We start from the raw sequence: 135,700 nt of genomic DNA, 5'->3' as shown, positions 1-135,700 counted from the left end.
AGACAGAAAAAGACATTACCAACTTCAAAATATGACTGTCGGTGCACGTCTAACGCGTACTGTTGTTCAAAAGACAGCTACACTTCTCGAGCTTTCCAAAAGTGGCTGTTCTTTGAAAATTAAAAAAAGGAACAATGCATTCGAATACACCAAGTGACATGGCCTCTACTTTATCATGAAGGAATGTGGTATGCAGTGTTTCGAATGGATCTCAATCTCACACCAGTGTCCCTATTGGAGAGCACAGTAGTTATGAAAAGCGATTCTTAACATAGAGGAGAAAACGCCTGGTTTCAAACTCATTAATGATGTCAGCAACTTTTTTGGGGTTTTTTCGTAGTTAGTTGGTTAAGTTAAGTGTAATACATTTTTTGACTGAAAACTTCGATTGTCTTATCCAGTAAAAATCCAAGTTACTGCAGAATACACACAATTTTTGATACTGTTGGAAATGGAAGACTGCTGCAAAACTTCCAGCAGTGTTGCATTAGAGGCAAATTGCTGCTATGGATAAAGAGATGATTGAGTGGGAGAAGACAGAGAGTGATAATCAATGGACACTGCTCTTCGTGGACTTATGTTATTAGTGAAGTCCCCGAGGGTTCAGTGTTGGGTCCACTACTGTTTTCTGTATTTATTAATAATATTTTTGATAGTATATCAGGCTTGATGTCCAAGTTTCCAGACGATACGAAGGTCCGCAGGGTTGTTAATGACACAAATGACAGTACGCTGCTGCAACAGGATCTAAGAAAGTTGAGTAGATGGGCCGAGAGGTGGCAACTGAAGTTTAAAATTGACAAATGTAAAGTACTGCATATGGAAAGCAGTAAACCCAGAGTAATGTATCAACTGTGTGATACTAAACTGACAGTGGTAGAGCGCCAAAAGAACCTGGGAGTAATTGTGCAGGCAGATATGAAGTTTTTTGAGAAGTGCAGACGGGCTGCAAGAGTAGCTCACAGCGTCTTGTCAATGATATGCAGGAATTTTACTAGCAGGAATAAAGAGGTGATTATCCCCTTGTATAAGGCAATGGTCAGGCCACACCTTGAATACACTACACAGGTCTGGAAGCCTTATTGTGAGAAGGATGTAGAGCTGTTGGAACGAGTACAGACAAGGGCAACAAGATTAGTGAATGGAACGTAAGTTTGCTCTTACAAAGAAAGGCTTATGTTTTACAAATTACAGTGTCTGGAGACTAGGCACCTGCGAGGTGATCTGATTGAGGTGTATGAAGCCTGATAGATGTGCGGAAGTTTGCCTTTAGCCAGCGAGTAGTTGATTGGTAGAACAGACTTTCATCTTCTGTTGTGGAAGTTGATAGCCTAAATAAATTTAAGGCTGAACTGGACAGGTATTTGGAACGAAGGGAGTGGTGAAATGGGAGCGGGGTTTTTTTTTTTTTTTTCTGGCTGATGCTGCATAATCATCGTATGCCTCTACTAATTCTAATGCTAATACAGTCTGATAAACTTCTGGCATTCTTCTCCCTTAATAGCTCCCAATGTGTGAATGTAAATGCAAAATACCCATTAATATTGTCGGCTATCTGAGCAGGATCATCAACAGCTGATCTGTCGATATCAAGAGGACAAATGTGGTTCACCCCCCTCCTTCTAGAGTTTATATTACTAAAGAAGTTCTTGATGTTTTTTTCGCATCCTTTGCCAAAGAATATTATTTTATTAATATTATTACTATTATCATCAGCCATATGGTGCAAGGAAGCCTGAGTCTTATGCTGCACCAGCTAAAAAAAATTCTGACTTACCCTGAGAGAGAGAGAGAGAGAGAGAGAGAGAGAGAGAGAGAGAGAGAGAGAGAGAGAGAGAGCGTCAGAAGTAGAATGGAATCACCAAGCCAATACTCACCAGATGTGTGTCCCTGGAATTTCTTGTAATCTGTCTTCGCTTGCCTAAACTCCTTTGTGACTTGATTACAAACTAGCTTATAACTGCCATAGGCTTCTGTGTCGCCTGTTAATTTATATGCATCCCACGAATTGTTCTTCTCTGTCGCGAATCCCATCATTTCGTCTGACCTCCATTTTGACCTAAATGGTTGTCAGATCTTCTATCTCACAGACAGAAGTACCTCCCATCTCCTCAGCCTTCTGTCCACATACACTACTAAGTTGTATCGTGTTTAAATGCCATTCATGTTTCATGACAATAATCCAATGGACCTATTGGTTATGTTGTGCATGCATTGTAATTTGGTAATTAACCAACTTACTTTTAAACGCATAAAGAGCATCTACGGTAGTATGATTAATGCACTGTTCAGTTCTATTAATCTTTTCTCGGTTTTTGTTAGTTCTTTGACTTTAAGCCCCCATGTAATTATGTTGAAGTAATTGTGGACATGTGGACATGTGGACATGTGTATATGTAAAGGGCGGCTCCCAGAACGTTTGTTCAACTCCGCCTCATTTCTCTGTGAAGAACAGTATCACTACAAATGGGCCAGATATGTGTGTGACATCGGTTTGTGTGTATTATGTGTGTGTTCTGTTGTTCTGTTCTGGCCGCTTGGCTACCCAGAAGAATCAGTCACCTGGACAGATGATTGTGGGTACTCGTCCACACCACGGGAGGGTGGGCAGTCCATGTAAAGCACGAACTGTCTCAAGAGAGACTCTGATCCACCTGATGTTGTCAGAAGGTAGGCCAGGATCCTCTGGGCGCCCCATTCCAGAGGAAAAAAAAAAAAACCATCACCCATGGTGCTGTATATGGAACAGAAATTAATAAAAATGAAGCAGAAGAAAATAAAATAAAACATTTATAAAAAAAAATAATAATAAATAAAATAAAATAAAACATTTATAAAAAATAATAAATAATAATAATAATAATAATAATAAATAAAATAAAACATTTATAAAAAATAATAATAATAAATAAAATAAATAAATAAAATAAAATAAATCAATAAAAAAATAATATAATAATACAATAATAAAAAAATTAATTAAATAATAATAAAAAAATAATAATAAATAAATAAAATGGAAGAAGGTAGTGGTGCTGCTAAAAAAAAAGCCAAATAAATTAGTAAACAGAAAAAGGTGCTTTTTTATATATATTAAATAAAAAAATAATTTAATAAATAAACAAATAAAAGAAATTAGTGGTGCTCCTAAAAAAAAAGAAATTATAATAATAAATAAATACATAAGAGAAAGAAAGTGATGCTTCAAAAAAAAAAAAAAAAAAGAGAGAAAGAAAGCACTTAATTTTGTCTGCAAGCCGAGGAAAAATTTCACTTCTTGAGGCTTTGAGTTTATATATTATTAAGGGAGATCTAACCAGCTATGCATCAGCAGGACCATTGTGCTGCATTCTGTTGAGATCTTTCGACACTGAATGCCTTCGAAAAAATACACCTTGAGCGAAAGCCTGAAGAATCTGATATGACTCCGAGCTTTGAAGCAGAGACGACTCCTGTCCTGGTTGAAAATTAGTAAGTGCATGAAGAGGAAGTCTGAGATCGTCATACAGGGAGCAATGAAACAAGATGTTATCCCAACTCTCTGGTGATCCACACGAACAGAGGTCTGTTCGTTTGGATCACCCTCTGGATACTGATCTTGATACTTGGCTATGTTTAGCCTTGACTATTATAGTTCTGTTGGCAAAGTAATTACGGATTAAAAGGTAAAGGTGGCTGGAGCACCTAGCCGATCGCAGACGCTCCAGGACGCTCTTCCACCAAAGGGAGTCGAAGGCGCCCTCGAAGTCGATGAAAACGGCCATGGTATATTTATGTACAGAGTTTTGAACTGAAGAGACAAAGTCCACAAGAGCATCCTCGCTGGAACGTCCCGGACAGAACCGATATTGACTCCTTGAAAGTAGATCCTGTTCTACCAGTAGGGTATTCAAGCTAATGGCCATTAGTTGCTTTAGCAATTTAGCCAAATTGCTAAAGCAGAGCGATCGGCCTGTACGATCTAGCCGCCTCAGAAGGCTTATCCGTCTTTCTGATCAACTTAACTAGAGCGACCTTCCAAATTTCCGGAAAAGTTTCTTCCTGAAGGCATCTGTTGAATAAGTTTAGAAGAACATAAGGTTTCATCCAACGTAAAAGGTTCCGTGATTGTTGAGGACACATAAAATTCATCGTCTGATCGGATTTTAGAAGGAACAGCTAAGTCTGAGGTAGGATCATCCAACGGAAAAAGAGCATCTAAGATTGCATTTGCAGAATCATGCCAGTTCAGTGTTTTCACGGATATTAAAGTAATTGTCAATATTATGCCGATCTTTGGCCTCGAGCAAAGTTATTTAATTTCGTGTAAATTTGGCATTCTAATCATAAATTCAAGCACCTCGCCTTCAAAGGTTAAATTTTGAGCTATAATAAATTTGGGCTATAATTACTGGAAATTGCTGTAAATGAACAACTTTACAAAAACCATTGAAATATTCACTTTTTTTTTTTTTTTACTGACAACATCTCGTAATCTTTATGGAAACCGTTTATTGCATGATAAATCATTTCAAGTTATTTCGCATATAGGGGCTAATTTTAACAGCTTATAATGAAATGATGAAATGCAATAGTAAATAAATACTCAAGGACAAATTCTTTGTTTGAACGGGTTAATGATTGTAATCAAGGTGAGCTACTGCAACCAATGTCTATGAAAATTAGGTTGATGGGCTGAGAAATGGCTATTAAAGTTCGGACATTGGCAAATGCCAGGTACTGCATAGCAGTAATCAGATATGAAATTCTCTGAGCAGTGTAGACATGCTGCCAGGACAGCTCATGGGGTTTTGTCAATGATATACAGGAACTTTGCTAGAATGCATAAGGAGGTGATTGTCCCTTTGTTCAAGGCCATGGTTATGGCGCATCTTGAGAATTGTATAAAGGTTTGAGGCCATACTTTACAAAGGATGTAGAACTGCTGGGCAGGGTGCAAGGAAGGGCAACCAGACTAGTGAAGGGAACAAAATGGTGCTTTTATCAAGAAAAGCTTTACTCCTTCAAATTGCAGCGTCTGGACATTAGGCACCTGTGGGGAGATATAATGGAGATATAACTGCTTACAGCCCTCAATGCATTGAGTAAGCTGAAAGTCAATGGCATTCTTCCTCTTGCTGAGACTACATACATGAAGAGATATAAATTGAAATTGACGAAGGATGGCTGTAAGGTGGATGTGCAGAAGTTGGCCTTCAGCCAGCAGGTTGTTGTCTGTAAGAACAAACTATCGTCTGTTGTTATGGAAGCCAGTGGTTTGACTAAATTCAACGTTGGTGAAGTGTGTATGTTTTTCTTTCTTTTTTTGGGGGGGAGGGGATATTTTATACTTGCTTTCTTTTTCTCAAGGCATATACAGCTTTACATATACTGTATCATTCCGTTCAGTTTTTTTTTTTTAAATCGTTTTCATAAAAACTGCTATGGTTAAATTATAATTAGCCATATGGTGCAAGGTAGCCTGAGGCTTATGCTGCACCAGCTATTTTTCTGAATTACCCCAAGAGAGGGTAATTCAAAAGAAGGAGACAAAGAGGTAGAAGGGAATCGCCAAGAAAAAGAAGAATGATGATGGGGTCAATGGTGGTCTTTAGCAATATTTGTTTGTTTTGTTGGTGTGATGGCTGAAGGATTCTGTGGTATAGTGTTAATTCGCTTCTTTTTTTATACTCATTGTCATTCACGTTAATTGTTCAGGTCAATACCGATGGAATCCGTGTACTGGATTACAGGCAAAAGTGTCGCTAGATAAAACCTGTCACTGAGTCTCAACTGATCTATTATCCGAAGCAACATTGGTGTTGATCGTACGTATTTTATTGGAATTCTTAGCACGAGCTTTAATCATCTCTAAGCAAGTATACATGCACCTGTTTCTATTCTTAATAGAAAACCCACCTTATTTTCACCATGGGAACCCATATTCCTAACTGGAACCAGCCGAAATCCTGAAATAACATAAATCGCAGAAAATCGGTGATGATATGATGCCTGTGTAAAGTTTTATTACACCCCTTCCCCCCTGAATTAAAATTACACATACATTAAAATTATACATACGCTACGCTGATGACATCCTTGTAATAGGCAATAGACCAAGCATCGACAATCTCTTTTCAAAACTTAATTCTGTACGTGATAGGCTTAAATTCACCCTTAAAATTGGACTAAACAACCAGATCAATTTTCTCAACCTCACCATCTACATTACAGGTACAAAACTAAGTACAAAAATTTTCAGGAAAAACACACACACCGGCAAATACTTACATTTTGCTTCACATCACCCCCTTAATACCAGAAAAGCCGTCTTATATAACCAAATCCAAAATGCTCTAAAATTTAGCTCTTCACAAAATGACCTACAAAAAGAAATCCAATACCTCACCGATAAATTCATAGCCAGAGCTTACCCCCCATCAACTTATCTTACATACAATTTCCATCGCCAAAAATAAAATTAATAACCCGATCAGACATAACAATACAAACACCCGCATAGTCCTCTCCTATCACAGTGAACTAGTAGGACAGTTCAGGCGCATATTCAACAATACCGATATCTCTCTTGTCTTTTCTGCTTACAATAAACTGGGATTTTTTTCAACTCTTACTAAGACACACATAAATATCCCATCAGCGATCTTAATAATATAATATACCTTATTTGCCAGCCAAACTGCGACACCTGTTACATTGCAAGCACTACTACAAAATTTGGTCCATCAAAAACCTCTAACCGGCAGAGGTGAAAGAGATTCTTGCACTGCTTCTATTGGAATGAGCAGAAGCCTGAAAAACAGGTTACAGGATATTGCGGAGACTGCTGGGAGTCATTGCGGTACAAGTAAACACATGGGTTGTGTTAGGGTAGCTAAGAATAGAAATAGGTGCCTGTATACTTGCGTGTACACCAATGCTAGGAGTTTAGTAAATAAATTTGATGAATTTGAGGTATTGCTCAAAACATCAAAGGCAGATATTGTTGGGATATCAAAGACGTGGTGTCACACAGATATAAGGAATGCAGAACTGGAATTTGGGGAGTACAACGTCTACAGAAAGGATAGACTGTATAGGAAGGGAGGAGGGGTTATGCTATTAGTTAAGAAATACATAAAATCCAAGGAAGTGAAGCCAGTGGACATCGCTGGATAGTGCAGTGTCGAGTCAGTTTGGTGTGACATAAGCATTGGGAGATCAAAATTTAGAGTAGGAGTGTGCTATAGGCCTAATGACTCTGATAAGTATAATAAGAAACTCTACAGGGAAATAGAGTGGGCCAGTAAATCAGAGAGTCTTATAATGGGAGATTTTAATTTCCCAGATATTGACTGGAATCTGTGGGCTGGTCACTCACACACTACCAAGGCTTTTGTGGATTTATTGGATGATTGTTTTCTACATCAGCATGTTCGGGAGGCAACTAGAGGGAGGAATACTCTTGATTTGATTATCAGCAGTGATTCTTCATGCATTAAGAATCTGCAGATAAATGAATCACTAGGTGGCAGTGATTACAGTGTGCTGAAGTGGGATTTACTCAAGGAGGTAACTACCATTAGGGGTAAAGGGAAGGGTTATTGCTTTCGTAAAGGCGACTACGATGGACTGAGACAGTATTTAAATTCCACACAGTGCGAGCAACTGATGACGTTACCAATAGCAAATTCAAAATGGGAAGCATTCAAAGAACTTATCTTGGAAGCTACTAGACTTTATATACCAACCAAGGAATATTGTTCAAGGTTTAGGCTTAAATGAATGTTAGATGAACTGATGAGGCATATGGCAAAGAAGAAACATGCATGGTATACATACAAATTAACACATGACACAGAAGCCTATGATAGATACAAGTTGATCTGTAACCAAATTACAAAGGAGGTTAGGCAGGAGAAGGCAGATTACGAGAAATCTTTGGCAAGGGATGCAAAGAAAAACAGCAAAGAGTTCTTTACTTATGTAAACTCTAGAAGGAAGGGGATGAATCTGATTGGACCACTTGATATCGATGGGTCAACTGTTGATGATCCTGCTCAGGTAGCTAACAAACTAAATGAATATTTTGCATCGATATTCACACATAAGGAGTTATTTAGCGAGGGGAAAGCCAGAGGTGTATTCAACCTTCTGTAGCAGTAAGCTAGAGAATCTTGTAATAACTGAGAGTAAAGTGGAGGAGAAATTGATGAAGATAAACATAAGGAAGGCACCCGGGGTGGATGGGATCTATCCAGTTATATTAAAGGAGGCAGCAGAGGAAGTAAGCAAACCCTTAGCCATAATTATGAGAGCTTCCTTGGACTCAGGGGAGGAACCCACAGACTGGAGATGTGCAAATGTGACCCCAATTCACAAAGGAGGATCAAAGGCTGACACAAGTAATTATAGACCTGTGAGCTTAACTTCTGTTCCAGGAAAATTAATGGAGGCACTAGTTAAAGAAGCACTGCAGGATCATTTAGACAAGACTTCAGTTATAGCTGGGACACAGCATGGTTTTGTTAAGGGCCTGACCTTAACATAACAACCTTAATTGGTCTTGCCTGATCAATTGGATTGGATACTATGATGCAGTCACAAAGGAACTGGATGCAGGGAATAACTTTGATATTATATACTTGGATCTTAGAAAGGCTTTTGATACTGTTGCACATGGAAGACTGCTACACAAATTGGAGCAGTGTGACATTGGAGGCAAATTGCTGCTATGGATAAAGGGGTGGTTGAGGGGGAGAAGACAGAGAGTGGTAATCAATGGACACTGCTCGTCGTGGACTAATGTTATTGGTGGAGTCCCTCAGGGCTCAGTGTTGGGTCCATTATTGTTTTCTGTATTCATAAATGATATTGATGATGGTATATCAAGCTTAATGTCCAAGTTTGCAGATGATACAAATGTTGGCAGGGTTGTAAAGGACACTACTGACACTATGCTGCTGCAACAGGATCTGGAAAGGTTGAGCAGATGGGCTGAGAGGTGGCAAATGAAGTTTAACATCGACAAATGTAAAGTACTACACATGGGAAACAGCAACCCCAGAGCAGCGTATCAACTCTGTGGTACTACACTGACAGTGGTAGAGAATGAAAGGGACCTGGGGGTGGTTGTGCAGGCAGATATGAAGTTCTCTGAGTTGTGCAGACGGGCTGCAAGAGTAGCTCATGGTGTATTGTCAACGATATACAGGAATGTTTCTAGCAGGGATAAGGAGGTGATTATTCCCTTGTATAAGGCAATGGTCAGGCCACACCTAGAGTACTGTATACAGGTCTGGAGGCCTCATATCAAGAAGGATGTAGAGCTGTAGGAACGAGTACAGAGAAGGGCAACAAGATTAGTGAATGGAACAAAGGGGTGCTCTTATGAAGAAAGGCTTAAGTTTTGCAAATTACAGTGTCTGGAGACTAGGCACCAGCGAGGTGATCTGATAGAGGTGTATAAAGCCTTGAATGGTTTGAGCATGCTCAATGCTGATGGGATTCTTCCTCTCGCTCACAATAATCACCTGAGAGGGCATAAATTCAAATTGAGGGAAGACAGATGTAGGATAGACGTGCGGAAATTTGCCTTTAGCCAGCGGGTGGTTGGTTGGTGGAACAGACTTCCATCCCTTGTCGTGGAAGTTGATAGCCTAAATAAGTTTAAGGCTCAGCTGAACAGGTATTTTGAACGAACAGAGGGGTAAAGTGGAAGTGGTTTCTTTTTTTTTTTTCTTCTTTTTTTGGCTGATGCTGCATAAGCTTGCTTTCTTGCATCAAATGCCTCTACTAATGCTAATGCTAATGCTAATGCTAACACCCGCGCATATTACCACCACTACTACAACTACAGTCTTAGGACTAACCAAACCGTTACAGAACTCACAACCCAAGCTAAAACCCATAACCACACCCCACTTATCGATTCTGCCATTTCTATTATTAAACTCAAATCCAGCTATAGAATTCTTCAATATGAAGCACAAGCCATTGAGTGGTACCGACACCACTCCAATCTTAAAGTCTTAAACACTAAAGTTTTATTGTTAATGCAAAGCTTTAGAAATCTTAAAATACCGTGTAGATAGACTAATAATAAAATAGCAAATGCTTAAAAAGCGGTACTCACCTTGATTAAATCTGCATGGTTTAATTAGAGAGGTTTGGTTGATATTTCGGTTGAATAGTTGAGTTAAAGAGACTAGGGGAGGGACAAAAATAAAGTGATATTTCGGAAATTAGAATAGGCGCAAGGGAACAGGTGTGTACACATTTAATCCTTGGGTGGCATTAAAGTAGGGAATAGTTGAAATTAATTAATAATATAGTGGGCCAATAGTCATTACGGGGACTTTCGTTGGATTACAACGTCGTCAGTTGGCGATTGAGTGGGTAGAGAACGCGCGCGATATTTAAGAAAATATTTATACTCTCATGATGCACTTTTTGACATGGAGCTTTATTTTTATCCCTCCCTTAGTCTCTTTAACTCAACTATTCAACCTAAATAAAAACCAACCCTCTTTAATTAAACCATGCAGATTTATTCAAGGCGAGTACCGCTTTTTAAGCATTTGCTATTTTATTATTAGTTTTATTGTTATTAAGAGTCTTCTGTGTTTGACTGTCCTTGTTAACTGGGGAAATTTCATCTGTATAGCCCTCTTAGTTTTACGAATTTGTGGCGGAAAGCGATGCTTGTATATATCCCATTTGACCATTCGATGTTCTTCCGAGCATATTTTATTCTTTAAAATTGGAGTTTCAGGGCCCATATTTCATCTCCGTTCGATATCAACAGATAAATTACTGTTTGAATGAATTTTTATTATTGTCGCATCAATTTCTTGCAGGAGATTGGATTTAACAGAATAAATCATAACTTCGGCTTTCGCTGGATTCATGGGGAGTTTCAGCTGCTGACAGTGATCTGTAAGTTGATTAATCTTGTGGTTGTTAATGGATAAATACATGTTTAAAGGTTTTCCCTGTGCGGGGTGGTCTTAAGGAGTTTAATATCTTCCCCATAGAGCAAAATGCTTTCTCGCTATTCAATATACACAATGTTCGTGCGGCTGTAAACAACAGATTAGACCGAACCAGGGGCGGTTCCAGATAGGGATTAAAGAGGCTATAGTCACCCGTATGATCAAAATAATATAAACTGTACTGTATATATGTAATGAACCCTCGATCGCTGTTTTAGTACCCCTTAGAAAATTTTAGGACCACCTTTGACTGGGGAGCAGCTTGAAAAAAACCCAGGAACTGGTTCTAGTGTAAGTTATTTTATTGATCTCGAGAATGAAGTGGTAGTTGTTAGAACAGTTATTAAAAGAGCTAGTTATGATAAAATTATTGTAACTATTTGAATGAAGTGAAAAATCTAACCCTTGTGGGTAGCAAAGTGATTATACACAGTAGACTGTCGAAATAGCGACACACCAAAAAAGCGGAACATTCGCGCTAACGGCACATTGAGATCGGAAGTTTACATAGGATTAGCATTAGCATTAGTTGAGGCATATGATGCAAGAAAGCAAGCTTATGCAGCATCAGCAAAAAAAAAAAAAAAAAAACCCTTCCCATTTCACCCATCCGGTCACTCCAAATGTTTCTCTAGTTAAGCTTTAAATTTATTTAAGCTATCAACTTCCACAACAAGAGATGGATGTCTGTTCCAGCAATCAACTACCTGCTGGCTAAAGGCAAATTTGTGCAAATCTATTCTACAGCAGTTTTTCCTGAATTTGAATCTATGCCCCCTCAGGTTCTTAATCTGAGCAAGTGGACGTATCCTGTGTGCATTGAACCTGCTCAAACAAGGCCTTATACACCTTGACCAGATAACCTCGCAGGTGCCTAATCCCCAGATGCTGCAACTTGAGCCTTTCTTCGTAAGTGCACCCCTTTGTTCCTCTCACCAATCTTGTTTCCTTTCTCTGTACTCGTTTTAGCAACCCTACATCCTTCCTAAAATGAGACCTCCAGACCTGTATACAGTATTCAAGGTGTGACCTAACAATTGCCTTATACAAAGGGATAATCACCTCCTTGTCTCTGCTAGCAAAATTCCTATATATCATTGACAAAACTCCACTTGTTCTGGCAGCTCGTTTGCACTGCTCAGAGAACGTTATATCTGACTGCACAATTACCTCTAGGTCTTTTTCTTTCTCCACATACCTGAGTGTAGTACCACACAGTTGGTACGTTTCTCTTGGGTTACTGGTACTCATATGGAGTACTTTGCATTTGTCAATGTTAAACTTCAGTTGCCACTTCCTAACTTTTCTAGATCCTGTTACAGTACAGTAGCATACTTTCTTTACTGTCATTAACAACCATGCCAATCTTTTTATAATCTGCAAACTTGGACATTAAGCCTGATATACCGTCATCAATATCATTGATAAATACACAAAACAACAATGTGGGCAGCACTGAACCCTGGGGGACTCTGCTAATAACATTTGTCCACGAAGAGCAGTGTCCACCAAATACCACTGTCTGTCTTCTCCCACTCAACCATCTCTTTATCCATTGTAGCAACTTACCCTTAATGCCATATCTCTCCAATTTGTAAAGCAGTCTTCCATGTGCAATAGTATCAAAAGCTTTCTGAAATCAAAGTATACGATATTAAAATTATTTTTTGCATCCAGTTCCTTTGTGACCACATCGTAGTATCCAATCAAGTTGGTCAGCCAAGATTTCCCCTTAACAAATCCATGCTGTGTCTGAACTATTACTGCTGTCTTGTCTAGATGATCCTGTATCACCTCTTTAACCAGTGACTCCATTATTTTCCCTGGAACAGAAGTTAAACTAACAGGTCTATAATTATTTGTGTCACCCGTTGAAACCCCTTTGTGAACTGGGGATACATTTGCACATCTCCAGTCCATGGGGACCACCGCTGATTCTAACCATGCTCTCATAATTACGGCTAAGCGTTTGCTTACTTCCCTTGCTGCGTCCTTCATTATAACTGGAAAGATTCCATCTGCCCCAGGTGCCTTTTTTTTATGTTAAACTTCAACAATTTCTCCTCAACTTTGCTCCCAGTTATTACAAAATCACTTATCTCCGTATTAGAGTTTGATAAACTTCTGACGTAGAGCGCAGATGTCTTGCAGTGCTGAAAAAACAATAAGACGGCAAGTCACGTGGTTACTGTAATCTTTTACGTACGCCATTTTGAAAGTGAATCCTGTACTGATAACACGGATTATATCGCTGATTTACATTTATTTTAAACTAAAAATCCCCTCACCATGGCTTATAAACCTCATACAGAGAAAAAGAGCAAACATTAAGGCTTAGTGACAAACTTGATATAATCCAAACTATCACAATAGGCATGGCTGGACTAAAGCACTTCCGCGCCCCGGGCAGAATGATAATTTTCGCCTCTTTGCATATTCTAGAAATCTGCGTAAGATTTGGTAAAAAAAAAAAAAAAAAAAAAAGAACTCTTGTTCCTCAGCTTCTTCTGTCACCCCTGTAAGAATGGCGCCTCGGGTTACTACCATGTTAGCCCGCGCCTGAATCCGGCATGACATTAAGGTTACCCGGAAAGTTATAAATATAACATTGGATCATCAACAACGTGTTTATGTTTTTTCTGCGCAGTTAATAAAATTGCATTCTTAATCTCTCTATTTCTTATTTAGCCTCATTATTTCTGCATTAAATATATTCAAAATAAAAAAAAAAACTTTCTGAATAACGGAAAAATCGAAATAACGGGACCTTGAATCCCCGAAGGGGCCGTTTGCTGAAAGTTTACTGTAATCACCATCTTTCCACGCAAGGTCCAGGTTCTCGCAAATTTTTAAGAAAAGTAAATACATGTCGATTTATACGAAATATATATGTATTTAGATTATAAATTTATAATTATATACAAATATAAATAGATTTATACGAAATATATACCGGAGCCAATGTAACCAATGGGATTGTAGGATCCAAAGCTAGCAGCATAACGAATGGGAATTCACTTCTCGTGAATTCACGTTCGTGTGTGTTCTGTTGTCAGAGGCGTCTACAAGATGTATGATTAGCTATGTGCTAAATAGGTTATGTTGCGCACGTGTGACATGACAACCACGTGACTTTTTAATTCAAGAGGTGCCCCATACAAGCGAAATATGTTAATTCATAAAATGTGTCTGTTGACATTGTAGCAAATCGCAAAGTTTTATCACTTATACGTTCACATCCTTTCCCGATATAAAAGTTTAAAACATTTGTTGTGTACGTTATTTTCAATAGGTTTATTTACTTTTGTGGTGGTGGGACCTACTTTTCCATGAAGTTACTTTTGGAAATAAAAAAAAGTTGGTGGAATTTGAAATTGCCCACAGATGTTTGGCTAATAATTTAAAAGTGCAGGCACACATGAGGAACCTTTGATGTAATGCGTAGGCTTTGACAAATTCATCTGGAATTAATCGTATAATAACACCATGTAGATCCAAGAAAAACTCTTGTGCCCTATTTTTTGCCTATAGAATGCACTGAATGCTTTAAGAGAATTGCTACTTTCCTGACCAAACTACAGAAAAAAAATGTAAATTTAAGAGAGATTGGGTAAATACATAAATGGAATGGCCCAAATAAAGGATTTATTATTATTTTTTATTATTGTTATTATTTAAATCTGGTGCAACATTATTATTATTATTATTATTAGCCGCAAGGGAGCCTGAGGCTTATGCTGCACCAGCAAAAAAAAAAAAAAAAAAAAGAAGAAATTCTGAGTTAACCTGAGAGAGAGAGAAGTAGAGGGGAATTGCCAAGAAAGAGAAGAATGATGATATCCAGCTCAGGATTCCGGGTTTTACTTGTGTACCACACTGTGGAGGATACCATTGTTTCAGCCTGACTGATAGGTAACAGAACTATTAGGTGAAAACTAACATACCTGGGTGGGGAAAACCAGTTCCTGTTTGCCAGAATAACACCATTTGTCATGTTTTATATGGCCAAGTGATTTTGTTGTATTTTCTTATAATTGTAGAGAATTGAATGTATTATACTGCATTACAAGAAATAACTTTTAAATTAAACTGTTAATAAGATTATTTTTCAGTATGATTATAATTAAACCTTAATGTTTTTTTCCACCAGATCCTTTAACTAGTTTTATTTTGAAGTTGAGTAACAAAATAATATATGAGTAATTGAATTAAAATCCAAATAAACAAATTATCTATCAATGGGAGTAATGGGGTCAACTGTTTGAATACTATGTGGTTATTAGGCTCAGTAGTTTGCTTGAATTGGAAATATATTTGGCAACAAAACAAAGATTAAATGATATATTTTATGTTCAAAGTGTAACAAACATGCAGGTATTTGCACCAGTTTTCATAGGTTCTGACATTTGAATACAATGATTAATTTTGAATACTTGTGAACTAGTAAATCGGCAATGATTATCTTAACACTTTGGAAAACTTTGTTTGGAAGTTTAAAACCAGAATGCTGTATCGTAATTTTAAAAAGTAAACTTATCAACTTAAAAGGAATTGCAACTTGATTAGTGAACCGACAACAGCAGTCATATAACTAAACCAGCTGCCAAATACTTTTATTTAATTTTATTATATGTTTAGAGAAAGTTATAAAATAAATTGTATGGTGTTATTAGTAGTGGAAAAATGATGCAAGGAAGCAAGCTTATGCAAATATCATCATTCTTCTCTTTCTTGGTGATTCCCTTTTACTTCTGACTCTCTCTCTCTCTCTATTGATTGGTACAGCATTAGCCTCAGGCTTCCTTGTACTATATGGCTAATAATAATAATAACATCGGCCATTAAAAAAATTTATCCAATTTGTTTGCTCATCCCTTCTAATCATTTGTCTATTCCTTCTTTATATTTATTCAAACTCAGGGGCGTGCAAATGGGAGCAGGGTGCAATCGATGCACCACACCAGGGGTCCCCTATATAGGGGCCCATTCGAGAGAGCATTTTTTGTCTGAACATAAATAAACGAGGTCCCCTAACCCCTTTTGCATCCGGTCCCCCAAGTACCTTTCCACACGGCCCTGTTCAAACTACCCACTTCCACAACACCAGGTGGAAGTTTATTCCAACAATCAGTTACTTTCTGGCTGAAAGAAAATTTCTCTGCAGCTATATTTTTCCAGTTTAAATTTATGCCTCTTTGTATGTGTTGTTCAAGAATAATCAAGGATGCTATCGGCATTTAGTTTATTTAATTCATTTAAAGCCTTGAAATGACCATAGAACTAGCTACACGTATAACTGGTTATTTGTCACTAATAGAAAATAAAATATATGTGGATATTCCGGAAAATCTCCTTTCCTTGATGTCTCTTCCTGTTTCCTCCATTAGCATTAGTAGAGGCATTTGATGCAAGAAAGCAAGCTTATGCAGCATCAGCCAAAAAAAAAAAAAAAAAAAAAAAAAACCCACTTCCACTTCACCCCTCTGTTCGTTCAAAATACCTGTCCAGCTGAGCCTTAACCTTATTTAGGCTATCAACCTCCACCACAAGGGATGGGAGTCTGTTCCACCAACCAACCACCCGCTGGCTAAAGGCAAATTTCCGCACGTCTATCCTACATCTGTCTTTCCTCAATTTGAATTTCTGCCTTCTCAGGTGATTTTTCTGAGCTAGAGGAAGAATCCTATCAGCATTGAGCATGCTTAAACCATTCAAGGCTTTATACACCTCTATCAGATCACCTCGCTGGTGCCTAGTCTCCAGACACTGTAATTTGCAAAACTTAAGCCTTTCTTCGTAAGAGCACCCCTTTGTTCCATTCACTAATCTTGTTGCCCTTCTCTGTACTCGTTCCAGCAGCTCTAAATCCTTCTTGAAATGAGGCCTCCAGACCTGTATACAGTACTCTAGGTATGGCCTGACCATTGCCTTATACAATGGAATAATCACCTCCTTATCCCTGCTGGAAAAATTCCTGTATATCATTGACAATACTCCATGAGCTACTCTCGCAACCCGTCTGCACTGCTCAGAGAACTTCATATCTGCCTGCACAACCACCCCTAAGTCCCTTTCATTCTCTACCACTGTCAGTGTAGTACCACAGAGTTGATACGTTGCTCTGGGGTTGCTGTTTCCCATGTGTAGTACTTTACATTTGTCAATGTTAAACTTCATTTGCCACCTCTCAGCCCATCTGCTCAACCTTTCCAGATCCTGTTGCAGCAGCGTAGTGTCAGTAGTGTCCTTGACAACCCTGCCAACCTTTGTATCGTCTGCAAACTTGGACATTAAGCTTGATATACCATCATCAATATCATTTATAAATACAGAAAACAATAATGGACCCAACACTGAGCCCTGAGGGACTCCACTAATAACATTAGTCCATGATGAGCAGTATCTATTGATTACCACTCTCTGTCTTCTCCCCCTCAACCACCCCTTTATCCATAGCAGCAATTTGCCTCCAATGTCATACTGCTCCAATTTGTGTAGCAGTCTTCCATGTGCAACAGTATCAAAAGCCTTTCTAAGATCCAAGTATATAATATCAAAGTTATTCCCTGCATCATAGTATCCAATCAAGTTGGTCAGGCAAGACTTCCCCTTAACAAAACCATGCTGTGTCTGAGCTATAACTGAAGTCTTGTCTAAATGATCCTGCAGTGCTTCTTTAACCAGTGCCTCCATTAATTTTCCTGGAACAGAAGTTAAGCTCACAGGTCTATAATTACTTGTGTCAGCCTTTGATCCTCCTTTGTGAATTGGGGTCACATTTGCACATTTCCAGTCTATGGGGACCTCCCCTGAGTCCACGGAAGCTCTCATAATTATAGCTAAGGGTTTGCTTACTTCCTTTGCTGCCTCCTTTAATATAACTGGATAGATCCCATCCACCCCGGGTGCCTTTCTTGTGTTTATCTTCAACAGTTTCTCCTCCACTTTACTCCCAGTTATTTCAAGATTCTGTAGCTTACTGCTAGAGTTGAATACACCTCTGGCATTCCCCTTGCTGAATAACTCCTTATGTGTGAATGTCGATGCAAAATATTCATTTAGTTTGTTAGCTACCTGAGCAGGATCATCAACAGTTGACCCATCAATATCAAGTGGACCAATCTGATTCATCCCCTTCCTTCTAGAGTTTACATAAGTAAAGAACTCTTTGCTGTTTTTCTTTGCATCCCTTGCCAAGGATTTCTCGTAATCTGCCTTCGCCTGCCTAACCTCCTTTGTAACTTGGTTGCATATCAACTTGTATCTATCATAGGCTTCTGTGTCGTGTTAATTTGTAAGTATCCCATGCATTTTTCTTCTCTGCCATATGCCTCATTAGTTCATCTGACATCCATTTTGGCCTAAACCTTGAACAATATTTCTTAGTTGGTATGTAAAGCCTAGTAGCTTCCAAGATAAGTTCTTTGAATGCTTCCCATTTTGAATTTGCTGTTGGTAACACCATCAGTTGGTCCCACTGTATAGAATTGAAATACTGTCTCAGTCCATCGTAGTCGCCTTTACGGAAGCAATAACCCTTCCCTTTACCCCTAATGGTAGTTATCTCTTTGAGTAAATCCCACTTCAGCACACTGTGATCACTGCCACCTAGTGGTTCATTTATCTGCAGATTCTTAATGCATGAAGAATCACTGCTGATAATCAAATCAAGAGTATTACTCCCTCTAGTTGCCTCCCGAACATGCTGATGTAGAAAACAATCATCCAATAAATCCACAAAAGCCCTGCTAGTGTGTGAGTAACCAGCCCCCAAATTCCAGTCAATATCTGGGAAATTAAAATCTCCCATTATAAGACTCTCTGATTTACTGGCCCACTCTATTTCCCTGTACAGTTCCTTATTATACTCATCAGAGTCATTAGGCCTATAGCACACTCCTACTCTCAATTTTGATCTCCCAATGCTTATGTCACACCAAACTGACTCAACACTGCACTGTCCAGCGATGTTGACTGGCTTCACTTCCTTGGTTTTTAAGTGTTTCTTAACTAATAGCATAACCCCTCCCCCCTTCCTATCCTGTCTATCCTTTCTGTAGACGTTGTACTCCCCAAATTCCAGTTCTGCATCCCTTATATCTGTGTGACACCACGTCTCTGATATCCCAACAATATCTGCCTTTGCTGTTTTGAGCAATACCTCAAATTCATCGAATTTATTTACTAAACTCCTAGCATTGGTGTACACGCAAGTATACCTGCACCTGTTTCTATTCTTAGCTACCCTAACACAACCCATGTGTTTACTTGTACCGCAATGGCTCCCAGCAGTCTCTGAAATACCATGCATCTTGTTTTTCAGGCTTCTGCTCATTCTAATAGAAGCAGTGCAAGAATCTCTTTCACCTCTGCCAGTGGCTACTGTCAATCTATTGGTCTTTGTCTCCCCCCAAGCTAGCAGTTTTCCGACCCACCTAACACTGCCTCGATAGCATCAGCAAATATTCTTGCACCCTTTCTATTTAAGTGTATCCCATCCCTGTAGAAGCAATCTCTCCTGTTAACAAGTACAGTCCAGGCTGAAAAAAATTCTACCCCTTGAGCCTTGCACAATCTTTCCAGGGCCGAATTGATCGACAAGGCTCTCATCATATACTCCCTCCTGTCGTGTCTGGGCAGAATTGCAGACACTTTCAAATTCAACCCTAATTCTCTGCTTTTGTTCAACAGTGACCTGTACTTGTTAAGTAATTCTGCCGGTCTCCTACTCTTAATATTATTAGTGCCAATGTGTACAACTATATCACCTTTTGTGCCCTTAAAAGATGATATTCGCTCTACAACGTCATAAACCTTTGCCCCTATCAGACATACCCTGGTCCTGTTCTCCATCTTGATGAGATGTTTGAACTAGTGTTCTGTTTCTGAGATTGTACCTGGGTGATCTGGTAGTAACTGAGTGACCTGTTATATTTCCAAACGTGGAGAGTTTATTCTCTTTCTCCTGGATCTCCATTTTTGTGGTGTTGTATTTGTTTTTAAGATTGATATTTTCTTGTATTTTGTCCTTGAAGGAATGGTGGAATTTCTGTTTGAAAACAATACAGTTTTTCAAGAATTCCTTATTTTTTACTTTTTATAGCATTGTTGTTGATGCTGTGGAAGAAGAAGTTGTTGATGCTGTGGAAGAAGCAACTTAGTCTTCACCATGGCTCTAGATAGTTATGACATTATATACATATCTACATTATAGTTTGGGAGGTGTGCTCAATTTACAAAATTTCAGAATTCCAATTTATCTATAAATATGTTGGCTAACAACAGAAACAAAAGATTGCCAATACCAAGATCTAAATTTTTTTGATATAGAACGAACCTCTGGAAGTAAATCTTCCCCGTAGGAAGATTTATGTAGGCCTAAAATGTCATTAATTGAGAAGGGTCCTGGATATTTCTACAGCAACATGTTCAAAGGGCAACTAGAGGGAGTAATACCCTTGATCTGATTATCAGCAGTGATTATTCATGCATTAAGAATTTGCAGATAAAGGAACTACTAGTTGACAGTGATAACAGTGTACTGATGTGGGATTAACTTAAAGATGTAACTACCATCAAGGGTAAAGGGAAGGATTTTTGTTTTCGTAAAGGTAACTACAGTGATCTCAGTCAGTTTTTAAATTCTGTACAGTGGGATCAACTGATGATGTTACCAATGGTACATTCTAAATGGGAAGCCTTCAGGGACTTAATCTTGGAGGCTACTACGGTTTTCATACCAACTAAGAAATACTGTTCAAAGTTCAGGCCTAAATGGATGTCGGATGAATTAATGAGGCTCATGGCAGAGAAGAAAAATGCATGGGATGCATATAAATTATCAGAAAATAGAAGCCTACGGCAGATATAAGCTGACAAAGGAGGTTAGGCAGGCAAAGGCAGATTACGAGAAATCTTTGGCAAAGGACGCAAGGAAAAACAGCAAACAGTTCTTTACTTATGTAAACTCTAGAAGGAAGGGGATCAATCAGATTGGTCCACTTAACTTAGATAGTTCGACTATTGATCCTACTCAAGTAGCTGATAAACTGAATGAGTATTTTGGATCTACATTCACACATGAGGAGTTATTCAAGGCAGGGAATGCCAGAAGTTTATCAAACTCTAACAGGGAGCCAAGTGATTTTGCAATAATTGAGAGCAAAGTGGAGGAGAAATTGTTGAAGTTAAACACAAAAGAGGCACCTGGGGCAGATGGAATCTATCCAGTTATAATGAAGGAGGCAGCAAGGGAAGTAAGCAAACTCTTAGCCATAATTATGAGAGCATGCTTAGAGTCAGGGGAGGTTCCCATGGAAGTAAGCAAACTCTTAGCCATAAATATGAGAGCATGCTTAGAGTCAGGGGAAGTCCCCATGGACTGGAGATGTGCAAATGTATCCTCAATTCACAAAGAGGATTCAAAGGGCGACACAAATAATTATAGACTTGTTAGTTTAACTTCTGTTCCAGGGAAAATAATGGAGTCACTGGTTAAAGAGGTGATACAGAATCACCTAGACAAGACAGCAAGGCGCAATATAGCCGAAGCTGCTCTTGCTCCATTAAACCCCAAACAACAACAAGACAGCAGTAATAATTCAGACACAGCATGGGTTTGTTAAGGGGAAGTCTTGTCTGACGTTTGATTGGTTACTACAATGTGGTCACAAAGGAACTGGGTGCAAAAAATAATTTTGTTATCATATACTTGGATTTCAGGAAAGCTTTTGATACTGTTGCAAATGGAAGACTGCTGTACAAATTGGAGAGGTATGGCATTAAGGGTAAGTTGCTACAATGGATAAAGAGGTGGTTAAGTGGGAGAAGACAGAGTGATAATCAATGGAAATTGGTCTTTGTGGACAAATGTTATTAGTGGAGTTCCCCAGGGTTTGGTGCTGGGCCCATTTGTTGTTTTGTGTATTCATCAATGATATTGATGAATGTATATCAGGCTTAATGTCCAGATTTGCAGATGATACAAAGGTTGGCAGGGTTGTTAACGAAAATAAAGACGTATGCTACTCCAACTGGATCTAGATAATTTGGGCAACTGGGCTGAGAAGTGGCAGCTGAAGTTTAGCATTGACAAATGCAAGGTACTGCATATGGGTAGTAATAACCCAAGAGAAACGTACCAACTGTGTGGTACCACACTCAGGAAAGTGGAAATTGAAAAAGACATGGGGGTAATTGTGCAGTGAGATATGAAGTTTGCTGACCAGTGCAGATGGGCTGCCAGAGCAGATCATGGAATTTTGTCACTGATATATAGAAATTTTGCTAGCAGAGACAAGGAGGTGATTATCCCTTTGTATATGGCAATGGTCAGGCCACACACCTTGAGTACTGTAACAGGCCTGGAGGCCTCGTTTTAGGAAGGATGTAGATTTGCTAGAACAAGTACAGAGAAGGGCAACAAGATTGGTGAGGGTAACAAAGGGAAGAAAGGCTTAAGTTCTGCAAGTTGCAGCATATAGAGACTGGGTGCCTTCCAGGTGATCTGATTGAGGTGTATAAGGCCTTGAATAGTTTGAGCAGGCTCAATGCTGACGAGAATCTTCCGCTTACTCAGATTAAGAACCTGAGGTTATATAGATTCAAATTGAGGAAAGACAGCTGTAGAATAGATGTGCGAAGTTTGTCTTTAGTCAGCAGGTAGTTGATTGCTGGAACAGACTTCCATCTATTGTTGTGGAAGTTGATAACTTAAATAAATTTAAGGTTGAACTAGACAAACGTTTGGAGTGACCAGATGGGTGAAATGGGAAGGGTTTTTTTTTTTTTTTGGCTGATGCTGTAGAAGCTTGGTTTCCTGCATCATATGCCTCAACTAATGCTAAACTGTATTCAAATTATATCTAAAATGTAATCGAATTCTACTTAATACTTCATAAATTTTAAATTTAAGTTCAAACTTTACATGGAGTTAAGTGTCCATTACATCAGATTGTTCTAAGTAATAATTATGTAGACTTGAATTCCCCAATACCATGTATGTCTTTAACACAACATTTAAACTGTATTGTTCTTTTTTGCCATTATAGTTGCTATCATAGATGTAAAACATGGAGCATGAAGATGTAAATATTACCACATTGGTTTACCAAGTACAGCATGCACTGAAGAAAAATATAGAGAATAGTGAAAAGTGGGAAGCTTTAAGAAATCTATACAGTGTCATTTCTGAAAACCAGACAGGAAAGATCATTGGAACGAATGAATATTTTAAATATAGCTCAAATTTACTAACTTTATTGATAAATTCATTGACACCAACAACATTTCAAGAGAAGTGGCAAGAAAATATATTTGATAATTTCTTCCTGCATACTATTCAATATGATGCCCTCTTAGTTTTGATGAATGCATTTGAGCAAACAAGGTAATTTTCTTTCTGTATATAATTAATGTAATGTTAACTGCAGCTCTATTGTGATGTGTCATCTCACTAGTGTACTAATCTGCATTCTCGTGTTTTCTTCTGTCTGTCCAGCAGATAGTAATGGTGTTTAGTGTTATTACTAGAATAGTCAGATCATGCAAGAAAGTGGACTTATATCTACCCTAAAATACTTTATACTTTTTTTACATTTTATACATTTATACTTTTACTATTACCAAAATATGGTTCTTAAATTCTCCCTTTAACCTTCTTCATATGTTATATATGTTCTCATAAAGTTTACCAAAGGTAAACTTTATGAGAACATATAGTTTACCAAAGGTAAACTTTATGTAATTCATTTTTCTGTTACCCTCTGAAATTTTATATGTGTCCCTTGTTTTCTAACTCTCTTATCAATAACATATGCCACTTCATCTATTTTACTCATCCCCTTTAGTATTAGCAGTAGTATCAGCAAAATGATACCAGGAAGCAAGCTTATATAGTACCAACTACAAACAACAAAAAAAAAAAAAATGTAAATTAAATAAATTTAAAAAATAAAATAAAGAAGCCAACATCACCAAGCATTTTCTCAATCTTGTAAATTCAGATAACCTTACAACCTTCACAAGAATAGATAGGGATTTATTCCAAATGTTAATCACCCTTTGACTAAAGGAAAATTTTCAGTCATCCAGTCAACAGGTATCCCCTTCCTCGATTTTAATTTGCTCCCTTTTGTATGTCACTTTAGTTGTAACTAAGCATAAAATTTCCCTTGGCATTTAGTTTACTCAAACCTATGTGCAATATGCTTTTATGTTATGCTTTTAGAAAGTGCACATAGACAGTTGGTGCCATACTGATTACTTCTTTGAGTATTGATTGTTTACTTTATTCTGTTTTTCTTTACTTTACTTCAATCTTGTTCAGGGAAATAATCATACTAATCAAAGAAGCCACTAGGCTTTCATACCAACTAAGAAATACTGTTCAAGGCTTAGTCCTAAATGGATGTCAAGTGAACTAATGCAACTCATTTGCAGAGAAGAAAAATGCATGGGATTCATATAAATTATAAGGTGATACAAAAGCCTATAGCAGATATAAACTAGTCTGCAATCAAGTCACTAAGGATGTTAGGCAAGCTGAGGCAGATTATGAGAAATCTTGGCAAAGGATACAAAGTCAAATTACGTTGGTCCTCTTGATATCGATGGTTCAACTGTTATGATCCTGCTCAAGTCATTGACAAACTGAATAGGTATTTTTAATTTACATTCACATGAGAAATTCTTTAGGGAAGTGGATGCCAGAAGTTTATCAAACTCTGACAGGAAGTTAAATTATTTTGTAATAATTGAGAAGAAAGTGGAAGAGAAATTGGTTGTTTCATTCACTTTCTCAAAATTCTTTTCTTTATACATATCCCAAAATCAATATTTAGCATTTTGTTTTTAGTTCTGAAACTATATATTTTGGTTTTTCAGAATTAAAAATGAGCTGATTTTTATGTAGCCAAATGTGCATTATGGAAAGCAAGGTGGAGATTTGAAGCTGGAGCTGGTTAGAATCTTTGTCTGTGAGAAGAATAGAAATATCATCAGCATACGTAACTACATAGGTAGATGGGAGAATACAGAGAAATTCACTTGGAGAAATGTCTGAATAAGACTGGTTTGTTTTTACAATAAATGGACATCAGTAAGGTAATCTTCAAGGAAAAGGTTAATTTTTCCTCTCAAGCCAAGGTTGTTGAGCTTGTTGAGGAACAGATTATGATTTTTGCAGTTGAAAGCCTTAGATAAGTCTAGGAATAGTGCTGTTGGTGGCCCTTTTCAAGACTGTCAGTGATCTTGGAGCAAAAGTCAGCAATTGTTAGCCCAGTGGATCTTTTTGAATGGTAGGTATACTGTTGATGAATGACCCATTTAGCTTTATGAGTCTGCCATGAAAAATTTTTTCAAATAGTTTTGTAAAAACTGAAATAGAGCTATTGGATGAAAGTTATTGACAGATCGTTATGTGCTTCCTTTGGAATGGGAACAATGACTGCTTTTTTAAAATAAGAGGGAAATTTACCAGATTGAAAGGAGAGATTAAATATATATTTAATATGTATCCCAATTCACAAAGGAGAAGGATAAAAGGGTGACATGAGTAATTACAGACCTGTTAGCTGAACTTCTGTTCCAGGGATGTCAGATTGTTTATTCTGATGAAGCTTCATGATCTGTGGTACAGTGAACCAGCATAATAGTGTGTATTGGTCCCATGATAATCCAAGCATTTATATAGAGGCCATTGAAATGGTTTACTATCAACATCCCTATATTATCATTATGATGCCAGAACTTGTCTTGGTAATCATTTCACAGACTAGTGGATAAGCAGACAAGGAAGTGTCCCCACCTTCACCTGATTTAGCCCCAATCAACTTCTATTTATGGGGCTGCTTGAAGGATAGTAGAAAAGCATGTATGGTATATAACTAGCTACACTTCAACATTTAAAGGATGAAATTAGACAATTGTGTGACGCTGTCCTCAGTTATATTGAAGAACACTTGTTATTCACATACAATAATAAGAGTTTCTGAAGTTTGTAAATTTATTATTTCCAAATATGTGCACACATCTTTTTGATGCACTGTATAACATATAAACTAAATTAGTTTTTGTATTAATTTTTTTATTCATTTTATTGTATTAAATAAATTCAAAAACACTGATTAAGTATAGTTTCAGTCTTCTTTTCTTCCTTCCTATTTAATATTTGTAGTAAAACTTCTGGAAAATCGGGAAAATTACTGAATGCGAAGATATTTAACCTGGGGCTTCCTAACTAGACACTTAGCTGCACTTTTTTCCTATTTTTTTTCAGTCCATCCTCTAAATTGGATAAGATTTTGGATTTATTAGAGAAGTTCTTATGTGGTGGCAGCCTTTATCTTTTGCTTGTAGATCAATGTAATCCTCATGCACCTGGAACTGTCAAAAAGGATGTTTACTGGGACAGTCTTATAACTGTCTTGGTATCATTACCTGAGAGGATTTCCAATAAACTACAGATGAAAACTCGGTGAGCATTTTGTTTTATGACCAAATGTAAATAGAATTTGAATTATAACCAAAAAACAGTATATTTATTTATTTTATTTATTTATTTTAATGTAATTTAACTATGAAGTTAAATTACATTAAAATAGCTATTTAAATCCATATAAATTAGAATTATAACATTATTCGCTGTTTCTTTCTATTTTACTATTATAATCTCTAGTAGTGACAATATTTTCATTAAAACAATTAAACTGAATTTTTTAAAAATTTAAATGATAATTATTTTTTCATATAATGAAAGAAAATGAGTACTATGTTCAAAACACAAAGTCTATTGCAGTCCTTTCCTTTTGAAAAGAAATTGTGGACTCCTTAGCCTTTTGCCACAGTGCATTGTTTTTTTTATGAATCAATTGTAGTGCCTCTCTCGCAAAACATTAAGGATGTGGTATACCCCTAGCTCCATAAATACTTGTGTTCACTTTAAATATATTTTTTTATTTTTCTAAACACCAATAACAAGTACAGGCACCCCCCGTATAACACAGTACTTCTATAACATGGTTTCGCTCTAACACGATTGATAAATTGCGGCAATCCTCACACAACATGGTACTTATATAACATGGTTTTGCTCTAACATGGTTAGAGAATTTCAGAAAACCTCGCATAACAGTGTATTTTTGAGTTTTTGTGTGGGAAAAACCCTGTTATTATGTTAGATGTAATTTTTCAACATTTCCATTCTTTTTGAATCCCCGCTGTTGACTCGCTAGTGAAAAAAAAAAAAAAAAATATTGGGAAATCCCCGTGTTACATTCTGTGCTATTGAACTTGTGGAAAAATCTAGATTTCAAAGTTTGATTTCAGGCCATCCAAAATATTTAAGTCATCCAAACGTTGAAGTTATGTTTCTACAACCACAGTTGTACTAGGTTAATATGACTTCTTTCATTCATCTATTAGATCAAGGCATTATATCCACCTTTAAAACTCATTACATCTGAAAATTGTTACAATGGATTTTGGAAAAAATTGATTCTGAATCTATTGAAGTAATGGAGGCATGAAAACACTTCTCAATTGTGGAATGTATCAGAATCATAGCTTTACTGCTCAAAGAAGTAAAACCGTTAATGTTAAATGCGTGTGGAAAAATGTATGGCCAGAGTCAGTTCATTCAGAAAATATGGTCAAACCAGCAGAAAACGGAATCGGTGCGATAGTAGAACTCACTACATTGGTAGGAGAGGAAGGTTTTGATGATATGACTTTGATGAAGGTTTTGATGATAGCATGGGTTTTTCTCCTGGAAACTCGGGTTTTTTCATCCAGCAAAACAGAAAATCAACCTCAGGACACATGCAATTTATAGACAATATACGCAGAGCAATATGGCCTTAGTTGCCGATGCTCCTAAAAAAATTTTAAAAAATGTATAATTACAGTCAGTCCTCATATAACACGTGTTTACACTACACGAATTCGATCATACACGATTTATAAACAGGGGAACGATATTGCACATTACACAAATCGAATTCGCTTATGCACGATTCGCCTTTGTGTTTACAAGAAATGGCAGTCGAACACGGAATCACCTCCAACTGAATGCAACACAATAGCAATGAAGAGAAGATTCTGAAAATGTATTTATATTTTTTATATCAGTGAAGTGGATACACATTTCACCATAATAACATAAAAACCCACACAATTGCAGCTATCAGTATTATCACAAATGCAATTAGATTGAGTTTGCTACCAGTTTATAACAGATTCCGCTAGCAGAAACACAACTGGATATTGTTTTTATTGTTTTATGGTAGTAACCCCCAGAAATGTGCTTTAGTAAAATATGGGCTTGTGAGGTGTTAATAGTGTGTCTCTGCCTTTATGGCAGAGGCACACTATTGTGTTGTTTATTCAGTTGCTACACACGTGCAGCTTTGTTTATGTGTATCAAGTATGCCTTCTCATTTTGTAATTGTGCTTTATTCCCTAAAACTCAGTAAAATACTTATAAGGTGTGAAAAGGAAGCATCCTAGTGAAGACACTACAGGTTCAGAGAGAAAAAGGAAAGCAATATCGATAGACAGAGGTGGACTGGGTCAAAAATTCTTACCCGGGAAAATGTGTAGCGGCCTCATACTAGCGTTTATGGCCAAAATCACATTTCTGGCCTCCGGTCCACCGGGGGTTTCCTGGTCAGTCCCCCTCTGTTATAGAAAAAATATGAAATTGTGAAATACTTTGAGCGAAATGAAAGAACATGTGATATTGCATGTGCTACAGGCCTAAATGAGGCAATGCCGAGAATTAGAAAGAATGCAGAGAAAATAAAAACAACTTTTATAGCAGGAACAACTCAAAGTGTAATAAAATCCATTAGATCAAGACACAAGAATTGGAAGAGATGGAACGACTGTCATCTGTTTGGTTAGAAAATCAAACAAAGAACATGTCTGCTTATGATAAAAGCATTAGCAATATTTTATTACATAATAGTCATAATAAAATACTTATGTATTTTATTACTATTATTTATTGTTTGGTAATGGTTTGGTTACAAATGTGTGTTCAATCTTGGGTGGTCAGCACCTAACCCTATTTTTCCAATAGGGCCTGTTATTTATATTGCATGATTTTTGCATTGCACGAGGGTTTTTAGGAACACAACTATCGTGCTATACGAGGACTGACTGTACTGAAAACATTCAAGAATTACTGGTAGAAAAAAGGCTGGCGAAGCAGATTTGGTGGAAATGGCATAGGAGTTAAACCAAATCAATTCAGAGGATGATAGCGCAGATGAAAATTCTAAACTTCCAAATTTTACACTAAAAAGCATATGGGAAGGCATAAAGTTAGTCGAGCAATTAGAATCTTATTTTTTGAATACAGATTCTTGAATGAAAGGAGCCCAAAGTTCAAAAGGGAGCTTCAAAAATTCTTAGTTCCATATGATGAAATTCTCAAAGATTTATCAAGCAAAAGCAAACAAAACCAGATTACTGATTTTTTTTAAAGAGAGTAGAAGATATACAAAATCTAGAATGGTGTATTTTTGTTAGCTTTTGGAACTTGCCCCCCTTTTTGTATTTTTTCTTAGTCCCATATAACATGGTTTCGCACAACACGACATTTTATAGGAACCTAAGTACCGTGTTATGCAAGGGTTACCTCTAGTGGAATGAGCAACCATTTTCAATTTTGTACAAAATATTCTTTTTGTTCTGTTCTTTTTTTTTTTTTTCATTCTTTTTGATCATCTAGTTCTGTATTGAATTAGATGACCTTACAGAAGGAAAATCAAGAATATCCTCAAGTTTCTAGTCTTGAATGGAGTACAGCCTTCAGATCTTTCCTGATTAGGCCTGGCAGCAGGATTCAATGCAGAATATATTTAATTGAAACATCACCAATGAGAGTTTAACTTATTTAATGCAATACTTTATAAACAGTAAAATTCACTTGATAACAACAACTCACATGGTTTAGTGTTATTTACATTTCAGATTAATTCATTGTAAAAAGCCATGTAACTTCTCTCAATACATTTGTTCCTTTGATTTTAGAAAGCAATATATTTTTAAAAGATGAATTACCACTAATTTTAGAAGTAATGTGCTAATATTTTTCATTTCCAGTGGCATATTCACTCCTAAATGCTATTTACCTTTAGTGTTTTCTTCAATTCTTAAGACTCTGGTTGAAGTGCATCAGAGGTTGATTGGAGAAAAGGATACTAATTTACAGTTTCTTAGCAAACTTTTTGGTCGCCTGTGCACAGTTGGACATGGAGGTCTGTATCTTTTATGTTTATTAAAATATTTTTTATAAAACAGTTGTAAAAGCAATTAAGTTACTTAATTAAATAACTTAATTGCAAATTAAGTTGATTACCATACAAGTACATTTCACTCTTATTGGAAAGTAGCATTTTGATAAAAGCTGAATGAATTCAAAAATATCAACTTTTTTGAATTTCCATTTTTAAGAGAAAAAGGGACCTTTAACTGTGTAATTTGCATATGTGTAGGGGGAGTAAACATTATTGTCTTAATCTGTTCCAGTTGAATAACTGTAATACTTCATGATATGATGGAAAACTGATTTATGTTATTTAGAAGTCACTCCAAACTTTCTGTTTGTTCCTACCTTTAGTGTTGGCTGGGAGTAAAGTGCTTTTAGTCAAGGGTTTGGCTGAAATCTTTATCTTTAATGTAAAGCTTAAGTTTTCCTAAAATAAAATAGATGTTGCTATATTGTGGAGTACTGTGGTTATTCAACTAATACTAGCTTTGCCTTCCATAAGCCCTAAAAATGCATCAGTAGTGCATGCTTGATCTTGTGACAAATTCAAGGTACACATAGAATATGATAATGATTATACCACATGATAAATATCAGGAAAAGCATTTTCTGATGGTACATACAGCCGCAAGAATGATGTACCAAACAGGATTGATGCCCCTGTTCTTGCAGTAAAATGATTATATATACAATATTAAATAATACTAAATAAATATTTCAATTATTATTATTAGTTAAGAAATGGAGGAATTACTTCTATGATGTCTTGTAGAACACTTCAGTGCTGATACTTTTCGTTGTTGGATAACTATACAAATAGTTTACATGTATACCACACCTTCATAGACAAAATCAATGATCCAATGCACCCTGGAATCAGAGACTCACAGACCCAAGCCTGACCGCAAAATACATCAAATCACCAAACCTTAAACTTTGAGTGAGAGAATACAACACGTCCTATTTTAAAAACAATTTGCTTTGAAATCAAATAAATAACGAATCCATACTTTTAACACTTTAAAAACTATAATTAAAACAATTATATTAAACACATATAGTTGTTAAAATGTTAAAAGTATGGATTCATTATTTATTTGTTTTTTAAGCATTTAAATTGTTTTTAAAATAAGGATGTATTGTATTCTCTCAATCAAAGATTAGGGTTGGCAATTCAATGCATTTTGGGATCCACAAGCCTCCGATTCCGGGGTGCATTGGATCATTCATTTTGTCTACGAGGGTGTGGAATACATGTAAACTATTTATATTGTTATCCAACAATGGAGAGTATCAGCACTGAAGTGTTCTACAAGACATCATAGAGGTAATTCCTCCATTTCCTAACTAATTGATGTAGAATGTATTGAGCCTTTGCTGCTCGGTTATCTATTAATTACAGATGTCTCAGACAGTTTTTAAATTCTGTACAGTGGGATCAACTGATGATGTTACCAATGTTGAATTCTAAATAGCCTTTTCATTCCAACTAAGAAATACTGTTCAAGGTTTAGGCCTAATTGGACGTCAGATGAATTAATGAGGCTCGTGGTAGAGAAGAATGTATGGGATGCATATAAAGTATCAGGTGACACAGAAGCCTATGGCAGGTATAAACTAGTCTGTAATCAAGTCACAAAGGAGGTTAGGCAGGCAAAGGCAGATTACAAGAAATCTTTGGCAAAGGTTGCAAAGAAAAACAGCAAAGAGTTCTTTACTTATGTAAACTCTAGAAGGAAAGGAATGAATCAGATTTGACCACTTAACATAGATGGGTTGACTATTGATGATCATGCTCTGGTAGCTGATAAACTGATTGAGAATTTCGCATCTACATTCGCACATGAGGAGTCATTCAATGAGGAGAGTGCCAGAAGTTTATCATATACGAGGGAGCTAAGTGATTTTTATAATAACTGAGAGGGAGCTAATTGATTTTGTAATAACTGAGAGCTAAGTGGAGGAGAAATTGTTGAAGTTAAACATAAGGAAGACACCTGGGGGTGGATGGGATCTATCCAGTTATATTAAAGGAGGCAGCAAAGGAAGTAAGATAACCCTTAGCCATAATTATGAGAGCTTCCTTAGAGTCAGGGGAGGTCCCCATAGACTGGAGGTGTGCAAATGTATCACCAATTCCCAAAGGAGGTTCAAAAGGTAACACAAGTAACTATAGACCTGTTAGTTTAACTTGTGTTCCTGGGAAAATAATGGAGTCACTGGTTAAAGAAGCACTGCAGGATCATATAGACAAGACTGCAGTAATAGTTAAGACACAGCATGGGTTTGTTAAAGGGAGGTCTTGTCTGACCAATTTGATTGGATACTATGATGTGGTCACAAAGGAACTGAATGCCAAAAATAATTTTGATATCATATACTTGGATTTCAGGAAAGCTTTTGATACTGATGCACATGGAAGACTACTGTACAAATTGGAGAGGTATGGCATTAAGGGTAAGTTGCTACAATGGATAAAGGGATGGTTGAGTGAGAGATGACAGAGTGGTAATCAATGGACAATGCTCTTCGTGGACAAATGTTATTAGTGGAGTTCCCAAGGGTTCGGTGTTGGGCCCATCGTTGTTTTGTATATTTATCAATGATATTGATGAAGGTATATCAGGTGTAATGTCCAAGTTTTCAGATGATACAAAGGTTGGCAAGGTTGTTAACAACAGTAAAGACAGTATGCTACTCCAACTGGATCTAGATAAGTTGGGAAAATGGGCTGAGAAGTGGCAACTGAAGTTTAACATTGACAAATGCAAAGTACTGCATATGGGTAGCAATAACTGAAGAGAAACGTACCAACTGTGTGGTACTACACTCAGGGAGGTGGAAAGTGAAAAAGACCTGAGGGTAATTGTGCAGTCAAATATGAAGTTTGCTGAGCAGTGCAGACGGGCTGCCAAATTGTGCAGATTGTCATGGAGTCTTGTCAATGATATCTAGTAATTTGCTAGCAGGGACAGGGAGGTGATTATCCCATTATATATAAGGCAATGGTCAGGCCACACCTAAAGTACTGTGTACAGGTCTGGAGGCCTCATTTTAGGAAGGATGTAGATTTGATAGAACTAGTACAAAGAAGGGCAACAAGATTGGTGAGGGTAACAAAGAGGTGCTCTTACCAAGAAAGGCTTAAGTTCTGCAAATTGCAGTGTCTGGAGAGTAGGCACCTGCGAGGTGATCTGATTGAGGTGTATAATGCCTTGAATGGGTTGAGCAAGCTGAATGCTGATGGGATTCTTCCTCTTGCTCATACTAAGATACTGAGGGGGCACAGTTTCAAATTGAGGAAAGATAGTTGTAGAATAGAGGCATGCAAATTTGCCTTTAGCCAGCAGGTAGTTGATTGGTGGAACAGGCTTCCATCTTTTGATGTGGAAACTAATAGCCTAAATAAATTTAAGGTTGAGCTGGACAGGACTGGCATTTGGAAAGAATGGAGGGGTGAAATGGTTAAAGTTTTTTTTTTTTTTTTTTTTTGGCTGATGCTGCATAAGCTTGCTTTTTTGTATCAGATGCCTCTTCTAATGCTAATTAAATATCTTTATTTTCATGCCCTTGGTCTCATGAAAGTTCATACCAACTCTGATACCTGATATTAGAAAATTAACAAGAAAATAAAGAAAATATCATAGTAATGGTATTAATTTTGCAAAACAAAATTTTATTGTACTGTACTATATTTAAATGTGTATAAAGTGTAGCTTAATATGTGAATGAAAATATTTTATTCCCATTCATTTTAGTTTCAAAAGGTAATGCATAGTGAGATGTTGAAGTTTAAAAAACAAGGTCATGAGCTTTGGCTTTAATTTCATAAATTGGTTTTGTCAAAAACTCCGTTCATAAGAATTAAAAATCATATCAGGAGATTGTTATAATTAATTCCTACATAATTAATGATTTTTCACAAAATCATTATCTCTCCCAGACAGTTTATAACATTCTTAAAGGGTCTATTCCTCCCCTCCCCATCAGTTCATAGACAACCCTCACAGGTAACACAGAGACTGTATCCCAGAGGTAAAGATTTATGCTGTGGAATAGGTGTATTCAAATTCCATCAAAATAGGAAAAATTTTTATGAACTTTCTTTTTCCTTCTTCCTCATACCCTGGCCAAGTGTTGCACAATTCTCCATAGAACCCTGTGTGCCGACTAGGCTAGCCAGTTGGGTAAAGTGCCTGCCTGCCTGGCAACCCAAAGGTCGTGAGTTCGAATCTTGCCTCGGGCTTGGATTAGAGTAAAATGCAAAAAACTTTGGGAGGTGCATTATGGCCACAGAAGCCGATGCACCAACAACTAAAAAAAAAAAAAAAAAAAAAAAGAGCCCTGTGTTTTTATTCAAAATAACAGGCAAAATACATTGCTGAACATGTACGCAATTTACATTCAGAGTACACTGGTACTTCTTAGCCTTAGTTGCTATGGTGAAAAAAATAATGATAATTCACAGAAAAGTCATAAATGAAATAGTCATTGGATTTCGAGCTTAATAAATCGTGCAGAGAGTCTCTGTTTTTGTGAAACAAACATCGTATTGTAACTACAGAAAGCCAAGAACCCGTATGGTGGCTGGTAATAGTCATTTTTTGGAATGATTTTTTTTTTGAGCAAATTCAAGCAGTATTATTGAAATTATTTTTTTTCTAAATCAACAATAATGTAAATAGTAAATAATTACACTGATTTGCATTCATTTTTATAAAATAATTTTAAACAGAACTATAATTCTGACTCTTAATGTCAAAAAGAAATTGCCTTTTATTTTTTTTCCCATAGATGCTGTCATGGAGTACTACACTTCATATTTTATTACTCAAACTTCAAAAGATTTCATTTGGAGAAGGATCTGTCAACGATTAATTCTGGGTGTTCCAGCAAGCAGTTTGGAAGCTACAATAACGCCTTTGTTATTAAGAATACCATGGTATGTTAAAATTTTTCTTTTATTTATATTTTTTGTTGTGTCTGTTTCACTTTTTCATATGTACATAAATTGATTTAATTTATTTCTTGTAACTATTTAAAAATCAAACAATGAAACAGAATTGTCAGTTGCAGGGGTATATTTCAGGGCAGTAGTTGGGATCAAATCATGTGTGGTTTAATAAAATTCCAGCTTCACACTACTCAAAGAAGAATACTCAGTCATTCTCACCCCACCTAATCTTTTGACAATAACCCTTCCACTATTCCCACGATTAATGTCATTGTGTATAGTAATTTCAGCATATGTAGATTCTATAAGGAGGTCTGTACCACTAGAAAAGAGCTTTTCAACACTAGAATTGAGTTTTCATGGTTTGGTGTTAAAACCCAAACTTGTCCCTGGTCACCATGTGCTGCCTGGCTATTTCAATACCACTACCTAGTGAAATTGCACAGTTTGAACAAATATAATAGCTGCTTTACTTAGACAGTTTGTCTGCATTTAGCTACAGGTAAATCAGAGAAATAAGAATGTGCCTAAAATATTAGTAATTAGTAGTGGCATATGATGCAAGAAAGCAAGCAAGCTTATACAGCATCATCAAAAAAAAAAAACACACTTCCCATTTCACCTACCTGTTTCCTCCAAAAGGTTGTTCTTTCTAGAATTTATTTAAGTTGTCAACTTCCATATTGACAGATGGAAGTTTGTCCTAGCAATGAACCAATCACTGGTTAAAGTCAAATTTCTGCACATCTATTCTGCAACTGTCTTTCCTCAATTTGAATTTATGCTCCATCAAGTGCATAATCTAAGCAAAAGGAAGAATCCCATCAGCTCTGAGCTTGCTTAAACTATTCAAAGCCTTAAACACCTCAATCAGATCACCTCGCAGGTTCCTACTCTTCAGATATTGCAATTTGCAGAACTGAAACCTTTCTTGGTAAGAGTACCTTTTTGTTCCCCCTCACCAATCTTGTTGCCCTTCTCTGTACTCATTCCAGCCGCTCTACATCCTTCCTAAAATGAGGCCTCCAGACCTGTATGCAGTCATAATATTTCCTTAGTTAGTAGTAGAGGCATATGATGCAAGAAAGCAAGCTTATGCAGCAGCAGCATCAACCAAAGAAGGAAAAAAAACAACTTCCCATTTCACCTATTTATTTGCTCAAAAGTTTGTCCAGTACCCAAGGTGTGGCCTGACTATTGCCTTATACCACCACCTCCTTATTTCTGCTAGCAAAACTCCTGAAAATTTCTGTATATCATTAACAAAACCCCATGAGCTGTCCTGACAACCTATCTGCACTGCTCAGAGACCTTCATATCTCACTGCACAATTACCTCATGTTGTTTTCAATCTCCACTATCCTGAGTACCACACAGCTGATACATTACTCTGGGGTTACTGCTACCCATATGCTTCAGTTTCAAACCAGTCTCAAACTAAATTTCAAATTTGGTTTGAGACTGGTTTCAGTTTTGTTTCTATTTCTGAGCAATCAGGAATAAAAATCAAATTGAAACTATTTTAAAAACAAAGTTATGTTTAAATACTTAATATATTTTATAGAATGATAATATATAAAATCACCAGCTCAGTTGTTGTTGTTGTTTTGGTTTTTAGGAGCATTAGTAACTAAAGCCATATTGCTCCGGGGATATTCGGTGGTCATTCCATGACCTTTCCGCATCCTCCGTATTTGGTGGTCATGGGCTCGAACCCCGGTCTAATCAAGAAGCGTGTGCTATGCACTGCTGCTCTTGCCCACCTGGCTACAGAGGCGCCTACCAGCTCAGTGATGATTTATTTAATTATGTTGTCTTAAAGTCAGTGAAATTCTACAAGATCTAAGGATCTTCAGAAGGAGAAAAAAAAGAAAGTTGTAATCTTGAATATTGATAGCTGCCTTGGTTTTTTTTTTTTTTTTAGGATTTTATAGACTATAAATGTATATATCATAATTTTGAAAACCAAATTGAGAAAAAGTATTTTAACTAGCTTATATTGCTAAATGAGAAAAATATTGTAAATAATAATAATAAAAAAAGAAAATCAGTTGAATTTTATCTTGCTTACAAAAAACACATCAATCCTTTATTTATTTTTTATAAAAAAAATCTGAAAAAAGTAGAACAGATATTGCTACTTAACATTTTTGTTAATCCCCCCCCCATACAGACGTGTACTTATATAGTACATGTCTGTAACATATCATAACATTTTTTATCTCCTGACTGCTTTTCCTCTTTTCCTTCTATAAAATAACATAAATGGCCCTAACAAAATTCAAATTACATTATACAATTTGTCATAAAATGAGGGCCATTGGTGCAATATCAAGGCAGCTTTTTAGGAGCATATCAGAAGCAAATAAAAATAATGAATGAAACATTTGCATATAACTCATAATTTTATGAATGGCTGGAACAGGGGAGAGCCATATTTGAATTTTTTAGAAACTGAAATTGATTCTAGCTTAGTATTAAATGTCATATCTGCCTGTTAATGTAAGAAGTGCATTAACATCTCTTAATTTAAAATAAACAGTGCATATGACTGTTTGTGATACTAAGACACTCACAAAAGTGGAACCTTTACAAACCTTGATATGTTTATACGAACTAGTAATACATTAAACCATATTAAAAGCTATTAGGAAAATAATTACATAAACATGCCTAGTGCCAACCTATCAAAAATAATTAATATTAAGATGTAAAATTTTTTTAAGTTAGCAAATATTGTGATCAAAACTGTAGGAGTTACGCATAATGGTAGCCGGGAAGCAGGGAAGATGTATACAGTAAACCCCCGCTATTCGCGGTTTCGCGTATTCGCGATCGCCGATGTAATATAAAATGAAACCTAAAAAATGTGAATTTTAAAGCGCCGTGAATATTTCCCCCCATAAAAAAACATGGGCATGGCTAAAATTATCTTTCCCGGTAAAAACAGCGCTCAGTGGGTGGGGGGAGAGGAGTGACAAAATCGCGAGCGTGGATGTTTCTCGCTAATCCTTGTTCAGTATGTGTTATGCGCTTGTCATGGAAGGTTTCGTCGTTTGCTTTTAATTTATATGCTTATAAATTGAATAAATTTATCAATTTATAAATTGATTTCCTTACAAAAATGATAAATCTACTGTTTTGCAGTGTAAAACGGACTTTTTCGAGTGTGTTAACGGACGAAAGTGACTTTACTGTGGACAAGTTCTTTCTAATCACTACAAAAATATGGCTACGAATAACAAGAGAAATGTGAAAATATCAAAGAAGGTGATGACATTAGCGAATAAAATTGAGTTATTAGATAAAATTTCTAATGGCAAAAGTGTCTCCTCAGTGGCAAAACATTATAAAATCAATGAGTCAACGGTACGATCAATCAAGAAATCGGGAGGAAAAATCCGCCGTAGTGTCCGTGAAAACGCGCTAATTGCTTCAAAAATTTGCTCTGTAACTCGTGATGTTAAATTAGAAAAAATAGAAAAAGCTTTAAACATGTGGATAGAAGACCGAACTCAAAATAAAATTCCGTTAAGTTCACTCATCATTCGTGAAAACGCAAAACTCCTTTATCAACAACTTTAGCGAAACTGGCGATAGCACTGGCGGGATAAGTTTATTTGCTAGCAAAGGCATATTACATTTAATATTAAATTGTATCTTATTTTCATTTCGATGCCATATGCTTGCATTTCACTATGTACATAGTCATATTATGAAGGTACATATAATACATACATAGACAAAATTTTAGACTAGTTTTTCTTATATATTTCATACTTTGGAACGGAACCCCTTTATTACTATGGGAGCCATAACTCAGTATTCGCGTTTTCGGTATTCGCGGCATTTCTCAGGAACGTAACCCCCGCGAATAGCGGGGGTTTGCTGTATTGTGCTACCAAGCAATCTGTAAGCCACACCTACCTCTCAGCAAGCTTTCTACCATGCTACATAACTTATTTTGTATACTTCTTTGCTTATATTTTCATTTTGTGAGCTTTATTACTTTTAATATACTAAAGAAATAAAGAATGATGGCATATTTATACCTTGCCTACTGCCATTATTTCTATAACTCTTACACTTTTAATTAGGCTTTTATTAACTTAACTGTTTAAATCTTGATATTTATTTTTGACATATCGATGCTAGGGATGTTAATGTAATTATTTTTTCTAACAGTTCCTAATATTTTTTAATGTTTTATTTTACACTGACACATTGAGCCACCTCAAATTAAATCAATTAATATATTTCCAGCTTTAATCTTTAATCAATATGTATGTATTGTATAGCATAGGAGGTGGGAGAAGGATATTTTTTAGAAAGAGATGTGATATTTTATATTCCATGTATTTTTATATACCCTTTCTCCCATCACTAACCCTATTAACAGTGAGATATTTTTATGTTATATTTTGGTTTTCATATATTGATAATTAGAAACAATTTCGCTGCTACACCCAGTGTTTATTTTAATTTCTAGGTATGGACATGTTGAATGGTTAATAGGTGATGCTGTACTCGGGAATCAGAAACTAAACTTTCTCATAACTACTAAATTATTGTTGTTTCGGTATTTTACCAAAGTAAGTGCTGTTGATATTTCTATATTCCATGTTTTATCATCTCAGTAGATATTATTATGAATTTTTAACTCTGAAATAATGAAAAGCACAAAGGCTACCTTGTCCTTAGGGAGAGGGTATTAAAAAAAGAGGAGTAGAAATATATTTATTTTTTTATTTATTTATTTCTCTCTCTCTCAGGCTTTCAAAGTTTAAAAACATTGTAGATAGGTAAGAGCTATACTTTCAGTATTCACTAGTACCCCAGTAATCATTATTTCAACTTGGTAAAAAAGCTTTAATTGTCTTATCATTTTAAATTATATAGATAGGGTAGCTAACATCATACAGCTTCATTCTCATGGATTTGTGAGGGATTGTTATTAGAAACTATCTGCTGCCTAACGAGACACCAGTACATCTCAAAACACGTCGCTGCAGATGAATAAATGTCACACTACCCTTTTGGAGTTTACATTTGTTTAAAGGTAATACAATACCACAGAAACTTGTGGAAACATTTAAAGCAGCTATTTAAACAATATATGGATTGCCAAGAATAAGGGCGCCTCTGTGGGCAGGAGCACTAGGGCGTAGCACACGTTTCTTGATTAGACTGGGGTTCGAGCCCGTGCCCACCAAATACGGAGGATGCGGAAAGGTCAGGGAATGACCACCGAATATCCCTGGAGCAATATGGCCGTAGTTGCTAATGCTCCTAAAAACCAAATAACAACAACAGTCAAGAATAAGTGGAAAGAATTTTGCTTTTCCAAAGGTGAGAAAATGGTCTTAGACAATTTTTAAATTCTTTTAAGTAGAACTAACTAATGTTTAGCATTAGCATTAGTAGAGGCATTTGATGCAAGAAAGCAAGCTTATGCAGCATCAGCCAAAAAAAAAAAAAAAAAAAAAACCCACTTCCACTTCACCCCTCTGTTCGTTCAAAATACCTGTCCAGCTGAGCCTTAAACTTATTTAGGCTATCAACCTCCACTACAAGGGATGGACGTCTGTTCCACCAACCAACCACCCGCTGGCTAAAGGCAAATTTTCGCATGTCTATCCTACATCTGTCTTTCCTCAATTTGAATTTATGCCCTCTCAGGTGATTATTCTGAGCTAGAGGAAGAATCCCATCAGCATTGAGCATGCTCAAACCATTGAAGGCTTTATACACCTCTATCAGATCACCTCGCTGGTGCCTAGTCTCCAGACACTGTAATTTGCAAAACTTAAGCCTTTCTTCGTAAGAGCACCCCTTTGTTCCATTCACTAATCTTGTTGCCCTTCTCTGTACTCGTTCCAGCAGCTCTACATCCTTCTTGAAATGAGGCCTCCAGACCTGTATACAGTATTCTAGGTGTGGCCTGACCATTGCCTTATACAAGGGAATAATCACCTCCTTATCCCTGCTGGAAAAATTCCTGTATATCATTGACAATACTCCATGAGCTACTCTTGCAGCCCGTCTGCACTGCTCAGAGAACTTCATATCTGCCTGCACAACCACCCCCAAGTCCCTTTCATTCTCTACCACTGTCAGTGTAGTACCACAGAGTTGATACGTTGCTTTGGGTTTGCTGTTTCCCATGTGTAGTACTTTTCATTTGTCAATGTTAAACTTCATTTGCCACCTCTCAGCCCATCTGCTCAACCTTTCCAGATCCTGTCGCAGCAGCATAGTGTCAGTAGTGTCCTTGACAATCCTGCCAACCTTTGTATCGTCTGCAAACTTGGACATTAAGCTTGATATACCATCATCAGTATCATTTATAAATACAGAAAACAATAATGGACCCAACACTGAGCCCTGAGGGACTCCACTAATAACATTAGTCCACGATGAGCAGTGTCCATTGATTACCACTCTCTGTCTTCTCCCCCTCAACCACCCCTTTATCCATAGCAGCAATTTGCCTCCAATGTCACACTGCTCCAATTTGTGTAGCAGTCTTCCATGTGCAACAGTATCAAAAGCCTTTCTAAGATCCAAGTACAGTGGATTCCGGTTATTTGGGCCACCGGTTAATCGGGGCAGCCGTTTATTTGGGGCAAATCTTAAAAAACAGAAACCAATCGAGAAAATAGCCAGGGTTTACTTCGCTTAATTGGGACAAAATGCCGTTTAATCGGGGCAGGAGACCACAGCACTGGAGATTACCCTACGATTGTCTCCGACCGTACCACGTAGTTCGGTCGGATTTCTGGAGGTCACAACCATAAAACAATAAAAACAATTAGCAGTCACCTGTTTATTGGGCTTTTGTGTTAGTGAAATCTGTCATAAACTGATAGTAAACTCGATCTTATTGAATTTGCGATAATACCGACAGCTGGAATTCCGTGGGTTATTATGGTAAAATGTGTTTACACTTCCATGAAATCTTCAATCATATAAAAAAATAATTTTCATAATCTTCTCTTCATTCCTATTTTTAAAGCTTCGTAATTTGTTACTCCGTTCTCACTTGCGCGTATCGTGTTACTTGCAATTTGTGTGTGCGGTGTTCTTTGTTATTGATTGCTTATCTTTTTACCGTTTCAAATTTTAACCCCCACCCACAAATGACAGTGAACAGAAATGTCAACTAGTTTAGTTAGTATGTACATATTACAGTACGTATTAATTCTTCCGATTATATCGTATATTCTTCTGAATTTCACATATCATTTAATTTTTTAATTGGTAAGGTAATAAAGGGTAAATTTCTGCTTAATCTTTACTTTTATAGCATGTGGATAATATTCCTCCTATTTTTGCTAATTAGAATCGCTGTTTAATAGAATTAAAATTCAATTCACAAACGTGATCACAATGACTGGCGCTTATTATACATCGTATAGTGAACAGTACTTTACAATGGTGACTCCATCGTAACGTGATTTGATTGAGCAGTGAACCAATTGTAAGGGGGGGGGGAGTACATTGTATTTTTAACTATTTACGAGAAACTTCGGATAATTGGGGCAGCCGCTTAATCGGGCCAAAATGCACTAGTCCCAATGTGTCCCAATTAACCGGAATGGACTGTATATAATATCAAAGCTATTCCCTGCATCCAGTTCTTTTGTGACTGCATCATAATACCCAATCAAATTGGTCAGGCAAGACTTCCCCTTAACAAAACCATGCTGTGTCCGAGCTATAACTGAAGTCTTGTCTAAATGATCCTGCAGTGCTTCTTTAACCAGTGCCTCCATTAATTTTCCTGGAACAGAAGTTAAGCTCACAGGTCTATAATTACTTGTGTCAGCCTTTGATCCTCCTTTGTGAATTGGGGTCACATTTGCACATTTCCAGTCTATGGGTACCTCCCCTGAGTCCAAGGAAGCTCTCATACTTTACAAACAGGAATGCTAAATGGAAAGTGTTAAGGGAAATAATCATAAAAGCTACTAAGCTTTTACTAATTAAAGAATAATTTTCAAGGTAAATGGATGTCAGATAAGCTGATAAGACTAGTGGCAGAGGAGAGAAATGCATAGGATAATTACAAATTATCAGGGGATGCAAAAGTCTACAGTAAGTATAAACTAGACTGAAAGAATAGCTTGTACTTACTGTAAGCTTTTGCATCCCCTGATACTAAGAGGATCAGGCATACTAAGGCAGATTAAAAGTCTTGGGCTGAGAATGCAAAGAAAGGTAACAAGGATTTTTTTTCTTATTTTAATACCAGTAAAGAACACACTGGTTCACTGGATATGAATAGTACAACTATTGATGATCCTATTTTGCATCTACATTCACATGTGAAGAAGTTTGTAGAGATGGGGATATCAGAAGTATACCTAATTCTGACTGAAAGCTAAATGATGTTAGAATAACTGAGAGGAAAGTGGAAAAGTAATTGTTGAAGCTAAACGTAAATAGAGGCACCTTGAGCTAATGAAATCTATCCATTTATATTAAAAGAAGCAGCAAACTGTTAGCCATATTTATGAGAGCATCCTTGGATTCACTGAATCCCTGCAGACTAGAAATGTCCAAATGTCTCTCTTATTCACAAAGGTGGATCAAAGGGGGAAGAGAGTACCTGTAAGCTTGATGTTTTGTACCATGGAAGAGAATGGAATTGGTTTTTAAAGAACTAATGCAGGATCATATTGACAGGAATGCAGTTTTATGGAAATCATTTCATGGATTTGTTAAGAGGCAATCTTTTCTGGCCAGTCTGATTAGCTGCTATGAGGTAGTAATGAAATAATTAGATATAAAAAAAATAATTTACCAACCTCATTGAAATGACATACTTAGATTTCAATAAGGCTTTTGATACTGTCCCACATGAATGATTGCTGTACAAACTGGAGCAATGTAGCAATGGGGCTAAGTTACTGTTATGGATAAAGGAATAGTTAAGTAGTAGGAGACAGTAGTCATTGTTGTTTTTGTTTTAGGTGCATCAGCAACTTAGACCATATTGCACCATATGTACATTATGTCTTTAAATTACATGTGTTCTATGGTCAGTTTGTTGCATGAGAAACTCAAGTTTCTGGTAGAAAAAAAAAAAAACACAATCCATTCTTGAGACTGACTAATTCAGCCAGATTGCAAAAAACTCATGGAAATTCCTTGTATCATTGTTGGGATTCAAATTTGGGCCTTTTTCACCCAGGTAGGAGATGGTGGATTTAAAAAAACATTAGCCCACAAAGTGCAGTAGCTCTTCGTGCACTGATGTTATTATTGGAGTCCATCAGGCTTTGGTGCTGGCTCTTATTGTTTTGAACATTTTTTAATGATATTAACGTACGGAACCATATTTAACTCATAGTGCTAAGTAATTTGGCTATATCATTTAGGGTATAGGATGACTAAAGTTATTTAATTTGAAGAAAGTCTCATTTTGGTTTATTATATTTTTCTCCAGATAAAGATTTTACATAATGTTATTGGATATTTGATACATTCGGAGAATAGAAGAGCAGAATTCCACAAAGTAAGTATCTTTTTTATTTCTCAGTTTAAAATACTATCATTTTTGTATTGCCGAAACTGTAAAATCCCAGATATCATTTGAAATTCTTGAATTTTACAATAAAATTAGTTATTAGATAAACTGAAGTTTTAGACTTGTCATGCTCACAGTTTTCTAGGAATTATGCACAGGTTTCTCTGGAATTATGCACAGGTTTCTCTAGAATTATACATTTGGAATTGATATTCAATTATTAAATGAATTATATTAGCAACTTAAATGTCATAACCTGTATTTCAAATTATATACTGTGTTATGATTAATATGATTGTAATTTTTTATTTCCTAGATATTTGGTCAGCTGCTGTCAGTATGGTGTGATGGTAGTTCATTAAAGAGGAGAATTTATCCACAGCATGTGTATATATGTTCAGCTATAATGGTATCAATAGGGCACATGAAAAAACTTGGCATATCCCCTCGAGATAATGATAAAGGAGGTAAGTGTTAATTTATATGTATATTGATTGAAAACGTTTCCTTCTGTATAATCTCATGCCTCTCTTTTTTTAGTCACCTGATCAGTCAGGTCACACCATGGATCAAATATATCATTTGTATAGATGGAGAAAACTTTTTTAAAAATATTATTTTCAACTTTTTAATGAACTAATATAATTCTATAATATTTCTGTGAATTCATGAAATGAAATGGAGGTGACTTATAGCTCAAATTAATAACTTTAGTTGGTGTGACTAAAGAGAGACATAATTAGTTGCAAAAATTTTTCCATTATAATTTTCTTACTACCTTTTAAGAAAATTAAAGAACTATAAATCTTGTTTTAAGTTCATAGGCTTCTGATGGAATCTCCTCTACACTATAATACCTTTCATTTCTTAGATTCTCTGTAACAGTATAGTGGATTCACTTTGAAAGAGTGAAAAGAACTTGTCACTCTTTCAAAGAGTTTTGAGTTAAAACTTTTCTGAAAATGGAGGGATTCTTTAAGGATCTTCATTCAAGGCTATAATTAGTTGACCTCAGCAGGAAAAATAGGGTTTTCTTAAGAGTTACTCTGGATTTTTCAGCATTCACAGCATGCAGATTAATCTGTAAACATACCCTTATACAGTACATTCATAATACGCTATAATGACTAAAAAGTTGTTGCAGCAATCATTTCAAGATTGCAGTTGGGTTTGAACAGAATCAGTTTCGCGTTTTGATTTGTTGCTATGATTCCTAAGTTTATTTTATATTATTATAGGAAATATATGAAAGGTCGCGGGTACGATTCCCGCCTCGGGCTTGGATCAAAGTACTGCAAAAACCTTGGGAGGTGCATTATGGCCACAGAAGCCTATGCGCCAACAACTATAAAAAAAAAAAAAAAAAGGAAATATACGAATCCTCTGATATTAATTTAGCTGTGTTAAAGTAAAGGTGGAGTTCGTTAGGTCAGTACCAAATTACATTATAAATAAATAAATAAATAAAAACTGCTCACTTTTATATTGTTGTTTAATACAAGGTTTTGAAAGCATCATTTCAGTCAAGCAACTGATAACTGGTTGCAGATAAATAATTTAATTGCATCAAAACTGCTTAAATGTCTATAAATTAGAAAACTACAGAATATAAGGAAGCCTTTCTCATCTAAGTTTTCTCCTAACCATGGTCAAACATAGCATTGATAAGACCACACAAAAATTCTTGACTGCCCACTAATGAAGAAATATTATAAAATGAAATAATTATATTTATTATAAAACAACTATTTTTAATATTGTTCAATAAATAAAAATACAAAAAAAGAAAAGTAAAAATAAAAGCATTAAATTAAAAACTTTTAAATTTAATTTAATGAGTCCTTAAACATGATTTCATGTTTAAGGACTCATTAAATTGGTATCATCCAGGATGGACTTGAATTTGTTTTATTAATCATTCTTATGATTTTCTCTCTGGCTCAGACTTGTGTAGAAGACTGGTGGTCTCTTCTATGCTTATATTGGATATCTAGGTCATATTCCTGTTCTTGGATGGTTGTTAGTGGCTGACTTCATTGTATTGCTTTCCAGGGTCAGGAAGGAGGGGGTGGAACAATTTATGGAACTGGTTATCCAGCTGGTTGCTGTGTGCTAAAAAACAAGATATCATGGCTCTTCTTTCTTGAATATTGTCATGAGCAACTTGTTAGCAATTGAGTTCCATAAACTACAGAAGAATGTGAGCAATAGAGAGCCATATCTATCTTTTTAGCTCATAGCAACTGGTTGGATGACAAGTTTAGTAGGCTGTTCCCCCCCCCCCCAAATCAAAAGTTGACAAGCTTAGCCACTGGCAATCAATCAAAACAAAGGTAAGTGAACTGCACTTAGAACACAAGCACAAAGAGACCTCCTCCTCCATGGCGTTTAGGGCTGACCCTAAGTAAAAAGATATCAAAATCTGTATTAGCAAAATGCTGTCTAGAGATGAAGTTTTATCCAGGGAGCCTAAAGTTTGCAAAAGGTATCAATTTTTTACATGTATGGGCATCAGAGAGAGATTCTCTTGACCTCACGTGCTTAATAGAGACTCCAGGAACCAAACCAATGAACAGAATCAGCAATCTTTCTGGAGTGGAAACAGCAGCCCCCTTCCCTCAAGAGCGATCACACAATACACAAGCAAGGCTGACAAAAGAATTTGCCATCATTCTTCATAAGAATGACTGTAGAGACAAAATCAAGCCATCCTGGAGGATACCAATATCAAAACTTAAAGAAGAGATAAAGACGAAAATATGATAAATTCAACCTTTAATACTGTAATTTGTTTTTTACTTTGATTTGTAAACAAATACTTACATATAAATTTTTAACTTTTTCTTTAAAAATTGTTATTTTGTTTTTCTAGTTTTAGTTAAAAACTTTCTTCATGGAGTTGAGGTTCACATTGCTAATTCTCAGCCTTCCTTAAGATCATTAGGAATGGTTGTAGGAGAAAATTTGTCTACTCTTCTGCATCCTGAGAGTTCAGAACTGAAGTTTGAGGTAAGGAAAAAATTGAGACAGAGGGAAAACTTTTTTATTTATCACAAAACATGTGTTTCAAAATTTCAGTGACTTTTGAAAGAAGTGAACTGATTTTCTTATGTTAATCATAACTTTTCTTGCCAAGGTGCTTCCTTCATCATACAAATCATTTTCAAAATGTAGCACTCACCACGCATTGGACCATTTATCATGGCTCACATGTGCAAAATAAGTTGTTGGCTACTGCCCTAATACATATTGCTGACTGGGCTAGCCAGGTGGGTAAAGTGCCTGCCTGGCAACCCAAAGGTAATGGGTTCGAATCTCGCCTCAGGCTTGAATCAGAGTAAAATGCAAAAACTTTGGGAGGTGCATTATGGCCACAGAAACCGATGTGCCAACAACTAACAAAAAAATAATAATAAAAAAAATACATATCAAATGCAAAAATTATAATGTGAATTCTTTTTATTTATGTAAATAATTGATTTAATATGTAATTAAAGTATAGTTATATATACTTCTGTTTTTTTTTAATTTAGTTTCTTATTGTTTTTTTCAGTATTTTTAATATTATTTAATTTTTTTTATTTGTAAGAGTTTTGCTTCAAAGACTTGATTAAACTGTTTTAAATTTAAATGTTAACTTTGTGAACTGTGATCCTCTTGGTTAGTTTATTTCCATGTCAATTAATTAAACATCAATTTTTGGATCATCTAATTTTAAGTTTCAGTTCAAATAAAGTAACAGATATGTGGTATTTACCTCTCAGTTTTAAAATTGTTGTGAGGTGAACACAAGCTTCCAGGAAAATGGTTTCACTATAATTTTATGATTCTTTTCCTTAAAGTAGACATTCTCTCAAACTGTAAAAACTCATTTTTAGATTTAGTTTCTATAATTATTTTAGAGTAGCCTAACATAAAATCTGTAAAAGTTATTTTTAATTTTCTTTTGTAGTACGAGGAAACAGAGGAAATAACTCAGCTGATTTCATGTCTTAAAGTTCCAGATGAACCAGTTCTTATGGAGTAAGTTAAAAGTTTTGCCTTTGAAATAAGTTTTTTCGTATAGTTTCATAAGCCAAATGCTATTTTATTATTTCTGACTTTCCACATTAAAGCAATGTAAGAGGTCAGCAGTAAAACATGATTTTGTGTTCTGGAGTGAGTAATGGTTTTTCAAGGTGTTACTATTTTTTTTTTAATCATTAAAAAAGGTTAGTGGTTTTCTATTTTTTAACGAAAGTTAGAAAACAACAAATGAAAAAAATTAATTTATGTAGGTGAAATTTACAGATAAATAGTGATCAACAGCATAAATTAAATTACAACAGAGGATGATTTCAAAATTAATGGTTGAGCATGATTAAAAATGAGAGAATCGTTAAAGAAAATGAGTAACACCTTGAAAACCAGTCTGAAATACAAAAGCAAGACTCAGAGTAAAATATTAAATAATTAAAAAAAATTAGAGAAACAATTATTCTAAAATGCTTATTCATTGCATGTTATTAACATATTAATTAAATTTAGAATCTCAATAATAACTAATACATAATGTAAACTTAACCATATGTTACAAACTCTTCTTTGAGATCTTCATCTTTGATAAAGACTTGCTGCAGTTGTTACATGTTTATGTCTAAATTATCTGTTAGTTATTGTTTAAATTTCGAAATTTAATAAAAATATATATTAATTACATGCAGTGAAGTGCTTTTCTTATTCTCTGTAGTGAACCTGTGTGATTCAGTTGTACCCTTCAATTCTTACATCTAATGATTTGTCTTTTGGATGCAGTCCAGTTAAATCTGCATTTGACATGTAAGAATTCAATAATCAGCATAGAAAATGGCCTTAAGATGGGCATTGGCTGAATCAGACCACGCTATAGAAGCATATGTAATTAAAAGTTGCAGGCATACTCGTATATATAGTATTTTCAATTTGTGGCTTATTCCTGTATAAGCAATTCCTAAATTTCTAATTAAGAAGACAAAAAATTTAATAAATTGTGGATCTCAAGAACTATTTCTGATTTCTGGATCTCTATGATTTGGACAAGTAGAATGGCATAACAAGCTAATTGAGGCACTAGAGAGAGAGTGGTTTTGCTCTGTGTAATACCCAGTGAGCCAGCTTATCAGGAATAATTTTCAGTGTCACATCTAGTTTGAAAGATTATTAAGATTGTGATTTAGACATTCTTGGTTTATCATGGCCTATTGAGCATTTGAAGTAAGTGAGCAAAGGTTTCTTGTCAGCATATGCAGCAAAGCTTGAACAAATCTACAAAAATAGTTGAATTATAGCAAGATTATTAAGAGGAAAGAATGTCTCCAGTTAGTCCTGTGTAATAAAAACCAACTTTCTTCCCATAAGTTCCAGAGTACCTGAAAGGTTAACCTCTTCCATTAGAAAGACATTCTGGTTTACCTGCCCACTCTGTTTGTCTGTATAATTGTTCATTATACTCATCATTTTGCACAAAATGGCAATAAACTTCTCCATTGGAGCAGTGTTTTTTTATTTAGAGTAGTGCAATATGAAGGCAACTTTTGGCAAAGTACCTCTGCAATATCAGATTAATGCATTAAGTAACAAACCTAATTTTCTTGTTACCATGTACAGAATGAGTACAGTAGTATTGTAAATTTTTAATATATTACTGAGTAATTATTTTAATCAATCAATTACATTAATATACATATTGATTGGAAATCACCATGAAAGCAACGGTAATGCAATGTCAAAATTTAGCAGCACCCTTTGAGATGCGAATGATACCTCAAGGTATCACAATATCCACTTTGAGCAGCTTTTGAGCTTTTTTTTTTTTTTTTTATTATTATTATTATTATTATAGTTAATCAGAGCTGATATTCCTTACAGAATAAAATAATTTATTTATTTTTATTAATTGGAATTCAGATTGTTTCAAGGTAAAAAGTCTAGATGCAAGTGAACCTTTCTCCTTTAATTTCAGCAAAGAAGTGCCTCCTGGATTAGCTGCTACTGAAAATATAACCTCTCATGAAGAGAAAATTACAGAAGAATTATCTGACATTCATATTATAAATGCTTCTTCCTCCACCACAAATGATGTTAGTGCATCTAATAGCAATCCTGCCATTGAAGAACTTGACAGGTGTAGTATTTAATTTTATCAGGCTTGTGAAACTTTACTCAGTTTCTGCTACTCTTTTTACATATTTACTAACTGCTTAGTTAAATATGCAATCAGTATTTCTCCAGTACTAGTATAAGTTAATAATTTTCACATTTCATGCCAGCAAAGAAACACATTTACCATATTTGAAAATGTATGTTTCTTTAATTATTTCAGGTTTTGGAATAGCTTAAGTTTCCATTAGAAATGCACTTATCTAGTTGGAGTGCTTTTTTTTTTTTTTTTTTTCATTTAAACATATTTTGTTGAATTTATCCATTATGATTATCAAATACACTGCATTTCATAATCTCAAGTGAGATTTGCCTTTTCCCCCATGAAAGCCAAGTTTGTCATACCACAAAACAAGCATATCCACCATTGAATGGTCTTAGTTGTCTTATTTACACAGTAAATAACAAAGTGCAATTCATTCATTTTGCAAATACAGCTTTCAGAAATGCTTTTAATATAGAACAAGTATTTAGAGTGCTTTTAATATAGAATTCTTTTAATAAAGAAATTTTTTGGGCTAAGAGACATGCACTTGAGAACTCCACATTTGGCTGATGATTTTCCAACTGGGGTAACAGATACAGCTGTAGCATGTCCAGATAGGTCGGCGCTGTCACTGTTTTTTCCACAAAGAAAAAGGGCCCCAAAACTTCCGAACATGAAAAAGCACACCAGACATTGATCTTTGGACTATCTCTTTCGAATTCTCAAATGACATGAGAGTTTTCTGATTTGAGTATTCTGCAGTTATGATGATTTACCCTCCCTGATACGTAAAATGTTGCTTCATCACTGAATCTCCATCTCCGAAGGTAATTTTCATCAGCTTTGACATTTGACAAAATGTCTTGGGTAAATTGGAAACGACAGGGTTTATCATTCGGCTTTAAAGCCTGCACAATCTGCAGTTTGTAGGCATGGAGGTGAAGGCATTTTTGAATGACCTTCCAACAGTCGTTTGTAGTATACCTAACTGCAATTAGATGAGCTTCTTTGCAGTTAGGTGTACTACAGTCGTTTGTAGTATACCTAACTGCAAAGAAGCTCATCTAATTGATTTTTGTAGGCTTTGAGAAAACACTTCGTGGATTCAATCAACATCTTCCTGCAAAGTGCTCAGTCTTCCCATTCGTTTTCAGTGCACAACACTACCAGTCTCTTGAAATTGCTTTAACCAACATCGGATAGCATTATCCATAGGTGGATCTTTTCCATACTGAGTTCTGTAACTATGGTGCATTGTGATAACAGACTTTGTTTCGAAAAATCAAAGTACGCACATTACCTTCTCTCGAAGAGTTGCCATTTTGAAGTAATGCTGTCAATATCTCCCAGACATCAATGCGGCGAGTGCAGCATTGCCAAATAAAACTTTTTTGAGTTACACTTTCATATTCCGTAAGCAGTTTTATTTTGTTGTTTCCGGTTGGAAAATTATAGGCCGCGGAAACCCCAACAGTAATTTGGAATCACCCTGTATCTCATTCCCATCTTCCACTGCTATTGGTTGGAATGACTTTATGTTACCAATGCAAATTCTTGTTTTATCACAATTCAGACTTTAGCACCAACCTGATTTACGAACTTGTCATAATTCAGAAGGATGCTGTACAAGTAGGTACCAGTCACATGATCCTCGCACCTCTTCCTTTATTTGTCGTAGCACTGCCTTACAGTTTTAACAGTTGACAAAGACATCCTAAGTGGCCGACCGGGCTAGCCGAGTGGGTAAAGTACCTGCCCGGCAACCCAAAGGTCGCGGGTTCGATTCCCGCCTCGGGCTTGGATCAAAGTACTGCAAAAACCTTGGGAGGTGCAATATGGCCACAGAAGCCGATGCGCCAACAAACTACCAAATCAAAAAAAAAAAAAAAAAAAAACATCCTAAGATGTCAAATATTACTGTGTTTTATTCCTGGTTTTTGTGTAAATTTTGTGTAAATGTACATTATTTTTATCTTAACTCTATACCATTAGTTGGAGTGATTAATGCTTTTAATTGGTACAGGAAGAATTAATGATGATGCTTTTAATATATACAGGAAGATGTTAAGGCCTTTTTGTTTGCTTCTATCTGATTGGATCTCATGTAATTTTGAAGAGAATCATATTGTAAAATTCCATTTTGATCATTGAAAAGTATACTTCGGGGCAGTTTCAGCTATTCCATAGGAGGTTAGGCAAGTGAAGGCAGCTTACAAGAAATCTTTGGGGAAAGATGCAGAGAAAAAAAGCAAAGATTTCTTTACACTTTATGTAAACACTAAAAGGAAGGGGATGAATCGAATTGGTCCACTCAATATCAACAGTTTGACTGTTGATGCTCTTGCTGAGATTGCTGACAAACTGCATGAGTATTTTACATCTACATTACACAAGGAATTCTTTATGGAAGGGAATGCCAGAAGGTTATCAACCTGTAAGAGAGAGCTAAATGATTTTGTGATAACTGAGAGGAAAGCGGAATGGAAATTGTTTCAGTTAAAGTACCAGGATCATGTGACTGGTATCTCCTTATACAACATCCTTCTGATTATGAGATAGATGGGATCCATCCAATTATATTAAGGGAAACAGCAAAGGAAGTAAGCAAACCCTTAGTTGTAATTATAAGAGCATCCTTGGATTCAGCGCATGTCCCCATAGACTGGAGACATGCAAATGTATTCCGATTCACAAAGGGTGACATGAATAATTACAGAACTATTAGTTTAACTTCTGTTCCAGAGAAAATAATGGAGTCACTGGTAAAAGAAGTACTTACTGCAGCATCATCTAGACAAGGCCACAATTATACTTCACACACACAGCATAGGTTTCTTAAGGGAAGTCTTCCAATTTGATTGGATACTACGATGTGGTCACAAATGAACTAGATGCAAAAAAAAATAATTTTGATATCATATATCAAAATAATTTTTTTCATTATCATACAATTGGTACGTAGAGTAACGTACCAATTTTGTTTGCTTTAAGTGTGCAATAAGTTTGCTTTATAGTATAATTTTCCACTGCTAATTAGCATTAGCATATGATGCAAGAAAGCAAGCTTATACAGCATTAGCAAAAAAAAAAAAAAAAAAAAAAACCCTACCCATTTCACCCATCCATTTGCTCCAACTGTTTGTTTAGTTCCGCTTTGAATTTATTTAAGCTGTCAACTTCTATAACAACAGATGGAAGTTTGATCCAGCAATCAACCAACCCCTGGCTAAAGGCAAACTTCTGCACATCTATTTTACAACTGTCTTTACTCAATTTGAATTTATGGCCCCTCAGTTGATTAATCTGGGTAAAAGGAAGAATCCCATCAGCATTGAGCATGCTCAAAACATACACTTCAGTTAGATCACCTTGCAGGTGCTTAGTCTCCAGACACTGCAATTTGCAAAACTTAAGCCTTTCATCATAAGAGCAACCCTTCGTTCCATTCATTAATCTTGTTGCCTTTCTCTGTACTTGTTCCAGCAGCTCTACATCCTTCCTGAAATGAGGCTTCAAGACCTGTATTAGACAAAGGTATGGCCTGACCATTGCCTTGTACAAGGGGATAATCACCTCCTTTTCGCTGCTAGAAAAATTCCTGTATATCTTTGACAAGACATCATTATCTATTTTTGCAGTTGCAGACCATCTGCACTGCTGAGAAAACTTCATATCTGACTGCACAATTACGCCCAGGTCCTTTTCATTCTCTACCACCCTCAGTGTGGTATCACACAGTTGATATGTTACTGCTAACCATATGCAGTACTTTACATTTGTCAATGTTAAACTTCAGTTGCCACCTCTCAGCCCATCTTCCAACTTTTTTAGATCCTGTTCCAGTAGCATACTGTCATTAGTATCATTAACAACCCTGCCAACTGTTGTATCAGCTTCAAACTTAGACATCAAGCCTGATATACCATTATCAGTATCATTAATAAATACAGAAAACAAACAATGGACCCAACACTAAACCCTGGGGACTCCACTAATAACATTAGTCCACGAAGAGCAGTGTCCATTGATTACCACTCTCTGTCTTCTCCCACTCAACCATCCCTTTATCCATAGCAGCAGTTTGCCTCCAATGCCCCACTGCTCCAATTTGTGCAGCAGTCTTCCATGTGCAACAGTATCAAAAACTTTCCTAAGATCCAAGTATATGATATCAAAATTATTCTTTGCATCCAGTTTCTTTGTGGCCACATCATAGTATCCAATCAAATTCGTCAGATAAGACTTCTCTTTAACAAACCCATGCTGTGCATGAACTATAACTGCCTGAACTTTCTCCGGTCTGTAATTACTTGTGTCACCCTTTGATCCTCCTTTATGAATCAAAGTCACATATGCACATCTCCAGTCCATGGGTACCTCCCCTGAGTCCAAGGAAGCTCTCATAATTATGGCTAAGGGTCTCTTACTTCCTTTGCTGTCTCCTTTAATAGACCTGTATAGATCCCACACCCCAGGTGCCTTCCTTATATTTAACTTTAGCAATTTCTCCTCAACTTTGCTCTCAGTTATTAAAAAATCACTTAGCTCCCTGTTAGGGTGCGATAAGTTTCTGGCATTCCACTCCCTGAATAACTCCTCGTGTGTGAATGTCGATGCAAAATATTCATTCAGTTTGTTAGCTACCTGAGCAGGATCATCAACAGTTGAATCATCAATATCAGTTGGACCAATCTAATTCATACCCTTCCTTCTAGAGTTTACATAAGTAAAGAACTCTTTGCTGTTTTTCTTTTGTATCCTTTGCCAAAGATTTCTCGTAATCTGCCTTCGCCTGCCTAACCTCCTTTGTAACTTGGTTACAGACCAGCTTATATCTACCTTAGGCTTCATTGTCATCTCTAAATTTATATGTATTCCATGCATTTTTCTTCTCTGCCACATGTCTGATTAGTTCATCTGACATCCATTTAGTCCTAAACCTTGAACAATATTTGTTAGTTGGTATGTAAAGCCTAGTAGCTTCCAAAGTTAGTTTTTTGAATGCTTCCCATTTAGAATTTGCATTTGGTAACATCATCAGTTGGTCCCACTGTATAAAATTTACAAACTGTCTCAGACCACCGTAGGCACCTTTACAAATGCAAAAACCCTTCCCTTTATCCCTGATGGTAGTTACCACTTTTAGTAAATCCCACATCAGCACAGTGTGATCACTTCCACCTAGTGGTTTCTTTATCAGCAGATTCTTAATGCTTGAAGAATCACTTCTTATAATCAGACCAAGAGTATTACTCCCTCTAGTTTCTGGCGCATTATAGCCTTAGTTGCTAATGCGCCAATAAAATCCAAACCAAACCAAATCAAACCCTCTAGTTTTCTCCCGAACATGCTGCTGTAGGAAACAATCATCCAATAAAGCCACAAAAGTCTTGCTAGTGTGTGAGTGACCAACCACAAGTTCTAGTCAATATCTGGGAAATCAAATAGTAGTAGTAGTAGTAATAGAAGCATATAATGCAAGAAAGCAAGCATATGATCTTATGTAGTATCAGCCTAAAAAGAGTCGGCGCCTCCGTAGCCAGGTGGGAAGGAGCAGCAGTGCGTAGCACACACTTCTTGATTAGACCGGGGTTCGAGCCCGTCACCACCAAATACGGAGGATGCGCAAAGGTCAGGAAATAACCACCGCATATCCCGGAGTAATATGACCTTAGTTGCTAATGCTCCTAAAAACTGAAACAAAAAAACAAAGCCTGAAAAGCAATCTTCACCATTCCCTCTAAAAGTTTGTCCAGTTCCTCCTTGAATTTATTTAAGGAGGAACTGGACTTTATTTATTTATAACAAAATTCTCTATTATATGACAAACTGATTTACTGGCCCACTCTGTCTCTCTGTACAGTTGTTCATTATACTCATCACAGTCATTAGGTCTATATCACACTCCTACTCTCAATTTTGCTTTCCTGGTGCTTATGTCACACCAAACTGACACCAACACTGCACTGTCCACCCATGTTAACCAACTGGCTGCTATTATAACTTCTTTAATGCTATTATAATGAAAAATTTCATTATGTACCTTTGTTATTTGAATTATTCTCCTAATTAAAATGAACATAATTTTTTAATAGCAAATTGTAGACAAGTATTTTAATTCAAAATTAATGATACAAAGAAAAAATTACAAACATGAAAACTCACGTTGGGTCTATGATCTTAAGCGTTAATTTAATTGTTATCACTGCAGCAATATCTCTATTTTCATCAATTTTCAGTCAGTTTAATCATATCTTTACTACATTAAAATGCAGTACCATTTTCACTTGCACAAGTTGTGGTATTATGCATCTGTTTTTGGCTAACTCTTCTGTAATTGTGTTCCACATATTTGGGATGTATCCACATAATAGTGTAATTTTTAGCCACTTTATTTTTGCATTAGGTCAAGGATGATTACCATAAATCAGCCAAAAAAAAATTAATCCACTGCATTCACTTATCCCTTCTAATAATTTTTCCAATCCTTCTTTAAAGTCCTCAGTAGCAGTATAGTGGTTTTGTTTCTTGTTTGGAGGGTTCTGAATTTGAGCCTTGTCCTAGACTGGAGGAATTTTTAAAAGTGTTTAGTTGGGGTGTAGTTAGTCAATCTCAAGTGGAAAGAGTGAGATTCCATAAGTTATTCTGGATTTTTCTGTACAGGTTTATTTGTGTATACAGAATACACAAATACATAAGTGTACATTGTGTATTCTGTACAAGTTGTATTATTGTTAGCTGCATCAGTGAATAAGATCATATGATCTGTGTGTATTTTGTCTGTATGAGTGTGTATTTAAGAGCCAGCTTGGATGTTGTGCTGGCTGAAAAACTCAGAATAACTCACAGGGAAACCATACTTTCTCTGTCTGAGATCGGCTAATTACAGCCTCAACTGAAGAGGGCTTTAGAAATTCCTTCAGTCAAAGATGAGAATTGAACTCAGTCCTTGGCGAGGCCTGAGAATTTACCTCTCCTTCTTGTCACAGGCATATAGTTATTCTGTGCAAGTGTGTGAACACACACTTATACAGAATACATAATGGCACAAATATGGCCTAAGTTGCTGATGTGCCTAAGAACTAATAGCAACAATAACCTTCTTTAAATTTATTCAAACTGCCTATCTTTCACAATACCAGATTCAGTAAATCAAAAGCTAATGGCATCTCTGCTCCTTCATCCGAGAAGGAACAGGGATGCTATCATTATTTAGTTTACTGAACCTGAACCCTTTTAAAGCCTTAATCACTTCAATTAGCTCACCACATAGGTGCTGAGTTTCCTAGATAGATTCCTAGTGTGAATTATATTGAATTTCTTAACCTTAACATGAAATATTTATTATTTATAGTATTATATTCATTCCTATTTCTTCACCTTTCATTTGTTATTTCAATGTAAGAAATACTGTTTTTGTTTTACAGTGATGATGAGTTAGTACCATATGACATGTCTAATGATACACCTGTTTCAAAGCACAAACCACCTGCTTATATTCAAGACTGCCTTCAGGGATTAATACAACAAGAAGATCGTGAACGGACAGAAATTTGTTTACAAACTGTTGAGAAGCTAGTACGTTCCCATCCAGATGTCTTGGAAGAGGTAAAAGTGTATTGTAATTTGTCAGTGGGCATTATTTACCTGTATACTCACGGTGAGATGTGAAAGATTGTAATTTTAAATTCATAAAAGAAATGCTCTTTTATAATGTTTCTCATTCTTGGGAGTATTTATATTAATTTGAATTGTGGATATTCATGAATAATTACTAAGTTCTTTTTTAACTCTAGGTTGCTTTAGAACTTACCCAACTTCTCATACATATGGAAGATACATTTTCTCTTGAGAACTTCATTAGCCTAAGGCATCGTTCACTTATTGCCTTGACTGTTCATTGTCCAAAAGAGGTTTGTATTATTTAATTCTGATCCTCCAATAATTCAGTTAGTTTCTTAGGAAAAGATACATTTTATTATTAATGTGTAAAAATTTGTTTGCATTTTTGTAAAATTTGATCTTAAATTATGGATGGAAATAAATAGACTCCTATTTTTATGTATTATTTTATTAGGTTGCTGAATTCTTAGCAACAGAGTTTTATCAAAAGAATTACAGCATCAGGCAGAGGCTGGATATCCTTGAGGTAAAACATAAAAACTGTCAGATGTATTGAAAGTATGATTGGCTATTTATAATTAATTCTGTATAGTAATCTACGTTCGAAATTAGTACAGATTTATTTTTACTAAAAAGCCCAGACACAAAAGGTATTAGAAACTATAGTACTTAGTATGATGCATGGGTTGAAGGGTGAGAAGACAGAAGATATTTGTTGACATTACATTTAAATTTCTGTAGATTGTAAGGAAAGTCATTACAAAGAACAGAAGTTGAAGGGATAAATTATGAAGAAGGAAAGCTAGTTCTGTGGGGTTGCAGTTGAACAGTAAATGAATCTTGACTGGTTGAGACACATGTTTGGAATGGTTTGTGAGTGAGAGAGAGAGAGAGAGAGAGAGAGAGAGAGAGAGAGAGAGAGAGAGAGAGAGAGAGGTGGAATTAATGATGCCAATTCTGAAGATGATTGCCCTGAAGATGAAGAAGATAAGTGTCTATAGAAAAGTCATGCAACAGAAACATCCATGAGATAGTGTAGACAGACCCCCATAAGAGATAGGTCTTTAACTAACCTGATATTTCTGGCGTTAATTGAGATTTTTTGGGCAATCTTTCCCCTGCTCCCTAAGGTGTGGGAACAGTATTTGACGGTAGGATGAATTTGAGATTTGTACAGGGTCAGTAACTGTTTAAAAGAAAAGTAACAAGAGCAAAAAAGAAATCAGTTTTTTTTTTATACAGAGGAAGATGTGACTTGTCTAGAAATTGGAGTGTTTTCAAAGATAAGCATTGGAGCAGTAGACTCGTTTTTGCAAGAAATTAAATTTACAGGACTTGAAATGAGACAGGATCAACATTTAAGGAATTGGTGGTGAATATTCAAGAAGTTGAGGCTGTTTGTTCAGGACAAAATTTCTGAAACTGGTAGGTGATAAATAGTGTGCTATCATCACCAAAATTATGAATAGGATTTCCAGTCAGTGGAAGGTCATCATTATGCAAGAGGAAAAGAGTGGGAGAATGAACTGAACTTTGAGAAACACCATCATTAGTGAAGAAGTTAGATGACAAAAGCTCTATCTACCATCATCTACAGTCATTCAAAGAGAAAATTGGATATCCAATTGCAAATAGCAGCCAGTAGGCCATAAGATGGGAGCTTGTTTAGAAAACCTTTATGCCAAATCATTAGCATTAGCATTAGTAGAGGCATTTGATGCAAGAAAGCAAGCTTATGCAGCATCAGCCAAAAAAAAAAAAAAAAAAACCCACTTCCACTTCACCCCTCTGTTCGTTCAAAATACCTGTCCAGCTGAGCCTTAAACTTATTTAGGCTACAACCTCCACCACAAGGGATGGAAGTCTGTTCCACCAACCAACCACCTGCTGGCTAAAGGCAAATTTCCGCACGTCTATCCTACATCTGTCTTTCCTCAATTTGAATTTATACCCTCTCAGGTGATTTTTCTGAGCTAGAGGAAGAATCCCATCAGCATTGAGCATGCTTAAACCATTCAAGGCTTTATACACCTCTATCAGATCACCTCGCTGGTGCCTAGTCTCCAGACACTGTAATTTGCAAAACTTAAGCCTTTCTTCGTAAGAGCACCCCTTTGTTCCATTCACTAATCTTGTTGCCCTTCTCTGTACTCGTTCCAGCAGCTCTACATCCTTCTTGAAATGAGGCCTCCAGACCTGTATACAGTACTCTAGGTGTGGCCTGACCATCGCCTTATACAATGGAATAATCACCTCCTTATCCCTGCTGGAAAAATTCCTGTATATCATTGACAATACTCCATGAGCTACTCTTGCAGCCCGTCTGCACTGCTCAGAGAACTTTATATCTGCCTGCACAACCACCTCCAAGTCCCTTTCATTCTCTACCACTGTCAGTGTTGTACCACAGAGTTGATACGTTGCTCTGGGGTTGCTGTTTCCCATGTGTAGTACTTTACATTTGTCAATGTTAAACTTCATTTGCCACCTCTCAGCCCATCTGCTCAACCTTTCCAGATCCTGTTGCAGCAGCATAGTGTCAGTAGTGTCCTTGACAACCCTGCCAACCTTTGTATCGTCTGCAAACTTGGACATTAAGCCCGATATACCATCATCAATATCATTTATAAATACAGAAAACAATAATGAACCCAACACTGAGCCCTGAGGGACTCCACTAATAACATCAGTCCACGATGAGCAGTGTCCATTGATTACCACTCTCTGTCTTCTCCCCCTCAACCACCCCTTTATCCATAGCAGCAATTTGCCTCCAATGTCACACTGCTCCAATTTGTGTAGCAGTCTTCCATGTGCAACAGTATCAAAAGCCTTTCTAAGATCCAAGTATATAATATCAAAGTTATTCCCTGCATCCAGTTCTTTTGTGACTGCATCGTAGTATCCAATCAAGTTGATCAGGCAAGACTTCCCCTTAACAAAACCATGCTGTGTCTGAGCTATAACTGAAGTCTTGTCTAAATGATCCTGCAGTGCTTCTTTAACCAGTGCCTCCATTAATTTTCCTGGAACAGAAGTTAAGCTCACAGGTCTATAATTACTTGTGTCAGCCTTTGATCCTCCTTTGTGAATTGGGGTCACATTTGCACATTTCCAGTCTATTGGTACCTCCCCTGAGTCCAAGAAAGCTCTCATAATTATGGCTAAGAGTTTGCTTACTTCCTTTGCTGCCTCCTTTAATATAACTGGATAGATCCCATCCACCCCGGGTGCCTTTCTTGTGTTTATCTTCAACAGTTTCTCCTCCACTTTACTCCCAGTTATTTCAAGATTCTGTAGCTTACTGCTAGAGTTGAATACACCTCTGGCATTCCCCTCGCTGAATAACTCCTCATGTGTGAATGTCGATGCAAAATATTCATTTAGTTTGTTAGCTACCTGAGCAGGATCATCAACAGTTGACCCATCAATATCAAGTGGACCAATCTGATTCATCCCCTTCCTTCTAGAGTTTACATAAGTAAAGAACTCTTTGCTGTTTTTCTTTGCATCCCTTGCCAAGGATTTCTCGTAATCTGCCTTCGCCCGCCTAACCTCCTTTGTAACTTGGTTGCATATCAACTTGTATCTATCATAGGCTTCTGTGTCATGTGTTAATTTGTATGTATCCCATGCATTTTTCTTCTCTGCCATATGCCTCATTAGTTCATCTGACATCCATTTTGGCCTAAACCTTGAACAATATTTCTTAGTTGGTATGTAAAGCCTAGTAGCTTCCAAGATAAGTTCTTTGAATGCTTCCCATGTTGAATTTGCTGTTGGTAACATCATCAGTTGGACCCACTGTATAGAATTTAAATACTGTCTCAGTCCATCGTAGTCGCCTTTACGGAAGCAATAACCCTTCCCTTTACCCCTAATGGTAGTTACCTCTTTGAGTAAATCCCACTTCAGCACACTGTGATCACTGCCACCTAGTGGTTCATTTATCTGCAGATTCTTAATGCATGAAGAATCACTGCTGATAATCAAATCAAGAGTATTACTCCCTCTAGTTGCCTCCCGAACATGCTGATGTAGAAAACAATCATCCAATAAATCCACAAAAGCCCTGCTAGTGTGTGAGTAACCAGCCCCCAAATTCCAGTCAATATCTGGGAAATTAAAATCTCCCATTATAAGACACCCTGATTTACTGGCCCACTCCATTTCCCTGTACAGTTCCTTATTATACTCATCAGAGTCATTAGGCCTATAGCACACTCCTACTCTCAATTTTGATCTCCCAATGTTTATGTCACACCAAACTGACTCCACACTGCACTGTCCAGCGATGTCGACTGGCTTCACTTCCTTGGTTTTTATGTGTTTCTTAACTAATAGCATAACACCTCCCCCCTTCCTATCCTGTCTATCCTTTCTGTAGACGTTGTACTCCCCAAATTGCAGTTCCGCATCCCTTATATCTGTGTGACACCACGTCTCTGATATCCCAACAATATCTGCCTTCGATGTTTTGAGCAATACCTCAAATTCAACAAATTTATTTACTAAACTCCTAGCATTGGTGTACACGCAAGTATACCTGCACCTGTTTCTATTCTTAGCTACCCTAACACAACCCATGTGTTTACTTGTACCGCAATGGCTCCCAGCAGTCTCTGAAATACCATGCATCTTGTTTTTCAGGCTTCTGCTCATTCTAATAGAAGCAGTGCAAGAATCTCTTTCACCTCTGCCAGTGGCTACTGTCAATCTATTGGTCTTTGTCTCCCCCCAAGCTAGCAGTTTTCCGACCCACCTAACACTGCCTCGATAGCATCAGCAAATATTCTTGCACCCTTTCTATTTAAGTGTATCCCATCCCTGTAGAAGCAATCTCTCCTGTTAACAAGTACAGTCCAGGCTGAAAAAAATTCTACCCCTTGAGCCTTGCACAATCTTTCCAGGGCCGAATTGATCGACAAGGCTCTCATCATATACTCCCTCCTATCGTGTCTGGGCAGAATTGCAGACACTTTCAAATTCAACCCTAATTCTCGGCTTTTGTTCAACAGTGACCTGTACTTGTTAAGTAATTCTGCCGGTCTCCTACTCTTAATATTATTAGTGCCAACGTGTACAACTATATCACCTTTTGTGCCCTTAAAAGATGATATTTGCTCTACAACGTCATCAACCTTTGCCCCTGGCAGACATACCCTGGTCCTGTTCCACCTATCTTTTTTACAAAGCATGTTCCCCGTTTCCCTGACAATAGAGTCACCAACAACTACTAGTTCCTTCGGGACCAGCGCATTCTGCCTTGGGGGTTGTCTCTGTGTCACGCGATGCCCAAGTGCAAGCTCTGGCGTTGATGTGGGCAGCTGAGAGCTTGATGGGCCCCTCAATTTAGTTTCTTCGAGGGCATCCACCCTCTCCTTCAAGCTCTCATATAGGCCCACAAGAACGCCGAGTTGTTGCCTGATATCGATACACTCCTTGCATCGCGCACACACAAAGACATCCCCCTTGGCAGTATCATGTCCCGTACCCGATTGCTCTGCAAACATCAAGCAAACAGTGCATTTTATAAGGCTGTGAGTCAGAGGACAACTGCCCCCCTCAGTTCTGCTCTGAGCCACAGCACTTCCAAGTCAAAAGGCCATTATCAAGTCAAAAGGCCTGTTAATGAAAAAAATCTGAATTATTTCATCAATTAAGATTTTTCCATTGAATTTGTCCAAAGATGAGTAATGTAAGCCAATAATATATCACCAGTGGCTCAAACACTGGCAGCATCCACATTGGTGATATTTGATCAGATGAAAGGTTTCAAGATAGTTTAAGAGTTGGCAATTGATGGATTTCACCATTACTTTGGAAAGAAACATAAGTACACCATTTCTAAAGCAGAGGAAAGGATAGACATAAATATAGTGGGGCAATAATTGAATGAGAGAGATTTGTCACCCTTTATAGGAACTCATTGCATATGGAAACTTTCTAGCTAGAAGGAAAACACCAGTGCTATAAGAAAGTATAAGAAGAAAACACTAAATAGAGCAAACTCTAGAGCACAGGTTTTGAGAACAAGAGATGAAAAAATGCCATCAGGACCGGGAACTTTCTTGGCATCAAGGTTGTTCAGAATTCTTTTAATAATCTTCTGTCAGAAAACCACAGGAAGCATTAAGTGGAGTATTAAGTAGGATGCTAATAAGTCATCTTTATCTTTAGCTGAGATTGCAGTAGAACCATTAAGTTGTAAAAAAGGTGGAAGCATAGATGGACAAATTTTGTGGCGAATAACAGGGTTTGACTTCCATTTGGACAAGAAACAAGTTTTTTGTGCATTGCCCATTCAAAATCAAGTTTGTTTGATTAATAATGATTTACCACTGTTGTGAGTTTTAGTGTAGGTTGAAAACAAAACTGGAGATTTGGATACAAGCCAATTAAGATATACTGCATTCTTATCTTGAACAGCCTTAGCACATTTATTGCAAAACCAAGCTTTAGATATAAGATAGAATGAGAAGTGAAGAATTTCATCTCTACAAGAATAATTTTACAAGATCAGGAAATTTAAAACAGTAATGCAACCAAGAAAAAGAGGAATAGAGGACATGCAGATCATTCCAATATGCATTCTTTTAATGCTGAACACCATGAGGCTGAGAATGGTCATGAGAGTGGGCTCCAGGAAAAGATTTACAGTATTGGGTATAGTTAGGATTGTAGTAGTCTGGTAGATAAATGAAGAAGTTTGAATAAGGTCATTAATAATCACTAAAGCCTCAGTATTTCAACCAGGTGCACCTTAGTAACTACAGAATTGAAGTTAGAATTATAACATTAAAATCACAAAGAAAAACTACCTCACTATTAAGAAAATTAGATTTTTTCGAGAAAATCAAGGTTAAAAGAAAGGAAGTCAAAAAAGTTCTGAGTGATTTGTAGATTTGGGTGGACTATACTTTGCTATGCACTGGAAGGAATGAAATCATTTATTCTATGCCAAGTAAGTTTCATTAAACGTTGCACGTTCTAATTCTGCTAGAAAAACTATTACTTATGGAATAATTATAGCATCAGGCAAGAAGCTGGATATTCTTGAAGTAAAACATGAAAGCTTTTGAAGATAACACAAAACATTATCAAAGAAATATAAAACTTACATGATAAATGCAAGACTAAGATAAGAGCAAAGCATAAATACAATGATGACAGTCGCTATGACAAATTGTGTTATCTTCATATATGACATCTGTACTGACAGCCTCAAACAAATCTTCCTGAATTAGCATTTGAAATGGTAGAAAGTACTCTGTAGTTGAAAGGCCAATAGTAGATGGTAGGTTCAGCTTTCAGAAAAAAAAGGAATAAGGATCCTCCAGTGGCAGCTATCCCACAAAAATTAAGTATCAGTGATTCAAGATGGCATTTTGATGAAGTCTGAAGGAATGTTGAATAGAATAGATGATGGCCAGTTGTGTAGTGTAGATTTTAGGGACAATAGAAGCAAAAATAGATATTAATAAATATTTTCCTACCGTAAATGTAGATATTTCATTTGGATAGAGCTTACTTTATTTTTCTTTTAGGTTTTAGTGGCAGCTAGCAGTGAGCTGTCTGGTAGTCAGGGATTTATGTGGTTAGGCAGGGCAAGTTCAGCTGAAAAGATGTGGCAGAATGTGAAACAAAAAGTACTATCTACTGAAATGCATACTTCTCCAGCTGTAACATCCAGTGAGGTTCAAGAACAAAAGGCTGGATCTAAAACCCGCAGGATTAGCAAGGTAAGAATCTTAAATGAGTGATTGAATTTGAATTTTCTAGAAAATTCTCCCTTACTTTTGCTGGATATTCTTTTAGATATATTATAGAATTATAGCACAACTTTGCCCCCATCTTTCCTATATAACTTAGCTGTCTAATTTAAGTGTACTTTGCAAAATAGGTGTTTTATTTAGAAAAATTTTAGAAAAAATAGGCTGACATAAGGTCACTTAACAAATAAGAACAGGTTGCTTAAAAATTTAAACAGTTTTGTAACCTCTTCATAATATGTAAAATTACTTAATTTATTTAGTTATTTAATTTTTTGTTAAAGTTAGCAGTATTTAATATGTGCTCTGTATATCATTATATTGTTTGTGCTCTGTATTTTCATTTTACTGTTTATTGTTTGTTACAATAAGGTGCCATGGCTTATGTGGTTCAAATTTTCAAATGTTATTGTTTTGAAAAATTCCTGAACAAGATATGAAGCAAAATTATTGTTAACATTTATTAAAAACAGACAAACAGAATACATTTGATTTTAGCATTGAATGCAAATCATTGTTTTTGTGTGGAAATTAAATTAATTGTTACAGGAAGTTTCATTACTGCATTGTAGAAGACAAGGTCTTTGATTGGAAAAACACAAATCATTTATTATTGGCTTTCCCATAATTTTTTCTAACACAATTCCAATGATTGGATCTTTACAAAGATGCAAAGATACAAAATAACAACATCAAACAAAGATTTCTACATGTATGTTTGGACTCATACTTATAACAACAGAGAATTTTTTGACAGAGAACATAGGGCTTAAGGTTATTTATAATGTAAAGCTTTGTTCATAGATTTTTTTTTTTTTTTTGTAAGCTGCCAAACAACAAAATTTTCTTCTAATTTTTCTGTCTCGTTAATTTTTTTTTTCTAATAAGACTTTTTCTTAGACAACTTCTCTCTTTCTAGCACATAGAAAGTAACAATGGCTTTACTGTGTTGTGTCAAAGTTTAATAGATTGTTTTTCTGTGAATCTTCCTTTCTCCTTTTTTGATTGTACCATCAATCAAGCACCTTCTTCAACAACACTCTGGTGCCATCATCTGTAATAACTAATTTAGTCTCTGCAAAAATACAGAAATTCACACAAAACCAAAATAAAATATCATTAATTATGCTAGCAAATAGTCTCCCCATTCATGAAAAGGCACCAGCAGATGCTTTGTTACCAAGATGCCATTCAGCACCATTACATATGTCTTCCTTTTTTTTTTTTTTAATGAAAACCCCAAACATGAGAGGTATTAGAACCTATAGTACTTAGTACCATGCTTGGGTTGGAGGTTGAGAAGATGAAAGAAGATATTTGTTGATATTAGACTTGAACTTCTGTAGACTGAAATTTTCAGGAAATACATACGAAAGAAGGTTGTGCCAGAAAATGGCAGTTGAATGAATAAACAAGGAAGATGAAAAGTTGGTTCTGTGAGTTTGAAGTTGGACAGTAAATGGGTGTTGGCTGGTGGCGGCACGTGTTTGGACTGTTTTGAAAGAGAGAGCAGGAATTATAGAAGCCAATTCAATAGAACAGTGCCCATTGAAGTATCTGTAGAAGAGGCATGCAGCAGAAACAGTACGTCTATGAGAGAGAGAGAGAGAGAGAGAGAGAGACTCTGTTAGAAAGGAGTCATTAATTAACCTAACTGACCTCCTCTGAATGAAATCTAGAAGCCTGAGAGAGGATTTGGGGGCACCACCCCAGATGTGGGAACAATATTCCATGATAGGGCGGATTTGAAATTTGTAGAGAGTGAACAGTTGTTTGGAAGAAAAGTAACGCCAAGGGCGAAAGAGAAAACCAAGTTTTTCTGATGGAAAGGAAGCAATATTTGTGCTTGTGCCAAGAGAGATTAGAAGTTAGGATAACCCCCAAAAGAGATATATCATCTTGCCTAGAAATCAGAGTATCACCAAAGATAAGCATAGGAGCAGGAGAATCCCTTTTGCAAGATATAAGACAAGACTGAGTTTTAGAAGGATTGAAATCAACTAAGTTGTCTTTGCCCCACTGTAGAATTACCTGGAGAATGGCATTTAAGGAATTGGTAGTGGATATTCAAGAGTTGAAGCTGATTGAGCAGGGCAAGGTTTCTCAAAATGGAAATTGGAATGCAATGTGCTATCAATGAAAAAAGGTCATTAATATACAAGAGAAAAAGAGTGGAGGAAGGAACTGAACCTTGGGGGAACACCAGCATTAGTGGAGAAGTTAGAAGACAGAGAGCCAAATATTACAAAAAACAGTTGGCAAACCATAAGATGAAAGCTTGTTTAGGAGACCTTTATGCCAAACACAATTGAAAGCCTTTGAGATGTCAAGAGCAACTGCTTGTGTTTCCCCCAACTTTTCCATTGAATTTTTCCATAAATGGGTAACATAAGCCAGAATATCACCAGTGGATCGACACTGACGGAATCCATACTGGTGATCATTGATCAGACGGAAGGTTTCTAGGTAGTTTAAGAGTTGGCAGTTAATTTATTTCTCCATTACTTTAGAAAAAGTAGAAGTAATTGCAATGGGACAATAATTGGATTGGACGGATTTGACACCATTTTTTGGAACTGACTGGATTTGCAAATGGCTGGATTAGCATTAGTAGAGGCATATGATGCAAGAAAGCAAGCTTATGCAGCATCAGCCAAAAAAACCACTCTCATTTCACCCCTCTGTTCGTTCCAAATTCCTGTCCAGCTCAGCATTAAATTTATTTAGGCTATCAACTTCCACGACAAGGGATGGAAGTCTGTTCCACCAACCAACTGCCCTCTGGCTAAAGGCAAATTTCTGCGCATCTATCCTACATCTGTCTTTCCTCAATTTGAATTTATGCCCTCTCAAGTGATTATTTTGAATAAGAGGAAGAAACCCATCAGCATTGAGCATGCTCAAACCATTCAAGGCTTTATACACCTCATTCAGATCACCTCGCAGGTGCCTAGTCTCCAGACACTGTAAGTTGCAAAACTTAAGCCTATCTTTGTAAAAGCAACCCTTTGTTTTATTCACTAATCTTGGTGCTTTTCTCTGTATTCATTCCAGCAGCTCTATATCCTTCTTACAATGAAACCTCCAGACCTGTATACAGTACTCAAAGTGTGGCCTGACCATTGCCTTATACAAGTAGAATAATCACCTCCGTATCCCTGCTAGAAAAATTCCTGTATATCATTGACAAGACACCAAGAGCTACTCTTGCAGACAATCTGCACTGCTCAGAAAACTTCATATCTTACTGCACCGTTACCCCCAAGTCCATTTTGTTCTCTACCACCATCAGTGTACAACACAGTTGATATGTTACCCTTGGGTACTGTTTCCCCATATGCAGTACTTTACATTTGTCAATGTTAAACTTCATTTGCCACCTCTCAGCCCATCTGCTCAAGTTTTGTAGATCCTGTTGCAGTAGCATACTGTCATTAGTGTCATTAGCAACCTTGCCAACCATCGTATCATCTGCAAACTTAGACATTAAGCCTGATATACCATCATCAATATCATTAATAAATACAGAAAACAACAATAACCAACACAGAATCCTGGGGACTCCACTAATAACATTAGTCCATGAAGAGCAGTGTCCATTGATTACCACTCTCTGTCTTCTCCTATTCAACCATCCCTTTATCCATAGCAGCAATTTGCCTCCAATGCCACACTGCTCCAATTTGTGCAGCTGTCTTCCATGTGTGCAACAATATCAAAAGCCTTTCTAAGATCCAAATATATGATATTAAAATTATTCTTTGTATTTAGTTCCTTTGTGACCACATCATATTATCCAATCAGATTTGTCAGACAAGACTTGCCCTTAACAAACCCATGCTCTGTCCGAAATATAACTGAAGTCTTGTCTAGATGATCCTACAGTGCTTCTTTAACCAGTGCCTCCATTAATTTCCCTGCAACAGAAATTATATCACTTACTTTAGTAAAGATTCCTGAGCATTTATTAAAATTATTAAATATATTTATAAATAAAATCTAACTCTATTTCAGAGTTATGTCAGCAAGAAAAATTGGAATTACTCCTCTGTGGAGTAATTTCCAATATTCTCCATTTCTAAATTACTCCATTAGTTGAACTTAATATTGTGTACAACCAGGCAGGAGTAACAGTTTTTAGTCTTGATAATGAAGCTAAAAGAAGCTTTACAGCAGAATGTGTGCTTATGTAATTTAGTTTGAGAAATTTGCTTAGGTGTATCTATACAATTTAATTAACTAAAGAATAAGAATAATCTCTCTGTGAGTCTGATGTATTAATCAGACTCACAGAGAGATTATCTGACCTTGAGCTATAACATTTTTATTATATTTTTCCATACATTGATTTTTCTCATGAAGTAGAAGTTTTGACAGTATGAGAAATGCAATGAAGGAACTTTCAAAGCAAATGCCAGAAAAACTTTTTTTGCAATTATATAACTGATGGAAAAACCTGTAACTATCTAGAGTCCTTAATTCGAAAAATTCTTTCTGTAAGTTATCTTTAAATCTTATATTTACTTATAATAAAATAATAACACTGATATTCCAGCTTAATTGTTAAACCTTATACAAAGTTTAACAATTAAAATTCCAAAACTGAGTCAGTCAAATTGTATTAAGTGAGGAAACAAAACAACAATCATTAAATTTTGTTTCAAGTGGGAAAAAAGTGTGACTGAAAACTGGTAAAGCAAGTGTATAGTAATGATGCTCTGTCTTGCTCACGTGTTGTCCACAGAAACAATCAATGGAACAAAGAATGAACATTAAAATTTGTTTCAAATTGGGGGAAAGTATGACTGAAACCCACAAACCTAAAACGGGTATACGGTAACAATGATCTATCTAGCGCATATGTTTTCATTGGTTTGGAAGATTTTGGGTGTCTGTGAAAATCTGAAAGACAGTAGCATTGTGGATATCCAGCAGTGCTTTGAACTCCATGAACAGTCAAAACAGTTCATATATTGATTGTTGTCAGTGAATGAGTTTTCAAATGATAGAAGAACAGCTGCACATTAACAGAGAAATAATTCATGTTGTTGGTTGTGCTTGAATGATGAACAAAAACTCTGAGATTCAAAGTGTGCAAAGAGTTCATTTAAGCTGTTGATGATGAACCATCCTTGCTCAGTTTGATTATAACAGGTAATGAGACATGGTGTTTTGAATACAATCCACCAAACATTTCATTAACAAAAATCAAAAACGAAATGCAGTTGATCACTTTCTTTGATAGCAAGGGAACCATTCATATTCAGTTTGTTTCATTAGGTAAGACAGCAAACAGGAGTAACACAAAATTTTGATTGTTTGATTTAAAGAATTTGCTGAGTAGTGCTTCAGCTACAAGAAAAATGGAGCTGGTTCCTGTTGTACATCATTGCTAAGCTGCATTCTGCACTGAATATCAAGGAGAGTTTGGCAAAGCATGGGATTGTGGAGCTGAACTACCTCCCAACTCTTATTATTCTGCTTTGACTACTACTACAAAAAATATTGCCTTCATGCTGAAAGGATGCAAATTTGGCAGTGTAGAAGACATTAAAATAAATGTGATAAAGAAATTGATTGATCTAATGGTGGTCACTTAATATGCATTTAAAAATTGCCTCCAGTGGCTCCAGAAGCTACCACACAAGAAAGTAGCTGCTCAAGGTAATTATTTTTAAAAATATTAATAGCATTTTTATTTGAACATATGGTTTCCTTTAATTTGAATCATTCCTGGGACTTAATTGTCAAATCATGTAATACAGTAGTTTTTTAAATTGTAAATATCTCACTGAATGTTAATTTGTTATTTTATATTTATTAAGTGATTTTACTTTTTTTGATATATAATTTTTCATTTAGGGACCATCAAAACCACCACCAGTACCTCAGGTGAACAAGTTTGCAACAGTTGCTGGATATTTCTTTTTCCCACTCATGAAGTATTTCGATAGGTATTTTTTAAGATATTTCTGCAGCTTTATAAATTTTAACTTTAAAATTTTTTGAGAAAAAATACCACCAATCGTTGATTATTTAAAATTTATCAGTTCACTGAAAGCTGTTGATAATTTAAAGTGTTAATTGCCATATTTATATTGTTTTGCTCTGTTTGTGCATATATGTTCTATAAATAAAACAAGATATGAAGGAACTAAAATAACTTAGAGTACCTCTGAATTTCTTATATCTCTTTAATATTATTATTAGTAAAGGTCAAAAGTTGAAAAGAACCGAGGCCATAATATGGTCTTGTGGACTTTCTTCAACAAAAGATTTTAATTCTTAAAGTGCAGCATACTTTGGTGGCTGTGATTTACAACCTTCCCAAACTTCATCTTATCAGCAGACTTGGACATCAAGTCTGGTTGCTTCCATCAGTGTCATTAACAATATCAGAAACTAACACAAAAAAAAAAAAAAAAGCCTACTACTGAACCCAGTAGAACTCAACTCAAAACCTTTGTGTCCTGTTGCTTAACCAAACCCTTTATCTACTGTAGTGCATTTCCACCAAGGCACATCATTCCAAATTATGCAAAAGGAATCCAGATCAGATGATAACACATCTGTCCTCTTTCACAAGTGAAAATACAAACACTCCATTCATTTTATGTCAACTATTTTCCACATATTTCACTTTTTTCTAACTGCTGTTGTTCCTTCTTGTTTCTTTACTCCCATTAGCAAAAGTATAAGCATGGTGGAAAAAACACCTGAGATAGACATTGATGTAATTCAGATGAATGTATTATAACTTGTGAATTTTATTTATTTTATTATTTTTATTATTATTCTTTTTTGTAACAAACATTTCATTGCATTAACTTTAAATAATAGGAAAGCAAAATAATACTAGTGCATTACGTTCTTTTCTCACAAAATTATATTGGAAAATGTTTATCTGTTTTTATTATTTATTTCTAATCTACAACTTGCCATTCTATAAACAGATTAATTGCAATATCCATTATTAATAGGTATGCAGTCCAGTGCAATTTATGGTCAGATAATAACTACATATTATTATAATGCAGGGGCCAGCAACTTATTTTGAGTGATGAGGCATTTTTGATCTAATTTAAAAAAAAGAGAAAATCCGAAGAGCCACACCTCATCTCAAGCTGGGGGGGGGGGGTTTAAGAAATAGAATAGAGTGGGAAAGTGTTTTATTAAAAATTTGTATTTTTTGAAATATTATTTATTTATTAATACTGAAAAAACGTAACAAACATCCACTTTTTTAAAATGTATTAATTTTATAATAATCATGTATAAACTGAATGGCTTTTTTTCTTTTTTTCTTTTTTTTTTACAGGAAGGATAAAACATTTGACTTAATTGGAGGTGACAGTTATGTTCTGGGGAGACTATTATACTCTCTTGGTGTAATCATGTATTGTGCCAATCATATTCCTGTAAGTTCAATCTCTTATTTTAATCAAATTTTCTGGATAGCAATTTTGTAAAAATGCAATTATAAAAATGCAATCAAATGAAATATGCAGTTAAAAGCAACCTCTTTCCATCTTGCCTTGCATAGAAAAAACTCCAAATATAATCTTAAATAACTCCATAAATACCCTAAAAAAGCAAAGGTAGCATAGTTTAATGTAACAAGAATATTACATGAAATGAAATGAGTTAAACTAGTAATCAGGAACTCATTTATTATTTTTTGGTTATAACTGGTTTAGGATTGATACTACATATATAAAACAGGTACCATGTAAAATTGTCAAAGAAAATAAATGCACACCTAATATGAAGGAGGGGGAGGGAATGCATGAAACAGTGAGAATAGTGCATATATGAAGAAATTTCCAGGCTTCATAACGAATTGTAATAGTTTGCATTAGTGAAACTGAAACTAATTTCAAGTTTTCTTCTAATGTGGTTGGCAAAGGGTATTGTAATTATACACAGGTGAAAAAATAGTAGGCTACAAATGCACTTTGCCATGCAGTGGAAAAATTTGGATACAATCTACATCTAAATTTGCAAAGCTGTACATTACATTTTCCCATCTTTGGAACTTCCTCAGTAACAGAAAAATGATTAACTTCAGTAACAGAAAGGTAATTTTAAAAAAATTCAACTATATATATATATAAATTATCTTTCTACTACTGATTACTCAATATATAGGTGTGTAACATATAGCTTTATAAGTTTTCATATAGATTGTATCCATATTTTATGTTTTCATATGTGTGAATTCTTTCATAGTCAGCTTTCAAATGCCAAGATGTTACCTTGTGTTGAGCCATTTTTAAATAAATAGCACTCCTTCAGAAATATTTATTTTGCTATTTATTTATAAGGGTTTCATTTCCCTTACAGGTATTTTAGTGATGCTGCCACTTTGTCATACCTATATCTCATGTGTTAAGTTACTCTCCCTATAAAGGATGCTCCTATCCCTATAAGACTATAATGAAGAGTCTTTATAGTATACCTATGTGAGAAACATACTGGATGCCTTAATTTTACAAAGATACGTACTGTGTGATAAATAAGCATTAGTTTATGTGAATCTGTTTTTTGTGAATTTTTTGTGTATTCAAAAATCAAAAATTCAAAAATTATTTGTTAAATTGAATGTGATAAGGCAGCATGAAGAAGTTGCTAATTTATCTCTACAAGACTTGTTAAATAAATTTGAAATTCCAAAAACTGTAATACAAAGAATATTGGTGTCAAAGGAAAAGATTTTGGAGGAAGGAAATCTTCCAAATGCAAATAAATTGAAAAAAAATCCATAAGCCTGACTTTGAAGATGTTGTTCAAAGAGTTTTAAAACGGATTAAAGAAATTGACAGTCAAAATGTTCCACTTGATGGTCCCTTAATTCAATTAAAAGTTCAAAATTTTCCAAAATTTAAATGCAAGCATGATGCAAGTTTCAAGGTCATTCAGGCAGAAGCTGGTTCTCTTCAGAAAGCCAACACAAAAGAATGGCATGATATAATAATACGAGGTTTGTTTCAAGATAACAGTCCTGAAAATATTTTTAATGCTGATGAATCTTCTTTATTTTGGGAAGCACTACTAAGACGTTGGTGTTCAGGCTTCAAAATGACAATTGTCATTTGTCAAATAAGAGTTGTCAGGGTGGTTGAAATTATTTGTGGAATAAAAAGTTGCCAGGGTGGTAAAAAGGAGTAAGCAATAAATATCATTTTTAGTAGGTGCAACCATGGATTGCAGTGAAAAATTGCCATTAATATTCAGTGGTAAATCAAAAAATAATGTTTTCCAAAAAAGCAAGGAAAACTACAAAAAAGGATAACTACATGCTCTCTCCTAACTTACTTTCCCCAAAAGCTGTTAATTTAATTTTTTTTACCTCTGAACACAACTTATGTAACACACTGATGGATCAAGGTAATAATAAATAATTTTAAAAGTTTGTATCGATTTTGTAATTACAAATTATGCTACTTTTGACAATGATGTTGTAACTACCGAGCCAGCAACTGATGAAGAAATAATGGGAGGTTAAAAATAGTAACGTAGAGTTGGACAGTGATAATTCTGATAGCAGTGATGAAATCATTATCCATAATGTGATCACCCATGTTAAGGCAATCAAAGCACATCAAGCTTTACAGACTATGCTGCCTTTATACTTAATGAATCAGGAAGCTGCTTCTGAAAGGCTTAAAAATCTTTACAATATTGGAACTTTTCTGACAATTTTTAGTGGTTAAATTAAATTAAAATTCTGTTTATCATTAGTGTATACAAGTAATGATACTTTTATACAGTAATGACGAATAGAATTTTAATTATAAGATTTTGGTGCATATAGATATACAGACATTCCTACAACTAAAATTCTTCCACACTCTGAGCTATTAGTGTAATACGAGGGCAGGAGTGTATTTCTATCCTAATTTCACCTCCCGTTAGCTAAACAGCCAGACAATGGCTTTTAACCATAATACATTTCAACATTTCATATACATATATATATACTTACTAGCTCTATCTATGCAGCCAGTTGCAAGATGGGCGAGTAGTTTCATACAAATTACTTATACAAAAACCTCACAAATAACACATATACACTTATGAGCCGAAACATTACAAACAGCAAGTTGTTATGCAAATCAAAGCAACTGCAGATGAACTATGGTGCATGCGTGGGTTGGGATGTGGTATAAAAAACACCTGATACTGAGCTCCGTTAATCATTGTTACTCTTGTTCTTCAGATGGGAAAGGCCGCAGACTTAAATGAGTTTGACAAAAGCCAAATTGTAATGGCCAGACAACTGGGTCAGAGCATATCCTAAACGGCACGGCTGGTGAGGTGCTCACAGTCAGCTGTGGTTAGTACCTACCAAAAGTGGTCTGAGGAAAGAAACCCCATGAACCGCTGGCGAGGTGTTGGACGACCACGGCTCATTGATGCTCAAGGTGAGCGAAGGCTCTCTCAGATGGTACCTGCCAACAGAAAGGCAACTGTGGTGCAACTCGGCAGTAATTGGAATGTTGATGATGGGAGTCATCGAACCCTGCTGAAAATAGGGCTGAGTAGCCTCAGACCACTCAGAGTGCCCGTGCTAACCACGGTTCACTGGTGACAGCGTATACAATTGGCACTCGAGCATCGAAACGGGACCTTGAGTGATTGGAAGAAGGTCGCCTGGTCTGATGAATCATGTTTCCTGTTACACCATGTGGACGGCTGGGTATGTGTGCATCATTTACCCGGGGAAGGGATGGTGCCTGGATGCACCGTGGGACAAAAACAAGCTGGTGGCGGTGGAGTCATGCTTTGGGTGATGTTCTGCTGGGATACCCTAGGTCCAGTCATCCATGTGCCGGGCACTCTGATGTCTACCACCTACATAAACGTCATTGCTGAGCAGGTACACCCTTTCATGGCAATGGTCTTCCCCTCTAGCAGTGCCATCTTTCAGGAGGATAATGCACCATGCCACACTGCTCAGATTATTCAAAACTGGTTTGCAGAACATGAGGAAGACTTTCAGGTATTGCCCTAACCTCCAAATTCCCCAGACATCAATCCCATCAAGTATCTGTGGTTTGTGTTGGAACAGCAACTCCAATCTGCGGCTTCTCAACCACAGACCTTACAGGAGTTAAAAGATCTGCTGGCCACATGTTGGTACCAGATACCACAAGACACTTTAGAAATCTTGTAGTGTCCATGCCTCACTGGGTACGAGCTGTTTTGGTTGCACGTGGAGGACCAGCATCATATTAGGTAGGTGGTCATAATGTTTTGGCTCGTCAGTGTGTGTGTGTGTGTGTGTATATATATATATATATATATATATATATATTTTTTTTTTTATCTGTGAATGCACATATATATATTCATCATACATATAAGTGATTTTCATGTGTGTGCTTTGTGGAGTATACACATATACATTTTGAAGGTCATTTCAGATAATGTGTCCAATTACATAAGAATTGTCTAGAAATCTTCAACTGGGTGCTGCTATGTCTAATCTGTACTTCCAAATAATTGTAGATAGAGTTTATAACAGGTTGTAGCAAATAGCTTTGAAAATCTGAAGAGAAGCTCACATTGTCATTTGTCTGGTTTGGGCTACAAAAGCTGAAATTGAATCAAGTGATGTTGCATCAGAAGAGGAGAAAAAGCAGTATGCACTGGAACTTAAAAAAACAAGTTTGACCTTCTGCAGACTGCTCAGGACCAAGGTATCAACGAAGAATATTACAACTTTTTGAAAGTGATAAAGCCCAAGAAACTTATAGGTAAAAATAAATCCAAAGAACAAAAAATTAGTCAAGAAACACTTGTCATGATGAACCGAAGACGACAAATGAAGAGCAAGATAAACACTGACAGGAAAAATTGAGTATACTGAGTTATGCAAAGCCATTAGAAAGAGACTCAGAAAGGACATGAGAAGATTTAACACAAGAAAAGTAGAACAAGCATTAAGGAACAAAGGACTTAAATCAGCAGCCATGAGCAGTAATACAGAAAGATAAATGATACTAAAAATAGCGATGGTGTACTTATAAATGGCAGAGAAGGCATAATTCAAATAGCAGAAGACTACTATAGAGAATTATACAAGGAGCGAGGGGATGACGCCAGCAGTGGGGAAGATGGATCACAAATTAGTAACACATGTGACATACCCGATATCCTTCCTGATGAGGTAGAACATGAGTTGACGAATCAGAAAGCCCTAGGGGAAGATGAAGTTACTGTAGAGTTGTTAAAATTGGGAGGAAGAGACATGACACAAAAACTGGCAAGACTCTTCACAAAATGCATTAGAAAAGGTGTGACGCCTAATGAGTGGAATAATGGAATTATAGTTTTGCTGCATAAGAAAGGAGAGAAATCAGAAATTAGAAATTATAGACCAATTAGCTTGTTATCCCACATCTACAAGTTGTTCATAAGGGTCATTACTAACAGATTAGAAAGAATACTTGATGAGAATCAACTGAAAGAGCAAGCTGGTTTTAGGACAGGATTCTCAACTATGGATCACCTTCACATAATATCACATCTAATGGAGAAAGCAAATGAATATAAAACACCATTATGCATAGCATTTTTGGATTATGAAAAGGCATTTGACTCCATACAGTATAAGGCAATGTTTTGGGCACTGGAAAGACTAGGCTTAGATACCCCATATATTATGATTTTGAAGAAAATATATGAGAACACTACCTCATTTATTAGACTAGACAAAGACAGTAACAAATTTAAAATTGAAAAAGGAGTTTGACAAAGAGACACAATATCTCTGAAGTTGTTTACTGCTGCCCTTGAGGAAGCTTTCAGAAGATTAGACTGGTTGCAGAAAGGAGTCAATGTGAATGGAGAGTACCTAAACCATTTACAATTTGCAGATGACATTGTGGTGCTATGCCAAGATCCCAAAGAATTAGAGGAAAATCTTAATCAGTTATGCAGAGTTAGTAAGGATTTTGGACTGAAGATGAATATGGCTAAAACAAAAGTAATGATGAACTACTCGTCACAGAAAGGGATATAAAGATTGAAGCAGCAGTAATTGAAAAGGTGGAGACTTTTGTACTTATCTTTGACAAGTCATTAGCTGTAATAATGATAAATGACTGGAAGTCAAGAGAAGAATAAATTTTGGATGGATAGCATTCAGGAAATATAGTCACATACTGAGAAGCAATATCCCAATTTGTCTGAAACGTAAAATAATGAACCAATATATACTCCCTGCCATGACTTATGGAAGTGAAACTTGGGCACTCTCCAAAAGAATGGAAGAGAAGCTGAGAACTAAACAGCGAAGAATGGAACGAATTATATTGGGAATCACTGTTAGATGAGAAGAGAAACACATGGATTAGGCAGCAAACTCAAGTAAAGGACATTCTTATGAAAACTAAAGAACTAAAATGGTCTTAGACAGGAGACACAGCTCGAAGACAAGATGACAGATGGACTAAGAAAATAACAGAATGGTACCCAAGAGGAGCTAGAATAAAACCTGGAAGATGACAGAGATGGACAGATGAAATTCATGAGTTTGTGGGTAGCAAATGGATGGCCATTGCACAAAACAGAAGGAACTGGAAAGTTGCTGGAGAGGCCTTCATCCTGCAGTGGATTGAAAATGGCTGATGATGATGTTGCATAAATAAATTGTATATAGGATTTTACTGCACCAAAAGAAAAATTTTTTTTTCACTATTTTTTTTTTTTTTTTAATTATTATAATTCTGACAGATTTTCTTTTTCATCTGTTTTTAAATTTTGATTTAATTCATCCCAATAGTTTCACTCTAATTTTAGGCAGTTAAGTCAAAATAAGAACAAGTTAATTTTATTGAATGTACCATAGCCTAGAAGTAACAGTTGAAAGGTCCATAGTGTCCAAGGCAGGGAGTCAAGTAATTTACAAGTAAAGGAAAGATTTTATGTACAATAGTGTAAATGTTCTGTTCAATGTTACTAACCTGATTTTGTGAAAAAGACAAAAGACTTTTTATATGATTTTAGTTTCTCTCATAACTACCTTTTCATCATTAGCCAACTTTAAATTACCTGTTTCTATGCACTGAGTTTCTTTCAAATAAACAGCCTTCCACTAAATAAATATACCTTATGACAGTTTAGTGGGTTTGTCACTTACTACTCATTTGTAAAGGTCCACATTCATATCCTTTCAGACTTCTTTAGTCAAGACTGTAGCTGAGCCGAAGCACTATTCTCCCCCACACCTCAAGTTATTCTGAGTTTTTCAGATCAACAGCTGAATACACTTTTGTAATAATATAATGGATGATAAATTATACAAAGGCATACACACTGACCTAACTCCAAAATTATGTCATCTCTGAAAACCAAAAATTTTAAAACAATAGCAAATACGAATGAATATTTATTTTATAGCATCACCACTTGACCACTATTTCAGCAGTACTATTACCACATGGTGTCTCTCATAAAGGTGCTTCCTTCATGATCTAATTAACAATATCCACCTGTTCTTTGAGAACTGTTTTAGTGGTGGTACTGCTGAAATAGCTCTAAGAATGTGAAACATTCCTCTGAACAAACTGCAAAATACTCCTCTTTGGAGATTATATTTTATTTGAAACTAGCCCAAATACATTGAAACCCTTCTATAATTAAAAGTTGTCTATTTATCAGAGTAATGTTAAAAGCTTTTTATATTTTTTTTCCTAATACTAATAACATTGGAAATCATTTAATTCCTTCACATTCTAGCTTGCAAGACACATGGGAGCTGCTCTTTTGGATTTCATTTGGGCACTAAAGTATCACACTGATCCGTAAGTGTATTTTTTTGGTATTTTAAACTCTTCACTACACATTTCACCTTTTTTGTTTCCAAAATTCCAATTTTAAATGAATATTTTTTAACTTTTTTAAGTTATAAGATATTCATTTAAGTGAATATCAAACTTTTTTACTGTTAATTGTGTTTAAGGTTGGAGAAATAAACAAGTTATAATGAAAGGTGATATTTTCCAATGCTTAAAAGCAAAAATATTTGTGTGAATTCAATTTTGCTGTATGTGGTAATCCTCTTTGTGACTACGGTTGAATGTACTCTGAAAACATATATAAATAAAAATATCTAAAGATTCAGAGAAGGGCTGTAACCAGTGGGCATTCTACAAGTCTAAAAGCTAAAAGGTTTCGAATCTCTTTTAGAAATTTCAGATTAATTTACTGATGAGAGAAAAGAAAGGATAAAATAAAAAAAAAGGAGGAAGAATACAACTAGTGGTGTGTCATTTCTTCAAGGAAAAGCCACAAGACGTCAATGACAACCAAACCCATAGTATTTTAGTGGCTGCTTGAAGCAAGATGAATTGCTTCAAACAGCCATACCAAAATAAAACTGCTGATAAGCACATTAAAGGCTAAAGAAATATGCAGGTTAACTTATAATGAAACATCACACATTCCACTGCATAAACCAAAATGATTCCCAAACAAAGTGAATCATCAGGTATGGCAACTGAATTCATAAAATTAATTTGTACAAATATTTTTGCCTTACACAGTAGAATTATGTCATTTTCCATCATTAGACTTCTCTTTTTTTTTTTTTTTTGGAAAAAAGATATATTTTTCTAGTATTTATTTATAATATGTTATAAACTAATTGGGTTCTCTTTTATTTATTAGGTTTGTGAATGAAGGATTAATATTTGCTTTTTGTACAGTTTTATTAAGTGTTCCACCATCAATTATAATCTCAGACCTACAGACTGAGATTTTAGAATGTCGGGATTGGTTATTAGGTAAGAATGCCTTATCCTAAATTTTTTTAAAAAAATGTGTAATCAGTAAAATACAGTTGAACATGGTTATAATAGTTATGGATATATAAGAAAGTCATATAGTGAGCAAATAAGAAAGAATTAATTAGGAACAGTGTATTTAAAACTTTTCTGAGTACACACACACTTTTTGTGTGTGGGCCCTGAGGAGTATGTATGTATGTTAGGTAGTTTCAAATACATTTCAAATATTCTTTGAAATGTAAAGAATAGTGATAACTGCAGAGACAGCAGAACTGGTAAATTATATCTGTTGACTAATTCATGTTCTATTATAAATCAGCATTAGCAAGGGCATATGATGCAAAAAATCAAGACTATATAGCATCAGCCAAAAAAAAAAAAAAAAAAAAAAAAAACACACACACACACCCTTCTCATTTCGCCCATCCACTCGCTCCAAATGTTTGTCTAGTTCTGCCTTGAATCTGTTTAAGCTATCAACTTCTTCTGATTCTTCTTCTTCTATTAACTGCTTCTTCCATCTGTCATTGCAGATGGAAGATTGCTGGAACAATCTTCCAGCAATCTTCCATCACAATGACAGATGGAAGATTGTTCCAGCAATCAACCACCTGCTGGTTAAAGGTACACATCTATCCTACAACTGTCTTTCCTCAATTTGAATTTATGCCCTCTCAGGCAATTATTCTGAGCAAGACGAAGAATCCCATCAGCATTGAACATGCTCAAACCATTCAAGGCTTTATACACCTCAGTCAGATCACCTTGCAGGTGCCTATGTTAGGTAGTTTCAAATACATTTCAAATATTCTAGTTATCACTAACCTTGTTGCTCTTCTCTTTGCTCATTCCAACAGCTCTACATCCTTCTTACAATGAGGCATCCAGACCTGTACACAGTACTCTAAGTGAGGCCTGACCATTACCTTGTATAACAGGATAATCACCTCCCTGTCCCTGCTAGCAAAATTCCTATATATCATTGACAAAACTCCATGACCTGTTCTGGCAGCCCATCTGCACTGCTCAGCGAACTTCATATTTGACTGCACAATTACCCTCAGGTCTTTTTCACTTTCCACTTCCCTGAGTATAGTACCACACAGTTGTATGTTTCTCTTGGGTTATTGCTACCCATATGCAGTACTTTATATTTGTCAATGTTAAACTTCAGTTGCCACTTCTCACCTTTTGCCCAACTTAACTAGATCCAGTTGGAGTAGCATACTGTCTTTACTGTCGTTAACAACCCTACCAACCTTTGTATAATCTGCAAACTTGGACATTAAACCTGATATACCTTCATCAATATCATTGATAAATATACAAAACAACAATGGGCCAAACACTGTTGAACTCCACTAATAACATTTGTCTGCAAAGAGCAATGTCCATTGATTACCACTCTCTGTCGTCTTCTAATCAACCATCCCTTTATCCATTGTAGCAACTTACCCCTCCAATTTGTACAGCAGTCTTCCCTGTGCAGCATTATCAAAAGCTTTCCTGAAATCCAAGTACAGTAAACCCCCACTATTTGCAGTCGCTGATTTAATATAAAATGAAACTTTAAAAGATGTGAATGTTAAAGCGCCATAAACATTTTCCGCCATAAAAAAACATGGGCGTGGCTAAAATCATCTTTCCCTGTCAAAACAATGCTCAGTGGGTGTGGGGAGAGGGGTGACAAAATCACAAGCATGGATGTTTCCCGCTAATCCTTGTTCAGTATGTGTTATGCACTTGCCATGGAAGGTTTCGTCATTTGTTTTTAATTTATATGTTTATAAATTGAATAAATTTATAAATTTATCAATTTATAAATTGATAAATTTATAAATTGATAAATTGAAAAATCTACCGTTTTGCAGTGTTATTATAAACAGACTTTTTCGAGTGTGTTAACGGTAAGAGAAAGTGACTTTATTGTGGACAAGTTCTTTTCTAACCCCTACAAAAATATGGCTAAGAATAACAAAGGAATTGTGAAAAGATCAAAGGAGGTGATGACATTAACGAGTAAAATTGAGTTATTAGACAAAATTTATAATGGTGAAAGTGTCTCGTCTGTGGCAAAACATTATAAAATCAATGAGCCAATGGTACGATCAATCAAGAAATTGGAATAAAAAATCCACCGTAGTGTCCGTGAAAACGTGCTAATTGCTTCAAAAATTTGCTCTGTAACTCGTGATGTTGATTAGAAAAAAATGGAAAAGGCTTTAAATCTATGGATAGAAGACTGAACTCAAAATAAAATTCCATTAAGTTCACTCATTATTCATGAAAAGGCAAAACACCTTTATCAACACTAGCTAAACTGGTGATAAAACTGGCGGGATAAGATTTTTTAGCTAGCAAAGGTGCTGGCTTGAAAGATTTGTTTGGAATTTCTAATGAATATTACATTTAATATTAAATTGCTTCTTATTTTCATTTCAATGCCTTATGCTTGTATTTCACTATGTATTGTCTATGTACATAGTCATATTATGAAGGTACATATCATACATACATAGACAAAATTTTAGACTAGTTTTTCTTATATATTTCATACTTTGGAACATAACCCTTTTATTACTATGGGCAGCATTTCTCAGCAACATAACCCCCACAAATAGTGGGGATTTACTGTATATGAATCAAAATTATTTTTGGCATTCAGTACCTTTGTGACCACATCATAGTATCCAATCAAATTGGTCAGACAAGACTTCCCTTTAACAAACCCATGCTGTGTCTTAACTATTACTGCAGTCTTCTCTAGATGATCCTGCAATTCCAGGGATTCCATTATTTTCCCTGGAACACAAGTTAAACTAACAGATCTATAGTTACTTGTGTCACCTTTTGAACCCCCTTTGTGAATTGGGGATACATTTTCACACCTCCAGTCCATGTGGACCTCCCCTGAGTCCAAGGGAGCTCTCATAATTATGGCAGGGTTTCCTTACTTCCTTTGCTGCCTCCTTTAATATAACTGGATAGATCCCGTCCACCCCAGGTGCCTTTTTTATGTTTAACTTCAACAATTTCTCTTCCATTTTGCTCTCAGTTATTACAAAATCACTTAGCTCCCTGTTAGAGTTTAATGAACTTCTGGCATTCTCCTCCTTGAATAACTCCTCATGTGTGAATGTAGATGCAAAATACTCATTCAATTTATCAGTTACCTGAGAATGTCTATTTTTCTGCACAATTGCTCATTATACTCATCAGATTCATTAGGCCTACTCTCATTTTTCCTTTCCAGTGCTTATGTCACACCAAACAGACTCAACATTGCACTGTCCACCCATGTCAATTGGATGCACTTCCTTAGATTTTGTGTTTCATATCTAACAGCATAACCTCTCCTCCTTTCCTGCCCTGTCTGTCCTTTCTGTACACATTGTACTCCCCAAATTCCAATTCTGCATTCCTAATATCTGTGTGACACCATGTCTCTGATATACCAACAATATCTGCCTTTGATGTCTTGACTAGCACTTCAAGCTCATCAAATTTATTAACTATACTCCTAGCATTGGTGTACATGCAAATATACATGCACCTGTTCCTACTCTTAGTTACCCTAACACAGTCCTTGTATATACTTGTTTCACTGTGACGCCCAGAATTTAAGAACTAAAGGCTAAATATTAACAAGTAAGAATTGTGTAATCAAATTAACAACTCTGTATTAATGAATTCACCATAATATACCAGTTCTGCTTGACTTTATAGTCATTGAAGAAGTGGCACATGAAGTGCCACAAAATGTCAGAGAATAATCTTTAATTCTTTAAGAAATTAAAAGCAGATTACACTTCATGCAGATTGAAGTGCTCATTATTTCGCCAATTTACATTTAAAATATGTCTATTTATCTATGAATTGTCTTAATCTTCTGACATGTGCTATCATTTATTTTCTGTGTTTCCAAGTAATTTTAGATGCAATTTATTATAGATGTCAGTACAAAATTCTAAAATTGTAGGAAGAGATCATGCTTATTAATCGTTGTTCAATTTTGACCTACAAAAGTTGAAATTCTCCAGAATTCAGATTAAAAAACTGATGAAATTGAATCAAAAAATAGATAAATATATGTAAAAAAAAATTGTATTTACACCAAAAAAAAGAAGTAATACTGAGTTTTATAAATTGTTTTATAATTTTTAAGAATTTTTCTGTTTTGTTTTCAATTTTTTTAATGATTTTATTTTGACTTGTAATTTTACTCTAATGTAGAGCTAATTTCACTCTATATAACCAAGTTAAAATATGAACAAATTAATATTAAAAACAATTTATGTGCAAATTTTAATTTTTATGAATTTTCAAAATTTTATTGAAGAAATTCACTCCACAGAGCTGGCACTCTAGTAGAAAACTTAGACTCAGAGCCCATGTACTTTCATGGAACTCCCTCTGGAAAAGGTTAATAGGAATATTTCACATTTGTAACAAGTATCACAATTGCAAACCTAATGGAAATAATGAGAAAAGTTGATATTACTCTTAAGTTATCTGTGCAAGGATAATCAGCAGAATTTTAGTGTACCAAACTGCTGTTGTGATATAGAATTTAGTTCTCTTCATTGCAATTTTGGTTTACATTATTTTTATTTGATAATGTTATCCCAAAAAATTGGGTTCACAAAGAAAGGCACTAAAACAGCTGCTTAAGCTGTTTGTCTGACAAGGAGGCATCCAAGTTAAATGAAACTTAAAAATTTTTAAATCTAAAAGTGATATCAATATAGATTTTATCATTCTTCCAGTATTAATTTTTATCCGAAAAAGATGCACAACATCTTCATATTTTGGACTCATTTTATGGTCACTAATCAGTCGTGTGTGTGTGTGTGTTCCCCCCCCCAATCACGACACATTTGGAAGAATGTCTGCGACTAACCAGAGATTTGTCATTCACAGACACTCTTCCAACTGTAGCTGCTACTATGTGGGAGTCTAAAATGTTGATAGAGCTAACATTAGGTCTCACTTGAGAGTCATGGGCCAAATTTTTACAAAGTATGGTTGATCTGTGACAGAAAAATCCTCTGTTTTTACAATGGTGGGACTTTTTGTAACATTGAGTACATCCCCATGTGCAAGATCAAAAACAATGACTACCTAGGTGTGAACCAACATAAGCAGGGGTTCGAGTGTGACATCCACATCACACAGCAGAATGAATCGCCCTCTATGTCACTGAGAGCTACTATGCTTGATACCCATATGTATTTTTTTTTAACTTAAGACTTAGAATGTGATGGCAAATTAATTGCATTATGTTTTTCAATTGCAGCAAAGTGATAATTGTGCAATTGAGAAAAACGAGCAGAGTGCAGCAAATCTTTATAAACAATCCAAGAGGATATCCTACATACAGAAATAAAAATTAAAGGTGTCATCATCTCTGGAATTATTTAGAAAACTAACACTTGCACTTTTAAGGACTCCTGATTTTTTGTGTAAATATTTAGGTGTTTTTTTTTTTTTTTAGTTAGTTGTTGGCGCATCGGCTTCTGTGGCCATAATGCACCTCCCAAGGTTGTTGCAGTACTTTGATCCAAGCCCGAGGTGGGATTCGAACCCACAACCTTTGGGTTGCCAGGCAGGCACTTTACCCACCCGGCCAGCCTGGTCGGCATTTAGGTTTATGTAAGCTAGATTGTATTAAATAATGGAAAACTGGGTACCAGTAATGTAAGTTTTCAGTCTGAGTTGAAAAGTTGTTTTCTTCTAATGCTGCTTTTAACAGATTTCTGTAATAGAGTAGATGCTTGTAACAGTCTTCTGTCTTAACTGTAGATGGGTTTCTTCATTAATGCAAATAAAATTGAATTGCTTGTTATAATACTCTGAAAAACGCTGGCACAATTAAGCTGAATAAAGTGGTATTAAACATTAAGGGGAAAAAGTATAAAAGGTAGAATTATGAGGTGGATGCAGTAAAATAGGCCGAGTGGGTAAAGTGTCTGCCTGGCAATCCAAAGGTCACGGGTTCGACTCCCGCCTCGGACTTGGATCAGAGCAGAAAAAATGCAAAAACCTTGAGAGGTGCAATATGGCCACAGAAGCCGATGTACCAACAACTAACAAAAAAAAAAAAAAAAAAAGTAAGATAGTGAGGAGGTCATTAATAGTGCAAATCATTATAATAGTTATGGGATCATCTTGGTCTCTTAGGTGAAACAAACTACATAAAATGAAGGCTATATATCTTTCTTCTTTGTAGGTATCATTTCAAAGGATGATCAGTCATCATGTGCTCAGAGAGCCACAATAGCATTGTACATTTTTAATGGAGTAATGAAAACAGTGAGTATGCTTTCTATTCTTGGCAATAATTAAACGTTATTAAGTTAAAGGGATGTTTTTTTTTTTTTTTTTTTTTTTTTTTTTTATGTGTCATCACTCAGATGACATTGGAGGCACATGTTCACAAAAAAGCAGTTGTGCCAAAAAACATATATATACAATCAGCATAGCATCCTTGTGCCATTGATATATTTCTCAAATAAAGACATTATTTATATAGTTTGTAATGTTATTTTTCAGTATTGCATTAATTTTTTTTTTCATTTTTTTATAATAAAGCAAATGAAATGAATCATTTTAAATGCATGGCACACAGCTCGCTTTAAAAATCCAACCGTGAGAGACCTGGTTTTTTTTTTTTTTTTGCAGTTGGGACTGGCTCTGGGTTTTACAATGCTTAGAGCAGTAGAGAGTTTATAATTCCAACTATAAGGAAATTGTAAAACTGCACTTGGAATACTGTGTCGAATATTGGAGGCCACACTTAAAAAAAAGACATCGAGTGCTTGAAAAGGCATAAAGACAGACAACATACCTGTTGAAATTGGTTGGCAAAAGGGCACCCAGAGTGGAACTTTGAATATGCAAACTGCAGAGCTGTAACTAAATACCTAAGAGGGGATCTTGTTGAGGTTTAATAGGTCTGAGACAGGGGATAGCAAAATGCAGATGAAATTTTCAGTGTTAAATTTTGTTAGAACCAGGTGGAACAAATTCAAACTAAGAAAGAGAGTTTTACAGAATGGATTTTAGGAAGTTTTCCTTTATTCAATTCATTATTAATTATTGGAAAAAGTTGCCTTTGTGGAAGTTGAAATTGACAGCCTGAAGAAATTCAAAGGCCAGTTCAAACAGTACTTTATGGGCAGGGTACAGACAGATAGTTTCTTCCTTTTCTTCTTGTTCCTAACTTCCTTTGGCTTATGAAATACTACATAATAATAATTATGATCAAAACATAAATGCTTCACAGACAAGGTCCTATTTCGTTTGCACCTAAAATCTGATATACCTTCATCAATAGCATTGATAAATATACAAAACAACACAGGGTTCGATGTTGGGTCCTCTGTTGTTTTGTATATTTATCAATGATATTGATGAAGGTATATCAGGCTTAATGTCGAAGTTTGCAGATGATACAAAGGTTGGCAGGGTTGTTAATGACAGTAATGGCAGTGTGCTACTGCAACAGGATCTAGATAATTTGGGCAGATGGGCTAAGAAGTGGCAACTAAAGTTTAACCTTGACAAATGCAAAGTACTGCATATGGGTAGAAGTAACCCGAGAGAAAAGTACCAACTATGTGGTACTGCACTTAAGGTGGTAGAAAATGAAAAAGACCTGGGAGTAATTGTGCAGTCAGATATGAAGTTTTCTGAGCAATGCAGACAGGCTGCCAGGGCAGGTCATGGGGTTTTGTCAATGATATATAGGAATTTTGCTAGCAGGGAGAAGGAAGTGATTGTCCCTCTGTATAAGGCAATGGTCAGGCCACGCCTTGAGTACTGCGTACAGGTCTGGAGGCCTCATTTTACGAAGGATGTAGATTTACTTGAGCGTGTACAGAGAAGGGCAACAAGATTGGTGACTGGAATGAAGGGATCTTCTTACCAAGAGAGGCTTAAGTTCTGCAAATTGCAGTGGCTGTGGAGACTAGGCACCTGTGCGGTGATCTGATTGAGTTGTATAAGGCCTTGAATGGGTTAAGCACGCTGAATTCTGATGGGATCCTTCCACTTGTTCAGATTACGAACCTAAGGGGGCATAAATTCAAATTAAGAAAGGACAGATGTAGAATAGATGTGCAGAAATTTGCCTTTAGCCAGCGGGTGGTTAATTGCTGGAACAAACTTCCATCTGTCGTTGTGGAAGTTGATAGGTTGAATAAAATTTAAGGAGGAACTGGACAGGCATTTGGAGGGAATGGTGTGATTTTTTTTTTTTTTTTTTTTTTTTTGGCTGATGTTGCATAAGCTCATACACTTGCTTTCTTGCATCACATGCCACTACTACTACTACCTCTGAACTTTTATCACAAGCATGAGGCCAGTATAAAAATGTGAGCCAGGTGCTGTGCACTGCTTTCACCTGTCTTGAGTTGGCAGTTTATTGTCAAACTGCTCCAAATCTAATACAATGAGTGATGCCGATTGAAGATCAAAGTTGTATTGAAGGAATGCTAAAATATGATTATAAATTTTTTAAACTTTTTAATATATATACACTGCACTGCCACTTTATTAGGTACACCCCTTCTGTGCACACAATTGATTTATCCCACAACATTGCAAGTCACATGACCATAGTTGTGAATATAAATGCAGCAGAACAACCTTTGTAGTATTAGTTAGGCGTACAAACCATAGCAAGAATGGAGAAAAGGAGTGATCTAACGGACTTCGAATGTGGCATAGTAGTAGGTGCAAGATGTGCTGGACAAAGCATCTCTGAAATGGCAGTTCTCCTGAACTTTTCATGCACCACAGTTTCAAGAATGGTGCAACGAACAGAAAACATCCTCTCAACGGCACTCCTGTGGAAGAAAATCGCTTGTTGTGAGAGAGGTCAGAGGAGGATGACTAGAATTGTGCAAGCAAACAGACAGGCCACAATGTCGCACATCACATCAGAATACAACCTTGGTGTGCGGAACAAAATATCACAACGGACCACTAGTCACACATTGTCGCAAATGGGCTACAACAGCCAACGGCCACATCACATACCTTGTTATCAATGCAGAACAAGAGGGCATGCCTCCTGGGAGCACAGCAACACCAGCACTGGAGTATCGAGGATTGGAAAACATTTGCTTGGTCTGACGAGTCGAAGTTCTTGGTGCATCATCTTAATGGAAGGCTCAGAATTTGGTGAAAACAACATGAATCCATGGACCTATCATGTCTGACGACTACTGTGCAAGGTGGTGGGGCAGTGTTATGGTGTGAGGAATGTTTTCTTGGCACATGTTGGGTCCATTGATACCCATTGATTCATGTCTGAATGCCACATTGTACCTAAACATCGTTGCTGACCAAGTGCATCCGTTCATGTTGACAGTTTATCCTCGGTCAAATGGTTACTTCCAGCAGGATAATGCAGCGGTGCACAAACGCCGAATCATTATGGAATGGTTCCAGGAACATGACAATGACTTTTCTTTGCTGCAGTGGCCCGCTCAATCTGCGGAATTCAATCCTGTTTGAACATCTTTGGGATGAACTGGAAAGGGCTGTTTGCTGCAGGCCTACACCTCCGTTGAATCTCAAGGAACTGCATAACATACTCGTGTCTGCATGGTACTCCATTCCTGCATGTTTTCAGCACCTTGTTCAATCCATGCCTAGACGAATTCAGGCTGTTGCTAAAGGAGGCTCAACACGTTACTAGGTAGGTGTACCTAATAAAGTGGCAGCACAGTGTGTGTATATATATATATATATTATTTATTTTTATTTTATTTTTGGGGGGCACTTGTGCTGTGTTCTGCCACATCTGATTATACTAGTTTTGACACTTTTTTGAACAAGGAATGGTAATACCAGTTCTAAATTCTATATAAAACTGATTATACATTTTTGAAGGAAGAGAGTTATACTAAGTGGCTTCAGAAAAATTAATTCAAGCACTTAAACTTCATAAACAAGTTGAGGGTAAATAGTAAATTTTAAAATGGTGTATAGACTGTTGAAGAATGGTTACAGTTATATTTTGCCTATAGTTCCAATGATAATAGAATAAATCAGATATCTAATGGAGAAACAGAAGTGTACTTTGATAGTTATTCATCAGAAGAGATGCAGGACATTTTGAACAGTTGGCAAGTTTGTTTTTTTTTATGAAAACCCCAAACACGAGAGGTATTAGAACCTGTAGTACTTAGTACAATACATAGGTTGGAGGTTGGGAAGACGAAAGAAAATATTTGTTGACATTACACTTGAACTTCTGTAGACTGTAATTTTCAGCAATTATGTATGAAGGAAGGTTGTTCCAGAAAATGGCAGTTGAATGAATAAATGGGGAAGATGAAAAGTTGGTTCTGTGAGTTTGAAGTTGGACAGTAAATGGATGTTGGCTGGTGGTGGTGGCGGCGGCGGCGCATGTTCGGACTGTTTTGAAAGAGAGAGTGGGAATTATAGAAGCCAATTCAGAAGAATAGTGCCCATGGAAGTATCTGTCGAAAAGGCATTCAGCAGAAACAGTACATCTATGATACAGAGAGTGGAGAGACTCTGTTAGGGATGAGTCATTAATTAACCTAACTGCCATCTTCTGAATGGAATCTAGAAGCCTTAGAGAGGTTTTGCCCCCACCCCCAGATGTGGGAACAATATTCCATGGTAGGGCAGATTTGCGATTTGTACAGAGTGAACAGCTGCTTGGAAGAAAAGAAACACCAAGAGTGAAAGAGAAAACCAAGTTTTTTAGATGCAGAGGAAGCAATATTTGTAATATGCTTGTGCCAAGAGAGATTAGAAGTCAGGGTAATCCCCAAAAAAGATACAGGTAGTTCTCAACTTTACAAGTCAATTCATTCCTAGCGCGCACTCATAAAGCGGGAATTTATTTCTCGTAGAAATAAGGTTAAAAATAGAGGTTACGTTCTCAACAATGAAATTAGTTAGCTAATTAGTTTATGTTTAAACAATGATTGATCAATCAAAAGAAATGAAAACATAGCCTGTAAAATCAAGCAAATTATAATAATAGAGAAATTTTTTACGACTTATAAATGTTAAAGAATGTTTATTCATCGTCATCATCGACTAAATGTACACTCATTGATCTCTCATTATTGGCTCGGCACTCGTTCATTTGTTGCACAAGGAGTCATCTTCTTCAGAAATTTTCAAGAGGCATTTGTTTCCAAGATAATCTTCTCTTTTAATTATAAATTTTTTATGATTAAATTATAATTTTTTAATTGAAAATGTGTTTATGTTTTTTATACGATTGAAGATTTCAGTAAAGGAGAAACACATTTCACCATAATAACGTAAAAAAACCACACAATTCCAGCTATCAATATTTTCACAAATGCACTAACATCGAGTTTACTACCTGCGTGCAGTAACAGAAAAGCCCAATAAACCGGAAAGTGCAAATTGTTTTTATTGTTTTATGGTCGAGACTTCCAGAAATGTGCTTTAAAAAATATTACAAAGGCATTTAAAATTGATTCGTATAACAGAACATATGATAATGATGAAAGTGTAGTGCATTTTAATGATTTTAATTGGTAACTAATACAATTTACAAACCACGCTCACGACCTTTTATATGGCCTTAAGGTCACACCCATGACTTTAAGGCTCTAAAATAACATTTTAGAGAAATAAATAGCTTAGTGATACAGCGAAAATTTCAACTTCTGAGATCTTGAAACAAATTAAACGAATTAAAAAACAATGTGTTATTGGGTTCACAATATGATGGCGTCTCTGGAACTGATTAATATTGTAAAGTGGGGTACACTATAGTATAGCTATGCACGTGGGTTGAAATGTGGTATTTATGAACGTTTAACATTCATTTTTTGCGATTAATGTTCATATTTTCGATTTTGTTGATACTTGTGGGGAAAAAACTTGTAAACCCGGGAACTTGTAAAGCAAGAACTACCTGTATATCATTTTGCCTAGAAATCGGAGTGTCGCCAAAGATAAGCATAGGAGCAGAAGAATCCTTTTTGTGAGATATAAGACAAGACTGAGTTTTAGAAGGATTGAAATCAACTAAGTTGTCTTTGCCCCACTGGAGAATTACCTGGAGATCGGCATTTAAGGAATTGGTAGCGGATATTCGAGAAGTTGAAGCTGATTGAGCAGGGCAAGATTTTTCAAATTGGAAAGTGGAATGCAATGTGTGCTACCATCAGAAAAACTCTGGATAGGATTTCCGGTCAGTGGAAGAAGGTCATTAATATACATGAGGAAAAGAGTGGGAGAAAGAACTGGACCTTGGGGAACGCCAGCATTAGTAGAGAAGTTAGAAGACAGAGAACCATCTACCATCACCCTCAGTGAGAGGCCAGAGAGAAAACTAGATATAATATTACAAAAAACAGTTGGCAAACCATAAGATGGAAGCTTGTTTAGAAGACCTTTATGCCAAACACGATTGAAAGCCTTTGAGATGTTAAGAGCAACTGCTTGTGTTTCACCAAACTTTTTCATTGAATTTGTCCATAAATAGGTAACATAAGCCAGAATACCACCAGTGGATCGACATTAGCGGAATCCATATTGGCAATTGTTGATCAGATGGAAGGTTTATAGATAGTTTAAGAGTTGGTGATTAATTGATTTCTCCATTACTTTAGAAAGAGTAGAAGTAATTGCAATGGGACGATAATTGTATGGGAGTGTTTTGTCACCCTTTTTAAGAACTGGATATGAGCAAATTTCCAAGCAAAACGAAAAATACCTTTGGAATAAGAAAGTGAAAAAAGGCGACAGAGAACAGAAATAAGTTCAGGTTTTGGGAGCAAGTGGAGAAATACCATCAGGATCTGGAACTTTCTTAGCATCAAGATTTGTCAAAATCCTTCTGACATCCTTTTGGCAGAACACCACAGGAGGCATTGAATGGCCTTATGCACTGTGTAAAATCAATTGGAATACCACATGAAGTTGCATCTTTTATTTTATTTATTTTTGTTAGTATAACATACTACTCTTCTTTACATGTTTTATATCCTTACTCCCTTGATTATTTTGTAAATGAAACCTCTTGAATTTTTGTTTAATGTTACAAGGAATTAGGCTTAATTCTGAAAAAATTTTGACAATTTCACAGCTGTTATCAGAGGGGAAAAAAATTCCCACCAAGAAAGTTTAATGCTAAAAATTGTTGCTTAGTTTTTGGACAGGTACATTTCTTGGAAAAGTAATTCCAAGAGGAGCCTTTTATTTCCATGAAATGCTTTATTTTTTTTAATACGTTTAGTATATGTTTTAATGTATGCTTGCAGGGTTTGCTGAATGATTTTCTTTTTGCAACAATTTTATTTGTCAACTTCATATGTTAAGGCTTATATTGTTAATTTTATGGTCATTCCAATAATTCTGACATTTTCACTTTATAACTCTGTGTCTGTGTACATACATACGTACACAGATTTTGTTGATAATTATTTTTCTTTTTTATATAGGAACTTGAACAGTGTGGCTTATGAAGCAAGTTGCATAAGAAAAATGTTTAGCATCTTTTCATTGTGTAAATAAATTTGCATTTGAATGTTTTGAATACTTCACAGAGGTTGCAGTAAATTGGTGCTGTATGTATTCGTGTAATATAATATTATATATTTGTACATGGTGTAAAATAAAATCATTTGACTTGCTTGCTTGCTGTATACTGCTGTAGTAACAGTTTTCAGTATATTTTGTTAGTCACTAAAAAAAAATTAGAGGTAGAGACTGGATAATAAGTGTAGTGACTGCTCAATCAAATTTCCAAAATCTTAATAAATATACTTTTATTAAATTATTACAAACTTGTTTATACAAATAACACATCACAAATACAGCAAGTTAGAGAATTGGAAAAATAACATCTGCACCTCCCCCCTCCTTTTCTCCCTAAAACATTCTCCTATATTTGGAAAAGAACTAAGAACTAAAAATTTTTCCTTTTGCTTTCAGAATTATTTATCTTTCCATGGGGAAAAAATCTATTTCAAGAACAAAAGGCTAATCCCATTCTGACTTCATGCACTGCATTAAGTCAAACTCTTTCTTCCAAATTAGCAGCACTATTAGTTTTAACTCCTTCACTGCTGGCACTGCCATATGACAGCCATGAGTTTAACCCTGCCATGCCACAAATACCAATTGATGCTTTCTATATAATCATTGTTTAACATGGCATTATCAGTTCTGCCATGGTTGGTGAGTTTGTTGTTTCGTTTACTAGTAAAGGTATAAAATAACAATTTATAATTTGAAGTTAGAACTTTTTTTTATGAAAATGTATTGTGTCTACAAGAAAAATGGATGCTGCAGGCTGCCAGCATCAAAAACTAAATGAAGATGACAACAATAATAGGTTTCTTGGATTAATCATAAGAAAGCATTTTCTAGTCACAGTTAAATCTGCCAAAGAGAAGTCTCAGTTTTACCACTACTAATCTGCTGACACCACCTGATGGCCTGAAGTTTCTTGCCCCTAATTATGGCTGGACTGAACTAGAAAGATATTGAGAAAAATCTTAGAGATCCCCAGCCTCCTCTTGTGTCTCACAAAAACACTTTATTTTCTCTGGGACTTTTTTTGTTCCTAATCTAACAGCATTGTCAAATGGTGGCTGCAAGTTTCTTGCTGCTAATCAGTATCAAACTGGACCAGGAGTCACTAAGGTCAATCACAAATCTAAACAAAATTACTTTTATTTTCTCAGGAGATATTTTATTTTCACTGATACCACCTACCTCAAGCACTTCATATAGCATTTTGATCAACCATACAGTGCCAGTACAGGTTTGCAAGTTTATTGGCATCTCAGGTATGCGACATAATATTTTAACATTGAAAGTGTTAAAAAAAAAAGCAGAATTTCATGGGGGAGATATTTTTACCAATACTATGCACATATGATACAAATATCTGTTATATTGTATATATATTAGAGGAACTTTGTTTAAAATTTCTTCCTGCTGACTCATGCACATAAAAAAACTAGGGGTATTTTTATAGTTGCTGATATTTATAATACTGAGAAAATAAGTATTCTTATATCTTGATTGTGCACCTCTTGTATTAACTGGGTGCAGATATTGGTGATATCGTTTATATTGCTTAATTTTGACAATCAGTTATCTCTTATAATGTTTTTTTTTTTATATAACTGAGCTGTTGTTAAATTTTAAATATAATTGAGTATAAAGTAGTAGTGCAAAATGAGTATATCATAAAAAATTATTACCCAGCATAATCAAACAAAATGCATAACATTCCCATTATTACATCAGATTTTTTGTTATAAATACATTCTCAACCATACATTTTTAACCCAATATGGTCTAGAAATCTTTGAAATCTGGGAAATTTCATTGATAAATGGAAATTGGTGAGGAATAATCTTTTTCATTTCTTTTCTCTGAAATTAGTGCTCAGGTCAATTTTACAATAGATTGCAAATGTTTGTCATAAAGTGGCTAAATCACTGTTGATTTTTTTTTTATCAGTAATGCTAATTCCTGTAGGTAGCTGGTACATAATGCTGTTAACTCACATCAGCAAATAGAATTGTGAAGTAAATTTAAATGAAAATTGAAAAGCATTGTACTAATACAAGTTCTTAAAGACCCTAATAGCTTTGGAAAAAAAACTTGACAATTGTTATTACAAATCACATAAACTGATTAGAATCTTTATTCACCTAGAATTTCATGAAGTATACTGCAAATTCTTATTGCCAAATTGTTGAAATTTTAATATAGTAAAGATTCTAAGCTTATCCGCAATAATAACAGAGGGCAATATTTCAGCAAAACTTTATCCAAATTAAATGTTTTGTAGTTATAATCATTCTTTTATTTCACAGATTCATGTTGTGAACAACAGAAATTTAAAACAAAAGACACGGACAGGACTTTGACTTATGAGAACTCTGTGCACGTTCATTCCCTGGTTATTTCATCTAATTTTCATTCAATAGTATTTCAGGAAATAAGGTCTAAGAAATAACACTACTTTTTAACTCTTCTTTTAGCATGATATTAATGGTAGACCAAAATAATACTCTCATTCGTGGCCTCTCATGCAAATTTGCCTTGGGTCAAACCATAAACATGATTTATGAACAGATTAATTATAGTTTGAATGGTTGCCGTATTTTTCAGGATAGTAGATGGAAATCCCCCCATCGAATATCCCCCCTCACCCTACACATGTGCCATAACTTTGGTTGGATATGATTTTAAACTCTTCAAGTTTGGGGGAGGGGAGAGAGAGAGACATGGCATTCCCCTAAGACTGCTTCTTTTTTTGAAAACCAGACTAATAAGGAGAAAGCTAATGGGTTGAGTGACACTAGAATGCAATTCAGCAGATTTTACTTCCGATGGAGCAATTGCAACTATTACTACTGTTGGGCCGACCGGGCTAGCCGGGTGAGTAAAGTGCCTGCCTGGCAACCTAAAGGTCGTGGGTTCGAATCCCGCCTCGGGCTTGGATGACAGTACTACAAAAACCTTGGGAGGTGCATTATGGTCACAGAAGCCGATGCACCAACAACTAAATAAAAAAAATAAAAAATAAAAAAAAACTACTGTTGTCTTCTAGTTTGCTTGATCAAACCCAAGAAAAGTCTTGATTGTAAAATGGGAATGTTTTGCAATAGTTTTTGTTCTGGATAAGTTCATGGAGAATGACTGGAAGCATATTATTACAGAACTATAGAGTTTTCAGAGTCTGATACAGTGAAACATCCCACAATACCTAATTCACTTTTACATAATAAAAGCAAATCCATATATGATGAATCTTCTTCCATTGCACTTTTACATGAATGTACATTGAATATCTAAATTAAAAAATCTTATACGAATTTAATAAACAACCTATGGCCCATTTGAAATTTCAATTCTGGTGAATGACATTAAAACCAAAGAAAATTATCGATCCTGTTATCACTATTTTGTATTAACTTATTTTTTTATCTTATTTAATAGAACTACTGCACCACTGTATTTCATAAGATTTAACTCAATAAATGTGGACTAATATTTTTATAAATCACAACAGATATCATTGAATGATGATAATGTAATATCGTACATGACTATACAGAATGTGGGACCTCGATTTTTGTCAAATGATGAATAAACAGAATCAATAAATGAAAGAGGTCCTGTGTGGCTCTCCCTGATTATAAACTGAAAACTTGTTTATTTTGCTGTGTAAACATCAGTGTATAGTATAACATTAATTTTTGTATTGTATTGTATTGTATTGAATCTATTTGCATGTAATTGTAAACAGAATTAGAAAGCAGTAGGAGTACCTTAACCTTTAATGTGTTTCTCTTGTCTTGCAGAGTTTAAACCACATAGGAAGATTCTAAGGAGGTCTTTTGTCTCACAACAGAGAAAACTCCTTTTTGTTATAAGTTGCTCAGGTATTGCACTTATTGTTAAATAAATAACATCACTGAAAGTTTATTCTGCCATTTGTATAAAAGACAAGACAAATAAGAAAGTACTCCCTGGTATTCTGGCATAGGAGAGAGAGTGGCAGCAGTCTTATGTCAAGCAGTTGTAAAGAAAATTGAACACTTGATTTGAAGAATATTCTAGGGATATTAAGCTGAGGAATCAGTTCCAGTCACATTGAATGCCATGTAATTAGTGAAAGCATTCTCTCTCTCTCTCTCTCTCTCTCTCTCTCACTCTCACTCACTCACTCACTCACTCACACACACATACACACATTTTGATAATAGATCCTGAGTTGAAAAGGAGAGAGTTTGTGTAGATATTTTTTCTTGTGTAATGAATATACCATTTCAATAGAAACACTGGAAGGGTCACAATCCCACTTTCCCATTTAACCTCTTCAAAAAACAAGTTCCATTTAAATCCTCAAACTTACTGCTTGCAGATTAGCAAGAAGATTCCACTAGTGCTCATTTCCCCACTTCTTATATGTCAGTAAGAAAATTCCACTAAGTTGCCAGTGGAACCTAGTGACTATCCAAGTTATTTAGAATCACGAGCTGTACTTTTGTAAGGCCAATACTGTTTACCACTTCCAGGATACAGGCTGATGGACATTCTCCATTAAGATTGCATTTTTTTGGATTTCCAGTGCTTTCTTTGCTGGCTGTTAGTCATTATCTATTGCAGTGGTTTCCAACTTTTTTGCTACCGACACTGTATTTTATCATTATATTTTGCACACAAAGCTCTAGTTTTAGAATAACAGAAATTAAGACAGATAATCCAATCCATATATTTTAATAAAAACCAATTTATACTGGAAAGGAGCATGTAGTTTTTAATTATTAATCTGTATAAAGATGTCCTTCTACCAGCATGTATGAGATGAGACACTTATGATAATTCTTTTGGAGCTAATGGTTCCCTCATAGTAAATGGTAGACCAAAAAAAAATGATAATTCCAAGGCCACATTACAGACCATTGTTTGAAAGTAGTGAGCTTATGAAACTTATGCTGATGAAATTAACCTTTCATCAGTACCATTTGTTTGAAAGTTGTGCAATATGAGTAAGGCAACTAATCAAAAATGGAGTTTATTTTGTGACATAACATAGTGTTTTCCTGTGCAGTTTAAATTCTGTAGGCCAAAGAACACATAATAGGATGAGATGCACCTGTGCTTTTCACTAATTTCAACTAGGCTAAATAACTTTACCTAATGCATTTTCCAGACCATTGGTTGCATGTGTATATAAGGTGCATTGCAACTGGTTCTAATATGAAATGGTTTAAGGTTTAAGGCATTTTTAGAAAAAAAAAAAAATTGAGTATTTCTTAAAGGAAAAACAAAAGGAAGCATTAGCTGATTTTGAAAAAAAAAAGTGATAGTGGGGAGAGTTAATGACATGGTTGTTTATGCTTGATTTTCAGTTTGATGAAAGAAAGACCACAATTCTCTAAAAATAAAATTCAAAGAGTATGTTCTATGCTTGAAAGATCAGTTTAAAATAAACAATAAAATAAAGGCCCATTAAACTCTCTCTTTTAAAAAGTACTTTGCAACTTTCTCTCATGATACCTGTTTGTACAAACAAGTACCATTAGATGCAGTGGAAAACAGGCTTGTGCCAGTCTACAGGACGTTATGCTGGGCAGCTAGCACTAAAGATCCAGATTGGGTATGAGGTCTATAGCTGATGCCATCTCTGCTGTGAGTGGTCTTGGAGTTTGGTTGCCTCCGAGTGCAACCTTAAGTGTGTGTGGTAAATTCTACCTAAGTCTAAATATAGCTATAAGACAGACAGCAAAAAATAGATTGATTTGTATCATTTGAAATATGTTAAATATTAGCAGTAGGTTGTGACTGACGTATCATTTTGTACATTGGGTTACCATTGCAGAAAGATTAAAATTTGCTTATCTAGCATATAAATTTTTAGAAACACATTTATTGTTTCTTTTAGCAAAATTTATATCTACTAGATATTTTCAGCCTTGGAACCAAAACCCAGCTTTCTTTGATGATTCACCCAGTGTTAATCCCTGCAGCATAGGGCTTTTAGAATATAACCATCACTTTGTAGGAAGTTTCACTGTATTTTGTTTCTTAAAAGTTTTAGATGTTAAGACTAATTTAGTTAGCAGAATGTTTCCTTTTTATAGAAATTTTCTATTTTTATGCTATATTCTCATTAATTTAAACTGCTTAGAGTTGGAAATAAGTGTCAATAGTAATCTAAATATGAATATCTTGATTTCACTTTTTCTTTCTGCATGGTGTGTAGGTTGTGGGAGAGTTGCATCCGTGAGCTTCATCATCAAACACAAGTCTTACTGGACATTCAAATTGATGAAGTGTGAACTTACTAATCCACTTATCCCAGTAGCACTCATAAAATTTGTTACAGTCATCTGGATGCTGGAAAAGTCCAGCTCGTGTACAGGCAACTTTAGGAATAGAATTATCCACTATATCCTCAATCTGCTTGACTGTGGGATCCAACTCATCAATGCTTTGACCATCATATAGGAGAGCTAAATTGCTAGGAGGGGCTACAATTGAAGCATCTTTAGAATGACCTAATTCTTGTGGAGGTGGTACATTATCATTTAGATTATCTGCTATTTCTGCTAGAGAAATTAGGGGTTTTATTTCAGGTCCATCAATAAGTGCTGACTCTGGAGGTGGATGTGGAAGCAGAGGTGATTCATTAATGACAGGCACTGAAGGATCTTGTTCTTCAATTGATGGCTCAGACAGATAAACAACTGCTGATTGTGGGAGTGGCTTTTTAACCTTGAGTGTATATTTTCCATGATTACGAGGAGGCAGTAGAGGAGGAACAATTAAGATGTCAAGAGGTTTTTCTGGTGGTAATGAAGGATTATAATGAGAACCTGTTGCAGGAGCTAGAGGTGCTGGGCTATGCTCCTGATCATAATTTGGGGGTGGTAATGATGGTTGGAGAGGTGGAGGAGGAAGAACTCTGTCTTGAAAATCAGGGTGGTAATTATCATTTGGTGGTGGTCCTCTCTGAGGCTGATAATCTTTCTCTATGTGTGGTGGAGGTTCATTTATGTCAGATAGATGTTTTTGATAGCCATCTCTGGGGAGAAATGGAGGAACAATTACAACATCATATGCTTTTGGAGATGGCAGAGGCTTATCAGGAACATCTAAAGGTAGAGGAGGTAAAGAGCCTGCTTCCTGGTGGTGTTCTTGATTGTTTTCTAGGGATGAGATTGGAGGATGTGGCACATTGTTTTGGAGATCAAGGTGATGATTATTTAATGAATCAGAATCTGTTATTTTGGGTGAATATTTTGGAAAATTTCCATTTCTGGGAAGATATGGTGGAACAATAGCAACATCATATGACTGTGGAGGTGGTAGTGCAGACCTATCACTTAAGTGTGGTGCTGATTGTTGGATATGATGAAGATGGGATGGCCTTGGTAGTCGGTTGAAAACTCCAGTTTTTCTAAACTGGGGATCAGGCCCATGTGGTAGAATATGTTGTTTTGGTGGCAATTGTTGCACTGGTTGACTATATTTGTTTCTTTCATGTGATAATGTACTAGTATAGGGACGTTTCTGAAATAGTGAAGGACGAATTTGTTCCTTTGGTTTAATAATGACATCTGGCGTTTTGGTATTATAAATAGTTGTAGGCAATTTGTATGACCTACCATATCCTGGATTTACATGGACTTCCTTTTCAACAACTACTGGAAGACCACCAGTGAGAACACTAACTACATTTTTCATGACTATTTGTAGCTTGTTCATTGGATTCCGTGGAATACCATCATTACCATATCCAAGATAAACCCAAGAATCATCAGGAAGGTTCTTTTGAGAGCGTTGTATTTGTTCACCATCAGCAAAAATTACATGAACATTTCCATGATCTCCATTAGTGTGATCTTGGATACCACCATAATTTCCATTTCCATTATCTTGAATTCCTTTGTCATTATATATATGTTTCCCGTATATCTCACCTGCATCTGGCTTATCTGCACTTAGAATGCCATATTCAGTTCCTCCATAGTTCTCTCCACCTGTGCTGTAATCACCTTCTGCCTGTCCATGATCATTTTCATAATTAACATAAGGACTTTGAAGAGGAAGAGATATATCGGTATATTCTACTCCTGGTTTAGGAGCATAATCATACTCATAACCACCATCTACCGATTGACCCTGGGGCTTGCACTTGCAGTCTTTTTCTTCATTTAATTTTGGATGATAATGACCATTTATTCCATCTTCTATAGTCCCATATTTAGTACGTTCGTTAGGAGGGCCTACTGGAGAAATAGCAAGATAATGTGAACGTAATGGATGATACCCTTGATTGTTATCAGAAACTGGCGGATAAATCAGCTCTCTGTTTCCATATTTTGGATGGTATTTTACCTGTGGGTGGTAATATCCAACAATTCCCTCCCCAAAGGGAGGAGGTATTTGTGGTCTTGTGCTTTGTTTAGCATAAACTTGAATCTTAGGGTGTACTGTTTGTGGGGGAGGACCAGGATATTGAGGTGGAAATGGTTCTTGTGGTGGATTAGGCAATGGTGAAACTTTTGGTTCTGGTAAAATATTTTTGTTTCTTAAAATTTGAGGCCGATAATTTTCCAAAAATTTATCAGCAGTTCCAGAGTTTCCTTGCCCTTTGAATAGTCCTTGGGGTGGTCTAAAGCTTCTATATTCTCTAAATCCACTTTGAATGTCATCTCCTTGAATACCAGGACTTAGATATGGCTTTTGATTTTGGCCTACATTTTGAATTATATGGGGTCCAAAAGCCCGGACATTATAATCATTTATTAATCCATCTGTATTTGGTTCAGACTCCCCTTTTATTCTTTGATTACTAGGATCATCTGGAGAAAGATTTCCATGGCTGTGGCCAGTGGGACCTGTAACCTCATATCTACTTCCAGGAGTCTTGTACTCTCCATATCCTGCAATAGGAACATTCTGACCTTTGTTGTATCCTCCACCATAATCTACACTGGGACCATTGTCACCTTTGTATTCTCTTCCATGTACTATAATAGGAACATTTTCAGGTTTGTAAATTCCACTATATCCTACACTGGGACCATTTCCATCTTTGTATCCACCATTATATCCTACACTGGGACCATTTCCATCTTTGTATCCACCATTATATCCTACACTGGGACCATTTCCATCTTTGTATCCACCATTATATCCTACACTGGGACCATTTCCATCTTTGTATCCACCATTATATCCTACACTGGGACCATTTCCATCTTTGTATCCACCACTATAACCTACACCAGGACCATTTCCATCTTTGTATCCACCACTATAACCTACACCAGGACCATTTCCATCTTTGTATCCACCACTATAACCTACACCAGGACCATTTCCACCTTTGTATCCTACACCAGGACCATTTTCTGCTTTGTATTGTCCTCCATGTATGACAATAGGAACATTTTGACCTTTGTAAATTCCACTATATTCTACACTGGGACCATTTCCACCTTTGTAGTCACCACTGTATCCCACACCTGGACCATTTTGTCCTTTGTACTGCCCTCCATGTACTACAGTAGGAACATATTCACCTTTGTACTCTCCACTGTATCCCGTGCCTGGACCGTTTCCTCCTTTGTATTCCTCTCCACGGTACCCCACATCAGGGCCATTTTCTCCTTTGTACTGTCCTCCATGTACTATAATAGGATCATTTCCACCTTTGTAAATTCCACTATATCCTGCACTGGGACCATTGTCACCTTTGTATCCACCACTGTATCCTACACCGGGACCATTTTCTGCTTTGTATTGTCCTCCATGTACAACAATAGGAACATTTTGACCTTTGTAAATTCCACTATATTCTACACTGGGACCATTTCCACCTTTGTAGTCACCACTGTATCCCACACCTGGACCATTTTGTCCTTTGTACTGCCCTCCATGTACTACAGTAGGAACATATTCACCTTTGTACACTCCACTATATCCCACGCTTGGACCATTTCCTCCCTTGTATTTCTCTCCACTATATCCCACACTAGGGCCATTTTCTCCTTTGTACTGTCCTCCATGTACTACAATAGGAACATTTTCACCTTTGTAAATTCCACTATATTCTACACTGGGACTGTGTCCACTATTGTATCCTATACCTGGACCATTTCCTCCTTTATACTGTCCTTCACTTCCTAGAATAGGAATATTTTCAGAATTATAAATTCCACTATATCCTGCACCAGGAACACTTCCACCTTTGTATTCTCCTCCACTATATCCCACAGCAGGGCTGTTATCTCCTTTGTACTGTTCCCCATATCCAGTAGGAATATTTTCACCTTTATAAGTTCTACTATATTCTGCTATTCCACCAGGGCCATTTTCTCCTTTGTACTCCCCATATCCTACAATAGGAAGATTTTCACCTATGTAAACTCCACTATATCCCACACCGGGGCCATTTTTAACTTTGTATTCTTCAGCATATCCCACATCAGGTCCAATTTCCCCATTATATTTTGTGCTAAACCCTACGCTAGGTCCATGCCCGTCTTGGTATCCTCCTTGACTGCCTTCATATGCTATGCTTGGACCATTTCCTCCATATTCTACCTGGGGACCATTTTCTCCATGGTATCCTCGTCCATATTCTACACTGGGGCCATTTTCTTTATGGTATCCTCCATATCCTATACTGGGACTACTTTCTTTATGGTATCCTCCATATCCTATACTGGAACCATCCTCACCTAAGTGTCCAACAACACCACCACTAGGACCATTTTGGCTTCCATATCCTCCTCCATTGCTGCTTCCTGGAACATCATAGTCTTTCAAATGATGGGATCTGTAACCACCCTGCAGAGGATATGCATGGCCAGCATAAGAGCCACTTATGGATGGTCCACCTCCATAACCATCATGAACACCACATCCAGGAACAAACCAGCGCCAGTTACATAGGAGCTTTTCTTCATCAAAAGCCAGATTGTAAGGACATTTAAATTCATAAGCTTTCAGCTGTCCATCACCAAAAGCATTAGAACAGTAATAAAACCAACGACAATTTTCAGGATCACGGTGGTATCCGTGACCTGGACAGATAAAAGTGCTTCTAGGCACAATTTCACCAGAGCCATCACAGGGAGCAGACCAGGAAGGCCAGTTACATACCTCATATCTTTCATCAAACACTAAACCTGCAGGACAGTCATAAAGAAAAACTGTAAAGTGATCAGCCAATTGGTTGAATTTAACACACCGATAGAAACGTGTACAGTCCCCTGGATGTCGATAATAGCCTTGACGGGTGCAAGGCAATTGATGATAAGCTTGATAATCTTCATGACCAACTAGTTCTATATTACCTCCTCTATGGTCATAATAAGGAAGTGGGATACTGTCAGCAGCTTCCATGTACTCCTCAAGCTCATCATTAATTAAATTAGATGTGTTACTCTTGATACCTGACATTACATCATGAATGTTGCGTAACAGAGGGAACTTTCCTTTGGTACAGTTACCTATATGGTCATCATCATTTGCAGTCCATATCATAATTCCTCCAAGTTCACGCAAGAGGATGTACTTGGCCTGCAGGGTAAAAAAATAAATATGATCATCAGTTCTCCATTTATTTTTTGCATTAACTATCTGCAAATGAACTATCACACACTCTAGTGAATTACTAAAACTTTGCTTTAGTTTCATCTCAAATAATTTTTATCTGTGAACTAACATGTACAAGAAACTTATTTTAGCTTTAAAGTAGTGGTACATAACTGTATCACATTTATAAGGAAACATGTATTTGAAATTTAATTTATTGTTACTGTAATTATTACCTTGAGTTTCAAGCTGATTTCATCATCAAATCCTACCCATTTGTCACCATTGTACATGTATGGAGCTGTTTGATCTTTTTCTCTCACAATTGTCCAGTTTCCATTTTCCCTCATAGCACAGATCTAGAAACAAAAGATATTTGCTTAATAGAAACAAAAAGATATTTGCAAGGAAGCCTCAGGCTTCCTTGCACCATATGGCTAATTATAATAATAATAATAAGAGTTACAAACTCCTTTACTAGGAACATGTGTTCTTTATAAATGAGTTGCTCCTCAACATTTTGAAAATAACACTCTCAGCATTCCAGAAATCTCTTAAATATAGGTGGCAACAAACATGTTAAGGGCTATATGGTACCTCTTTATTTCGATAAAGAGGTGAAGCATAACATTTGCATTCTTATCAACGTGTGAAATTCTCACAAGAAATCAAATGCACCTTTTGCTTACACAAAATTCAATTTGAATAATGCACTGGGAACTATTTAAAAATAGTTTCTGGTGTATTATTTTTAAAAATAATTTCTGATATCCAGTTTTTAAAAAATTGGCTGTAGTTAGCCTTAGTTATTGACTGTTGATTTAGATATTTCTCCATTTATTTTTTATTTCTTTATTTCAGTGTTAAAAATGGCATACAATAGTAGCAGAATTTTAAGAATCAAGTATTAGCCTTTTCAAATTATATACTGAGAGAGCAAAACATCATCGAAAAAAAAGAAATTTGGGCTCTTCAAATATTGACTATATACACTGCCCTACCATTAATATCTGGACATCCCTCCATGAATGGGGAAACAGGTCCTATGCATGCAAGAAGTTACACAGCCTGCTATAAATATGCACACTGGGCTTTGAACAGACAATTGCAAAAGTGGGCATGCAAGATGACATGTGCAACAGAATTACCTCAACAGTTCAACAGAATTGATGACCTCAGCAAATGCTAGACACTGATTAATATGGTGTAAGGAGCACGAATCCTGGACTGTAGAGCAGTGGAAAACAGTCCTATGGGCATACGACTCAAGGCTTGCACTCTACCAGTCTGATGGCTGTTCCTGGGTGTGGTGAGTGCCAGGGGAACAGTTCCTTCCTGATTGTATCCTCCCAACAATGTATTTTGGCGGAGGCAGTGTCATGGTATGGAGCTGCTTTTCATGGTTTGGCTTGGGCCCATTAGTCATTGACAAAACCATGAATGCTGTGCAGTACCAGGATAGCCTGGACAATTATGCAGTTCCAACATTATGGCAATACTTCAGGGAAAGCCCATACCTGTATCAGCAAAACAATGTACTATGTCATACTTCTCAGGTCACAACAGAGTGGTTTGAGGACATGGGTGTGGAAAAGTTGGATTTGCCAGCCCAGAGTACTGGTCTGAACTGTATCGAGCATCTTTGGGATGTATTGGATCGTCGGGTATATGCACGTCGAGATTGCCCAAAGAACAAGGCTGAACTGGTGGCTGCATTAAAGGCCGAGTGGAGGAATTTATATCACCTGACATTTATAAACAGCTGGTTGAGAGTATGCCGTGAATATTGAAGGCTGTCATGAAAGCAAACGGTTTCAGCACAAAATATTAGACACAATAAAAGCTCTTTTTTTTGTCTAAAGGCAGGTGTCTGAATATTAATGGTAGGCAGGGCCGTGTCTAGAGCTTTTCAGGTTCTAGGCATACAAATGAAAGTCGGGGGCCCTCATTATATAAACAAGAATGCGGGTGATATTTGTTAAAAAAATCATAATTTTTGAAGTTGTGTTAATTTATATTATTAGTTTGAGATTACAAAAAAATATAAAATGAAAATAAAAAATCAATATTAAATTATTTTAAGAAATTTAAAACTTTTGTTTTCTAATTTTGACATCTGTAAACTTATTAAAAATATCCTCATAACAAAGAGTTTTTAGAATATCCTTTTCTATGTACAGTATTGCCAGTGTGTTAAGCTTTTGTTCTAAAAGAGTACTGTGTAAATAATTTTTTACCAGTTTCAGTACTGAAAATGAACACTCTCCTTCGGCATTGCTCATTGGTAATGTTAAAAACAATCTTAAAATTATTCCGATGTTAAGAAATGTTGATATAATTTTGTTTTCGATTATAAAATTCAATTTTTCAGAAGCAGTGACTACATTCTCAGCCTTACTTAATATATCAAACTGTTCCATTTCCACTTTCAATTCTTCAACATTTACATCTTTACAGTTACAAAAGTTACAAATTTATATTTTAACAATACAATAACAATAATTTAATAAATATGAAATAAAATAATGTATTACGATTTATTTATTTAAAATAATGTTTTTCAAGTTAAGTATATACAATCAAAAAATCAAATGTAACGTAACAAATTCTGGTTTAAACAAAAAATTAGCAAAAAAGCAATATAAAAGTAATATTTAATCTACTGTAGAGAGAAAAATGGTTCTTATATGTATACCATATTTTAAAATATATCTTTGTTTAAATAGAAAATTAAACAATTTTACAATGTAAAACATAGTTATCATCAAAAAGCAAAATGTAAGTACATCTTATCATTTATAATTATAAAGAAAAAAAAGATTATTTTCATACAAGTAACAAAAAAATTTGTGTGAGTTACTCTCACGCGTTGGAAGTAAAACTTCTTACCATCAATGTTCGGGTCCTTTGATGTGTATTGATTTACCGATAGCGGTTCGACTGCAACTGTAGGCATCAAACTATGTGTAGACAAACGTTTTCCACTGCCTCCTGCTTCCACTCACGTTGTACTAGTGGTTTGTGAAAAACAATGTATACTTATGCACAGTGCACAGCTGAACTGTCGCATACGGTTCCCCCTGCCACCAAAGTATCGACAAAAGATACCGCCCAAATATGACATTGGGTTGCAATAAGTATTATTATTGGTATATATTTTTAATTAAATTTAGAAGTTGAAGCCAGTGGATTTATTTCATGTATTAATGACAAATACCTCTGTGCAGGCCCCTCTTTTCAGCGGGCCCTAGGTACATGCCTTTTTTGCCTAGTGGTAAACGCGTCCCTGATTGGTAGGGCAGTGTATATAGTACTCTGCTTATTTATAGAGCCAATCCTAAATTGCCCTACCCCCCCTAAAATTCAAATAGCTTGGGTAACAAGTGACCTTAATCGATATTGGCACTCTGATTTTCTCACCCTTAACACCGACAATTGGTGTTGATTTTTTTCATCAGAAACCCTAATACATTCTTCACCCCTCCACTCACACACAAATATCTACAGATATCACTGTACACACACGCATACATGAACTACTTTACCTCAGAATGGGTAACCAACCATCTAGCATCATCCGCACCACCATCTCCATCAAACGATTTGGCTAATGATCCCGGATTAGTTTTTGATGAGTCTGCTAATACATATGCAACACCAAAAGTTGGAATACCAATCACAATCTGATCCTTTGGAACTCCCAAAGTTATGAGAAGATCTACAAGAGAATCCTAATCAAAATGAAAACACTATTAGCATGATTACCAATGTCTATTTGAAATATATAAACACAGATATTTTTACTAATACTATAAAGCAGCATACTATTTTAAACAAAAGAAATCCATCACCAACACTCTCAGTTATAAATTAAATTCTTCATGAATATTTAATGTCAGCATCTTAAATTTTGGTAAAGCCTTTATTCACATGGAGGTGTACAAATTGGAGCGGTATACCATTAGAAACAAGTTACTGCTGGAGATAAAGGTTGAATGGCAGGAGACAAGTAGTTATTAATGGTCACTACCCTTCATGGACTATTGTTATTAGTGGAGTCCCAGATGGTTCTGTGCTAGGTCTCTTTTACTGTTTTCAGTATTTATTAATGGTATTGATGAGCAGATATCAAGTTTAATATCTAAATTTGCTGATGATACAAAGTTTGGCAGATTAGTTAATGATAATAATCAGGGTATGCTCCTGTGATAATGTCAGCATCATTGGTCATTACACTGAAAAATTTGATCAACATAACATATGATTTCCAGTGTACGTAATGCAGTTGTCTACTGGAATTTTTGTTTCATGCCTTTCATTTTATATGGCTGTTATCCATTGCAAATTAAAGTTTGTGTTTGAGTACTCCAAAGCAATGAAGTTTAATGTGTACAAAACGAGGTGTTTCTAATAAAACTGCCACTTAATTAGGTATGCCTACCCTTTACACGAAATGGAACTCATTCAGTAACAGCATCACATGTTCATACCATGAGATATACAGGGGGTGTTGTATGTGTGCAATTCAGTACTAGAATAGGGCAAGATAAAACATTTAAGTGACTTTGAACGTGGCATGTCAATCAGCACCTGCCATGCCAGTATGAGTATCTCAAACTCTGCTACCTTACTGAGGTTTCATATGCTACTGCATCTACAGTGTATTAAGATTGCTCCAAAAATCAATCACTTTCTCCTTTCAGCCAGAGGGCGTTATAAGCAAACGTCCATCTGGTGTTGCAGACATGGGTGATTTGAATAAATTTATGGAAGTATTAGACATTATTAGAAGGGATGGACAGATTAGTAGGCATTTTATTTTAGCTGATGCTATATAAGCTTGCTTCCTTGGATCATTTGGCAATACTAATACTAACTTCTAGCCAAGAGAAATCCTGTGGTTGGAAATAGCACACTGACATGAGAAACTAACAGAAGTGACAAAAGTTTTCAGGATAACGGAAAGCTATAGTCAGTCAAATAACAACCCAGTACAACAGTAATAACCAAAGAGACACTTAAGAATCCACAACTTGTCATAAATTGTCATGGGTGGAATGTTGCAGGTGATAACCAATCTAGGTTCCACCCTGTTAGCAAAAACTAATGTATGGTTACAGTGGATTCAAGAACACCAACACTGGACAGTGGAGGATTGGAAAAACATTGCCGAGTCCTTCAAATCCTGGTTCCTGTTCTTTCACACTGATAGGTGGACCACAATATGGGTTGAAAACAGCACAAATCGATAGACCCATCCAGGAGTGTTTGCATGGTGCACAGTGGGTCCCTTGATAGCAATATTTGAATGCTACAGATTATCTGAAAATTGTTTCCAATGAAGCCGGTCCCTTCGTGGTTACAGTGTATCCATCTGTGACTGGCTTCTTCCAGTAGGATGATATGCCGTGTCACAAGGTATATTGTACAAAACTGGTTCCAGGCACATGAGAGTGAGTTTGTGTGCCGAAAACCAATAGTCTCCCTAATCCCTATCTGAATCCAATTGAGCACCTGTGGGATGAGGTGGAATGAACTCTTTGGAGTAGAGATCTGCAACTATCCAATTGCATTAAATGTGAGAAGCAATTGAGTGAACATGGGCCAGATTCTTGTGGCATGCTTTTGATACCTCCTTGAGCCCATGCTACAATGAATCCAGGCTCTTCTGAGAACAAAAAGGGAAACCTACTCTAGGTAGAAGTACCTAACCAAGTGGCCACTCAGCATATACACCACCCTATATGCTTGAGAACTACTCTGCCCAAAGTATTTAGACCTATAAATGTCATCTACAGTATGAACAAGGTACATGCAAACAAGCAGAATGAGTGGAAATGCAATGGTTATTTGTCACAGTGTGCAATTTGGTAATAATGTTTGTTGTCAGTGAGTGCATCTTTGATTAAAGGTGATGTAGGTTTTTTATTGTTGGAGAAATTCATTATACGTTTTTATTTTTAATTATATTCATTATATTTTTAATTATTTTATTGAAGTTTCATCTACTTACAACATTCTCAGCATCTCCAACCCCATGAAGACGTCCAGGATGTTTTATTTTATTTTCTTGGGTTTTATCAAATAGGAATGCTGGTAAGTTAATGAAACTAGTGTATCTAGAAAATAAAGTAAAAAAGAAAAAAATCAAAATTTCCTTTAGAATATGGGAAACACGTAAAAAGAACAGAATTCCACCACAAAAATAACTATACATATATTACTTGGTAATGTTCTTGAAATCATAGCCACTGACGAGATGATGAGGCCACTTAGAAACTGTTATACTGAGAACTGTAGTCCGTGGTGTCCCTTTCTTTGGAGTCTCCAAGATTTCATGAAGATGCTATGAAAATTTTAAAAAATATGAATTAAGCAGTAGTCACTTGCAATAAGTTGACTGCTAGAAAAATGGCAACTGATTTACCTTTATGATGTTAGTGGGCAGTCCATTGTTTGTGATATTATCACCTTCTTCTTCCATACTCTCATAGGTCCAGTCAATGTCCAGTCCATCTAGTTTATGAAAATGAACAAATTCCTTGACATTTTTACCAAAGATGGCAATTGTTTTGTTTTCCACAAAATCTTCCAATCCACGGATGGATGCCATTATTCTCAAGGCTGGATTTGCATCTTTCAATTTAAACAGCTGGACCAGGTCATCTATTAAAGAGAATATTTCAGTAAAAAAAAAGTTCAGTGTGAATATGGCAAGCTCATATTTTTGGGTGGATGAGAAAGATATTAAGTCTAGAATTTCGCCAATTTAAAGTATAAAGAGGGAAAAAAAAGCAATAATAAACAAAATATATGCTTTCATCCCAGAGATACACATCATTTCTCACCTGCCTGATCCACTGTTAATGTCAGATCCGCTGTAACTCCAACATAAGCATATATTACGTGTGTACAAAGACAAGGATTTAACGAAGAAAGTAGGAACGAATCATCTTCTCCACGCACATAGCAAATAATCCTCTTCTGAGGAGCAGATCCAGGGGTGCAGATACCTAAAAAATAATAATAATACATAAGAAGTTAAACTCAAGTAGTGTCTATTGTAATAAATATATTGATCTTTTACTGGTATATGAGAAAATACGATAAAATTTTCATTCTCATTTCATCCCCAACTTGATAACAATTATTATCTTTTCTTTTATTGTTGTTTGGTATTTACACCAAGGCAACTTAGGCTGCAAGTAATCAGTAAATTGCATGATTCTATAGTGGGTTTGCTTGTTGAATAAAAACAAGTTTCCAGGATAAAAAACGTTGCCAACAAACTTTCCACATTTTAAACAAAAAAAAAAAAAAACCTATAAAATAACACTACACTGCATTGTGTTTTTCCATAATTACTGCTCAGAGGACCATAGCATCCCACTGGTGATAGTGACAGAGCTTAGACTCTTTTTGAAACCTCGCTTATTATTATTATTAGAAAGCCTGAGGCTTAAGCTGCACCACCAGCCAAATAAAAATTCCTGAGTTACCCTGAGAGAAAGAGAGAGAAATAGAAAGGAATCACAAAGAAAGAGAAGAGTGATGCTATCCAGCTCAGGACCCTGGGTATTCATGAGTTGACTAAAGTATTAGTATTAGGAGTGGCAAATGATGCAAGAAAGCAAGTGCTTATAGAACATCAGTGGGAAAAAATAAAAAATACAGCCTACATCACTTTTCCAACCCCTCTAATAATTTTTCTACTTCCTCCTTAAATTTATTCAAACTACCCAATTTCATTGCACTAGATGGAAGTTTGTCCAACAATAAACTACCCGCTGGCTGAAAGAAAATTTCCGCTAACCTGTCCCGCAACCATCCTTCCTCAATTTAAATTTATACTCCGTCCTGTGTGTAGTCTGACCAAGAGTAAGAATGCCATCAAAACTGAGCTTGCTCAATCCAATCAAAGACACTTCGCAGGTGCCTGGTTTCCAGATGATACAATTTGCAGAACTAAAGCCTTTTTGGCAAGACCATCCTTTTGTTCCCTTTACTAATTGTTGCACTTCTACCCACTCGTTCCATCAGATCTCCATCCTTTCTAAAATGAGGCCTCCAGACCTGTATGCGCTACTCAAAATGCGGCCGAACCATTGCTTTGTACAATGAGATAATCACCTCCTTATCCCTGCTAGCAAAATTGCTGTATATCATTGAAAAGGTCCCATGAGCTGCTCTGGAAGCCTATCTGCACTGCTCAGAAAACATCTCTGACTGCATAATTACCCGAAAGTCTTTTTAATTTTCCACTACCCTGAGTGTAGTACCACACATTAGTGAGTTAATCTGGGATTACTGCTACCCATGTGCAGTACCTTGAATTTATCGATGTTAAACTTCAACTGACATTTCTCAGCCCGTTTGCCTAATTTTTCTAGATCTTGTTGCAGTACTTACCTTGATTACTGTCATTAACCACCTTCCAACCTTTGTATCATCTGCAAACTTAGACATTAAGCCTATTATACATCAATATCATTAATAAATATAGAAAACAATAAGCCTATCAGGGGCGTTCCTAGGGTATGTGGCGCAAATCGCAATTTGATGCCTGGGTACCAACTGAAATTTGGCGTCCCCTTTAAAATTTTCTTCATATGTGTGTGCGAGTTTCAGGTTTTCTGGCGTTCCTTGAACGTTGCAACCCGGGCGCAGGCACCCGGGCTTTTACCCTCGGAAAGGCCTAACCCTGACTAAACCCCTGGGAGACTCTACTAATAACATTAATTTACAAAGAGCAGTATCCATTAATAACTACTCCTGTTTTCTCCGACTCAGCCATATTTTTATCCATAGTAGTAACTTGCTCTTAACGCCATGTAAAAAACTTTCTTGAAATTGAAGTATATGATGCCAAAATTATATTTTTGTATCCAGTTTCTTTTTACTGGTTAAGTAAATAATATAGTTTTTAATTGAACAACGTCACCCGGTTGGTGAATCCGTTATTGGTTAAAAATTCGAAGGCACTGATAGCAGGTTTCAGAACTATTTGGTTCCATCAACAGACAACATGGAACCTCAATTAGGGACCTTGTATTGAGCAAAGAGTTAAATTCATTGAAGCTAAACGAGCAGCCAACTGTGTTAGGGAGGAAAAATTCTGATTGAAAAAAAAAAAACGACTGATGTTATTCGATATTAGTTACTTTAGGACAGCTCATGGAAAAATAGTCTTTCCACCCTCGTGGGTAGCACAGTTGACATAACACATCCTCCCAACACTGCGTGGAAAAGATTTGAGTTCGAATCCGTCAATGACGCGAGGAATTTTTATGGGCCTTTTTGCAATATAGCCGAGTTAGTCAGTCTCAGACGAGAGTAGCATGGTTCTTTCTCGTGGAAACTTTGATTTTTCATCCAGCAAACAACAAACCAACCATAGAACACGCCCAATTTACAAATATATGGGTATTATATATGGACAAATATAGCCTATGTTGCTAATGTGCCTAAAACCTACAACAAGCAAGCAAACAGTCTTTTCTAAAGGGCCTAAGCCCAAGCTCTCTTACTGGAGGTTCAATACTCCTCATGCAATAATGACAGAAAAACATTATGCAGTGTAACGTTATTTTCTCGAAATATTTCAATACCTGCGTGTTGAAGGGCTTAAGAAACATATGTTAAGAGGATCTCAAATATGTAATTATAGATTTCTACTCTCGCAGAAGTAAATGAGGCTCTCTTAGATAGTGGGGTCCCAATCATGGCTTATACGACATGCTTATATCTGGCTCTGTTTCCTGCAAAATGTGCAAAACCTTATTGGTAAACATAGATGTGCGAAAATTTGCTTTTTGTTAAAGAGTGATTGATTATTGGAACAAACTTCCATCTGATGTGTTGTGGAAGTGGACAATTTGAATAAATTTAAGGAAGAATCGAACAAATTATTAGAGAAAATGAACAGATGAGGTGTTTCTTTTTTTTTTTAATTAGCTGACGCTGTATAAACTCCGTTCCTTGAATGATCTGCCACTACTGATGCTAATACCACAGAGTATTAAGATACTACTCGGTGGCTAATACTGTGCTAATGCCACTTTCCTGTGGAGGGCGCAAAGGAAGCGCTATGATCAACTTTAATGGATTTAGTTCTGGTTTGACTTTTATTTATTTCAGTGGAATTAGTAGTTTTATCACGAATAGTGTTTGTAAACCGTGTTAACTAACCCGAATAGCGTTAACACCCCCCCCAGGGGCTCAAATCTGGTGAGTATGGAATTGGCACACCCAGGGTCCCAAGCTGGATATCATCATTCTTCTCTTTCTTGGTGATTCCCCTCTCTCTCTCTCTCTCTCTCTCTCTCTCTCTCTCTCTCTCTCTCTCTCTCTCTCCCTCTCTCTTTGCCTCCTTGTGGAATACTTGGAAATGAAAACGTAGATCAGGCAACAAAACAACCATAATACTTCACTAGGAACGTCTGCACCAGACTGGGACTGGGTCAAAGTTGGTTCAGTGGCACCATTGTACCCACTCTTCCCTGGAAGGGGTAAAGCATAGTCGGTGTGAGGCACACTGGCAGGCTATTTAAAGACCAAGGATTCAAGACCATTAAACCATTATACGAAAAGCCTACTACTCCCAACGGAAAAATATATGGCAAGAACATAGCAACAATAAACTTGTGGAAATTAAAACCAGGAAAGTAAAAAAAAAGAGGAAGAAGCGGTTATTGCAAGAGCATGCACTGGATACATTCATATAACCCCTCTTTACCTTGTCAGAAGCGAAGGCCCTCCATTGTGTACTCATATAAAGTATACACTGCCCTACTATTAATAACCGGACACCCCTCCATGGACGAGGAAACAGGTTCTATACATGCAACACGTCACAGAATTTGCTATAAATATGCACACTGGGCTTCGAACAGACAATTGCAAAAGTGGGCATGCAAGATGACACGTTCAACAGAATTAACAGAATTGATCACCTCAACAAATGCTAGACGCCGATTAACATGGTGTAAGAAGCGCGAATCCTAGACTGTAGAGCAGAGGAAAACAGTCCTATGGTCAGACGAGTCGAGGTTCGCACTCTACCAGTATGATGGCCGTTCCTGGGTATAGCGTTCCTGCTCAAACGTCACCATTACCTATTACCATGCAGGGCCTGTTCTAGGATACAAGAGATCCAGGTGTAAACTCTGATCCTTGCCCGATTTTCATAAAACTAAATCTCTATTTCTGTACACAGTGTGTACAGAAATAGAGATAAAATAGTCCTTAAATAGTCCGCCCAGGTTCCTCTCACCGACTACGTTTTACCCCTTCCAAGGGAGGAATGCAGTGGGGGTGCCGGCCCAAGGTTAAATAAATAAATAAATTTTCTGTTTATACTCCGGGACGACCAAACAGTCAGAGGAGTTAACAAGATAGACAGAATACAAGAAACAGCACCGTATTCAGCAGTCACGGGCTTGAACCCCGGTCACTCAAGGCACGTGTACTTATGCACCCGCGCGCCTGACCACTAGGCTACGGCGGCCTTTTAAAATAAATAAATATTCTGTTTATACTCCGGCACGACAACCAAGTCAGTAGAGTTTACAATAAATCGTCAATACAAACATTTATCGTATTTAGTAGTCACGGGCTTGAACCCCGGTCCGCTCAAAGAACGCGTGCTATGCACTCTCGCTCCTGACCACTCGGCTACGTCAGGCGCCCTCCTCCCACCGATGCGAATATTTTGATTTTTTGGAATGATTAATTTTACATTTTATTTACTTACAAAAAGTAAATTATTCGAAATATAACACTAAACTTAAAATAAAAAATAAAATTCATAAAGAATGTTAATGCAAACGAACAAAGAAAAATCACACTCTTAAGCATACAGTATACAAAACAAAAAATCTACATGTTAAAGCAGAACTTTTCGACAATAAACAAAATTTGACAAAATTTATTAAAACTTGTTTAATAAATTAGTAAAAGTAATTCCTAAAAGTTTTAATTTTGAATTTAATATTGTTGTTTTTAACATGTTAACACATGAAACACACAAAATGTTTCTTGCAGGCTTTGTTTTTAGGAGGAGGGGGTCGCGCTGGGATCCCCCTAAACCTTGGCGCCCCTGGGCCAGTGCCTACTCGACCTTACCTTAAAGCCGACCTTGTGCAGTGATTCGACTGGACCCAATTGGCCCCAATTCCAGCCAGGTGCAGGCGTTCCAAGTGACGTATTAACTATCAGTTTACTACTGCCTATTTACTATATCAGTAGTAAACAACTGTCATGCAAAACAAGATAAGTGGCCTGTTTCCAGTATCACTCTGAGACATTGGACCATTTATCTTGAAAAGCTATTTGAACAACATCCTAAAATTTCAAACAGATTTCTCAATTCCTGAGTGGGCCATATTCAATGAACCAGAATATACTATAGCATGACGGTTTGCAATTCATCTTATCTCTTTCTTCTTTAATAATAAACAGAAGATTCTTAACTGTCGATCTGATCTTATACAAAAAACTGGTAGCTTTTTTATTGTAGATCAAATTTTCAAGTTGCCCAAAGTGGACAAGAAAGAGGTTAAAGAGATGGTAATAGAGCCATTCATCTCTCTCACGGTAATTACATATTGTTCATGTACCATTATTTTGTTAAGCGCATGATAGTTATTTAGTATCTCATGAAGATAGTTACTCATTTGCGTTCTCTTTTTCGTGTTCCTCCGGGTATCTGTGAGTAGGGCAAGTTCTCCACCCATCTCCCGACAAGTAAAAGCCAACTGTTTCCTAAAGAAACGCAACATAGACCTTTAGAGAATAAATTTTTAATCTAACATCTCCTGCGTGTTGTAGGGTGACCTAAATCACCAATTTCATACATGAAACTGTGATCGGGTGCACAAAGTTTAAGATGGTCATACTGTTGGTTTAATAGCTGCAATCACGCTCACGCATATTTTATCAGACCGAGTTTTGAATGACCTGATTCACACTGTCACTGCACCAGACTCCGCATGTAGAACTGTCAATGTTTTTTCAGTGGTGCATAAATCAAAATTTTGAAAAGAAAGTGCTAAACGTAATGTATGTGTATCAGTTTATCAGTTTCTTTCTCACCTGATATTAATCTATAACGCTCTTAGTGTTTTTAAAAATAAAGAATCACCATTCACCCACATAGGGGTCGTAAAGGTCCGGCAAACATCAAACGGACCAAAGAATACATGCACTTACAAATCAGGTTAGGCCAATCACAATATACTGACTCTGCATAGCCTTAGTTGCTTTGGCGCTTTACCTTTCAATAAAAATTGAAGTAAAAAATTGTTAAAGAGCGTAATGCAAAAAGCCCCACTAAAAATTGAATTGCAACTATTTAATATTATAATATGCTGACCAAAATTAAAATCTACGTCTACTGAGCTATTTAAGTCAAGATAATATAGTGGATCTCACAACCACTGGATTCAAACCTACTGGAGAACTTGTGGGAGCATTTGAAAAAATGGACATCCAGGATATCTGTGTATACGTTGGAGCAACGGATCTCATTTATTTCCCATTGCAATGGACCCTATTTACACAGTTAAGACAACCCAAACATCTGGAGATGGTATCATAGTATGAGGAACGTTCTGTTGGCATGGGCTGGGTAGGTTGATACCGGCAGAGGGTAAAACGTCATCCAGTTGTTTCAGGGGACTTTAATATGCCACATGCCTACAACGGATGTAATGCCAATCAAAATAATGTGTGGGCACTGAAAGGTAGACCAAAAAATTTTCTTTTCTTTAAACTTGAATCAGAATTGCAAATTTCCAACTAGAAATGAAAACTACTTGGATTTAATGTTCACCAACTTTCCTTTAGAGATCTATAAGCCTACAAAACTTTTCAAATCAGACCACAGTCCCATGACTTTTTCCATTAAGAAGATTTCAGTGAGAGATACGGATTTGGGTAGAAAACAGAAGCTTAACTTCAATAAAGTGAAATAACCTGATATGAATTATGGATTCAAAAACTGTAATCGGGATTTATTATTAAAAATCAAGGATCCTCAAGAAGCTGTGGACTGCTTTTATCAAACCATTAATGAAGTTACAAGCAACCTTGATCCATTCTATAATGCTGCAGACTCAAATTACCCACACTGGTTCTTTAAGGAATTAAAATCCTTACTAGAAAAAAAACGTAAATTGCATAGTAGGTTTAAGACCAATAAAGAATTGTGCTTGTACAATAAATATTTTTCCTTAAGAAAACAAGTCAAGAATACATTAAAACAGGACTACAACAAATACTTGGGCTTCGTTGAAAGAAGAGTCTTTGAGGCAAAAGATATGAACACCATATTCAGTTATTTCAAAACAAAAAAAAATCGAAACGCTGTTGTAAACACGCTGGATATTCCCAAAGATCTTTCATCTATGTCAGAGAGGGACTGCTTTGCTGGCAGCTTTGAAGAAATATCAAAACAGATTCAGACAACGACTTACCTGAACTTAACGAAATTTCCCCCCCCCCCAATTACATTGATACCTTAAGAGTATTTAAAATAAACCAAGCAGAATTGTTGAGCACAATCCAGAGTATGAAAAAGGACCTCACACTAAGGTCCGGATGGTATCCCTACTGTTTTATGGAAGAAATGTGGAACTACGCTGGTTAAGCCGAAAGGAGACCCATCCTCCCCAAAAACTACACACCAGTTTATCAATTAAATACACTCTCAAAGATAACTGAATCAATTGTAATGAAACAGCTTTTTAATTTTATGAAACTTAATCTGTCGGATTTCTCTCACGGACTTATCAAGGGACGTTCCACCTGTACTGATATGATTTCTTTTATATCGGATATATCCCAGGCGCTTGACAAATCGATACCATCTTCCTTGACTTAACCAAAGCATTCGACAAGGCAGTTGATCAAAAATTAATTAATAAACTGGATCGTTATGGGCTCAGAGGACAGGCTCTTGACTGGATAGCAAACTACTTGGAAGGGAGAGAAATGTCGGTGACTTTTAAAGGTAAGATGTCACATCCGTTTAAACCCTAAATGGATGTCCTGCAGGGATCATCCTTGGGTCCACTGCTATTTCGGATCTACATCAACAACCTGCCAAGTATTCTTGGAGACTGCCAAACTAAAATCAACATATTTGCAGACGACAAAAATTTACAAAGCTATTCGTAATACCAACGACTGTACCACTCTTAACGAAGCTCTGCAACGAGTAATCCAGTGGCTGAATGAGAATAGAATGGCTGTCAATGAAAATAAGTGTGAGCTGATGAGTTTTGCCAACGTACACAAAAAAAATAAAATAAAATAAACTTAACTCTGCCAAAAATTTCGGTATTTTCATCAAAGAATCACTTTCCTTTTATGTCCATGTCTCAAATATTGTGAGGTTGGGTAGCAAAAACTAGGATTTCTTAAAAGGATCAACTGAGACTTCAATCAATTGGCACTATTCATATATTTTTACAAAATTTATCTTAGGCTAGCCCTAGAATATGCCTCCCAGGTCTGGTCCCCACATGCAGCTTACCAAAAACAAGAAATTGAAAATATCCAAAAAGGAGTTTCAAAAGTGGATCACAATATAATGAGAAATCTTACCAAGAGTGGTGTGTACTCTTTAAACTCGAAACGCTAGAAGAAAGAAGATACAAAGCCGATCTACTTCTATTTAGCCAGCTGGTAAATGGTACCATAAATTGCCCATACCTCGTCTCACAAATTAACTTCAACGCACCGAAAAGAGATTTAAGAAACCATACTGCTTAAACCATCCCATGCAAGAACAAATTATGGATATTACAACTACTACAACAGGACTGAAAGATTAATTAAAAAATCAAACTTGGAGATATTTGATACCGCTGGACACTTTAAGGGGCAACTGAAATCTCCAACCACATCACTTACCTGAGCCTTTAAATTGCTTTTTTCTTCATTTATGTACCTTTGCCGTTTTTACCTGATGAAATTTATATTCCAAGTTTCTGCTTTGTAAATGTGTAACTTTATTTATGTTGCTGCACACTAAGGCATGTTTGTTTGCTGTTTTAAATAAATAATTTGTAAAATAATAAGAGAAGTTTATCTCAATACAGTACGTAGAACACTTTCGTATGATACTCTCCAGAAATTAAAACGAAAAAATCGAAAATCTTACATTAGAGTAACAAATAATAAAAAATCAATTTAACGCAATTAAAAATAAGAAAATTAATTAAAAGAATTTAACGAAAAATTTGCAAAACGATTTTCCTTCCTGAAGCTGGCAACGCTTTTCGACCATATGTCGTGATCACAGGAATGAAAATACAGGGTGTGCCAAAAAGGTGTAACCGATTTTAAATGTTTGTAACAAATGTAATTTTAATGATAGAAACACAAAACCTGCGCTAAATATGAGAAAAACAGTTGAAGTTTTTAGTGACATTCAACATGTGCATCACTTGTCACACGAACAATATCTAATCGGTAATAAAGTTCCTCCCATGTTTTTTCGAGTATGTCACGCTTAATCATGATAATTGCATTTGTAATCCTGCGCTTTAAGTCTGTGATGTCTGCAACAGGGGTCTTGTAGACTGTGTCTTTGACGAATCCCCATAAGAAGAAATCACAAGGGAATAAGTCTGGTGAACGTGGTGGCCACGCAATGGGACCATCAGGTCCAATCCAACGCCCAGGAAACTTGTCATCAAGGAACCGTATTTATCCCGTATTTACTACTGAAATTACGCTGAACTTGCGTTTCAGACTGGGTCTCAATAAATCAATCCACTACCTGTGCTTTGGTCATGGGATCCATTTGTTACCTCTCTACTTAAACTTCAGGAGAACCGTCACAATCTGCAAAAGAAAAGAACGGATTATTAGTTTCCTATTGTTTGTATTGCTCATTTAAAATTGGTTACAGCTTTTTGGGACACCCTGTATGTTTCCAACAGAAACTCGGCATTTTCATCATTTTATAGCATTATAAAACCCTTTAGACAGGCAATACAATTTGGGATTAAGAACTATGATACATTTGACGCCTTTTCGAACCCGTATCACATACTATGGGAGGTATTTAGACGATGTTCTAGTTATTACTGATAGTAGTACTATCCAAGACATTTTACATTCGTTTAATAATATTTATTCTAGACTCAATTTTACATCGGAAAGGGAGGATACGGTTACTAAGTCATTAAATTTTCAAAATTTCACGCTTACTTGGGACTCGAATAAAATCCAATTTAACATCTATCGAAAATCTACAAACACCAGTATGCTTCTACATTATAACAGCTATCACCAGTTCACCTACAAAAGATCGATTATCTTTAACCAATTTCTAAATGCCTACAAATATTCAACGACGGAATCTGCTTTGGGCTCAGAATTACAAATATTAACCAGCAGATTCTTAAACAGGGGTTATCCCCTTGCTACAATAAACCGAATTAGGGTACAAGCTAAGGACAGGATACAAAATACTACACCAACCAACAATAGTAATATCAAAAAATACTTTATTTCTGTCCCATATGTTGAACAGTGGCACAAACAGCTTAATAGATTCTTTAAAGTTACGGAATTTAAAATTGTAGCCAGGCCAATTCGGAAATTACACACTATACTGAACAATCGCTCAGTCCTTTCCTCGTTCGCAACACAAAAAAATGACACTAGATAAAACATTTCTTGCGGTGATTGCGACTCGTCTTACCAAGGTTCGACGCGGTTTCCTTTGAATATTCGTGTTAATCAACACGCGGTCTCAGTTCGTGCTTCTCGTTCAGTAGCGTCAGGATTGGGCTTTCACGCCGTTAACGAAGAACATATTTTTTTATTTAACGAGGCCAAAATACGTATTGAGCATTACAGCTCTGGTTCATACTATTCAAATAAATAAATAAACAAGGAGTACCTGTATCAGATCTGCAGCACTCTGTAGTATTTTACTTTTATCCCGAAGGTGATGGCCACCTTATGGATGACAATGCAACAGTGCTAATGCTAGAATCGTGCAACAATGGTTCGGAGAACATGACATGGATTTCCACCATCTTCCCTGGCCCTCACATTCACGTGATCTCAATCCTGTTGAGAATGTGTAGGATACGCTGGAGAGAGCTATTTGAAAACGAAGTCCTCTTCTTTCAACTTTATCAAGTTGAAATAGTTAGACCAAAACGCACTTTACAGAATCCACACGAATAACAGCAAGTGAGCCCCGCACACTTGCTGTTATTCGAAACAAAAGCGGCCCGATTCGATACTGAATAAAGGTTCATAGTTTTTTGGCAGTGTGTGTACATACAGTGTACACACACTGCCAAAATGGACGTAAAAGGTGTATTACCCAGTGTAAAAGGTGTATTACCCAGAAACAAAGAAAAATATGTATACCGCGGAAACACTCTCCACACTACTGCATCTCCACCATCAGCCAGCATTTGTGATACCTAGCAGAATGAGTCCATGGACTCGTGTTGTTTTTGTAATATACTTGTCCTCCCATCAACAAGAAACATCAGGAACCTGGATTGGTCAGACTAGGCAATATTTTTTCTAATCCTCTATTCTCCAACGTTAGCATTTCTGGGTTGACTTTTAACCACATTGTCATATACACTGAGTGATCACTGAATTATGACCACCCCTATGAAAACTGAATGCGACCAGTTGACCACGTGAGGTACGAAACTGCGCAGTTAGTCGACCTACGTAGCATAGATAAGGTGTCAGTGGTTCAGTAGGTAGTAAAATTCCGAGCATGATGGGTAAAAGGAAGGATTTATCGGACTTTGATAAAGGAGAAATTGTGGATGCTCGACGAGCTGGTGCTTCGATTTCCCAAACGGCTGAACTCGTGGGGTGTTCGAGAGCCACCATAGTTAAAGTGTACAAGGACTAGCGTCGAAATGGTCAAACAACGACCCGATGGCAAAACTGCAAAAGTCGGCAAAAGGTTAATGTTAGAGGTGAGCGCCGATTCCAACGACTCGTACAGGCTCAGCACTGTTGAACATTTGACTACCCAATATAACATGGGCCAACCCGGAACAATATCTGGCATGACCATGCGTTGCACGCTCGCATGTATGTTTTCTACCAGCAGACGACCCCTAAGGCATCCTCTCCTAACCAAGGTTCATCGGGTTAAAAGACTCGCCTGGCGCAAAGAGCATGCAAGTTGGACGTCAGAAGACTGGAAGAAGATGTTCTGGTCGGATGAGTCACGTTATTTATTCCACACCGTGGATGGTCGTGTACGGATTTGGCGTCAACAACATCATCCATCATGCATGGTCAAAAGTGCAGGCCGGTGGAGCCGGTTGTATGGTGTTGGGAATGTTTCACTGGCAGGAACTTGGACCCCTGGTGCATGGAACAATGTATTACTGGTCTCCGCTATCGTCAACTGCTGCTGACTGTGTACACCCCGCTATGTTACACATTTTCCCGAATGGTGATGGTGTCTTCCAAGATGACAATGCACCAAGCCATTGGGCACTTGTTGTGCAGGAATGGTTTGAGGATCACAGTTCTGACTTCCAGAATATCGATTGGCCTCCGAATTCCCACCGATACCAATGCCATATAGAGCATTTGTGGGACATTATGGAAAGGCATATCAGGTGTTTAGATACACCAATCACCTATATACTTACATTGCTGACCGCATTACACACAGCTTGGATGGCCATAACTCCCGAACGCTTCCGACATCTTGTTTAATCAATGTCACGTCGGATAGCTGCTGTACTGAGGGCAAAAGGAGGACCTACAAATTATTAGGTAGGTGGTCATAATTCAGTGATCACTCAGTGTATTTTGGTTGACAACAATGGAACCTGGTTCAGTGTCTGTCAGTAGTACCTGATCCGTGAGAAGGTACAATGAGTTGTGCATTGAAATGCCTCTTTTTTTTATTACTATTGGGTCGTTATTTTTTCCGTGCTATAATTGTGTGTGTCATCCTTTGAACCCCTTTGTGAATTGGGGATGCATTTGCACATCTCCAGTCCATGGGGACCTCCCCATGGACTGGATGGAATCTATCCAGTTATATTGAAGGAGGCAGCGAGGTAATTCAGTAAACCCTTAGCTATAATTATGAGAGCATCGATAGATTCAGGGGAAGTCCCCATGGACTGGAGATCTGCAAATGTATCCCCAATTCATAAAGGGGGTTCAAAGGGTGACACAAATAATTATAAACCTGTTAGTTTAATTGCTGTTCTGGGGGGATTAATGGAGTCCCTGGTTAAAGACGTGATTCAGAATCACCTAGACAAGACAGCAGTAATAGTTCAGACACAGCATGGGTTTGTGAAGGGTAAGTCTTGTCTGACCAATTTGGTTGAACACTACGATGTGGTCACAAAGGAACTGAATGCCAAAAATAATTTTGATATCATATACTTGGATTTCAGGAAAGCTTTTGATACTGTTGCACATGAAAGACTGCTGTACAAATTGTAGCGGTGTGGTATTAAGTCAGAACGAGTACAAAGTTGCAGCAATGGATAAAGGAATAGTTAAGAAGAAGAAGTCAGAGAGTGATTATCAGTGGCACTGTTCTTCGAGGACTGTTATTAGTGGAGTCCCCCAGGGTTCGATGCTGGGCCATTGTTGTTTTGTGTAATTATCAATGATATCGATAAAGGTATATCAGGTTTAATGTCCAAGTTTTCAGATGATACAAAGATTGGCAACGTTGTTAATGATGGTACATGGTATAAACATTTGACAGTTACTGAAGGAGCTACCATTTCATGGAAAGACTGGGCGTACCTGATAAAATGACCTCTGATTATATGTAAAATGTATTTCATCATTAGGCTACTTACATTTTTATAATTGCTTCTTACCTGTTGTGGCATTCTTAGCTGTTACGAAGTGCAGGGTTAGCACTACTAACAGCAGCGCCACCACATAAGTGGTAGCGAAAGTGGGCATAAGTAGTTATCTGGAATCTGCAAAGAAATTAATTTAATTAACTTAAAACGAAGTGATTATATAAAACGAAAATATATACATAGAATAAAATAAATCTATGAAAGAAAACTTTGAGTATAACAGAAATTCACAAATTATTTATCACTGAAATAACAACAACAACATAATCCAATATTACGGAACCTGCTAAGCAGATAAAATAATTATTAATAAATTATCATTTAGTACTTGAAACAGGGTTAAATTACTCAATTAATAGCTTATCTCCAAAACAACACATATACAACTAAACAAGGAACAGAATAACAAGTAGGGAAGGACAATACAGAAACATAATTGGATCACATTCCATCTGACAAAAGAGCTAAGCCAATATCATTTATTTTTGGTCATACACAGTTAAAAATCTTCTGATCTTTAGTTTGTTGTGTGTATAGGTCTTTCTAAATTTAAAATCCAAGTTAGTATGTGTACTGTTAATAAAATGAGATGGGTTTCTTTCTCTTCCTAATTTTGGAGTGCTCAAGATGGGGAAATTTAAGTTTCGGAAGTCATAACGAGTTTCTTTCGGTGTCAATGAATATATTCATTGAAGGTAACATATCCTTTTTAACGGTATGAGAGGATCCGGTCAATGCCAGCAGAACCAATTCCACACCATGATATCACCTCCATCCTGAGTGGTGGACAAGACAATTTGGATTCAGGGCTCGTAGTTCACTTCACACTTTCACCCTACCACTGGTGGAAACAGAAATCTAAATCGAGAATCCTCAGACGACTTGATCCTTTTCTATCGTTTTACAATCCAGTCTTGGCGTAAGCGACACCACTCCAGTCCTATCTGATAAAGAAAAATATCTCTTTTTTTTCATCATTCGAAATTTTATTTCCTGGTAATTGTTTGAGAATTCTAAATCGGAAGTGTTAGCTTCGACCACTCACACGTGAGTTGTCACAGAGTCCACCATTGGTGGACTCTGTGACAACTATCTTTACAATTAATGGTGGACTCTGTGACAACTATCTTTACAATTATCTGTGACAATTATCTTTACACTCTGTGTAAAGATAATTTTTTGATGCATTTGAAAACAAAAGTTAATTTTTAATTCTTCAATCAATTATAATGTCAACAACTATCCCCTTTCATCTTCTCAATCTTAAACTCATGCATGGTACTAAGTACTATAGGTTCTAATACCTTTCGTGTTCGAGGTTTTCGTAAAAACAAATAAAAAGTAAAGTATGCGTGTTGAAACTTGGAGCATAATACATCCATAATCTTAGATATTTCTGTTTATCAATAAAATTCAAAATACAACAAGCGTTACCATTAGCCCCTAGCAAACATTCATGGCCATGCAGTTTTACTCTAAAAATATTATTCAAAAATATATTTCAAAGGACGGTTCAGAATGATTGTGGGATACCTCTGCGAACACTGAAATTATTCCCAAGCTTATTATCAATACTGACTGAAATTTTTCTGGATATGAGATAGCTTTGCATAAGTTTGTCTCTGGTTCCATAACCATGTTTGCGCGTGTAGCACAGTGGTATGGTCACCGTCGTCCTTACACCGGATGGAAAAGGTCGATGAAGCGAGGAACTTTAAGGGGCTTTTTTCACTCCGAGTTTCAATATAATCAAACCTGTGGCTACCTTCCTTCTGTTCAACTTTACTCAAATATACTTTGGTTCTCTGTTATTCTGTGAGGAACAAAATGCCAGTGTTACCAGTAAAATGAAGATTACCAGTGGAATCGAAATTTTACATATCTGATCGACTCCTATGGATAGGGGGTAAATGACTGTCACCCAATTATCATCCTAATTTCCCTTATCTGAACCCTTTCTAAAGTAGTGTAGAAATATATTACCTGTCAGCTCATAAATTCCAATTACCTGTCAGCTCATAAATTTCTATTTCCTTGTCAGCTCATAAATTTATATCACATGCTTCGATTTCGAGAAAACTTTTGATACTGTTGCACATAAAAGACTGCTGTGCAGATTGGAGCAGTATAGATTTAAGGGTAAATTGCTGATATGGATAAAGGGATGGTTGAGTGGGAAAGGACAGAGAGTGGTAATCAATGGATATTGCTCTTCATGGACTAATGTTATTAGCGAAATCCCAAAGGTTTGGTGTGGGCCCATTGTATCTGCAATGTCCCTGCCAACCTTTGTATCTGCAAACTTGGACATTAAACTTGATATGCTTTCATCAGTATCATTGATAAATATAGAAAACAACAATGGGCCCCACACCGAACCGTGGGGAATTTCACTAATAACGTTAGTCCACGAAGAGCAATGTCCACTGATTACCACTTTCTGTCCTCTCCCACTCAACCATCCCTTTATCCATATCAGCAATTTACCTTTGTTTAGGGACATTAATGACGGTATTCTACTGAAACAAGCTCTAAAACTGTTAGCCAAATGTAATGAGAAATGGCAATTAAAGTTTAACTTTGATAAATGCAAACTACTGAATATGGGTAGCAGTAATCCCAGAGTAATGTACTAACTGTGTGGTACTACACTCAGGTTAGTGGAAAATGAAAAAGATGTGGGGGTAATTCTGCAGTTAGATATGAAGCTCTCTGAGCAATGCAGACAGGTTGCCGGGCGGGCTCATGGAGTTTTGTCAATTGTCAATGGTATACAGGAATTTTGCTAGCAGGGATAAAGAGGTGATTATCCCGTTGTATAAGACAATGGTCAGGCCACATCTTGAATACTGCATACAAGCCTGGAGGCCTCATTTTAGGAAGGATGTGGAGCTGCTGAAACGAGTACAGAGAAGGGCAACGAGATTGGTGAGCGGAACAAATTGTACTCTACCAAGAAATAATATTGCAGCACGTGTGACTAGGCACCTGTGAAGTGATTAAAGCTTTGAATGGATTGAGCAAGCTCAATGCTGATGTGATTCTTCCTCTTGCTCAAACTACACACATGAAATGGTAAAAATACAATTTGAGAAAGGACAGTTGCAGAATAGATGTGCGGAAGTTTGCCTTTAGCCAGCGGGTGGTTGATTGCTGGAAAAAACTTTCATCTGTTGTTGCTGTGGAAGTTGATAGCTTAAATATATTCAAGGAAGAACTAGATAAACTATTGAAGGGAACAATTAGGCAAAATGGGAGGTGTCTTTTTTCTTTCTTTCTTTCTTTTTTTTTTTACTAATGCTGTGTAAGTTTCCTTAATTAAAATACTTCAAGCGGAAATATGTCTTATTTTAAATATTTTTTTACTGAAATTTTGCTTTCGTAGAACTGTTTATAGTATTGCAGTTATTTATTAATTATCCCACTCTGATAACCAGAGCTGATAAGTTTTCTTCTTGCATGATAAATGCTGTCTGTCTAAATTTCTTAAGTCTTTTAATGATCAATATTCTCTAAAGCCATACAATATATTGAAAATAATACAGAAAATGAGTACACTCATTTTTCAATGCCATTCAATGTATCCAATTATCAATAATTAGCCACACAATCATTATTTTATTTTATATTTTTATTTTATTGCTAATTATATGTTTATTTCTAGGATATAACGAAGTAAACCAGCACAGGCTGTCTTAGTCTTTATCGGTTGTTTTGGCCCAATGGCCCGCCTAGTACTTTTATGCTAAAGTTTTAACACACTTTGAATACCTATATGGTACCAATTGCACTCTTACAGTAGTAATTAGATTACAGACTTATGTAATGTTTAATCTATAATTGATAACATTAATCTGATCTAATATACCTTTTACATTCATTCCATTATTTCATAATAAATTTATATATATACAGCAGGCCTTCGTTATAACGCGGTTCGCTCTACGCTGATTCGCTATAACTCTGTTCTTATATTATAACCCATATCTCACTCTAACGCTGTCACAACTCACTATAACACTCTTTTACCATAATGTTTAAAGTTATTGAAGAGAGGTGTTCTACTTCTCAACAAGTTTTTAACATAGATGAAACAGGACTTTTTTGGAAACGAAAGAAGAAAATATGCCAGACTTCAAAGCGGCGAATGATCGGTTGACTTTATAAAGTAAAACCCCTTTTAGTTTACTAGAAAGAGGGCCAAGTACAACCCAAACTCGACCCAAAGATACGAAAACTCGACGGTCCAGGGCCATCGGATTAACAGATTCATGATTTTAATTGGCATTTTAAGTTTAATTTTGATACGTAATGTAGTTACTTACCACATGATTATATACATATGTAACGGAGAATATTTTATATGTACAGATTTTTTTTATATTAAATATTTTGACTGACATTTGGAGTCTTTTCACTACCGTTTATTATTTGTGAGTCGCGATCTGTACCACCACGACTCACAAATACATATCTTACGTTACATGAATATGCTGCTCGCATAGCGTGATTCACTTAGCGCTCTGTTTTTCCAGAACGAATTATCAGCCGTGGTCACCCCGCTTAACGCTGATAATTAGTTAATGCAAACTTGCAGAAGTCAGTCACTGTGAAGCGATTGTGTATACCTTAGCATTTCCATGGGTAGAAACTGATCCGATAACTTTAAATAAATAAATATTAACCAGTTTTGTTTCGCTCTAAGGGACTGGGATCTTCCTGCTACAGTGAGCCAGAAATCGGGCCCAGAGATGATCCGACTATCATCTTGTTAAAAAAACACTGCTTTCTCTCACAACGGCAGGAAGACTTTTTGATGTGGAGTTGCTGCCATCAGCGTGGTCCATAGACCAGGAGAAAGCCAAATTTTCCATATGACCATTTCAACAGCCAGAATTCGCCCGGGGAAATTCGTCGAAGATGCGTCGCAGCAGCTGATGTCCAGATGTTGGTGCTATAGAGATAGATAGAGGTCTCCGATTTGTTGTTTGGGCGCCGGAGTCGGAAGAACATAATGTGCAGATATAGAAGAATGGATAACTTCTGGTTGAAAACAACACCCACATCGGTGCATTCTTGGGTAGTAGAGATCGCACTTCATTTTAATATAACTGACACCATTGTTGGATTGTGTTTGTGTGAGAAATTCCATGGTGTAGACTGAGCAAGACTGACTCGGGGAACAAATCTGGACAGGTAGGCCTCAAGTTTCTTTCTGTTGGATCAAGCTAGTGAAGTTACCGTCGAGTTATACGTCGACCGAAAGTTCCTCGCAGGTTGCACAGTAGATGTAGTCGTCCTTCCAATACAGTGTGGAAAAGACTGAGTTCGAATCCTGTAAAAGACGCGAGGAAATTTTAAGATTTTTTTTTTTACAACGTGGTCGAGTCAATCGGCTTCAGGACTGACTTCTTTTATCTCCCATAAACTCGGGTTTTTCGCCGAACAACAAATACACGCATGGACACAGTATACTGACTCCTCACCGCCTTGACTGCTTTGATGCTTAACAAACATGCACACCAGAGTTGATGGTAGTGGACAATTTTATATAATAGGCAAAGGTGATGATATCACTCTGACCGGTCACAAAAGTCACAAGAACAGCAGAGAAAAGGATACCAGCCTGCAGAATTCCAGTTGTAAGTGTCCTGGTGTAGTTCCAATTACTATGTCGATATAAAAAAAAGCGATCCTCATTATCCCTAAATTTTCAACTACAGACTGAACTCCCAAGAAAGAGCAAGATCCAAACAATACGATGGATGGATGGAGCAGCAAAGCCTACTGCAGTTTGGAGATTGATTTTCTAGTCTTCAAATTTCTCAGAAGTAAAATATTGCGATGTTAAAGTAGGCTGACTTCCCATGACTCCTTGTGATCGAGGTTGCGTTAAATTCCTATTCATTTCTTTAAGGTGGCGAGGTTTTTTGCCACCTCAGTTTTTCGGCGTTTTAATTGATTACTCTGGTGCAATATCACTGGAATTGTTTCCAAACTCTGTAACTGAAAGTGGGGAAGATTTAAAATCATCATCAAAATTTGGATGGATTAGATAGAACTGTAAACACAATACATATAAATGAATGAAGCTTATAGTTTTAATGGCTCTTATCTTGTTTCAAAATTACTAATCGAAATAAAATGAACCCGCTAAGGGTCCTCTACAGTCTCCTTCACACGGGAACATCACGCTTGATTTGAATCGTACCGTAAACATCTCTTATTAAGGGGCAGTTCAGAAACAGACATGATCTTATAAGTCCACTTTTCATATTTGGAAAGTAGGTGTAGATTTAAAAATTTCGAACATTTATCATGAAGAGTCCTCTTGAACCTTTTGTCTCTTGTTGTTAGTCAAGCGAGTGGTACAATGGAACACTTTGCTGTGAATTATGGCCTGTCTCACTAATGGTGCATCATTTGTAAATCACATCTGAATGAGATGACCAGTTTTTCACTAGTATAAATATAAAATGAGAAAGAGGTGTTTCAACTTTGAGTAGCCCGGTAAGATCGCCTGAATAAGTTAAAATAAAATTTATGAATCTACCTCTTAATCACTTAAAAATTGATATTTGATAAAAAAAAATATTAGTCAAAAAGAGTCTCAAATAAACAAGTTTAGGCTGCCTGGTTATTTATTTGTTCCGAAATAAGAAAGTACCCTCTCCGATAGATAAAAGTAATGAAACTAATGCAAATTAATCCTAAATAATAAAGTAAGATTAGCTTTCCTAGTAATAAATCTTTATTTTGCTTGCATTTTAAACTCTATTTGTAGGTTACCAGCACCAACATAAAAACCAATTACACCAGTTGCAGTTTTAAACTGGAAAAAGTTTTAACTTTTCAGAAAACTAGTACCCTCAAAGAGTTTAATTAATTACAAAGTGAGGCACTGAATGTTCGAGTTACGCCTTGCAGATTACCACATTCCTAGCACTCCTTTATAAGATGCAAAATTTTATGAGTAAACGACGCCCTTTTCTATTCATGTTTCGAAAGCTGACACAATAATTAGCCGATAATAAATTTTCCTTTTGTATTTATAATGGTCCATAATGATTTTAGAAAGTGCACTGAAGGGTATATGTTCTGTGCGAAAATAAAAATCGTGTTTAAAGATAAAATAAATATTATTCATTGTCCAAGTACCACCAGAGATAATTAAATCAGCAGAATTCGCTGATTCGTGAAATGTATGACTTTTAACTGCCCATTACTTTTGCAACGTAAATATATTTTGCTTTAAAGTTATAAAATACTGTGCTAGACGTGATTAAATAGGTTTACGACAGAACTAGAAATTAAATTGGCTAATTTTAAACACTAAAATTTTAGACCAAATACACCGACTAGAAAAATTATTGCCACAAAAAAATAGTTCGATATAACAGAAAACAGGAAATAGGAGAAATAAATGTAATTAAAATGAAGCTTACCAATCATTATTTTGAAATGATTCGATCCGAAAGTAAATGTTTATTGTATACATGAATTTTTTTAATAAAAGTAACATACGCACTTCGAAGAGTTATAGCTGCTAGTATTAGTACAATATTAGCATTAGTACTAGAAACGATGCAAGAAAGAACTGATACAGCGCATCAGCATAAAAAAACAGAGAGGAAAAAAAAAAAAC

At 36.2% G+C, this 135,700-nt stretch overlaps 1 protein-coding gene across 1 annotated transcript; it reads left to right on the top strand.

Moving 5' to 3' along the window:
* Positions 1-14,016: 14,016 nt before the first annotated feature.
* LOC150086403 (telomere length regulation protein TEL2 homolog) lies at positions 14,017-95,664 on the top strand. Its single transcript, XM_090371301.1, has 21 exons — positions 14,017-14,247; positions 23,024-23,361; positions 26,251-26,448; positions 30,081-30,235; positions 35,041-35,188; positions 39,690-39,792; positions 44,652-44,720; positions 45,049-45,199; positions 47,605-47,741; positions 48,685-48,755; positions 50,713-50,874; positions 58,323-58,503; positions 58,692-58,808; positions 58,973-59,044; positions 66,066-66,260; positions 72,153-72,244; positions 73,609-73,708; positions 81,036-81,100; positions 81,966-82,081; positions 88,314-88,396; positions 95,557-95,664. The coding sequence occupies exons 2-21, from the start codon at positions 23,045-23,047 to the stop codon at positions 95,578-95,580; spliced, it is 2,556 nt and encodes an 851-aa protein (XP_090227427.1). The 5' UTR covers positions 14,017-14,247; positions 23,024-23,044; the 3' UTR covers positions 95,581-95,664.
* The last annotated feature ends 40,036 nt before the right edge of the window (positions 95,665-135,700 follow it).

Source organism: Mastigoproctus giganteus, chromosome 4 (assembly GCF_048544385.1).
Source record: "Mastigoproctus giganteus isolate SK-2022 chromosome 4, ASM4854438v1, whole genome shotgun sequence".
Classification (NCBI taxonomy): domain Eukaryota; kingdom Metazoa; phylum Arthropoda; class Arachnida; order Uropygi; family Thelyphonidae; genus Mastigoproctus; species Mastigoproctus giganteus.
This window is presented reverse-complemented; position numbering and strand designations above follow the sequence as displayed.

Excerpts from the sequence above, each read along its gene's own strand:
- LOC150086403 (XM_090371301.1), top strand. The coding sequence starts at position 23,045 with ATGGAGCATGAAGATGTAAATATTACCACATTGGTTTACCAAGTACAG. Across the intron at positions 39,793-44,651 it reads TGTTTCGGTATTTTACCAAA|ATAAAGATTTTACATAATGT; the intron begins GTAAGTGCTGTT and ends ATTTTTCTCCAG. Across the intron at positions 45,200-47,604 it reads TCGAGATAATGATAAAGGAG|TTTTAGTTAAAAACTTTCTT; the intron begins GTAAGTGTTAAT and ends TTGTTTTTCTAG.